General features: G+C 41.3%; 1 protein-coding gene and 1 long non-coding RNA gene across 3 annotated transcripts; one reads left to right on the top strand and one right to left on the bottom strand.

The window, feature by feature from the left end:
- On the bottom strand, positions 3,331–90,468 carry FAM171A1 (family with sequence similarity 171 member A1). 2 transcript variants are annotated; one of them, XM_021387212.1, is made up of 8 exons: positions 90,053–90,468; positions 40,198–40,425; positions 35,561–35,653; positions 29,755–29,913; positions 24,595–24,771; positions 10,628–10,744; positions 8,074–8,188; positions 3,331–7,420 (listed from the first exon to the last, which is right to left on the bottom strand). In XM_021387212.1, the coding sequence occupies exons 1-8, from the start codon at positions 90,144–90,146 to the stop codon at positions 5,719–5,721; spliced, it is 2,685 nt and encodes an 894-aa protein (XP_021242887.1). In that variant the 5' UTR covers positions 90,147–90,468; the 3' UTR covers positions 3,331–5,718. The 2 variants fall into 2 exon arrangements, with proteins under 2 accessions (XP_021242887.1, XP_021242888.1); XM_021387213.1 differs by lacking the exon at positions 90,053–90,468 and having other exon boundaries at positions 40,171–40,280.
- LOC110393847 lies at positions 90,247–96,032 on the top strand. The gene is made up of 3 exons (XR_002435226.1): positions 90,247–90,375; positions 92,606–92,680; positions 95,831–96,032. It is a non-coding gene; the product is annotated as an uncharacterized LOC110393847 (long non-coding RNA).

The following is a 121,959-nucleotide window of genomic DNA, read 5'->3' as shown; positions in this document are numbered from 1 at the left end:
CAATCAAGGCAAAGCTAGTGGCATAGACAGAGAGAGGCAGAGAGCTTTCTCAAGCTCACGCTCACCCCCACCTAAAAATAACATTACTGAAATGTCATTAGGGTGTCACAGTTTGATTTGGCCTCCAGCATGGCACAAAGCTAAAAAGTGGTGGCAGGGGCTCATTTCATACAATGGGCTGAAGACAGGGGAGAGAAGCCCAGCCACAGAGCACCTCTCACCACCAGAGGCATGGGATGGTGGCTGGCAGGCCCTGCCCTGATCGTGCGTGTAAGGGCAATTTGTGGGCAAATCTACCGTGGTGCTTTCTTTCCATGGAGATTTTCCTGTTGAAGAGTTTGTGATGTGCTTGTGGTGCATGTATGCTGCTGGCAGACCCATAGCCCCGGCACAAAAGTAGGATGATGACTGGCTTCTACCCAGGAAGAGAAGCTCAGGAGGCAACATCTCTGGGAGCATGCTTGAGAAAACCTTGTGCGGGCTGGGAAGAAGACAGTCCTGAGGCAGTAACAATAGGGCTTTTACAGACTCCTTACAATTGCTCAATCACCAAAAACCTTTAAAAACAATGCTTAAAAAAGGAGTTCATTGAAATAATTTCTCCCAGCTTTGATGCTTGACATCTCTTGCAGCAGGACCAAGCAATCCTTTTAAAGTGGGATTTCTCATCCCACAGCAGTATTTCAAGCACCATTTCTCATCTTCCTAATGTAAAACTGGCATAACCATTCCTCATTTGGGTTAATTTAACAGTCTGCATCTCCAGTTATTTGAACCCCATAATTACAAAAATGAACTGTAAACCGTTTCTCCTCTGTAGCTCCCTATTGCCATCACACTTTCCTCTCCAGTGTCTGTAAGCTTCCAAGGCAGAAGAACAGTTTAATAATCAGACTAACTGGCACTGCTTATTCCTAGAAGAAATGCACATCAACAAGAAATGCTCCAGCTAATGATAAGAGACCAGGTGCCAAACTTTGCAAGCCGATTGTCTGCAGGTACTAGACGATCACTGCTAAAAAGAACAAGATTCTTTGTTTTTACTGTTGAACAGAAGACAGTACCAGGTGTCAGTTTATCAGCTGGAACTACATGAGTTAGAAAATATGCTCCTCTAGTCTGAAAATGGCACTTGGCTGCTGCCTACTCTCCGACCCAAATGTCCAGTTCCCAGTGGTGTGCAGCCTGGCAATGACCAGACCAGACACCAGCAAGGTTGGTGCAGAACCCGCCAGATCACCACTGGCTCTAACCGGGGAATTAGGACAGAATAATAATAGCGATGCTCTTACTTTCCTCAGCTTCTGAAACAATTAGTAGTTACAACTGTTTTATTTTAATCTAAATCCAATGTGGCATTAATGAGCTGAGAGGAAACAAGCACATTTGCACATCAACACACTACGCCAGTGCTGATACGTTTTCACTTGCACGTTATAAACGGAGATGTTATAAGCGGAGAAGCACCTCAGTACAGTGCAGGCAAGGGCTCTCAAGCCGATGGAATCTCTGCACTTGGACCAACAGTTCCAAGCAACAACTGATGGTCCTGTGCCAGCTGCCTACTGCTGTTACTGAAGTTATAACTGTGTTTATATTGAAGCCATAAGCTGTGCTTTATACACAGTCATAAAAATACTGCGTGTATTTATCTCCTAAATTACTTCCAAAAATGCCTTTCAGCTCTGGCTCCAGTTGCTGAGCAGCTCACCGCCAGGTGGCAGATGGATACTCCGACGTTAAGGATTTCGAATGCTTAGAGATACAAACGACAGCACGGATTCAAAAAATAACCTGTAGCCCACGCGTTTCAGAAAAACAAACAGCTTCTTGTTTTGTGCTGCCAAGGGCGTACTACGCCACACAGCCCAGCTTACGCTCCACTGGCAGTTCACGAGGTACAGCATTGTCACAAGTTTTAATCCGCAGATGAATTCTCACTGGTTAAGAAAAAAATGTCTTTTTTTGGTTAACTAGGGACCTTCCTAGTGAAAGAATAAACACAATTGAACGCTTGCTCATTTACACCTGTAATACAGGCTAAAACCTCCATGGGATGTGTTGTTTCTTACCACTTCCAAACATTCTGGTTTGGAGTATCGATGTACAACTGGTCTTTGGAGCACTCATGGGTAGAATGAAGGGCAGAAAATGAAAACACCATCCAGGTATTTCAGGAGCACTCAATTTACTTCACTAAAGTTACTGGGTACTGCCTGCAAAAGAGCAAAGCACCGGGAGCAATTTCCACGTGGGGGGGCGTTTCTCTGCACGCTCAGCACCACGCTTTTATACACGTGTAATAATGGGTTAGATTACAAACGCTCTGAGGCAGGAATCATTGCTTTTTCTCTATCTGTACAGAGTTTAGCATGTTTGTACGCTGGCATTCAAATAATACAAGGTCATTATGACAGTAAGTCAAGGTGCCCTACAGACAGTTCAGTGAGCTTTGAGAAGCATGCCAGCAGGAACCGAGTAGGCGCAGGGGGAAACCATTAGGTCAGTGAGCTCTTAGAGCGCACATTAAGTCCCAACTGCCGTAACTTTTCATTGGTCCTATGACATAAATGTACTTTGGATAATACAATCTAAGATTTAGAAATTATTCCCTCACTCACTGCCTGTTTGAAAATTCTCAAGGCTGACACATTAATTGAAGACCCATTCCTAATCTTTCTTGGAGTCCAGTATGTTCACATTATTTTTGTAAGCTTTGTCATTACCATCGTTTGCATTTTCCCTTGTTAGTACTTGCCATGAAAAAAGGTATATATATATATTAAGACAACTTAACTGCTGTTTTAGATTAGCTTCTGCTTGCACTGAGATCACCTGGAACTGCTGGTGCTGAGACATACAAAATTGTTCTTTGTTCCATATGTTTTAGAACCTTTATTGATACCTGCTTCATTGGGCAACTGGGAAATGCAAACGAAAAAAGCCTTCCTATTTTTCCAAAGCATCTGTCTCAATATGTGTTTGGAAATCACAACAAGGAACTTGTCACCGGACTTCAAGATTAGACAAAGCGTGTACAGTGGACGCACTGATCTCACCCCGTGACCTGACTGGTGTCACTCTTCTGATTTCATTTAACGCGTGGCTCGGATGTGTGGCTACACTGAGGCTCACGTTTCCCATGCTTTATATTCTGCAAAATCAAATTGAAACTGGTATACCGCCGGTGATAATGCAGTAATAAAAAAATGCCATTTTTAAGAAGACTTGCCAAATATCCACACTGAGTTTGTTCAAATACATTTGCTGTAGTAGGACCACAAATTATCAAACCATCAAAATATGTTTTTGAACATAAAACCAACACGATTAAAGAAACAAACCACTGCAATTTAATAGCAACAATTTCACTTTACAACATAATAAAGATGGAAACGCTGCAAAAGAATCTGTAAAAGGAGAATGTAATTAAAAATTACAGATTTAAGATAACGGAAAGTTGTAAATTAAATAGCACAGTAATTCTAGTAGGTTGGAATTGTAACCAAATGTTTATTTGATACAGCATTCTGATTAGTAAGTGACACTGTATTACCAGCACTGACTGACATCCAATAAATACCATTCCTTTGAAGCAGGATTTGGCTGTTCTATGACCTTGCACAGACGGACAGAAAGTTACCCATACCACAGAGCCAGTTCACATGTGGTCAGTAGCAAAGTTCCTCAACAGAATGGGAAGACCTGGAATGCACGTAACCACCAGAAGGTAGCTTACTGCTAATATGGTGATTTCAATACTTAATGCACTCCACAAGTACAAATAGTTTAGATTTCCTCCAGACATATACCACTGTCAAACATGAACCAAACCAAAACAGAGGAGATGCAGTTCCGTGGATGGACAGGAGCGCTGGACTGCGACCTATGAAATTTGGACTCAGTTCCTGGGTTAAGCCCAGACTCCCGGATTAATACATTCAGTAAAATGGAAATTACAACACTGGCTTTGACGTCTACAGAAAAAAAAAGAGTCCAGGCTTATTATTAAAAATTAAATAGGAACTAACTATACAACACTTTCTCTAATCATCTTAGAGATTACATAATAATTAACTTTATTAAGTGTGGCTGCTGGTAATGCTGAGTAAAAATAATTGAATGAAACACGATCAAATGTAAATGAAGGACTCCACATGAGTAGATGTCACACATACGTTCTCTTCCTTGAACCCAATTCGTGCCGAAGTCAGAAGTGCCCAGTAAATGCAGGTACCCACAGAAATCTCAGAACAAAAACTGGTCCCATGTGAAGCAGACCCCACACAGAAGTCTGGTGATGCCAGGATTTAATTTCCAAAGTCTGCACTGATCCTTAAGCAAATAGTTAAGTATTTTTCAAGACGCAGGATGCTTTTCTGAAAAGGGGTCTACATTTCAGTATTGGCTGAAGCTCATTAGAACTGCTTAAGCAAGTTTAAGTGTTAGTAAGTCACGTAAGCATAAGAGAAACTAAACCATTTTGCTCATTAAACAATATAAAATAAAGCGATGACCATAAAGAGAGGAAAAGAATCCACAAAGATTTTTTTTGCAGTTTATTTTCAATTATAATTTTTGGATAACCAAGCAGCTCTGCATGGAGAAAGCACAGAAGAGTAATTCTGGCACTTTAGGATAGTACATTTTTTTTTTTCCAAAAAGTTTTCTAGACACATTCAGTCCACTTGCTCGGCCTATAGTCCATTTTATGGGCATGATTAGCTCATACGATTCCAGAGGAAGCTAACAATATATACAGTCAATGAAACTATCTTCTTGGCTACTCTGGGCCCTTTAAAATGTCTTCTAAGTCTACCCTGGCTAAACAGAATCCACAATATACATGATAGCTACAGAATACGCTGTACTGAAATGAGAAATGCTCAGCACAAAATGGGACTCTTGGCATGCAGCTTAAAATAAAAGGTAGAAGTTCAGAAGTTTATAAAATCCCAAACGGGGTCAATTAAAAGGAGTTAGCAAAAGAAGGGACTGTTCATTGTTACTGTAAAAAAGGCACTTTGAGTAAATGGGACCAGAATTGGAGGAATCTTAGTCGACACAAAGTTCAGTTTGGTTTCATAAAAAGGCTTCAATGCTAAGGGAGGCTACTCAAGTTTCCTGCAGTTTTACATTAAAATAAATTGCTGAGTAGTTTATAATAAAGGACATAAAATGTTTACAACCAACTTGTAAAATTAAGAAAAGCATAGTATAAGCAAAATATTACTAAAAGCAGCAATGCATAGCCTTTCATTGAGATAATGCACAATTTCGGACACCATGTGTCAAACTCTTGTTTTTAAGATACTTTCAGTAGCATTATCAACATAAAATTGGCCTACAAAACAAAAGCTTTACCAGCTCCTATTCTTAAGGAGATTGAGGTCATAAACCAACCAAAACGATTATTTGTCAGTATTTTCAACATCCCGGATGACCAATATCAAGTATATGAAATAACAATCACACTCTTTGCTCAGCTATCTCACTGGAGGCAGCCGTTAAATCAGAGGAATGATTTTAATTCTTTTTCTAACATTTACACAGTAATGCGTTCAAGTTCTTTCAAACGTTGCTCACCACAGTTTATGTTTCTCTTTTCTCTCCACAACAACAAAAAAAAAAGAAAATGGAAAAAAAAAATCAAGCACTTCCACAGAAAGAATATTTGGCAATTTTATACTCCACTGAATGGTGGATTTTCACAATAGCTTACTTTAGGTTGAAAGTCATTAGTGGTCTTTCCTCTCGTTTCTGCCAAGGACTCTTCTTATCTTCACCTTGGTCATCTTCCTCATCCTCCTCCTCCTCCTCCTCATCTTGACCTGACGTTCCATGCTCAGGACTAGTTAATGGCTCTGGTTTGGTATCCACAGTTCTCGTTTCCTCCTGCAGGCTGGGCAGCTGCACACCACTTCTCTTACTCGTGCCTTCCAGTAGGCATCGCAGAGCATTGTCCTCAGGGCTACAAACCGCTGTTCCGCACTCGCTGCCACTTTGGTCCATATCATCCAAATACACAAGTTGAGTGTAAGCTGTGCTATCCGAAACCTTCCGCTCTCTCTGCTGGTGCTCTTGCACTGGTGGGTGACTCTGTGGCGCAGACAGATGATCGCCTCCTCTTCCCTTTCGTGCAGATTTTGGTTCATTCATGTCAACGCCAGAGTCCAAACTGGCATCGTTGCTCCCATTCCTCCCAGCTCTTTGGAGATCGATGTACGAATGTCTAACGTGAGCGTTTGAGCGTCCATCTAGAGAAACAAACCATGCTCGAGGATGAGGCAATGGCTTTCCCCCTCCTAATTCCATCAAAGCCTTTTCTGTAAGAAGCTGCACTTCACTATTCATTTGAGCCAGGGACGCGTCATTAAGCGAGGCAGGGATGGAAATAGATTCGGACATGGAAGCATTTTGTTGACTCCACTCAGCTGCACCTGCATCTTGCAAATGTTGTTGAGATATTGCTTGCGATGTTAACTGTTGGGGCTGCAACTGTTGTGGGGGGTGTGGAAAAAGACGTGCATGAGGATTGGGAAGCTCAGCCTGAAGTCTTTCTAGATCAATGGGCTGGTCAGCTGGGACAACCAGCGGCTGGCTAACGAAAGAGTGCTCTGGTAATTTCATGTAATGACCTGGGATCACCAATGCAGGCAAAACTTTTCTGTAAACACTGTCATTAACTTGGTCAACAGAATTGCAGCAGATTAACTGACCTGGTCGAGGGAAAGACGTAGGTCTTTCAAGGTGATCGACTGAACGAGACATCATACATTCAGTAGGTCTGCAGTCCAGCAGCTCTTTTTCAGGAGCTGAAGGTGTGGGGTATATTTGTTCCTGAATATTGTACTTACTTCCAGTAGCAATATGGTTCATAGATACTTGAATTTCTCTCTCCTGCTTTTCAAATAAAGGCTGAGATAGCATAGCATTGTAACTTCTCCTATATTCATCTTTGACAGGGGACTCATAGCCTTCAGCTGTTTCTGTAGATTTTCTTGTCTTTAAAGGAAAACTATCTGCTGATTTGTGGTAGTCTTTTCTCAGAGACCCGCTGGGAGTCAGGTCATCCAAGGAAATTCTGCTCTTGTCTTTCTCCTTGTCAGAGAGCAGTTCCTCTCGGGAGCTGAACTCCTGGGAAGTACTGAAGGAGTGTTTGAGCATAGGCGTATGCATGTCTGCTTCTCCACTAGGTGATACCATCTCCATATGGACAGCACTGATTAATTCCTTCGCACCTGAGTTTTCAGTGTGTCCATTGCTAGCAACAGAGAGCCCGCCAGGAAATTCTGACTCACGGCGTGAAAATATTAAATTTATATGGGACATAGAGGTTGCTTGATCCTTCTTAGAAGTGTCTAGAGCTGTGGGAAGTTGCAGTTTCTTATGATGCTGACGTGGTCTTAAACACTTTCGTCTATAAAAGCCAGTAACAGAAGAGTTACACAGTTAGGACTGTTGTATGCAGACACAAGTACAGCAGGTGTGTGTTAAGGGGAAGTTTTTAGGCAGTGATTAGCGATGGGCAGAATTGAGCTTTTATTACATAACCTAACAATTAAAACCTTATCATCTTAGCAGCAAAGATAAAATTACAGAGTAACTTATGTCAGTCGGCAAACATCTCAAGCACCAATTACAAATTGGAGCAAATGCCTGCAGGAGGCATATACAAAATCACTCATTAATATACTGATGAAAGTTTAACATTCTTTTTAATACAGTACTGATTTAAAAAGGTCAGTTGGCAAATGCAAAACAGGTATAATTACAGAGATCTTGGACCAATACCTGTTTTTGATAGGAGGTTTTAGAAAACACAGGTATAAGTGTGCACATTCAGCTTTCAGATTCCTTTAGCTACCATGCTACCAAAGGCAGGGACTGTACATACTGCATGTAACCAGGAACACATGAAATTTGATTTTGATATTTCTTTCCTTTTCAGAAATGCTTTCTTTCTTTTTTTATTCCAAGAACAAAAGTTTCAACACATAAGGTGTTAATTTCACGAGCACAAAAAGAGCTTAATTTCCAACATGACATAAATAACCAGGATGTGAATCTTACCTGCAGTAATACAGAAGGAGACACAGCAAGACTAGAAGTATGAGAGCCATCCCTCCTAAAATTGCCAAAAGAAACATTGTGTGATAGCTGGTAATGTCGTGCGTCACAACGGGACCTGGAAGGCCAGAAAAGAGAATTTAGATGTGTAACAGCCTGTGAACAAGCAGAACAATATAAATAGAGAGGGACATCTTCCCTGTTTATCAGGATGCTAAGTGAGCAATGCTGCCGCTCATAGCCCTGGTGCCTATTGAGCAGACCACCTCTAAAGAAGGGAGCAAGTTGTGGAGAAAGCGTATGCTGGTTTTCATGACTGCAAGTCCAAATAGATCATTCTGTGGAAAAGCAGTTAGTTTCAATGGGAGCATGCATCAGTGAATGCTGCCTTCCAAGTCCTGACGCTGACACAGTGCACTAAAGCTCTCATCACTGGAGAGAAGTCATCACAGCATCTTCCAGCACTGTAATGCGCACAGCAGCACTGTAGCTAACAACTTCTCTCCAACATTTGTGTTGCTTTGCACTAACCAGTAGATTGCAATACAGGATTCATTGGAAGATGTGTTGGTGCTCTTTAGTCTAGATCAAGCCAAGCCAAGCGGATCTTCAGTAGCTTAAAAAAGCAAGCCACTAGCAAACCAGTGTTGTAACTCCAGGTTTCAGTAATGCTTAGTAAATGTTCTAACATACAAAGAAATGCACACGTGTGGACAGCATCTCTTCACAATTATGCATGTGTAACTCTGTTGGTTTGTAAAATCCTTCTCATGATTTTGAAATAAAGGCCCAAACTTCCATCTGCGGGTAAGGAGGTACAGCACCAGCTGACAGAGTAACATGCGTGTACTGTGAAGGACAGCAAAACTGAGCAACATTAAGGTTCTACATCATGAGGTTTCTAAAACCTCATTTGTGAATCTTGAGTGGTCTGTAGAGCCACTGCTAGGAACACAAAGCTCATTTTTTGTCCATTTTTTCAGATAAGAAATCAAACAAAGAAATTCAACAAGGGGACAAAATAAGTGAAAATACATTAGTCTGATTAAAAGAACATCAACTAGATTACAGTTGGAAAACCTAAATATTTATACATTCTATTCCTCTACTACATTTACATGATTGATACCGTGGCTTCAGGAGATTAACTAAAAGGGAGAAGAGAAAAATCATTTGAATTTTTCACGAAAGGGCTGCTTTCATTGCAACAGTGTTAGGAACTCTGATCTAGCCCTCAGAAAGAAGAAAATGTAGAATATGAGCAGAAATTCTGCCATACAAGATAAACTTCAAGGACAAAGGTAGGCCTTCTCCTGTTACAAGTTACAGGCTGCCTCCTAACTTAAGAATTAGGGGCCAAATTTCACAACTGGTAACTTCCTTACAGTCTGTGATATTTGGTTTAGAGCAGCTACTTTTTCTTTATGTACAGTTATTTTGTAAAATTCCATTAAATTCAGTATGATAGTTCAGTGCAGATCAGGATAAACTATCTAAACTCAGATCTGCAATATATCAGCTGAATATTCCAGCAGTTTCATTTAATATAATCTTAAATAACACAGCAAAAGTCCCAAATCCTCTACATAGCATTAATCGAGTACATGGAATATACAAGCAGTCTTTAAAAATGAAGAGTTTGTTTTGTTGGTTAGATATAGTTTATTTAGTTTGCACAGCCAAGACAAGAATGTTTTCATTTCCACTGTATTTGGTTTTCATCCAGAAAACCTAATGCAGAAGATCTCTAAGAAGAAGAGTATTTTGTTGGATTGATTTATACAGAGGTATCTCTGATTTTTGGTGGCTGAAGACAAGTACTAAGAAACCTGAGGCTGCCATAGACAGGAAAAGGGAAGAGCAAGCTGCAACATTAATAATCTCCACGGGCATAGAAGTAAATGTAATACCCAGTTCAGAAGTTCTAATGTTATGCAAAGATGCCTGCAGATGGCAACCAGTAAGCCCACCTACGAGTGTCACTCTGCTAATTCACTTTCTGCAGCTTCTACTCTGTGTTTTTCATGGTATAAATTAACTGGTCACCAAGATGATGCAAACCTAAGTCATGGCAATATTGGCATCTTCAGTATATTAGAAAAAAAAATTACAATCCATTCATTAGTAAACTTCTGTCTCAGGATGATGTTGGTTTTGGGTGAACCCATTAATTTGAGAGTTTCTGTACAGAAACTTCATAACGTCTATATTTCTGTCTGCTGGATACCAATGCATTGACGTTACACCTCCCCTCGTTTTCTAGCAATGGCTCTACCAGGCAGCGGTGACAAACGCATCAAAGCAGGAACGCTTTAAAAAGTTTCCCACAAACAATTCCGAGATTAGCATACTCAAAACAATTTTGGAGCACAACGTTTTCCCCCCACATTCCCCAAAAGATTTTAGCCCTTTACTTTCAGATTTCTGTTTTCTAATAATCCATTATTGATCAAGCTGTGGCATCTCAGATGAGGTCATTCTGAAAAATATAAACATTATATATAAATAAATAATTACTCAACGTTGGACATACCAATGAAATTCAATTACATCTTACCTGGGATAGTAGGTGACATAGCTGCAACCCAGTAGCCCAGCTGAGGGGCAATGTAAGTCCAAGTCAACTGATTTCCTTCCTGTTGCACAAGTCCCAAACTACTCTTCAGCCATGTCCCTGTAAATATAAAGGTTACAGAAAGGCATTGCACATATATCCATACCTTCCTCTGCAAACAAGTGGAAAAGCAAATAGTAACCTATGGACGTGCTTTAGGAATTGTATGCACTGCTGTTTAGTGGAAGATCACAGCTTTCTGTCTCTGGCACTTGAAGACTCCCACAAGCAACCACCCTGTGGCCTTTAGGCCTTTTCAGAAGGTCTGTACACAAAAAAAGCCCTTGAAATTAAATAAAATTCAAAGTTTCCAAAAGGAGTTATGGAATGTTATTATTATTAGATTCCACTTTTTTAAAGAATGATATTCCTGGAGCTGATTATATGTGAACAGCACATTTAAAAACTATGCCAAGAGACAGCACATCTCTTAGACCACACATGAGTTCTGTACACACCTTTCTATCTTGTGCACAGGCAAAAGATCAAGAGATGGAAAGACTAAAGAAAATTCCTCCCCAGAGTGCCAGCTTTCCTGTACTGAAAACAGGCTTATGCATGGCACTTCCAGTAAATGTAAAACTAAGTTTCATCACTTTCATTCAGTGATGTTAGTCATTCAGATTGTGTATACATTGGAGAATACAGTTTGCTTGGTAACGGATGATGAGTTTTCTAAAATATGTTTCTCAAAGGAAATGCAATAGATTTTTTAGAATTAGCACATGATTAAACATCGTGATTAATACAGCAGACAGTTTTAAAGCAGTGTGTTCAAGTTAACAAGACTCTTAAATAATCCAGACTGATGATCTGTACTAGCTGAGATAAATTATGTTCCAATAATTGAGCTACAAAAAACTTTACGACAAAATCAGCCATTAATCTCTTTTTGTAATTGATTAAGACCTCTGATTTTGGGGCAATCACAGAAAGAATCACTCTGGGCACAGGCACAGGCTGCCCAGGGCAGTGGGCACGGCCTCAAGTGCCAGAGTTGAAGGAGCGTTTGGACAGCGCTCTCAGTCACCGAGTTGGAATTTTGGGTGGTCCTGTGTGGATCCAGGGATTGGACTCAATCCTTGTGGTCCCTTCCAACTTCGGACACTCTATGGTTCTATGATATTAAATGTCCATTACAGCTTGTAGACTGCTGCCATCTTTTTTTCTCTTTGAAAGTAACTTAAGCTTGTTACAATGGGTGCTGCTGAGAGTTAAAGAATCAGACTGCAGGTGACAGACCAGTTACTGACATGGGTCTGTGTGACAACTTACCCCAGCTGCAAGAAAACAGGAGTGAGTGTAGGAAAGATCTGAGGCATTTCCCACAGCTGCAGTCCTGGCTTGGCATCACCAGTGAGCACTGCACTCATGGTATTAATGCAACTGAGATAAGGAGGTTCTTTGCATGCTTTGGTGGCCACTACCACTACAGCTAATCTGCATGCAGAGCGGGAACCAATGCCTCAGCATTTCTGTAGAATCAGCTCTGTATTTCTGACTGAAGGGAACACGGTGCGTTTACCTTACCCAGCTTCAAACGCTCGCTGTAAAGACGAGCTGCACCTTGCACTAGCAATCACCTTTCCTTTTAATAGTCTCCTGCTTGGAGTTCCTGAGCTTTTCATCAGGCGTCATTCAGGGCTTAGCACAAGCATTAGGTGTGTGTTGTCCATACGTTTAGCAGTGAATGCAAACACATGGAGGAACTGTTGGTTTTTTTTTTGTTTTTTTTTTTTTTAGTACCACTGAGATCCTGATGATTTCCTCCATGCTTCTTGGATTACTGTCTGTGCAACCTCTGTACATGTGAGAATGGCTTTTCTGATCATTTCTTCCCACTATTGATTTGTCCTATGTAAGTGCGCCTTTGAAGTCTGCCATCTTTGGCTAATAATAAACTCATCTGAATATACTGAAAGGCTTTTAGAAAAATACGCATTTAAGAGGATTTCTAGATCTATGTGACCATCATTGCCACACAGCGATTCAGTATTTGAAACCAAGCTGAATTTGTGGCCAACAGGAGAAGGAAATTGCTGACCATTTTCTGTTTTTCAAGTATCATTTTCAGTCTGTACACAGTAGCAATGATCTGTTACTTCATCCAGAAAGTCATGCAAGACACGGCATGCTGATTCACAGAGACCAAAATCTGTATGTGTAGATTTTCTTGTAAGACATCCATAAAAGTTATATCAGAACACCCTGATGCAGCCCTTACTTGACCAAGAAGAACAGAACTGAATTATCCACAGTTGTTTGTGGGAGTTTACAGAAAAACTAGGAACATGAGATTCATGTTCTTCCCTTGGATGGCCACTTTCCCTTCAGATCCTCTACCAATGAACTTTTTCAGAATGTGTCATACCAACAGCCCTGAACCACAAGCTGAAAAATAGCCCATAGGGTCACTTCTATCTCATGCTTAAAATGCCATTTGGGAAGAAAACTCCTCTAAACTTCAACGACACTTTTTTTTTTTTTCCTGTATATTCTGGGGAGCAAATAATCCAGACTAAGATACTGAGAAAACCGCGACTCCAGACAGAGAACGGGCACCAACTATTCAAATGCACAGCTATGCAGAGCAAACATAACGAGATTCAGAAGTGCTGATTGAAAAAAAGAACGGAAGGACCAGCTGATGAACTCATGTGCTTCCCCCACTTCTTTTACAGTCTCTAAACCCTTTCGATTCACACACAAACAAAACACATACATATGTAATGCTGCAAAGTTCGCTATCTTTGTAGTCTATTTTAGTTACCTGTCAGCAGAAGCTATTACCAATTTCTTCACTAGGGGGAACTGGCGTCCAGCTTGCCTTAACATCACACAGCGTTCCAACAAACAGAATCCCTGTAATGCCTCTTTAAAAGTCTTTTGCTCAGTAATACCCTGCTTGCATAATGCAGCGATCAAGGAGCTATCACAGGCTGCACTCTTATCGCAGGGAGCAGAGCTCAGCTGCCATCCTGCCAAAGCAGCAGCAGCTCGGATTGCTCATAGTTTAGAAACAAAAGGAATCCCAGTATTTGCAATGGAAACATACAACAAAGTCGACGGCACAAGGTCAGTTGGGCTTCAAGTTCGTCTTCCGCTCACTTAGATCACTTGTTTTTGCTAACCACTGGATACACCCAAGGAAATGTAATGGTAGTTATAACACTTGTGAAAAAACTAATTCCTTCCTTCTGCTACATGTAACTAAGTTTTAAAAACCTAAGAGATGCACCCAATGTTGTCCATCCTCAGACAGGAGGTACGAGGTTTCTGTTGACCATACCCTACAAGTTAGTATGTGAGGACAGCCATAACAGATTTATTTTTTAAATGGCACTGACACAAGTTCCTTCACCAGCACAATGCCAAGCGTGGGCTCCTGAGGGACACGGGTAAACAATCTCATTGTCTGCCTTTCTTAGCACTTTCCTTTTGCAATGGTTTGCTGATAAGCTTGCCTCATGCTTCTGCCGTCTCTCACCTACACTTCACTAATCAAAGAGCATCTTCTCATGTGGTAGGATGAGGAAAATGAGGAAATCCATCCTTCACAACAGCAGCAGCAAAACAGGTTTGAATGGAAGCAGCTGAAACACAAAGTGCTGTATTGTTTCTTGTATGATCAAACAGATGAAAGCCAACACAGTATTATTGGAGGGAGCTGACATGCCGCTCAGTATTCTGCAGGTCCCTCAGGGCGTTTCCAGGTCTCTCTCACATTTCATCCTTTATAGGTTCTAATATCCTGGTCACTTTTCAGCTATCAGTAAACACTGAGCAGTGTTCTTGTAACTCTCCATGGGCAAAACCTCACCATAATGGCTACCGCTGTACCTTCCACCAAGCCAAAGGCAATCACATTGTACTTATTAGCTATGCTCGCAGCATTTCAAGCTGCTTTGAGGAAGCAATCATTCACTGCTGTGCAGTGACAAGAATTAATTCCTTATTCCATCCTGGATTCTTCCCTGCAGTAGGAAACACAATGTTCTCCTTCTCCAAAAGCGCAGCAAACTGTCCTCTGTGTCCTCCTGCATTTTCTGGTATGCAAGAGTGAAGTCTGAGGGGCAGAGAATAAAGAACTTCCGTTTTGTCCTCTCCTACTCACCAGCTTGCAAAGAGAGCTGTATTCATCTCTTCTGCGCAGGTAGGCCTAATTGAAACATTTAGGAGGGACGGGAGGTCTTATCTCCCTGCATGGCTAAGTGTTATGATAATTTAATTCATTATTCTCCTAACATCCTATACATCTACTTCCTTTTCCCCCACAAGTCAGAACAACAGATTAGCTCCACTGCCCGCTCAGTGAAACACAATTCGTAGCATTTGTTAAGCAGTAAGCAATATGTGACTATAAACAAAAAGCAGTGTAAATGACTGGACATAATGGAACTGATTGTTTTTGTTCAAGATTGATTCCATAGTTCCAAAGAAAACATACCGATGCATCTTTGAAGCAGAAAGAGCAAGTTCAGTATGGCTTGCCAGCGCTGCTTGACTTGGGCCAATTTGCCATCAATTCTTAAAGAGTGTCTGGTGCTTCATGGAAAATTTCTATATATAGACACATTCCTCCTTATGGATCATTTTTACATTTCTCTTCCACTTTTTCCTCTATTATGGCTCAGTGTAGCCAACACGCTGATCCAGGACTCAAGTCAGGGGAGCTGTCTGCTGGCTCAAACTAATGGCAGGGGGAGAACAGAGAAGTTGGTTTTTTTGGTTTTAACTCTTCCCTCAAAAAAAAAAAAATACATTTAGTGTTAGTGACACCTTGGAATGAATTTTGCCATTTAACAAATTTCTTCTTAAAAACCTTTTAAAACAGCTGCCAGCACTCCTTCATACATTTAACTTAAAAAGAAGGTAAGAAAACTACTACCATCATTAACGCTACAAAGAATACAGAAGATGAGAGGACTTTAAGAGAAATACAAATAAAAAAAAATCAAGTAAAGCTGAGATCCGTCTGGCTGAAAAAATACCCAATTATCAGAGACAGGTTGAAGATTTCAGCAGAGCAGGAGAAATAGGTTCTGCCAGAGAAAAGCGTTACTTTGCAGCAGCTTTGATTTTTCTATTTGGCTCAGACCACTTTCCAATGGGAGCAAGAGGTTCCTTTCCAGAGTAACTTTAACATCAAAAGGTTTTTATATTAGGTCTGCATTTCAACACACATTCTGCACTAAAAAAATGCCTTTCTGTAATTTAATTTAGCTTACTTCCAAATCAGATTGAAAAACAGCACTTTCAGCAAGGAGAGTGTCCAGATGGGCAGCTACTGCAGAAAATCCATTACAGAAAAGCTCTTCTGGACTATTTCTTTACACAATCAGGTCACTGCATGTACGGCCAGTCTGCCCAGAAAAGAGACGTCCTATTGTCTTCAAAGACTGTATTCAATGTGACAGCTTGCTGGCTCCTGACAGCACGAATGGGTCTGCTTTTGTAGTCTAGATGCATGATGCCTCTGAACAAGACACTACTTTCATAGATTTAAAGCTCGATCCTATTATTTTACATTAATCTGTAGTGAAATCCATGGAAACATATGCCCCTCTGGCTTCCATGTGTGTGACCGTGCACATAGATAATCACACACTGCTCCATCTCAAGTAAATGGCAAACTTCCTATTGGCTTCCGTGACACAGGACTGTGCTTAATGCAGGCAGAACTGCCACATGAGGCCATCTGCTCTAGAGAGATGCATGTGACTCCCATTAAAGTCAAGAATAAAGGAGACAAACGTCCCTCTTAGCCGTGTGTGCTGACTTCAATGGGAGTTTGCACACTGGCATCCGAGCACAGAACTCAGACCTCTGGGGGAATGCGTAGCATTGCTTGCTTCGTATTAAACTTACTAAGCTGACCGGCTCAGAGCCTTCCAGATCATTACTGCTGACTTCTCCTTACTTTGATCATGTACTCTTCCTATCAATGATCAAAACAATTCTAGTAAATGACAGAGTGTGCTGTAGTCAGCAGTTCCTCCTAAGGACACCAGTGTTTAAATTTACGGCAGCTATGATTTCTTTTCCATAAATTACTTTTCCATGTGAGCTTTTGCTAGGAGGCTCTTCCACTGACAGAATACCGTGAGCTTTTTATTTTGTTTCTTTTCAGCACCTTGGTGACAGGACCAGCCAATCACACTGAAAGGTATCAAGGAGGGAACCAAAACCACGCCACTTACAGCACAAATTATTTCCTTCCAATAGGTTTGACAAATAAGAGGATTTAATTAGCCAGGGAGCAAATTAAGCATAATCCCGTTATATAAATTTATTTTTATTCACACGATTATCTTCCACAGATAAAAGATTTTTGGGAAGAAAACACAGACGCTTTTAACAGTTCTATTGAATAGTATAGATGTTTTAAATATTTTTTAATGAGAAGTAGTTTTCTTTCGGCACAGATCCCTTCTGTGATGTCTATGCTGTCTGGTAGAAACGCCCTCCTTAAGCAAAGATTCGAGGTGAAAGAGAGGTGTATGTGTCAAAAGGAATGAAGCAGGTTATTATCAGACTGACGGTGGGACTGCAAAGGATATTCAGAACACACTACCAGTATTTCTAGAAGTAATTGATTTAGACGCTTCCAATGGCAATGTTGTTACGGAGAGTTAATCAAGGTCAAGTTTGTGAAAACAATTTCTTGAAGTATGCTCTGACATTCATAAATCGTAGCTTTTCATTCTACCGGCTGAAAGCTGCTTATCATGTTTCTTATTCCAGCAGAAGATCACCTCTAATCTGCATATCAAGTTTAACTACAGAAGGATGTTTTTTTTGGTTTTGCTTTTGTTCTTTTTCTAAGAAGCTAAAAATCAGGGAAATTGGCTGAAAATTTCATTCTTGACTATTGGTAGAGATTACTGTCCTCCTCTCCCTCCCCCCAATACACATGAGCTTAAAAATTCTTAGTATTTAAGTTAATATTACAATTTTGTTTTTGGAGTTGCTAGGCAACATCAAAAAATAAATGTCCCTGCTCTAAGCTCATACCTTTGTTATTCTTCCACTGCTACAGAATTTGTAACTCAAGCTTTCCACGGCTCAGTCCTGCTACTGATTTAGCAGCACCATCTTTATTTGGTGTACTGGAAAGAAAACACACACTTTTAACATATCTGGAAGATTTCTGCAAAGTATAACAGTTCAATTTGTTAACTATTGGCTAAGAAGCTTTGTAGCTTCTGCAATCTCTACTCATTCTTCCATTAAATCACCTGTCAAGTATTTAACAAATGAACATCCAGTTTTCATTATTTAATAATTTTAATTGTATCTGGGCAGAAGGCAGGGCACACTGCATTTCTGTGCAATTCATGCACAGAGAACTGCATGAATTGTTTCGGTCCCCTCGATATTTCCTTCCAGAATGCCAGAACAGAAGTGACTTATTAGATAAAATTACTTGCATACACAATTATTGCTTAATAACTGTATTCCAAAAGGGAAAGCTTGGTTACGTTTGCTGGACCACCACCCTAGGCCACTAGCGTACCTGAAAGACACTGCTTTTGATTCTCACTTTCTCACATTATTAATCGGTTTCAGTCAGCTACTGACAAAATTACTAGAACAAATAATAAATAAGGATGAGTCAATACAAAACACTGCATGTCTTTTCCTTCACTCAGCCTCACATCACACTCACGTTCTCAGGCTGGCAGTGGAAGCAGAAGCACGTTGAGATTTGGTTTGCCATCCCTAGGCTGCAGAGGAAGGCTGTCCCATGTCCTCCTTAGCTTCTTCCAGTCCCGCTGAGACACTTTGCTCTTGATGTTCCCTCCTGCTCTATGCACTCCTGCCTTTATTTCAATTCCTCTCCAGCTCAAGATTGCTTACTTGTGCAACTGCTGTTCTCCACTAAATGAATTTTGATGTCTATCTTGTCCCACTTTCTACTGCGTGACTTCTATAGGTGGAGCTACAGGGCCATCTATATGATACAATGTATAGTCCATTATGAAAACCTGCTCCCAGAAGCAATGCTATTTACTTCAAGTTTTATTTCCTTGACAACATAAAGGTTGATTATTTGCACATACCAAATTTTGGCACTGACCTGATTCTTTCAACATCTACTTCATCACCACAAAATGCCATACCACGTCTGCTTTGCCAGCAGTTCCAATTTGCCACCACTTGTGCAACTCAGACTGTACAAGAGGTGGAAAGGAGATCAAATAATCCATTCGCATCACTTGTATGTTTAAAAACACAACATTCATTTTAAAAACAACAAATGTATCAACAGACAAACTCAACTGCTTCCTCTGATATGCTGCACCTCTCCAAAAGGCTCAGGATAGTGAGCACATACCTCAGTGAGCAACGCTGTGAAGCACAGGGGGAAGAGCTTCTTTTCCTTTTGCTGCTGAGCTCTCTCTACTACTCTGTAATTATATCTGCACCTATTATGTAGGCACCGTATATGGTGTAAAGCTGGGTTTGGTAGCTGCCATTTCTATGGCAACACATGAGATACAAAATTCTTTGAAAGCAGTTAGTTAAAAATCTGTATTCCTCAGTGGATTTAGTTTTTAAGAATAATCAAACCTTGACAGTTGAGAGAGAAAGGAATTTAAAATCAGATTGTCAGGGAACTTGTACACTATGCAAGCAGCATACATACCTACTTTGTGAAGGCTTGGTTTTCTCCTTGCAGTTTGCAAAGGAATCTCCGTTACCAGTGAATATGAACCAGAAGCAAATGTTCTGGATCTGGTTATACTGCTTGCATTAAATTCTGACTTTTGGGGGCAGGGAACATATTCACTGTGTTCATTACAATAATGCATTTTTTGGTGGGGCTCAGGACAACACAAAAGCCAATCACAGTAACGGAGTTATGCACATTTCTCACATGTAGCAAACCCAGCAGAACCCACTGACAGCACACGAAGTCCCAGATGGCATAAGCACCTGTATGTAGTCCAAATGCAGTCCATCCAAGCCCAGTTCAGAGTCTGTTCTCATACCCAGCATCAGATATCCCACCAAGCAACAGACTGTACAATTTTTTGTTAAATTATACTATGTCTGTCATGCAGTGTACAAATGTGGTGGCAACTAGAAGTTAATCTACAACAAAAAGGAATACATTTTATTTTTAAGCTATGAAAATGTAAGTCATCCTGTTCTTTGGGAGAATTCCTATTACTACCAATGGGAAATTTAAATCAGAGACCTTTATGAGTCATCTTACTTAGAAGTAATAGACAGGTAGTTGTACAGATGCTTACATTTTCTGCCTGACAGTAGCTGTTCCTCTTCCCTATGAGTGCTATGAACAAAAAGCAAGCATCACTTCACCTACATGAAACGCAACAAAACTGTATTCCAGTCAATAGGTACTGACAATGTTTATACATACAGATATTCTCACCAAGTTCTTTTGAGCACAGAAAACATTACCTTCATTTTGCTGAGGAACAAGCAGGAAACTGTGACTCTACAAAAATCAATGGAAATTTTACCACTGAAAGCAGCACGTCACCCAGAAAACATAAGCATTAGACTTTCCAATGTATTTAGACATCTATTACGACATTAAATGCAGTCAGAAACCACTGACCAAGCACAGCAAGAGTACATAAAGTATTGTTCTTTATAAAGCTATAATAAGAGCTCCCTGAGATATTCTTCTCCTCTTTCTGTAATCACTTTACATGGTTGAGCTTTCAGGCACTGGGGAAAACCTCCTCCTCTGCGAAGAAGCTAAGAACTTAAACACAACAAGGTCATGTCAAATGTATGCCAAGAGTTCAGGGAGGAGCAGGAACAAAGAAATAGTATTTCAAACTTCCTTTACACATTAGTACACAAAAAGGAACTCATTTGAAGGAGGGAGGAGACAAAGGATGGAGGTTTAACCCCATCACACCAAGAGTCCTTTGCATCCACTGTTGAAAATATTTTCAACACTGTTGAAAATATTGCCCTGTTTCTTGGTGGGATTAAGAAACAATCAGATGCATCAGTACTGTCATTGAAGAACAATAAACCCCATTTCTGTATTACACACACTGCAATATTTGGTAACATTTTAACGTCCTTCCTACAGCTCCAGACATGCATCTTGTAGTCTACAGGCAACGTAATGCCTCCATACCACACAGCATGAAACTGAGAACTTAAAACGAACGGTGCTGCTCACTGTTTCACATGAAAAAAGGGGCACCTTAGCATAAAACAAAAACCGTTCAAATGGTGACAGAGGAGAATACAGCTGAACAACTGCTGCGTTACCCAGCCCAGCTGGTGAGAGCTGGAAAACATGTAAGAGGTACAAACTTTCATTCCACCTGGGATCTGTAGCATTCATTCCAGTACTCACAAATGGACAAGGCTAGAAGGAAGTTCTGGACAATGATTTTGTGTCTGGGAACAAAGAGATTAATTACATAGCTGTAAATCCTACTGATGTCAAGGCAAACGCACAGGGACAAAGCCATGATTCCAACTATCTGTTTATGGGTAAAGAAAAAATGAAAGTTTTTCAACTCCTTCAGATTCCGAGGGAGATAAGACAGCATTAAGAAAATGAAAAACAAAAGCCTCACTGAGCAATTCTGATGAAGAAAATGAGAATCCGTACCTCTTCTGTTCAAAACTTTGTGTGAATGATGAAATAAAAGCGCTCTTCCAGAGCTGCATGGAATACAAGAGAGGGGTATATCACAGAGCAGAAAGATGAAGTTGTACTTCAGTGTATGTCTTCACAACACCTGTGCATCTACGCTTGTCATTACCAACGCTAACACTTGCAGCAGAGAAAAGTGGCAGAGTACCTCCAACATAAGAACAAGGTTGGATGCGTTTATTTATCCTAAAACTTCTCCGTAGCATGGTTAGTTGCTGTTTATGTCATTAATCATGCAAAAATGTACTACTGCTTTGATTTGCCCACTATACACACAGGGCAATATGTTTGTTTTGTAATGAAACATCTCATTTGGAACAGCATAAAATAGATGCAGCAGCCTGTCTTATTTTGATGTCAGCCTGCTTTTTCTGGCTGTTTCACCAGTGTCAGTGGAGATACCCTCAGCCTCAAGCCCTTCTCTCTCCAGCTCTTTCTCAAAGAGAGAAACTCCAGGAATGACAACTCAGACTGTTTACAGCAAACATCCTAAGAAGCTATTAATTATATTTAGCCGCTGTAATTCGAAAATATGCATAGTTTCTGTAGAAACTACGAAAACCTCTGCACTTCCAGTCAAATGCCACTGCATTTATATCAGTGCATCATGAGCTCAGCATAACGCACGCGATTATAAGAATTTAAACACATTCCTATTACTTCTGCCCCTTCTCCACTCCCTTCCCCTAAAAGTGAAAAAAAAAATTCTGCTTTTTAGAGCAGAAATTATATTTGATACAGTAATGATGACAACCACATGGATTCTGAACAAAAACAATGGCTTGCACGAACAAACGCCCACTGTACTGCAAATACACGCCAGAGAGAAGCACTGCATTATTGTCTGGTAATACATTCATGGTTTTCCATCTCTGGCATTTACTCAATTTTCAGATACAAGTGTGAAAATTTAAGCCGCTGAAAAGCTATTAAGAAGAGACCACAACGTAATTAGCTCTGAAAAAAACAGCTCCTGAAACGAAAGACAAAAATCAGAACAATGAGGTTGGAGGGCCTATCCTGACAAGGCACAGGTCTGGCAGTGCAAAAGGGTTACAGCAACTTACTTGCCTGGTAAGCGTTTCTCCAGCATGAGGCCATCCCAGTCACAATCCAACCTCCCCCCTTCATATTCCAAGCACAACAGGCACAGGGAATGACAGGGTACCCCCCTGTCGGTGCTACATATGGCTAGTTTGACAGCCCTTAGGGTGCTAATGCAGCCCATACAAGATAGAGTAGCTGCTCTACTTATTAAATTAGTCTGTTCTAATTTAAATTGGTTGGGATGTGGCCAAAATTCTGCTAGAACTGGCGTGCTGCAATCAGGGCTTAAATAAGTCTTTGTTCATCGTCTTTGGTTGCATGGAAAGATGCTTACTTCAGCTGAAGTATGAGCTGGAGCCTACGGATAATGTCTTCAATACCTTCCTCTCCACGAGTTTGTGAAGTTAAGCGGCCTGACAAAAAACTTGTTTTGTTCAGTAGTTCTTATGCCTTCTCCCCCCAACAACACAAGTGCTCCATCAGTCTGTCATGAACTTGTGTCCAGACCAGGAGCCTCAAGCTGCAGCAGTAATTAATTAACCCATATTGATCTATACTACATAATATACACTGCACACAGTAGGGTGTAGCTCTTTATATGTAATGGTAAAATACATCCTCCATAGTAAGAGAGTTTTTGTGGCCCACCACAGGGGTATGGAAATTTGGCCATAAATGAGAAAGGTCCATAATCAAAATCAGAGTGTTTTGACCAGCAGTGAGTAACGTGCAGTGAGGCAGGCTTCAGATGTAACACAGCTGGCAGGAAGGATTAGGGATGGACTGTTTCTTGTGGAGAAAGTAAACGTGAGCCAGTCTTACCAGTCTTGTTTGTAACAAGTCTTGTCTTTAACAAAACACTTTCCAGAATCACAAATCAAAATCAGTGTCAAGCACAAGGTAAGTGAAATGCACTGCTAGGGCACCTCAAGAGAACCAGCATTTCCACTGTTAAGGGAAACCCTGAATCCATTTATCACACATTTTTTCTACTACCCAATGTTGTACTGTATTCAAAACTACTCTTTATTAATTCCTACCGCTTTACTCTCTAATACAACCAATTCCTGACAAGAGATTTATCAGACATGCTATTTGAAAAAAAGCCACCTATTTCAGCAAACAGAGGCAGGAAGGAAGCAAAAACGTTATTTCCCCTTTCACCTCTCTCTTCCCCCTTCCCCTCCCCTTCCTCCAGCACAATGGTTTCAGGCTGGTTGTTCCACTTCTGGATGTGATCACAAACTGGCTCAAAACCTGTGCCTTGCAGGGACAAAGCCCCATTGATTGTCTGCACAGCCCCACATATCTGTTTCCTTTTTCTTCCTCTCTGCCTCACATCCTCTGCCTTTCTCACCTTCCATTCTTCTTTCTTGACTTCTTTTTCTCAACAGTTGTCTGGTATATACTTCAGAGGGCGCAGTGAAATAACTGAAGTGGAATTACCAGGACAAGACTTAAATGCTTGGTCCTTTACACTTTGAAGGTAAAGAACGCCAACATGCCAGACCAGCTAGCAATGGTAAAACAAACCCCTAACAACAAAAAAAAAGAGCCTAAAACACAGACTTCTGGAGAAATCCTGCTCCCAGTGGCAAAAGTTATCCTTCAATGTAAAAACTGGAGAGCATTTTACAGTTTATATCGAGTAGGTATTTTGTCCTATCAAAGCATTTTAAATCACCTACACGTACTTTCTTGATGATATTAGTCAATCTCAAAGCCATTTAGAAAAGAAGTCATTATTATGTTTCCTATCTGTCAGGCAGGAAACAGAGCTGTAGAGACAAGAGATGGAGCAAAGGTCAAATAACTGACTGGTGGCAAAGATAAGTCCAGTTTCCATTTCTCCAAACTTCCAGTTCAGTGCTGCACCCGATACATCTCTCTGTTTCTCAGCCTCTGCCTGAAATCAACTTCCCTCAAGACAGTTTTATGTAAAACATTTAATAATTGCAAAATGTTACATTTATGAATTTTTTTTTGTCAAGAAGTGGCACAGAATGCTACTCAAGTATATTTGCACAAATACTACATATTGCTTGAATAATACAACTCCATCTTTTCTTCTTTTAGACAGAAAGCATATTTTTTGTACACTCCAGAGAAGACTTTAATATATAACATAAGACAAGAAACGTATTGAGACATTAGTTTCAGATAAATGAAGCCATCTAGGGAATCATAATTAAATGTGACCTACCAAATTTTTGGTCAAACCTCCATGCTGGAACGTGTGCATTGTGCTTCAGGTTGCTGTTTGTTGGCAGAGGCACTGTTACGTAGATGGGGCCATTCACCGGGACTGGAGTACCATCACTGCTGAGAAGATGGACGCTGACTGCAGCGACGGGGGTGAGGTCATACCTAGTGCTGTTTCCTATACCAAGAGAATGAATGCAAATTATGACTACAGACTTTCCTGAAGTTTAAGACATATCCATATGGTTCAGCATCAGAGCATCAAACTGACATATTTCTCAAGGGACAGTAGCATCAATCTTCCCCACGTTATGAAGTTCACAACCACCAAGACGCACGTACTTCAGATTTTTCCAGAATCAAGTGAAAAATACTGAAGATAAAAAAAATGTACAATGCAAAATCTCCTGAATATATTTTTGAATCTTCAATTGCTGTAACATAATAAATACAAGTATCACAGCAATAATTACAGCAAAAAAAAAAAAAAAAATCTCAGCACATTATTTGTATAAACCTACATTACAACACTCAAATATGCAAGGACACTGCAAACATGATTGCTCGTGTTTAAGAATGCCACGACACATTGTTTGGCCTTCTGCTGAGATAAACCAAGACAGATTATTAGGACATGTACTATTATCTTATGTATGCAAGATAACGATTATTCTTTATGTTTAAACTGTATGCCAATGGACATTACTTCCCAACACATGATTTAAAGAAATATTCTAACCCTTCAGCTATGTAACCAAAGGAATTGATGAGAGGAAAAAATAAGGAAAATATATGTATTTATTCAGGGGAAAAAAAGCTTCCGGTACTGTTTAAAACCAAGATCTGGAGCTCAAAGCAATAGTAGTGAAGACACGGACCTTCCAGTTCTGCAAGGGCTTGAGCCCACCTGAGCTCACACTGCTGCTAAAGTGGCTGCCTGCCTGCAAGCGCTGCCCACAGTGGTTGTGCAGCTGCCAATCCTGCCACAGGGCTAATCTTTGTCTGCACCTGAGGAAAGGAACGGGGCTGTTTGGTTGATGGAGAGAGATGACACCCTGCCTGTAATCCTGCCACTTTATTCCAGTGTAAACTGCCCGTAAAAGCACATTTTTGCCCAGCACTCATTTGTTCATCAGCTACACCAAGTCACAACAAGGAACACACAGCATCTCAGTGTCGGTCCTCACCAGGACAAACACATTCTAGACACCAGTGGGAAAGCACTAAGACCTTTACAACACCTCCTAACAGACAGCTTGTAGGAATGGCCCTTACCAAACTGGATGTCTTCCAGTGACAGCCAGCTCACCCAAGTAAGGACACCACCAGGAAAGGGCAGAAGGAGGTAAAAAGGAGGGCAGAGGTGGCAAAAACAAAAAAAAAAAGACAGAACTCCTCAAAACCACCAAGACTTTTAAATTCTTTGAATTTTTCTAGAGGTACCGAGCTGAAAACATGGGAAATAACCACAAGTAACTCTGCATGTGGTTTATTTACTACAGCATCTACTCTGGCACGTCTTTCCCACATTTCAAGGATAGTGTTCCACAGCCGACAGGCCAAGGTGGGATGGCACACCCAAGGGCACAGATCTGCTTTGATCTCCTATAAGCTGAGGGGCAGGAGCATGGCTTCCAGAGAGCCTGAGCTGCTGAGAAAACAGGAGCATGAAGATGGCCATATAAGAGAACCACAGAGGTAACAGAAAAAAAAATAGAAAATAACATTTGAGAACTCAAATACAGAACAGGGGAAAGCTGCTAGCCTATCCATGCATGGATATTACGAGCTTCAACAGTGCATGGTATCGCACCCCTACAGCCATACAACATGAAGCAGACAGAGTAGAGGGAACTGGTGGGAAAAGTTGTTCCTTTATTCACAATTATTTAATACACTGCCTCTCCGTGTACCTGTAACAGCTGTCACATTGATGCCTGTCCCCAAGTCACTGCACACGGGTCACTGATCTTCTCAGGCAGTACTAAAGAAATAAATTCCTCTTGCTAATTCTTAATCGCTTTCTAGCTTACACAAATTCCTAATGACAAAAGTGTAATGTTAGATTTAGAAACCTTTACATTAATATCTAAAACTAGGTTATATTTTATTCTGTACTTATTTTTAGATAAGGAAAGTTTTGAATTTTGCTTTCATTCTTCTCTTGATAAAGCATACCTGCCTAATATCTGTAAAACTGAATATCCAGCCCAAAAAATGCATCCTGATGGTGAAACACTGCTTGCATCTTTTTTACCTAAGGAGCACTGATACTCTGCTGTATACTGGGCTGAAGTTATATTAGGAGAAGTTTCTGAAATCCAAGGATCTGTGGCAAGTAGGAAAAAAATCCTTCAGTTTGCCATCTTGTACAGTATGTAAATGTTCATTAAAAAGATAAATTTGTCCCCTTTCGGTTGTGAAGGTAAATTAAAATCAATGCTTATGAAACTCTCACATGCTGTAAAAACTGATGAGGACATGCACAGATTAAATGGGAATGGACTTCAATAAATGTCAGCCTTCATTTATTTGTTGCCATTTTTGACTTCTGGTGACCTGTAAAGAGCTCTAAAAAACATCAGAGGAAAATCCACTGTGACTCAGACGTGACACCCTACAAACCCAGCAGGAGCAATGATAATTAGCCAGCTTTGTCCACTGTTGCATGGAAGGTTTCACTCAGGCTGGTCAAAAGGATATTTTGTGAAACCATCCTACTGCTCTCCAGCTGGTGACTGCTACAGACAACAAGCTAACGCTATATAAGCTTAGCACTACATTCAGTAACATTGTTTGAACATTTATGTTTGGAACATGTTTCTTCACGCAATGAATTTTCACTGGCCCATATTACTACTTCAGCATCCACTTACGATTTTGTAAAAACTGTTGAACTCATAGAGAATATGTTTTAGTTAGAAACACTGTAAGGTCACTCTGGATAAATACCAGCCAGAGAACTGAGCTGATTTAAACAAATGAGAAGACCTCTCCCAAAGTCTACAGACTTATAAATAAACTGGGAAAGAACACAAGAAAAAACAACTGTGTGGAGGGGCAGCATTCAGCAAAGTTGGTTAAGAGTTCTACAATTTTTCATGTTTTTCTTCGTTCTTCAGAACAGAAAATTTAAAAAAATCCCCAACAGATGATCTCATTTTTTATTCCTTCAAAAGTTTTTCAGGTGACATCTTCACCATGTCACTCAGAGATATGAAGAAAAAGAAGTCAATCCAAGGTGAGAACGTCATAGTTTAATGTTTCTACAGCTGGAGAAACTCCTACTAAAAATAGAGGACCTATACTGTAGTGCATATATGAATATATTCATAGTTTATGCTGTTCCATAGCAGATGCTACAGTATTCAGAAGATAACACTCTTTAGAATCTATTAGAACCCGTTTATTTGCCACTCATTTTGGTCTTTTGGCACATACTTTTAATTGAAGGTTAATAAAGCTCAAATCAAAGGCATCCATGCTCAAAAAGAGAAGATCCCTTCATAGACGGTATATACAGAAGACTAAAAATGTAGGGGTGCATTAAGCTGTTTTGTAGGAGGCCAGGTGGTAAAACAGGAGGAAGACGATGCCCTAGTTGTGCAGTTCCTACCAAAACTGGTATTGCCAAAATGTCACTGAATAAATGTGGGAAGCTGGTCTGCATAGCACTGAGAAAAGCATTGGGAGAGAGGAATTCTCCACACATTATCAACAGTTTGCTCAGTGGGTTTAGAGATAAAAGGAAAGGAGGTGAGGAAGTAGACAGAGAGAGGAACATAAGTACATCCCCTCCCTTTAGAAAGAGATAAGAGATATTAGATGATGTCTGAGTACAGACAGCCAGAGAAAACAGAAGGTTGAAGATGAGAATGAGGAAATGACAGGTGAAGGGATAGGATGAGATGTACTCACTGAAGCAGACACAAAGATTGGAATAAGGTAGCAGACACATTTCTAATTGTAATAGAAAATGAGATACTCAGATATGTACAAAGGGAAGGGGAAGTTTATTTTTGCTTGTTGTTTTTCTTTTCCTCCCCCTGAGGGAAAACTAGAAAGCTCAGTCACATACCCTTTACTCGCATGACCTAGCATTCAAAGTCACCTAGATCAAAACATCACAAGTAAACGTATCCTGAGAAACAGCAGGGAGGGACCTCAAGGGGATATTTAGCCTGCTTCAAAGCAGGCTCAGCTATGCCTGTGCCATCCTGACAGGTGATTGTCTAACTCAGTCCAACAGCCTCAAGCATTTGATTCTACAGTTTAAACAACCCACACCACAGCAAGGTTTTCCTGATCGCAATTGCTTTTGCTGCACTGGAAGTCCACTAATTTCTTTCTAACCCAATGCAGCCACAGAGAACACACAGTTCTTCCTTTCACAGCAGTTGAAGCATTTCAAGCCTTCTATGCCCAATTCAGCTATTTTTCTTTAGCCTACACAACACCAATTATTACAGTCAAGACTTAATGAGAAGTGCAAGAAGAATTACAAGCAGTTGCAATCACAAAAATGTATTGTGGCTCTGAATTTAATACAGTTTGTACTTTCACTTTGGTGCTATAAGAATTGGCTCTTTTTTGGCTGAAGCTAGATTCAGAAGTATTTTAAAAGGCACTGAAACAACTCTTAGCTGAAACAACATTATCCAAACCTTGGTATTTTGGATTTTTATCTCTTTTTATATAGAGATTGAACAAGAAATTTTATCACATCCTCAATTTAAATTCTCTTTTTCTCCTTCACGTTAATCTATTTTCATATGTGCAAATGCAAAATGACAAATTCAGAGACTTAGCTCAAAACTACAAGTGTAACAAACTTCTCTATCCTTCTAAGGCCAGGGAACCTTCATCTGTGTTATGCAGTTATTCCATTTAGAAGGAACCTTGCTCTCTGTCTTAATTTAAACAACCATTCCTATAACTACAATTACCAGCAGGAAAAACAGCTGATGTCAATACCACATGAATTCTGTTCCATCGAAACTGCTCATTAGAACAGCATTTTGACAGAGCAGTTGAACCAACAATGCCATCCAAATTTTAAAGAATGTTTATTGTAACAGGGCATGGGAAAAATTACGTGGTCAAAAGTTAGTTGTTTCCTGGACCGACATGAAATCAGAGCAAAACCGAAGTGGTGGGTTACCTGTTCCATTTCCATCCAATCCCTGCAAATAAGGGAAACTGTCCACTTCCCAGGGTGAACTGGCTGCAGTCAGATACGCTGTCAAATCACTATAACTAGTGTTCTCTGGTAATTTCACAGATCTTCTCTGAAAGTGAACTTGTGGCTGAGTCCGTGTACCTAAAAAAAAATAAATTAAAAATGACATTATATCCGAGGTGGGCTGAATATTTTGGAGTTCATGTTTATGGAAGCACATTAAGAGGTTTTTTTTTTTTTTTTTCTATTACAAGTTAAAATAGCTTGAGAAGGACAGACATACAAAGGCTATAGTGCACATGGAGGAAAACCAGTACTTTTATGTTTATTTTGCAATTGTCATTGTTTGCCTAGAAGCATCTCTGAGGAAAACTGTTAAGGCAGCTAATGTCAGAAGCTTTTCTGAGTATGCTATTTCCTTGGATCACCTCAAATTTAATTTCATGCTTCTTTTAATAAACGTCACTGAAACTAAAACGAAATTCAGAGGTGATGTATGTGAAAGCTCAGAGAAGTATCCAGTTCACCATTTTTGTTTACATTTGGTCTCTCTTGAAATAGCAAGATAAATTTAGTTTGTGCTCTTTAAAGTGAAGTTCTATGAAATGACAATTCTACTTGCAGTCCCAATTAAATTATGTAACTTCTGCACTTTAGTTTTACATAGCTTTGGCTATGTACTAGATAGCAGTCACTTTTTATTTAAACCACTGGATAAAAAACATTCTTTTGACAAAGCCTGGGTGAAAACAGTTTCCATACTTCCCCATGCAATGAACACATCTAAACAGAAACAGATTACTTAGCATGTAATTTCTCATTTTTCCTTCATCTGGTACAGCTTTAGCATTTTTTTCAAGGTTGCTAGGTGTTAATTGGGGGGTCTTTACTGTAACAAGATTTAGGACTGCTTCATGTACTATTTCATTTTAAGTCTCATTTGAATCCTGGGTTATAAAGTCAATGGACTTTTCCAATGGATGCTTACCATTAATACTGTTTAGCAACACACAGCAAGACTCCATCTGCAAATTTCTGTGTGCTACATGCAAATTACTTTTTAAATCAGAAGCTATTGTATTCTCCAGAGCTCACTTTGAACACTCAAAGAACACTCCCCCAAAGCATAAAATCAAAAGGCTTTTTTCCCCTTTCTTTGCATTTGACAATGTGGTTCAAATAACTCAAAACAGTTTTGCTTCTTCTTCCCTATTAGTCTGAGATAGCAGCTTTAGGTTGTGTGTAACTTCACTGAGATAGATTAAAGAGCTTGACTCAACTCCCGAAATTTGCAATTGCCAATCTCATTAGCCAAGTGATCAGCATCTTTTCTTGAATTATTTTCCAGCAGGATTTCTAGCAATAAGAAAGAGACCAAACTTCGTATTGGCCAGCAAAAAACGTCTAGCTGGCAGGCAAGCATCTCCAAAGAAGTGACCGTTATTTAGCTGTCCTTTCTTTGGTAATTCTGCAGGAATAAGCTGCAAAGCCTTTAAAAAAAAATCTGAAACTTGGAAGTATTTACAGAAGGATTATAAGACAAGCACTAGTCTTAAATGTTTAAGATAGTCATTGAAAAACACACCTGTGAAATGGGAAGAAATCTCTCTTAGCCAATGTCTAGGTTTAAATGGAAAATGACAAAACTCTAAATGAACTGACTGAAGTGAACTTGGGGAAGACTCATCTCCCTCCTGCTTTACAATATCATAACAGTTTGCTGTACCTAGGGACATAATTGTTCAAACACAGAGATCACCAACCGCGCTGCTGTGCAGGCTCGTAAGTCCCATACTGATAAGCATCCATAGTAACAAAAGAGAAAAAAAAAATACAACAAAGAAAATAATATTTTCACTATCTGGTCCATGTAAAATTTTAGTATTTTCTGCTGTCTAAATATCTTATTAAGACAAACTACTTGAGTTGCCAAAAACTGACATTGTATTTCTGAAGATCCAAGTAGTTAAGCATTACAAACAAAATAACTGTTGTTGAAGCCATTAACACAGTAATTTATGGGCAGGCTCTGGAGTTTTCTATTAAAATTTTGTTATTTTGTAGCACTGGGAGAGCCATGAGCTCCCATATTGTAACTACACACGGTGGAGAACTCAAAAGCAAACCTCTATTTCTTGAATTCTACAGACAATGCAAAGTGTTCTCATGGTGTCAATGGTTTATGGGCGTTAGGCCTGATTCTGTGACAAAGGGGACAGGGGACCCACGGGCCCACATCCTGGGAAAAGGGGAAAGGGGAAAAGGGTAGGGAGATGGCCCTGAGAGCAAAGAACAGCGGCAACAATCTGAGGAGAAACAAACTAATTTACTAAATAAGATATCGGAATGCAAAACAACACACTATAATACAATATAATTACAATTTAAGCTGATAAATCCAATACAGAGAGAGAGAATGTCCCAAAAATCAAGGTAGGCCTTACTCTACTACCGACGATAAGACGGCTGGAGAGCGAGGTGCTGCCAAGACGAGAGACAGCAGAAAAAGGGACGAGGTCTCCTGATCTGCAAGTTTTTATACTGCGAGCTTTTATCTTTTCCCTCCGGCTGGAAAATGGTAACAGAGGAGCAAAGTGCCGTGGGGAATGTAGTAGTCCTTCTCTTCTGAGAACCAGGTACATTCACTACATGATGTTATGATGTGGAGTACCAATAACCGAAAATCATAAAACCATGACACATGGCTAAGTCCCAAACCTGACAGGAAACTTGCACAACACTGGATTTGGATGTAAATTTTAAGGTGTAAGCTACTCAGAAATAGCTTCCTGTGTAGATAGCCTGTGCTTATAAATACAAAGAATTAGTACAGAACAACTACTTAATTCACATCCCAGATTAACAAGCTCTTTGATATTGAAATGCCCCAAGGAATCTGGTTCCCTTCTATGAAGCTAAGTCCAGGATGTTAGGCAAGCCACTCATCCTTTGCATCTTGCTCTTCCTTTCTCTAAAAATAGGAACAAAGATATTCACCTCTCAGCGTCTCCCAGATACTTAATGCATTAGGTGTTTAGAAATCTAGGTATTACAGTGAAGACTACCCAAGCAGGGCTTTCTTTCCTCCAAGAATGCTGCCTTTCCCTCCAGCATACTGCTATGCCATCACCACACTGCTCCCATCCCCCAGTTGCCTTCTCTCCCTACACCGCTAGAAGACCCACTAATGCAGCTTGAGCAGAGGACATAGGGCACATTCGAGTTTATGATTGGGAATAGACTTGTTGAAGGAATCATAAGTGGTAAAACACATTTGTGCTGACCAGATTCTTGTAACAGAGTACTTCTCAGCAAGACAACACTTACCATGGAGAACAGGTCAATATTACAGCCTTTATTATTGAAGACACCTAATTTTGACTCACAAAAACAAAATCACACCCAAACAGACTTCACTATAAAAACGGCATGTGAGATCCCTCCACTTAGTCAGTGCTTTAAGGGAAAGGACTTTGAGCACTGATCATATCTGCTTTAGACATCCTCTTGCCAACACATCAACCATGACTTTAAAGCTGTCATTTCCCATTTTCCAGTGCACATCTCAAGGAGTTCCCATAAGGCATCCCCTGCCACGCTGGATGTGCACGTGGTACCACACTGGTAGCTGAGCTTCAGACTAGTGAAATACAATCAATTAATGCCCTGATTGCTCATATGTCACAGACAGAAAGAGGGTACCAATATAGTTCCCACGCATTGAATGAAGAAGTTCAGCTCTTCACTGTGCTGGTATTAAATAACTTAATGACCCAGGGCTGGCAAGCTCTATCTCCTGCAATTACAGACAGGATGCAGCAGAGGATTGTAAGGCCATCATGAAAATGAGGTTGGCTGCATCAACACAAGCTTCTCAATTGCATAATAAGTTGCTTACTTGATTAATTATTCAAAAACAACCAGTAACTTACTGTACTAGACATGCCTTTCTTTTCCTTTGATTGGTGCTTCCAACACCAGTGTTCCCAGTCTGTTCCTAGTATAATAAGTCCTGTTTTGCTCTCATTCCTGCACTAAGGTGTCTCCTGATCAACTCTTTTGCAGCAGCTTGAAATAACTGGGAAACAAATTGGAGAAGTTATAGAGAAAAACTAGGTCACAAGGATTTTGGATCAAGATTAGAGAGGCTTCATTCAAACGCTGGTACAATGTCTAGGCTGTCTTTCATTTAGGTTTCATCATAAGACAATTCCTAAGAAAAGGAGTGTGGGTTGGTACCATGGAATAGTTTGTACTGTGCAAAAATGGGAGTTCAAATTCCAGTTCTTAGAATATTCTGGGTAACATTTTCTTCCCTTATTTTCTTTCCCTGTTACACCATCATAATCAGTTAAATTATTCTAATTTAAATATACCTTAGATCAACTCATGGGAGGAAGCAAGATTACAAGGAAAATATTTCAGAGTCTTGCTTGGCTGCTAAATGTCCCTTCTTGGCTTTTGTCCCCGACTTTTTTGGTTGTTTTAAGAAAGGAGATTGTAAAAATGAATATTTTTCTTTTAAGTGCATTGTGTAATATTAGCACATGTGCATGAGAACTAAGTATTTACTTAATTTTGTTAGAACACTATTAGCAAACAATGTTTCATGGTTTGCCCAGTGGAATCCCTTGTGATTTAACACAGCCCATTGTCCATCTAATTTATTCCATTAGAATATATGAACCACAGTTGCATTGCTCTTTAGCCCTTCCTGAGCATTCCAGCAGCTACGTAATTTGTTTAGTGCTTTTTCAGCTTCAGTCATATCTACTGCTCTCATTAATGAAAAGCCTGTTGTGTCCGGATGGCTTCTATCCATAAAAATAGATGTTAGGAAGTCATAATTGTATTATACTACCTCAGATAAAATAAGGTTATCTCTTAGTATTATTGAAGGTGCTATTCCCCTGTTCATTAACTATCTGCTAGAGTTTAATATTGTTAGTACTCATAATGCAGGTGAATAAGACAGTTTATGCCCAATTAGGAGTGTTCACAGGAAGGATTTCCCTTTGTTTTGGCTCATTAAGGTATCTCTAAAAAGTTCTGTTCTTTTGTTAACAGACTTACCTCAGCATATCAGGTCAGTTGAGCTAAGTAAGGTGGATCCCTAACAAACCAGATGAACATTTTGATGATCTACTGTGTAATTCAGAAGATGCACTGTGCTCATCTGGCTGATACTACAGTTTCTTTCACTTCTGTGTTTGGCCTTATGAAAAGGGAATCCAGATTTTATTCTAATAATACAGTGGGTTTCACCGTAATATGTAGGATTATAGTCAGTCTGCTACGGGATTCACAGGAAGTAATTGAGGAAAGCAAGTTTACACATTAGCAATACATATGTGAGGTATTTCCAATTTCTCTATGCCCCTAGCATTCACAGCAGGAGATGAGAAAAATTAAAATCAGAGAAAATTCTTAGACAATAAGAACACCAGAATATGTTTACTGCAAGGTTGATTAGATGAAGTTAGATGATCTAACATCTAGTAGATAACAAAAGAAATTTAATCTCTAGTTCTCAAATGGCACACTGAAGTTCAAGCTTGTTTATTACCAAGTATCTTGAATTCCCTAGTCACAGCAATTAGGAATGAATTTTGCTATTAATTGATTCAGTAAAACCATCCCACAGAGGAACGCCCCTCAGGGAACTCATAAGAATTCCACATAAAATGCTATTCTCACCCACAATATAGTTCAAAAAGTACCAAGTTGGCACCTTTTTTGTTTGAAATAGCATTTCAGTTTCAATTCCAACTTCCAAAAATCAGCATACCTTGAAATCCTGAGACTATCTGGACTACATCATCATAGACCATTAGAGTAGCTGAGCGTTCAGGAAGAAGGCCAAGACTCAGTGAAGAGAAGACTGTGGAAGAGAAGTGGTTTAAGTGAGATATATCTCACAAACAAAACTCAAAAACAACAGAACACACTATTTTATTTTGCAAAAACAGGCAACCCAAACTAAAAAACGTCTTATATATATGAGAGAAACCACATGCATTTACTAATCCAAATAACGTCATGCACAGCAGCTTGAAGTACAGAAGGGTACAGTGGAAAGCATGGTTTCAGGTTATAGTTCTCAGCTCCACAAAAAGACTCGTCATTACGTAAAGATGAGTGAAACACTTACTGAGTCTGACTGAATTAATTTTTCTGTGAAATTGCATACTTCTTACATCAGAAAAATTTTAATGAAACTTAATTTATAAATACTTTGAGATGCTTACATAAAAAGTCATAAGGAAATGCAAAGTATGGTGAATAAGTCTGAATAATTGGCTTTAAAATACAGCACGTCCTTACTGAGTCACTACCCACACTACAGAACCTCTACATATAGCAGAACTAGCGTCATTCCTCACGTGGTATGAAAACAGATAAATGGCTTTGCTGCAATAAATCTGTGTGCTACTGGATATGGACATTCCTTGGAAGGTGGGTGGGTGGGCATAGGTGTGTTGGGAGGGTATATACACATACATGCCCAGAAAGTGAAAATTAAGATACAAAGTCATTCCAAACTTTCCAAACCCAGACTTAGTCACTGACAACATCTGAATCATCACCCATGAAACATGTACCTATGAACACGGAAAGAATTAGATCTCCCTGTACTTCATGTATGGCTTTCAATGATAGAAGGAGAGAAGGAAATTAATACAGATTAGTCATTTTTGATATCTGGGCACTATCCCATATTTGCACCTGCGAAGTGCTTGTTCCATGCTGAAGTGACCACAAACTCATGAAAACATTTCCAGAACTGATGAACAGAAGAACAGCACAAGTTCTTCCAATTGTCAGATGGTTTTTAAATTTCCTCTTGGTGAACATGCCTAACTTCATACAAGAGACCATACAGGCAATCACCAACGGGATGAAATTCAACAAGGGTAAATGCCGGGTGCTGCGCGGGATGGAGCAGCGCTGGACACAGGCACAGATGGGAGCCGAGTGGCTGGAGAGCAGCTCAGCATGAGCCAGCAGTGTGTCCTGGCAGCCAAGGGGCAAATCCCATCCTGGGTTGCACTGAACACAGCACAGCCAGCTGGTCAAAAGACGCGATCCTCCCACTGCATTTAGCATCGGCGTGGCCTCACCTTGAATTTTGTGTGCAGTTCTGGGCTCCACAATATAATATAACAAGGATGTTACAGCCCTTGAAATTGTCCACAGGAGGACAACAAAGTGGGTAACAGGGCTGGAAGGCATGGGCTGTGAGGAGGGCCTGAGGACACTTGGGTTGTCCAGACTGAGGTGACGTCATTGCTCTCTGCAGCTCTGGCACAAAGCCGTGCCGGGGTGGTTCAGACTGGATGCTGGGAATAATTTCTTCACTGTAGGGTGCTCAAGCACAGGAACAGGCTTCCTAGCATGGTGGCTGGTGCCCCACACCCGTCAGCATTCAAGAGGCATTCAGACAACACCCTCATTAATACCTGTTGGTTAGCCCTGAAGTCCTGATGGACTCTGATGTGTATAGGGCCCTTTCACCTGAACTATTCTAGCATAGATGTTAGAAACAAAAGAGAGACTGCATTGTTACTGCAATTACAGCTGAGAATTTTCTTTCAAATGCTCTGCATGTGAAACACCTATGCAACATAAGTAAGGATGCCTAGTGTAAGTAGCACCAAGGCCACAAGTACGAAATGTGTTTCTCTTTACTTCAATAACTTAATTTGTAAGAAAGCTAATATAACTTAGACACCCTGGGGTGCTCAATACAATAAACCATGCCAACTCCTTATGTTTACACCCCACTATAATGCATAGATAATTCCTAAACTTCCCATGGGCTTTTCTGCACAATCTTTTCTCAGCATGACAAAGACAGGAAGTCATAGTTTTTAAGACCAGAAGGACCACTGCGATGACCCAGTCTTACTCCTGTGTAATAACAGCCTTTCCTGAATTACAGCTTCAGATCCAAAGCTGCACTTAGTTTTTCTACATTATGTTTTCCAGTTTATCTAGTTTTTTTTTTTTTATTTATTTTTTTTTAAGAAGTGCCCAGTGGTGAAGAATACATCACAACACCAGTGTTTTAGCAACTAATTACAATGGCTGTAAAACTGTGTGTCTTTTTACCTACTGAAATTTATTGACCATCTTTTCATTCAAGTCCTGCTGGACAGAAGACGTTTCTTACACACCTCCTGTTCTCTGTGCAGGTGCTGGTGGACTATGACAAATCACCCCAGGTCTTTTCCTATGCTGAACCAAATAAATCAAGCCTGTGTAAGTCTTTCCCTGAATGCCATTGGGATTAATAATAGTTGCAATTTTATTTTCTTTCAAATTATTTACAAAGAAAAATCTATGCGTAGCCAAGAACAGATAGAGGAGCACATCCTCCATCACGAACACTTCAACAACTCAAGTGATGTTAAATTAATGAACTGTTAATAAGTGGAGTCATGGCTCTGCTGATAAATAGTTTAACGGAAAAAGAGATCTTAATCTTTTCCTCCTACCATTTATCATTATGTAAATAAATAATCCTCCTGCTTAAGTGGTAAAGAGCTAGTAATTATTTTGGTTGATACGAGAAAAGTTTATTCATGCTGAACTACAAGGACAGTCCTTGACGTTAGGTTCTTAAAGCGACCACGAGATCAGTGGCTGCACAGTCTTTCAGCGTAAGATCATAATTAATGTATATTGCCTATGATGGAAGAATTGTGATCCCTCAGGAAAGTACTATTATAGTGCTTTAAACATTACCACCCTACAGCTTTCAAAGCTACTCCCACTTGTGGTTATCATTTCCACATGGAGGTGGTAGAAATAAATCCCTATATATTTAATGTACCACAGTGTACAGGATGGCACATGAGCTTAAACCACTGGTGTGGGTGGAACGCTGCTCAGAAGGGCATATCTGGTCTGTGGGACGATGACTACAAGTACTGTTCTTTTCAGGAAATGAAGATCCTGCTGTAAGTGTGTGCCCAGGGTGTATGCTGCAGAATCGAGATTTAAATGTGCTCACTGTTCCCCATCAACAAACCCAGATTAAAACCACCAACAAGAAAACTTTCCATTTTCAAAACCACTCTGTGCTACTTACAAGCATTATAGGGGTGCATTTAAATATAAATAGTAAGTTTGTTAAACGCTATAGACATGGAAGCTTTACAGTATAAAAATAACAGCCTAACTATTTGGGGTCTGAACTTTCACGTCACATTTCTTTTACAGAGTAATTCAAGAAACAAACCCATTAAATCAACATGAGAAGTATCAAGTTGAAACTTGTTGTTTCTTTAATCAAAGGAAGGATTAAGTTTAGGGTAGAGAAAGGATTCTACTCCCAATTAAATCAATGGCAAATGATCTGCCAGTTTCAGTGAGGGAAGATTAAAGGTGAAAGGAATCTATTTTCTGAGTAAAGCTCAGATTTCAGCTGTAGAAATAAAGATTTTGTGGAAACTGAATATAACTACAGTTCTTTAATCTTCAGTGACTTACCAAAACAATACCATGCTTGAATCCCTTCCCTCAAAATCAATATTTAAGGAAAAGCAACAAGCAAAAAAACCCCAAATAATAACCATCAAATTCCAGGCTCGGGAAGAATACACTGTGTTTGAAAGATCTATGGTGCGAGTGGGAAAGATATGAGACTCAGGGCAAGAAAAGGTTACTGCATGCTCTAACCATATTGGATTGTGTGTTAAGGAGTATGTTAAATAAACTAGGAAGCTACACTTCATCTTATTTAAACAGTAAAAAACATCAAGAAAGTTTCTAAATAGAATAAGGTTGAAAGGGATCTCTGGAAGTCACCTGCTTCAACCATGCATGGGGTTGTCCAGTTGAGTCCTGAATATCTTTAAAGATGGACAAAGTTTTGAGCCATTCAGACAAGAAACATCATTTAAGTATTATTATTATAATACCTGCCTGCTGATGAAATTAATCATGTTAATTACGTTAGAAAGAATCTTTACATCTGGATAACATAACTGCAGATTTAAACTGTCCTGTGGGACATGGCCAAGAACTGAGAGTCCAGGGCTGTTTTGTAAACTACAGCACAACTGTTGTTGCTACACCTTGGGAGATAAAAGAACTAGTATATCACAGCTGTTGAAACAGAGCACTTAAAAACAGAGTTCCCCAAAAGAAAAAGATCTGGAGTAGATTTATATGCTCTGTGGAGCTGTAAGAGCATCAACAGTTGTTTGAAAACTGATGTATCAAGGACAGGTAGGAGGAGAGTGGATCTCTGCACAGCCCTGATGCCACAGCTTAATTGAGGAAGGAACTACACATTTCTGCAACTCACGGATGTTCTTCCTCCCACCCAGGACTGCAAGCATTAAAATATATCACAGAAAATTATAACTTCCTTTAGATGCAAAATCTTACCTCAGAACAAAAATAAAGATCTCTTACCAGGCAATCTTACAGGTTTCCATGGTGCAGAATTTGGCACATAGGCATGTTTACTAGCAGTCACTATCAGCTGATTGCCCAACTTATACTGAAACTTGAGGAAGGCAGTGCCATCTGCTCCTGAGGTTCCAGATGCAATGGAGATCTGGTTGGTAAAAATCTCAATGAAGGCTTCTGTTACTGGCTGATGTGTGCTGGCATCGCTCACGTGGACTTTCAGCGTTACTTCTGTAATGACAAACAATCACAGCGATCATAATCAGAGCAGCTTCTGCAGGAAGCAAAACTTAGGACATGATATCACAGCAACAACTACCAAGACATGGAGCTCACTGCTAACCTCTAAGACTTTGGTGACAGTATGGCCTCTCTTCCCGACCTGCAGCTCTCCAATTCAGGCAGCTGCTCTTAAGAGATACTGCAGGTTCTGTCACGAGGCTGATCTCGTGCTGTGACCCTGAATTACTGCCCTACTGCTAACCTTACCTTTGAAGACATGTATGTTGCTCCTATTACCCATATGCAGTTGGCAGCATACCCCAGTGGCAGGCAATACTCAGCTGATGATGACCACATGTCACCTCATGGTAGCATCCTAGCTAAATGGACATGCTACCTAACATCATACTGGGCACAGCTGTGCCTCTGCTCCAGCTATCCCACACCCCAGAGGTGAGCAGCCCACCTGGGGTGAGGAGAGGACACTGCTGGGAAGTGAGCTGTGTTTTCTCACACCTCTCCCCAGAGACATGTCTCTCTGGGCAGCAAAGGAACAGGCCATTTGCTGTCACGAGGAGTGAGCAGAGCCCAGGGGAACGCAGGCTGTGACACAGCCAGAGATTTTGAACCTTCCAGCTAGCAGTAGGCTTCTCTGCTGATGCCTAACTAGGGCGTTGAAACCCCACAGGATCAGCCCCTTATCTTCAAAACAGGGCAAGACCAGGTTGGATGCAGAGTGCTACCAATGGGCAAGAGAGAAGCACCTCCCCTGCCTCTCTGTTCACTTGCCTTCCTTCCAAAGGGGCAAATACATCACAGCACCTAGTGTCAGAAGAGGGAAGCAGATCTCACAAGTGAATCATCCACCCCCACGCACAACTGGAGAGTGTAAGTGGTGGAGAAGTGATTGTTAAGCCAGTCAGGAGTATCATACATATTGCAAGCACATAGTCAGAAGCCAACACAATGAACTACATTTTACTTGAGTAACGTACTCTTTTCCCAGAAACTAATTATTTGTTTAAATGTTTCCAGATGCACAACATTTGTCCACTTTAAGACACTCCTGTGATTAAACCATACATTGTGTCACAAAGCTTTTGTTACATAAAGTGAAGTGGCTTGAGCAAGATGGTCCCCCAGAAAGGGAGCCTCTATATTGGTGATATTTTTCTGTCCTTTCAATAGTTCCTCTGTTTTATGCTGTAAAGTAGCAGCTGTTGCCTCTCCAATAGCTACGACTTCAATGTAATGCTGTGTTGAAAAGACCCAGCAATGCTCTAATGGCCTCAACCAAACCACTCCTAAGATTGTTTCCTCTATGGTTGCCCCTTTCTCCTAAATGAGTACCTATCTCCTTTCTCTTCTCTCCCACTCTCCCAACACTCTTGACCTTGCATTCACCTTTGGAAATTATCTTGTTCTTGCATGAACTCTCCTCCCTCAGTTTACTTCATCCCAGAAGGTACTGGATAATATTTTGCAAAATCCCCATTTTTCTGTGTTGTGGAAATGCGGCCACTAACAAGTAAGATGTTCACACTCCATGCACAACTCTTTTCTTCATGTTCTGTCCAGAAATGAGAGCATGACTTCATTTTCATATGTATTTAGAAACACATTAGTTTCTGTGGAACAGTACTGGCAGTGAAGTTCTATTATATTAATACTGCATATTAGGGTATTAAGAAATTATTTTCATATAAAACAGCAAGACATGACATCAAGAACAATGAAGAGCTCAACAAAAGCTAGGTTGTGAATCTCAGTAGTGAAATGACACAGCTGAGTAAGCTGAGAAACATAACACAGCAATATAAAATTTAAAAAAGGACATCATGGTCTAATACAACCCTTCAAAATATCAGCACCTCTATCCTAAGGGCATTTTAGCTTTAAGGATATTGGGTCCTTTAATAAGCAGAGATCTTCTGCCTAAATCCTAGAGTACAGAAGTATAAATATCAGGCAGCCCTGAACAAACACCCCATTAGAGAAATTCATCATCATCACAACCCTTGCCTTAGAGCTTGGCAATGGATAATACCAATTTGGTGGGGATCAGCATGAAATACATTTTAGCTATTAAACATTCTGGACTTGTTCCCAGTTTTGCATTTAGTAGTCAAAGAAAACAACATATATTGAAAAAACAGTGTACATACACTGGTGAACATGTACAGAATGCCCCCTTAGCAAACTTGCTTGACTACCAAAAAACTTGTGGAATTTTGTGCATATGAAAGGAAGTCACAATAATAAAAGGAGGAATTCATATGTATCTATGTATTTATAAATTGTACATGTATTTACAAACATTAAAACAAAAAGCAATACAAGTTTTTATTTTCAGAACCCATACGAACATTACACTCAGATCTAAAGCCAGAGCACTACTGTGTTAATATTTTCCAGAACAGATGTGGCTAAGAATAATGGGTCATGTATTAAAAGAAAAGCAAGGGAGTAAGACAAGCTGAACACCATGGTTAACAATCTCAGTAACACGTAAGTTAGCCTTTCCTAAAACAACCACACATAACAAGGAACCAAGGAGCTATCCTGCTCTCTCTGTTGAAGAGTAATCAAGGAAGAAGATTAGAAATAACACAAGTTTCAAACCTATTTGATTTCCTATAGACGTGCAAAATTCTAGAATAGGAATCATTACTGAAATTGATAAAGTGATGAAGAGTGATAGCCAGCCACGAGTATCTCCAGGAGGAAATTCATTTCTCCTCCATCCTCTAGCTCCTTATATAAAGGCATCAGACTGCAACCATCTCTTTCTGCTAAGGAAAGACAAAGTCTCCAAAATGCTGTTTCCAAACAACAGTGATGAAGGCTAGAACCTGAGATGTCTTGATGTCCTGCTACAAGATCACTAGGGCTCTTTCTCCTCCTCTTCTATTTAGACTTTTTTTTCCTTGAGAGAAGAGAAAATCCTAGCAGCTTGAACAGCTCTACCTTCTTTTCATGCATTATCTTCACTGACGTACACACAAAATGTACATAATTTGCTTAAATTAACATTTTCTCTCACACAGCAGCTCCTTTTCTTATCTAATGCGGCAGTGAAGTCATGAATGCTGAACCTGCATTATCACAGTGATTCCCACAGCAATAGAATGACCACAAGCTTCAAACTGAGAAGAAATTGTTGAAGAAAACTCTCTCTAAAACATTGACAGTGTTAAGAACTATCTATAAAGAAAGATTACCATGAAAACAAACCTCCACAGTAAGCCTCAGAACTGTGATGAGGCAGCTTTTTTTTTTTTAAATAACAGGAGGTACAAAGAAGATGGGAGCAGAATAAGAACAGAAAACGATCTAAGATCACTCCGACCTCAGATTAGTATGGAGATCTTAGACTGAAACGTTAGTTATACTAAAGTAAGTATTTAATTAGAAAAAGCTGTTCAGAAGACTCATTATTAGCTAAGGCATAGAGTCTTTAAAATATCCGGCAAACTTTTCAGCTGGTGCTCTCTACAAAATGGTAGGGATAAAGCATTTGAGTTTTACAGAACACCATAGCAAAGAGCTCCAACAGAGTTAAATACACATGGATTCAGAAAAGGACACATACAGTAAGTGGGAAACATAAGGGAACTCTCAAAACATGAACTACTGAAGAAGAGCGAGCTTAATTCTTCTGCAGCATTATATAATCACAAAGTGGTTTGGTTTGGAAGGGACCTTAAAGTCCATCCAGTTCCAGCTTCCCTGCCACAGCAAGGACACCTCCTGCCAGCTCAGGCTGCCCAGGGCCCCACCCAACCCGGCCCTGAACGCCCGCAGGGCTGGGGCACCCACAGCTCTCTGGGCAGCAGTGCCTCACTACCCTCTAAAAAAATTCCATACTTACATCTAACCTAAACCTATAATTTTTTAGTTTAAAGCTGTTGCCCCTTGTTCTGTCACCATACTCCCTGATGAAGAGTCCCTCCTTTTAGGTTCTGGAAGGCCACTATAAGACCTTCTCAGAGCCTTCTCGTCTCTAGGTTAAATCACCCAACTTTCTCAGCTTTTCTTCGTAACTGAGGTGCTCTGGCCTCTGACCATCTCCACGGCCCTCCTCTGGTCTCACTCTAATGCGTCCATATCCTTCATACGTTGGGGGCCCCAGAGCTGGATGCCATTCTCCAGGTGGGTGCTCATGAGAGTGGAGAGAGAGAACTGCGGCAGTGTTGTGCTTTCCATTACTTACTAAAGCTGAATTATTCAGTCCTTAACTTCAGAAAGAGTTTTGCTTTTTGCTCATAGGGAGGTCTTGGCAGTAGGAGGCATATGCCCGGTGCTGGTGTTTCTTTGCCATGCAGAAGATGGCTGAGGTAGCAGATGACAGGCTGGTGAATCCACACAGGGCAACTCTGACCACTCTCATGCCCCGGACATGCCAGCTGCATTCACAACAGGCTATTCCTGAGCTGATAGCTCTAATATACCTGGTTCCTGATCAGTATGGTGATACTGGGACTCTTTCGGACCTGAGCCGTCGTGCCTGTGGTGCCCTATAGGCTCCCAGTACCACTTGGGCTTGCGTAAGTAGAGCCAGCAATCATCTGCCACCACCAGTGCACACATGTCCTTCCATTATACTCTTACAGAAGCATTTCATGTCCAAGGCAAGAGCTGGCTGTGATCACTGCTCATTTCCACCAGTGAACATACCTTGTCTGAATGGGCAAAAACAATGCGTGTCCCTGTCTAGCACTGCAGGCAGAAACGGGCCACCTACAAACATTAAATAATTTGAGTCATCTGGAAAACCATGCAACTCTATCTTTGAGAATTTCTAAACAAAGTGGGAAAAGCAGATAAGTGCAAATACAGCAAATACAGGGTTAAATCCCATGAAGAGGTCAAGGCTGCTGCTTGTACGTGGTCAAGCAAGTAACTCTAGCCTAAACTCCTTGTATTTCTGTCTTCCCTCAGCAATCACATTCTATTTGTTTTCCAAATGACAGCAAACCAAAACTGCCAGTTACAGTGAAAAAAAGTTGCTTAAGTGTAACTGCTTTCCTAGTACTAAATTTATTGTCAGCCATATTAAGAAAACCGGCATCTCCAAGGTTATCATTTGGGAAAGTGAAATAAAAGACCAAAAAAAACCCTTCCATGTTAGCATTGTAATGCAGAATCCCATCTGTCCACTTAATCTGATTTCTGAGATTTTACTAAGTGTAAACTTTCTCTGAGCAATCAATCCCTCCTTCGCCATCTGCTTCATGAACCATGCTGCCTCCCCTGAAACACAAGTAACCTTAAGGCAGCTGCTTTTGCAGTCACAACCCCACTTCTTGAATTCTCAATCCCTCTTTGTACCGCTGTGAACACAGTTTGGGGATGACTTGCATAAGAACTGATATCAAAACTCCTAAAAAGTTAGAAAAACACTGCTTTTTCTTGTTTTTCAAATAAGCCAGTAACATTCTACAGGAAGAAAAACTTCAGTGATGGCACACTATCAAATCTCAAACACTGAAATAAACAGAATAAGCGATGACAACAACTGAGAATCAAAGATTACCATCTTACTTAGGTCCCAGTCTTGCAATCTGGTTTCTGCGCACACACTCCTCTGCCAGGCAGACTCTCCCTGATGTCTGCTGGACAGATGATCTCTTTTGGGAACAGGCTGACACAGGCAGCCGTTAACACTTATCTTTTCCTCTGGGGGTCCCCTATCCGTGGACAATGTCAGGATATTACCAAAGAAAGATATTCAAGTTATCTAGGTTTTGATTAGACAAAGAAAACTTCCTGCTCACTTTAAAAAAAAAAAAAAAAGCAAAAAAAAACACTCCAAACTTTATTTTAAATTGCGCTCTACGCTCTGTTTGAGCATGCTGGCAGCATGCCTGTTTTTGAATCCTACATGCCAAACGGATAAGCCTTTCTGCCTCTTAACCTCTTGCTCATGTGCAAGGTCACCCCCTCAGCCAAACAATAGGATTTTAATTTATCTAGAGGAAACCATTTTCCTAGAAAAAGAAGTGTTCCACATCCCCTAGCCACAGATGCCAACTCGAGCGTTTACACATCTTATCTTTTTAATGTCTTTTATCAAGAAGTCTCTATTGAAAAATGAACATCAAAATAGTAGCAAAGTACATTCATATGAGAAAAAAGACGTGTATAACATCCCCCCAGAAACAGACACTGGTCTTAACTGACATGGTCCCCTGAAAGCATGTTTATGTGCACCCCCTCAAACAGTAAGGTGGGCACACTTGTGGGACAGTCACCACAGCAGAACAGGGTCCGGTCCTGCAGAGAACTTACAGAACATGGCAAGGCAGAGCTTTCCCCTCTGCACAGTGACCAAGCTTTCATCAGGGGTCAGTGTCTGCCACCGACCTCTATGGAGCCAGACCACACCAAGGAAGGGATGCAAAGGTCTGCTTCAGTTAGTCACCTGTTTAGAGACACTTGACAGCTAATTTAACAAGATGAAGAGCTATTACATGGAATTATCACAGAATTAATGTGATTCTCTCTAACTGAAGAAGAGCAACATCAAGTAGAAAGATCTTTACTCCCCTCTATCCACAGCACTGGTCTAGCAAGGACCACATGACAGGGCTCTGTTCTTAGGTCCTAACTTTACAGATTTAGGAAACGGAGGGGTTCAGAGAAGAGCTATGTAAAAATCCAGGGGAGGAGAGAGCGGTTTTGGGACTGGCCATCGGAAGAACCCAGCCTCTTCATGCAGTGCAAGAGAAGGCTGGATCATTGTGCACAACATGGAAACTATAGAAAACGACAGCAAAGGAACTTCCAGACTTGCTGACAGAGATGCTGTATGACCCAGCAGCTGTAAATTGAATGTAAGCAAAATTCAAGTGCAATTTCTTAGTGGGAAGATGATTTGACATGAGAACAGTTTACTAGATGGCAGATTCGCCAGTGCTGAGAGACTATGGGAAGATTAATTTTCTTCTTAAAAAAAAAACAAAAAAACAAACATTTTTAGTTCTACATGTTTAAGGATTGTAATTGATGTTTAACTCCACAATTAATCAAATTAATGTTTAGTTCTAGAACATTCATAAAGCTAGACCAAAAGCTTGTTTTTGGTGATTCTTTCTAGCACTGCAGCCTGAATTTGCTAAATGCTGTTCTGCTTTACAGGTCGTGGGGAAGAAGACTATCAGTACAGACTTCTGCAAGCTCTGAGCATTTGTAATGTGAGATTTAATTACAGTTATCATATCTCAAAAGGAAGACATTTTTACCCCAGATGCATGACTGACTGATCTTATGTTTTTTTCCCTTCCACTGCTCTTCTTCAGAAACAGCAGAGATCTGCTGTACTGAGGGCTGCAGAGCCCATTCTCACAGCTGGAGCGGACAGGCCCCTCCATGAGATGCCTGACGGACGCACCTTGCTCGCTCCATCTCAGCAGACAGGTGGGAGCTGGGGGGACCACCTGCTCGCAGGTCTCACTTGAGGCCTTCTTGCCCTCCTCTGCAGCACAGTTTGATTCATCTGTATTTTCTTCTAACTTTCCATGCCACTACAAGTGCCTTGGGCATCACTGGCACAGCTGCTTATTCCTCAAGTGCGCAGGAATTTAATTTCCAGAGGACTGAATTGGTTTAGCCTAATTAAAATAACTGAACTCAATACTCAATATTCAAATAAAGCATAGTAATCTGATATGAAGGTCAGGCAGGTGCCCTACTGTCTTCTCAGGTTTAAAAATCTATTAAACAAAGCATTCAAAAATTAAAATTAATAAATACACTCATTTTTCTCAAAATACATTATCTACTAGTGATAACGCACACTTTTAAATAGAACTGTCACAAAAGGAACTCTGGTATAAGAACTAGAGCACTTTACACTATCTCCCATGACAACCAGGCTGCTACACAACCACGTACTCAAGGGGGAGGGAGGGGCAGCTAAAGGATAATAAAATAAAGACATTCATCACATGGGTGTCCAGCATTTGAAAGAGGATTTCCATATCCTGACCTGCTAGAGCCTAGAGTATTACCACTAAAATTAATTTCTTGTGAAAAAAAAGGTAGGAATTTGCTTTAATTAAAAAAAAAAAAAAAAGTAAGGGCTATATGCATAATGCCCAGATGAGACTCTGATACCCTATTGTTAAGTGATTAAAAAAAGCATTTATAATTAACTTGAAACTCACACGGCTATGAAACTCATGAATAGCAATAGTTGCATTAACAGGTCTGCCTTTGATCTCTACAGGAACTGTGCACGACACAAACTAATTTCATTTCCAAACCCTGTATTTCAGACATGGAATTATATAAAGATACTGTCATGCAGCGCAGATGGAAGTTGAGTTTCAAAGCTTTATCTTGCCACACGCATAATGCATTCTTTACAAGACCTGAAAAAGTAATCCCAGCATAAAAACCTCTCTTTTTTTTCCTAATAGAGTGCTTTGAAACTCTGTTTGGAGATCAACATGGAATAAAAAGTTCATGCACTGATATTTTTCATTTGCGCAGCATTAGAATTCTCCCCTGATTCAAACAAGCCCGCAGCCGATTTTGCAACATCAGCTCTGAGACATTTGAAGGATAACAACACACTGAGCTCAACTGCTGCACAGCTCCCAGGGATTTTAAACCACAGTTCTACCTACTACATCATCACCAGTTTGGGGAGGGGGGCTGAAAGGGCAGGCTCGTATGTGGTTGTACTGAATGGATGCGCTGCATTTTCTTGGAACGGCTTTTTCCTAATTCTATAAATAACAGCTGAAGAAAACAATTTAAAGCAGATGTATTTCATGTTTAATTAAACCTGTGCACGTGTAATGGGGCAGGGAGAGGACAAGCACTCTTATTTCTAATCTTAGATTTAATTTCTACTTATTTCCTAAACTTGTTGTGAATGCAAAGCTAGATGTCATTTTGGAAGAACGTATTTTTAGTTTTCTGCTGGTTTGTTTTTAACAAAGCACTACCACCTCTGACAAATCCAGCTGAAGGGACTTCTCTACCTACCAGCAGAGTAAGCTGCGTTCCAATTCCATCAGAGCACTCCACTGATGTCAGCTAATAAACCTACAGAGGCAAACTCCCGTGTTAAAATTTTATTACAATTTTATCTAGGCACTTGCACATTCTGTTTTTTTTCAAGTAACTAAACAGTCAATTTATATGCACTTCACTCCTTGAAAAGGTTATCCCCAGCTGGCACAGGCAGATGAAACAGAGCTGAAGCCACACATCCTAACAACCTATTGCTCCAGCCTAGCTGCTCGGAGCCCTAGGGGCTCTGCAGCTGAGGGCCAATGCACTGCAGAGCAAACTCTCCTGCCTCCACGGCACGCTTTTCCTCTTTCTGTTGTGTTGCCCTGCTGTCCCTTGGATCCGTCACTGTGCCAATCTTGCTTACTAACCCAGCACAGCACCAGCCTCACAAAATGAATTGCTAGCTGCCAGGTTATCAAACCCAACTGCTGAAGTGAAGTGGCCGCAAGTGCCAAAGTCAACAGACTGGGCAGATGCGGGGGTGGAGAGGCACCAGGTCTCCTGGCCAAGTGTAACAGTGGGGCAGAAAGGAAGGTGACCCCCCCCTCCTGGCTCCTCCGCAATGAGGTCACCTCGGCCGTACCACCAACTGTACTTCCACAGCCCGCCTCAAACTGCACCTACACGGACACTTTGGAAGGACACCTATCATTGTCCTTATTTACACACCCCTCTTGGATCAATACTTGGCATGAACAGATCCAGCAGATCTGTATCTGCATTAATCCCAGATAATCTATGGTTTATTACTTCAAGACTAAGGTATCTGCACCACTGCAGTAACTCCGAGCCCCCATAAGGACCGGAAGCTCCTGACTGTGACAGGAAAGAGCTTGAAATGGAGCAGTGAAGCCTTTCCTAAGGACTCTACGCAATATTTATGACCACTCCTGAACACCCGAAAGCCTCTACAGCCACTGCTGGTGATTCCTCCTAACCCCCAGAAGTATGCCTGCACTATATGTCTATGTGCTAGTGTGCTAGTTGCCATGAATTCTTTTGGTTTTCTTCTCACCATGGCAACGAGGATTAATTGCCCCACTTTGCCTATAATGAAGCTTTTGTATCTTCCAAAATTATTTCTTTTTTTCTTCAAAAATTTCTTCAAAATTAACTCCAAGTTCTTGAGATTTTTCTGATCCACACAATGTTTATGTATCTTCACTCAGAACAACCCAAAAAATTAACTTGTGACCTACATCTTCTAGATAATTAATAATGACTTTTCTTCTCATAAAGACTGCTCAGACATTGGAAAAAAATTTCCCAGGGAAGTGGTGGAGTCCCTGCCCCTGGAAGTGTTTAAGGAAAAGGCAGATGTAGTACTTAGGGATGTAGTTTAGTGGTGTAATATTGGTGGTAGGTAGATGATTGGACTAGATGATCTTAGAGGTCTTTTCCAACTTTAATGATTCTATTACATCAAATAAAACTAGGTCCCTACAGTTCCCTTCCTCCTAATACCACAAAGTCCTCTCAGCTTGACACGCAGCCATTTGTCATTGCCTTTTGTTTACTCCTTCATCCAATCTCAATCATGCAGAAGTAGCCTTCTTATCCAAGTCAATACATTCTTCAATTTAAAGTTTTTGAACTGAGCTGCTGTATTGTCTATATTTTAGCTGTGATGGCTGCATATGTATACAAAACGCAACAACTGACTCAGCAATCAAACCTTGTTTCAGTTTGAATTATTGTAATATTGATCTTAATTCTTGGCAGGGGATTAATTTTATGGCTGTTACAATTTCATGAGGGAAAAATTACTAACTAGACTAAAATTGTGAATTTTTAAAAATTACTTTCCATTCTCCTATGCCTGAAGTCAATTATGTAAATCAGCAGTTATCGGCTCTTCTGTAAGCTCATGATCTACGTACAGGCAGAGTTACACTTGCAACATTCATTTTCCTTACAAGCTCAATTTCTATGGAAAACACAAAGCAAAACCAGACAAGAGTTTGATATGCTATCTTATATTGCTTTCTGTGACTGAAAAGACCACTAGGAGCATACCCTTGTATTTCTTGCTCACCTTGCAACACTGTGGTGCTCATCACAGTCCCACAGCTACAACTACACCTGGGAGACAAAGTCTGACAGGCTAGGGGTGCATGGTCCAGGCTCTGGGGAGTGACGAGGAGGAACAAAGTCCCCTGGGGTGTGGAACTGTCTGCCTGGGTTGGGCCTGAAGGGGTTGGTACTCCCCTGAAAGGTTCTTGGTGCTCACAAATCAAAATACTGAAAACCACTGAATCATAGCATAAGTGACCGATCAAACAAATCTGTGAATTCTGATTTCTCTTGAGCGATAATCTCAACATAAAACACCACTGTTACCATTACACACATACAACGGAATAAGGTTCAAGAAGAGATGGGCAAGGGCGATGCGCTCATGAAGCTTGGGGAATAACCCAGGGTGTGCCTGACCACAGCTGCTGCAAACAAAGCTGACTTTATGTCAACACAAACAGGACTGGAGAGTGGCCTTTGTTTCAGATAAACAGCTGTGTCAGTGGTGTGGATCAACCGACTACATCACAGTTGAGTAGATGAAATGTTTCTTCTTGAGTTCATTAAAAAGCGTACAAAAGCCTGCCACAGTTGGCCCGCCCAACATATAAAAACTGAAGAACAAAAGAAATCTGAAGAGAGCGCTGGGCTTGAACTGGTTTCAGCCCATGTTTTCCTCCCCAGAGAACGGGGACACCCAGCACTGTGCCAGGGAGCGCAGAGACCAGTACCTGGGGTCACACTGGGTTAGTGATTGAGCTATCTACTGCCACTGCTCTATTTTGTTAGTTGCTACCAGTAGCTTACATTTGTACTGTGATTTCAGTATATTTTGTATCATTGCTATTTCAAGAATTCCATATAGCCATAAATATCTCCAAATAAATACGCACATTTTGAAACATCATATTCTTGCCAGGTGGAGTATCTAAAAGAACCTGGTCAGAGAACAGGAGTCTGACGAACGCTTGGACTATGTGCTACTTAATCCATTTTGGCAAGACGAAGGGGTTACTGCTCATACTTCAGCATAAACCCACTTCAGACATTTATAGCTGTAAACATCGCTCTGCTTAAGCTCTCTCTCCCACAACACAGATTCCCTCGGATTCCTTCACTTTGTGTCTTCTGCTTCTTATGATTCTGTTGCAAAACACACATCTGTTTAAAAGTAACGCTATCACTATGGGCTGCTGGCATTTCCAGTTTGACAAATACATTCACTTTCCCATTAACAAGCAGATATGTGTAACTGAAAACACTCCAGTGGATCTCTGCTTCCTTAGCACAGACATCAACGTGAATGTTTTGTAGGCCATTTAGGCTATGCATTAAGGTAGCATTTTAAAGCATTATGCTCGTTTAAACAAACAGCTGTATGGTTGAAAAGAGTTCTACTGAGAACAAGCAATATTTAAAGGGGAAGCAGAAAGAAAGAATTTCTAAATAGCCAAGTACACTAAACCGGCATACAGAAGCTGTATTAACAGGATGCACTGGGGGAACTAATAAGCAAATGAAAGAATACAAACAGAAGAGCAATAACTGACCTCTGAAAGGGCAAAACATGTTTTATTATGTTGTACCTAAGATGAATATAAAATTAAAGATGACAGGCTCACGTATGTTTGACGACCCTTATGGGTCATCTAGTCCAACATCCCTGCAGTGAGCAGGGACACCTACAGCTAGATCAGGTGCTCAGAGTCCCATCCAGCCTGACCTTGTCTCCAGGGATGGGGCATCTACCACCTCTCTGGGCAACCTGTCCCAGTGCCTCACCACCCTTATTGGATATGAGGAAGTTTTTTTTACAATCTAAATCTCCCCTCTTTTAGTTTGAAACCACTTTCCCTTGTCCTGTCACAGCAGATCCTGCTGAAGTGTCTCTCCCCTTCTTTCTTACAGCCTCCTTTTAGATAATGAAAGGCCACTCTCAGGTTTCCCCAGCGCCTTCTCTTCTCTGGACTGAACAGCCTCAGATCTCTCAGTCTGTCCTCATAGGGCAGGTGTTCCATCCCTTGGGTCATTTTTGCAGACCTCCTCTGGATGACATGCTCCAGCAGTTCCATGTCTCTCCTGTACTGAGGACTCCACATCTGGATGCAGTATTCCACGTGAGGTCTCACAGCACAGAGCAGAGGGGCAGGATCACCTCCCTTACTCTGCTGGCCACGCTTCGTTTGATCCAGCCCAGGACATGGTTGGCTTTCTGAGCTGTAAGGGCACATTGCTGGCTCATGTCCAACTTCCCATCCACCAGTACCCCAAGTCGTTTCCAGCAGGGCTGTGCTCCCTCCTTACATTCCCAGTTTGTACTGATAGCGGGGGGTTGCCATGACCTAGGTGCAAGACCTTGCACTTGGAGTTGTTGAACCTCATGAGGTTCACCTGGGCCACTGCTCAAGCCTGTATGGGTCTCCCTGAATGGCATCACATCCCTTGTGCCTGCCAGCCACACCGCACAGCTTGGTGTCACCTGCAAACTTGCTGAGGGTGCACCTGATAGCACTGTCAGTGTCACTGATGAAGGCGTTGAAGTGCATAGGTCTCAGTACTGACCCCTGAGGGACACCACTCATCACTGATCTCCATCCAGACATGGAGCCACTGACCACCACTCTCTGCATATTATCTCGTAACCAGTTCCTCATGCATCAGTCTACCTGTCAAATCCACATCTTTCCAAGTTGGAAAGATGGACGTTATGGGGGACCATGTCAAAAGCCTTACTGAAGTCCAGACAAATGCTATCAGTGGCTCTTCCCTTGTCCACTGATGCAGTTACACCATCAGCAAAAGCCACTAGGTTGGACAGGCAGGACCTGCCCTTGGTGAAGCCATGCCGGTTATCCCATATCACCTCCCTCTCTTCCATGTGCCTCAGCATAGCTTCCAGGAGGATCTGCTCCATGATCTTCCTCAGCACAGAGGCGAGGCTGACAGGTTCTTGAAGCTAAGGAAATATGTATTTTGCACAGGGATGTGATCTGTGGGGTTTTTTGTTTGCAGCTAATTCTGTTCTCACACTTATAAAGGAACTGCTAAGAAAAATAAGTGTGCAACAGTTATCCATTATTTTAAGAGAACCAACACATTTGGTTATAAAAGCAATTCCAGTGAGAACTAGAAGAGTGCTAACCACTTTATAAATACGGAAAATACACATGCAGAGTCCTCATCTTTTCTTCTGAAGTGTAACAGCTTTTGGAAATCTACAAATATAATTTTTAGCAATAAATTAATAATAATTTCATACTACATGTTACTTCATTTGACATCTACTTCCCTGAACTACAGTGGTTTATTTTAAAGTCCAGTAAATTTCTACATGTGCTGGGATTCGGAAAACTAACATTCCACAGTACAAAAATAAGGTATTTTTTTCCGTTTGTTGAACATATGTTCTACATCAAAATTACTCTTCCTTTTCCCCCCCACCTTCACACTAGGCCCTGGGAAAAGCACTGCACACACAACCAGTGCATGTGTGTACATACAAATACACATATCCCAGGGTAAGTACCTTTACAGGAAAGCTGATGTATTTATTTCAACAACTGCTCTAATAACCCCAGTGGCCAGTTGCTCTCTTGAGGTTACAAAATTACTTAAGGGAGCAGAAAAATGCCAGGGGATTGCTATTATCGTTCAAAGTCAGACAGAATTCCCGGGCAGCCTCACACTACTATAGCAGCACCACAGGATTTCCAGCCATCAGTTGGCAGAGCACAACGTGCTGCATTTTAAAGGACTTAAAAGGGAAAGATGTTAGGAAACCCAGCAACATCCATCCTGAGGGCTGCTGCCAGGATGCTGCCAACCACCTGAGCTGCCTCAAATGCTACAAAGACAGGACTCCGGGTCCATGGCTCTAGTTAGTTACCTGCCAATACAGAAGAGCACAGCAGTGACAGCACTGATTCTACCAAGGTGCAACAAAATTATACTAGCACGTTAGCATTCCCTTCCACAGGTGCAGGTGCAAAACAACAGAGACAAAATAACTAAAAATCAATTTCAAATTGCCTTAAATGGCAATGCAAGACAGCACTTCTGTAGGCACAAGTTTCTCCCAGAAAGGGCTGGGTTACGCTAATGGCAAAAGGCTCAGTGTGAGCCTGAGGGATTTTCAGCTTTGGACCATTCAATCAGATACTCCCATTTGAGTGAGCAGCTAAATAAAGGGTGGTAAGTAACTATCATTAATAGCTAATATTACTAAAGAAAATCTTTAATACTTGAACTTAAGTTCATATTTCCGGCAATTAATATAAAAATATGGTGGATGTTATTTTGTGGTTATGTCCATATGGACCACAAAATCCTTGAGATCTTAAGTAACATGTAATATACAAGATAATCACTTAGCTAAGTATAGACACTGTTGCTACACTCATTTAGAACACAGCGATTCTTACGTTACCTGCAGTACTAAAGCCAAACAAAATACATTTTGTATTTTTTTATGGGAATGCTTTTATATAAAACCTCCTTTGGAGCCTGGTTTTGAAATTCATTTTTGTAGCTGTCATGTTCAGACTGCAGTGAGGGGGTGGAATTTCTTAAAATCTCTTTTCAACCAGGCATCTTAGTGAACATATTTTGTAGAGCTAACGCTCCAATTCCTCTGCAAGAAAGGACTCTTACAAAATCAAATAGGTATCTGCAGAGCATAGGGGGTGAGATTTCATGATTCACTTCTTAGGGATGCAGTGCTAAACTTGCAATCGGAACAGATGGCTTTGCAGGCCATAAGCTATTTCTGAACCATGTCTATACTTTTCCGTAAATTAGAGGGGTTTCCTGGCAGAATTCCCTGGGGACTGTCTCCTGTATCACCCATAACAACGCCTACAAGGAAGAAGCATGGCTCTGGCCTTGACATTATCTCATTTCTGCTGCCCAGGCTTTGCTGGAGAACACAGGTAGAGGTGTGCAAGGGGCAGACGCCCTCTGGCAGACGAACTTGCTGCAGGGCGTCTTCCCCAGCCCAGGCTCCTGGCACAGGGCAAGGAGCACGAAGCTGGGCCCTCACCCAGGGATCATGGCCTGAGTTGTTCTTCACTCTTGTGCTGTGGTCTCACCTGGCTTAAAGCTATTAAAACGAATTACAGCAAACATGTTTAAACAGCAGTTCTGCTACAGTTAATGCAGACATTTCACATTTGCCTCCCTCTTCAATAGCTTGAGACAACCCTTCCCAAATTTCACACGAGGTTGTGCCAAATATGAGGAAAAAAAAAGGTTTCAGAAGATCATCATATAAAGAGCACAATTTTCTATATACGTATACTTAAGACTGTTCACTTTTCTATAGCTTCTTTGCTACCTTGCTTCCAAAAAGAGTCCTATCAAAAATATGCATCTTTTTTTAGGGTGCTTAACTCAGTGGCAGCTCAGTTCTACAGTTATCAAACATTCTCCCAAATCAATAAAAGCCGAAATTAGAAGAAGTCCACAAAATCACGTAAGCACAGTATTCTGAATACTTGGGAAGTGCTGAGATCACGAAGCTCAGAGCAGTGGGGAGGGCACCTGGTACACCAGTGCTGGGCCCCGAGTTCTGGAGCTCCAGTGCGAGGAAACACAGGCTCTAGCAGATTCACAGTAGAAGCAGCATCTTCCTCTCATTTCGAGTAGGCAGCCCTAATTACCCTGGCATATCATTCATTTGCAACAGTTAACAGATGGGTAACTTGACCTACTCCCTTTGAAGGAAAACAATCACCCATCCATGGACCTGGTTAGATTTCAACGCAGTGTTTTTCAGGCTTTGTGCCAGGCCCAGAAACTACAAATTAAACCAGGAAATCCACAGATGACATCTGAAAAAGAGCAAGCCTTAAAAAGGTAAGCCATGAAGCCTGCCAGTGTTATAACGACAATTTTATCATTACTGGAATTTTTTTAAAATTGTTTAAAAGGATCCTTAAAAGCAAAAAAGAGTGAAAAAGATTACTGAATGATAACTGAAGTCTACTAGAATGACAGTAGAATTGCTTCTTGGTTTGGGATTCTTAAGCAGCAAATATAAACTCTCTTCAGGAAAAGGAGCTCCAAACTGGAAAAAACAATACAATATCAGAGAGTGAAAGCGTAACACAGGCAGGGCAGCATCTAGCTGTTACATAAGTTGTACATTAAGTTAAAGCCTATGAATCAATTCATTCTAGCATTTTGCTAGCTTGCAGAAGATCTCACAATGTTTAGTAGTCACTGGGACTTTCATCCCCTATTAGATAAAAACACGAGTGAAAGTCTCCTTGTGAACTGAAAGACCTCTGGGCAGAGTTGGACTTCTAACACCGCTGGGAGCCTGCTGGTCACTGCTGAGTCTGACAGCGTGGGTGGGGTGAGAGGAGACAGGGAGACAAAGGAGAAGGTGGACACCTTCTGCAGAAACACCAGTCGCTTCCCTGGGAAGCTCTTCAGGAAGCTCCCCAGGCCCAGGCAGTGTATCACTGCAGTCAGAGCAGAGAGCAGCACAGGTCCTGCGGGGGGCTGCCCCATCTCGTGTACCCAGACCTCCCACGTCACCAACCTCAGCTGGAGTCGCTTCTTGTCGACCACATTCACCTCAGAGCCTGCAGCATCTGCTCTGGGCCAGAACACCTTGGCCTTTTGACTTCCCTTTCCCCTTCTCTTTGGGATCGTTTGCTACATTTTATTTATTACCACAGCTGGCGGCTTAAGATCCTCCTACACATGTACGGTTTGTACATGCAAAATATTATCTCTCCCTGGATATGGGAGGACAAAACCCACAGCTAAGCACTTCAGGCTGCTGTCTTTGATTCAGACAGGACAAAGCTGCCACGTTCCAGCTGCTCCAGTGTGGGGCCACATACAGTGGTGCTGTCACAGACCAGGCCACACAATGGGCAGCTCTGCTGGGCAGCAGGCATGCACTTCTTGTCCTGCCCGCTCCTTTGGTCTCTACCTCCCAGAGTGCCACCCTCACCCTGCCACTGTACAGATTTCAGCTAGGGGGTACAGAGCTGAGGTGGAGATGTATAAAAAAATTAAGGAACAAAGTAACACTCTGCCTTCTCCCTTCTAACCAGTCAAGATAGGCTGCAAGAAACGCAAATGCCTCCCTGCCCACACATCGCAATGCGATGCTGCTCAGGGGCTGAAGGAACATTACAGACTCTCCTCCCACCCCCAGAGGCCCAGGGTGACTCACAGAAGCGCTGACTTCAGCTCATGCAGGCATCAAAAGCAGCAGCAGGGTACTGGGGTGGGGGCAGGAACAGGCACAATGTGACCCAAGCTCTGCAGCAACACAACCTCCAGTTTTCTGCTGCAGGACCTACGGAAATTCCTTGGCTCTCTGACCTGGATGCTGCAACAGATCCCAGTCCCATGCTGCGAGGAGATCCTGCAGCATGCCACCCCACTGACCCCCTCAGCTTGCTTCCCATGTGATCACATTTCACAATAGCTGTCACCCCTCTGGGTCCCATCCTAGCCAGAACTGAAGGCCAGGCACCTCTCCCGCTGAAGCTTTGGCATAGCTTGTGTGACAGCACTCAGCATCTGGGACATTTGCAGCAGATTGTAAGCAAGCTCCAATGGGAAAGACATCTAGCACTAACACGACTCTTGTAAACACTGGAGTGAGACATACATTCTGCAGCTAAATGCTAGAAGATGATCTGCACATTGCTTTATGGGGAAAATAAATAATCAAGAGGAACAGTGGTAGAGGACAACGATACATATTTGAATCACGTTGGCAACTGGATATGAAGCAAAACCTGAAGTGAAAACTAGTAAAAAAAAAATATGCTTAAATACACAATGCCTATGTCATAGTTGCTCTGTCCTTAAGTTTAAAAATCTTTATGTTTTTATAATGATAAATGACTACAGATTACAATTTTTTTTTTTTTTTTAAATTGATTTCTTTGTTGGCCATTAAATACTTGCTTTTACACTGAAATTTTCTGCCAAAGAACTTTACTTGAAGTGCTCACGGTTGCTGCAGAATACTGTTGGACACTGTCACTACTAGGTTAAGCTACTTCCAGAACTGTAAGATTTAGGAAGACCTGAAAATGAAATTTCCTGAGTAGTTCCTATGATTCCAGAGGCTGTAGGGATTCATGCTCCTATGTCACCAGCATACTCTTTTGGGAAAAAAAAAAACAAGCAACACTGGGATATAAGGCTAGTCCCCTATTTTTGAATGCTCAGTTCCGTATACATCTAGCATGCTAGTTCTCAATTGTTCTTATGGTTATTACATGAAGAAAACAATTTTTAATATGAATCCAATTTTACTTCAAAGCGTCAGAGACCATATGGAATACAAAAAGTTTTTACCAGACCGTTGTTTGGTTCTGCTCTCATGTCAACTGCCAGACTGCTTTAAATGAGGACTCAGAAAGGCATACTTTGAAGGTACAAGCATATGGACAATAACAGCAAGGCCAATAGCACTAGATGCGTGAGCAGAATTGCATATTATACCCAAGTTCTGCAGACTTGCAGACCTGATTTTCAAGTACTTTGGCTTTTGTTTTAATGGGATTTTTGAGATTCAAAGACATCATTAGTGAGGATAGCTTATAAATAAATGGAGAGATAGTATGTCTTACAGTTACTATGCTATGAAGATCTAATCAACCTGTGTTTATAAGCAAAGCATACCTGATAAACTCATAGTTTACAGAAGAGCTTCAGGAAAAACACACAAAATGGGGTATCTACATCTACTCTTATTTATACCTCATCTGAAGAATCGTACGCTAACATTTACAATTCAGGTCTACTAAAAACAAGACTTCTTCCTTTACAGAACTTAGTCCTAAAAAAACTCCACCACCACCAACGACCAAAACACAAACCACAACCACCTGATGGGTAATGAAACTTAATTCCAAGAATATTAGTTTAATAGCAGAATTAACATAAGAAGAACAACTGTAGAGTCCAGCTTGCCAGACCCCTCCAATTTCCAGCCTGGGTTCTGCTCAGACACAGAGACAGACAGGTTAGAAGGGGAGTGGCCAAGTTTTATAAGGAAGAAGAGATGACAAATACCCTGGGGCTGAGGCAACAGCCCACCAGCAGAGGTGGAAGAGTTTTCTCAGCTCTAGACACTACTCCTGCTGTAGAGCCAGGCTGTCCTACAGGCCTGGTCGATGCGCTCTGCCATGGAGGCCTCACAGAGATGCTGTGGTGTTGTTACACGTGGGACCAACAGAGAGCCAGGTGACTGCAAAGGAACGGACCTATTAACCTCCTCCTCCCACATCTTCCCCCCCCCCACCCCTTTTTGATAAAGGGCATGACATTTTGTGAACTGCGTGGAGACCACATGAAAGTATTTTTCCATTGTATTGAAGGGGACACTGCCTCCCCAGCAAGTACGCTCACAATGGCTCTTTTCTTTAACTTAGAGCTAGCAGCCGGGCAAGTGGGCCGGGATGACAGCCTCCCTGCGAGAACAAGCAGGGCTCTGGAGACACACTAATAGCTGCCTTGATTCACGCTGCATAGCCCATCCTAGGCCTATTTTGGAAGCCAGCTCTCAGCCTGGTGTGCTGCCACAGCAACCTAAAAAACATTGTGCGGGAGTGCTGACAGTGGGTTCTTACATGGCTGAAACGCAGAGACCCAGCAGCAAAACAGGAGCCAAGCACCACTCCTCATCTGCCACCTTCTGTGCTCACCACAAGGCTGAGAAGCAGTCTGAGGCCTTCCCTGTTCTCAGCCCAGACATAAAACATCCACCAAACACTCACACCTCAGTTAAGTTGACTACTACAGTAATGTTCCAGGCTCAATTCATTTTGATCAGGGGTTGGTTATCTAATCTGCGGGCAAGGATGAGCTGCTACTTAAAAATAAATAAATAAATAAATAAATCAGGCAAAGATATCAAGAAAGTAATAGAGGATATTTTTGACTTCTCTGCTCCCTGGAGATCACTGCTTCCTCAGCATGGTTTTAGGCTGACCAGAACATCCACAAACCTACATAGAACCTCAGTGGGAATCAAGGGTTCATATGTGGCTTTGGGCCAGCTTTGAACAGGGGAGATGCTGCCTCTTTTTGCTTTTCAAATAGAAGCATTACTGAAGAGCAAAGAAAAGCTGTACAGATCACCAAGACATCAAATTATGCTTTGCTTTTTCACTTGCAGTAGATTTGCAGCATTTTGACAAGTCTACAAGGATACAAAGTTTTTAACTTTGCATTAGAACCTTTCACAGTCTATACCTTGACAGCTAGCAAAACAGACAATAGGCCGCAGAGATTTCTCAATGTATAAAATTCAGTCTGTGGGTGGCATAAAGGGCTGCAGCCTCCCTCCCAAGAGGTGACTATTGCACCTCCTGGTTACAGGGAGGAGAAGGAAGCAGTTTGCCATAGCAGGACTGCACTGACAGCCTGCTGCAGCACGCTGACTGCTTCTGTCATGCTCTGTGCCAGAGGCAGAGCAAAACCCGGACACCACAGGAATTCACTGCACTTCATTTATGTACATCCCCATACTGCTGTTGGTGAGACTGCCACATTGCATGTCTTAAAATTGTATTTTCCTGTGCAGCAGGAGGAAAGAATGTTTTAAAAGGAGTCACTCATTAAAAGCAAAAAAAAAAAAAAAAACACTACCTGGGAAGTTTATCATGTCTCCAGCTTAATAAAGATTCCAGACAAGGTGGAATTGAAACATCTGAAAATTAGAATATCACCTAATTTCACTGCCTCCTACAAAACTTTGTTTTATATGTTATATCCCCTATTCATTCCATCCCTATTAGACACGTTGGCTCAGATGCCTGAAGGACAGCAAGGACTGACTTCCCTGCAGTTAAATCAAGAAACCGCAGTTTCCACTTCATGTGAGCTTTGTTCCAGGGCTAGAACATTTGATCATATGGTATTAATATACAGCTAAGAAATCCAACAAGAAAGGCCTTAATCATACTATGATTTTTGACAAACTTTACTTCAGCACCACTCAGTCTGGTGGTTGCTGAATTATAAATGGCAAGCAAAATCTCACGGTATCTAATATTTCTTGGATTGAAAGGTTCTTGGTATTTTGGCTCAAAAAACCCTAGAATATTTATTCAGTGCCATATGACCATGATATGTTTGAGAGTAAAAATATCAGGCCTCAGAATGGATTCAGTAACATGGTAAGGCTGCTTGAACTATCCCATTCCTGCACAGCATGGCCGAGGGTAAAGAACAACCTCGATGCAAAGTCCTCCAGCAGCACAGCTAGTAGAACTTTGCGGAGATCCACATCTCCCTTGTCAATCAGACGCTGCATGCCAGTGGTTGACAGAGTGCCATAAGCAGGACAATGATCCAACAGTGCTCTTGGTCTCCCTGGCATTTGGCTTACTTCAGGTCTTCTGCTTTGTGCTGACTTCTTTTCTTTGCAGATCTGCAATTACCAGATAAAGCTCTAAAAGCATAAAAATCCTGTTACTGGAGATGTAATGAGGTGTTTTTACATCACCTATTTTAGGCTGCCAGAAGCGTTTAAATCCAGTATCTCCATGGAAGGTCACCATTCTCCCCAGTGACAATGCACAGAATGCACTACTGCAAGCCAGTTAAATGCCAATGCTACCTTAACATCAATATAGAAAAAAGGTCCTCGTATCACATGCAGCAAAATCAGTAGCAATTAAAAAAAAACAATTTATAGTCAAATTTTGTCTCTAAAAAGTACTTGGTAAGCAAAGGGAAAAGGGAAAGTGATTAAGAAAGTAGAACTCCCTTTAGTTGACATGAATTCAGCTGTATTCATTTATTTAACAGATGTCATAGATGGCAAACCATTACTTGTCATTCTGAACAATTTCACAACACAGTATTTAACCCCCAGTGGTATTATCTCCTTTTCCTTTCTGGCCACTACAAAGTTGCTAAAATGTGGTTAATTGGCCTGTTATCGATACTGATACCACTATATGGGTGAAAGCTATGCATACAACCAATACTGTTTTTCTGGAAGACAATCTCCTAATTAACAGGACATGCTGAGACAATGAAATTAAGTGGTATTGTAGTTTTCAGATGTTCCAGCTTGCCTAGAATCTTCACGAAGTCACTCCACAAGCATATTGATGCAAACAAGTCTGCTTACAAAATAAAGATTCCCGCATTTTACATGACCTCTCTTAGTTACAGCTAAAGAACAGCATTAAGATTTTACTTGAGACATACACAGCTCCATACCTTGCAACTGTTCTTGGCTTGCTGTCTGTTATGTTTAAAAGAGAACACAAAGAAGATGCTGTATGATTTTATACAGCAAGAAACACTCCTCACACAAAGTGTACTGCAATAAATTATCTCATTCTAAGCCGCCTTGAAAGAGTGATTTTGCTGAAAGATGTCCTTTGAGAAAATACAAGAGAATATTATGGAAAAGACATAACACTCCAGCAGGCTAGAAACTAGAGTAAAAAGCAATCTGTTTTTCCTTCCATGCTCAACACAGAAAATCATCATCAGCAAACCACTTTTTAAAATCAACTGGTTTCCATTTTCTCCTTGGAGCGCTTTCACTTCTGATATCTCCTCAAGACTGTTCTAATGACAACTGCATTTGCACCTGAATTTCAGTTGACATCTGAGTTACCTTAAATATTAAATAGTAGCTGAATATAGAAGTACCTTGCTTAGTAGTTCCTAAACATGTGAATATAATGGATGTATCCCCTTAATTACAGCTAACCCCCCCATACCTGCTCCCCTCCAAAAACCCAACCACTCACAGAAGCCAGAGCTGTAACGCTGTGTTCGTTTACCATAGCGTCAGAAACAAAGCACAGTAGTGGGCAAGCTTTCAAAATACAAATTCTTCTGCTATGAGAGCTCTCCTGTTTTCAATCTGTTACAGTTAAATGTGCGCACTCATTAAAAGCATGTTTTGCACAAACAGGTCTTAAAGAGCAGTGAAATGTGCACTTTCAAGTAAAGTTAATACGGTTGCTCACAAGTCAACATGATACAGCCAAGCAAAAAGGCAATGTGGGGATGCAAAAGGAACACCATTTACCTGCCAAGAATAACATAATAATCAAACCCACACTGTTTAATCGTATTTTTTTTCCAAATACTGCATATAATCTTTCACATTTAGTCTACTTAAATTGGCTCAGGTCTCTCCCTTGTTTTATAAGTGCCTTTTTAAAAAATGATTATTATTTTTTAAAGCTGTTAGGTGATTTCAGTATTGTGATAAATGACTGAAATTTCCACAATTTTGGTAAATATTCAGGAAAGTTATTGGATGGATGCCTTTAATTAGACTTTCTCAACTCAGAAAAGGCTCTCTAATGACATTAATGTCTTCAGTGATCTGCATCAGCGTTTGCCTGAAGGGACAAGTTTTTTCCCCAGGTGTACAACACACAAGAAGACCCAACCCTTTATCCCCATGTATCTTTGAGCAGAGAAAAGGGAAGAAAGGAAAGGATGGGCACAGCTTCCTTCTCTTGAGGACAGAAACCTCCTCTTGGCATGCATCACTGGAAAGCAGCCTTGATGCAATTAATCACATGGTAGAATATCATATAGTATTTTGAGGTAAGATTCCATTACTGTTCCATTTTTTTAATCTGCTCACGTTTTTTTCCAAGGTATTACTGACAGTTAAGTACAAATCCAATTGGCATTTAAAGCCACTTAACTAGCAATAGACAGAACCCCACACTCCACTGTATCAGAATTATTTCATGTTCCTTCTGCAATAGTACACAGATGCCGTTCAAATTGGGACCTCAGATCATTGCAACTCACCACACAGAAAGGATCAACATTGAGAAAAGCATTAAGGCAGTCTTTCTAAAGGAGGTCTGGTTCAATCTAGCGACTGCAGGTCTCAGTCCAGCATTTGTCTTGCTTTGCTACTTTATCCATGCTATCTGAGTACAGCTATATCGTCTGGATCAGAAGACAAAGACTCTGTTAAGACTGTGAATATTCATCCCTACTTTGCAGGGAAGTGTTGTTATAAGGAGACCTTTACATCTTGGATTTGGGATTGCTGTCGACTATGACTTTATCCAAGTCCTGGCTTGCGCTAAAAAGTATGCACATAAGGGGAAAAGATGTAAAGGGAAGGAGGAGAGAAAACTGCTATGAATAGCGATGCATGATGACCTTTCATGAGGTTCTGGATGAGATTCTGCATCAGTCTAAGGATCCTTTAACTTTTTTTCCAGGAAGATCTATTTCCTCTCTCTCTTCTTATGTCTACCTATAAGCAAACTATTTTTTTCCACCATTAGCCATATCATTCATGCAAAAAGCAACAAACAGTCAAGCTATTCCTTAGTTTTACCCACTCCTTTGTTTATCTGGCTTGAATTCTATAAAGGAAGTCCAATTTTTGTCATTTAGTCACACATGCGTTACAAACGGACAGGATGGTGCTTAGCGTCAGTATATGCAGTACATCCACCTAAAAGAAGGCCGTACAGTTGCAAAGATGGGTAGATGAACAATCATTACAACTAAGACTACAATAACTTCCATCTCATATCCTTGCTTATGAGACAGAGACGTGTCTGAAAATGTATCTGATGGAAGAAATCTTTGTTAAACAAAATCTTATCAATGGTCCACATGTCTGCTCTTCAGGTTCATGTCTCTGTTATGAATATCAACTATTCCATATCCCATGCACATTCTAGTTATCTTGCTAGTGAACACATGTTCATCATGTTAGAACAAGACCAAAATGAATACAACTGTTGAGGTATGAAAGAACTGGAGACCCCAACTGCAGCCACTGAATCTCAGGAAGGTTGTAACCATAAAACACATGAAAGGGGCTTTTTCTCAATATAAAAACAACAGCAACAAAACCAACAACTATCAGATAAAAAAAAAAAACATCCTCCACACAGTTCTAGAAGTGTCTGAAGTCAGCTTCAATACATTGTTATCTTGACAGCAAAGGTAACATCTATAACAGAACATGAATTATCATCAACCTTTTCAACTAACAGATACAGTCTTAACTGGCCAGTCATCTCGTATTTGTAAATATGCAACAAATATGATGGAAAATAGTAAAAATGAATGAACTGTTATTGAATTATGTATTTTTATTTACAAAAAATAAGACTGTATTACACTCAAAACAAACATTTACCAGTTCTTCCCCTGCTACAGTGCAGGGTGGAGCGTCCTTTAATAGCAAGCAAGGCAGAGAATTGACTATTCCATTAATTTCTGTTTGTGTGGTTGAGATGGATTTTAGCCATACCCATTCAGGGCTATCCAGAGCCAGCGGGTAGGTACAGCTCACCTGACAGATTCCTCATGACAGAATTCAGTCACTGCTTTGACTAAAAGCTATCACCAAAGTCAAGAAATGATGTTGAACCACCCCAACGTGCCTTCTGGCAGGTTTTTGTTTCTTGTTGTTGGTGGTTTTTGTTTGTTTGTTTTTAAGTAACAGCAAATCTTTCTTAAGAGGTCAGGGACTACTGAATGATATATATGGGAGAGATCCTGTTGCATTATCTTTTGTTAGGCTGTCAGTTACTGCAATGTACTAGTGTGACAACTAAAATAATTACACTTGTTCACCCGATTAAACCATTGTATTGGCACTCCCAAAGGCTGTGCTTCTTTATGCGTTTAGACACAGCTTAATCCACGCTCAGCCTCCAAATACACAATTATTATAAAGTAATTAACAATCTTTCACTGCGGTTTGGATTTAGATGAATCAGACACATTTCTACAAAACATTCAGGAAAAATAGGATTTTCCACAGCGGCTCAGACCACTAGTGAATCTAACACAGTATTTGCCTCTGGCACTGCCTTGATGCTGCGGATTGGCAAGAAAGAGACTTAAGATGGCCTAAAAATAAATAAATAAAAAATAAAAATAAAAAAAATAGTGTTGCATAACACGCGTATGAAAGAGCAAAGCATAAAGGAAAGAGCACTGTCTTAACATTAACTCAGATAATAAATAATGCCATTTCCCAAGAGTTAATTTGCTGTTCAAGGTCATAGTTCTGCAAGCAGTCCAAGAAATAATTAAGAACAATGCCAAAATATTCTTCACAAGCACTGCAAGTGAGAACAGACCTGGAAATACAACAGATAAAGGTACCTCTCCAGACAGGGCTCCACCTGTCAAGCTCTTATCTTGTACAGGAATTTTAAAAGAACTGGTGGGGAAAAGTTTCCAGTGGGCAGAAGATGTTCTGCATAAGTGAGTCCAGAAGGGAATTCCAGGGAAACCTCTGCACGCCTTCAATTCTCTTCACTTCCCCACCTGCATGGGCTGCTGCACTAACCCTAGTTAAAAAGATACCTAAAAAAGGACAGCTGGTTTTCACCCAGACCAAGTCACTGACTTGAGGCAGTGGGTGGCAGCGTTGTCAGCACAGCTCAAAGGTGGTGGGGTTGGGCTTCTGAACATTCAGCTGTACCCTGATTTTCACATACATGGGAATATCAGTACACTCACTTTTCTTGCTTGATTTTGCATTTTTGGAGATGAGAAAGGTTGCTCACAATATACATCATTTAAGATGTTTCATCCTTAACAAGAAACTGCCCATGAGGGAGCTATGCTGATATTCAGGCAATAATCCCCCATCTATTTCATTACAACAAAACACAATTTTCCCAGGCAAAGGACTGCTCAGTCCAGACCGATCTGGATCAAATCCCCACCCTTGCAGATAGACACAGCAGTTGTAGGACAGCATTGTATGTCCTGTTGTCCTCCAACCAAAGCCTGAGGCAAAGAAAGAGGGAAAAAAGGAAGAAATTCACCTCAAGAAAAAGGACAGAAATGAGAAATTGCTCAAGAAAACTATCCAGGAAAAGATCAACTTGCAGGCAAACTACAGCAGGCTGTAAGTACCACACTGGAGCAGTAAGCAAGACACAAGACAAGGCAATACAGCAGGAAAAGAACCTGGGATCCACTTCTCCTGCAATTTCACTTGGGATCACTTTTCAACTAACAATCAATTCTGGCAAACCAAATGTTGAAAGAGAACATTCTTTGGATGAATAATAATTAAGATACTGAAAATAGATAGTTATTTGCAGTAAACTTGGAGAATTCTAGCAGCATGGGGTACTTCCTGAAGAAGGATATTCCGTAACTCAAAGCATTCTTGCAAAATACCTCAAGAACATTTCCCATCAAGAACCATGTAGAAAAAACTGAGCTTAAAAAAAACTGATCTATTTGAAAATGTGGAAGTGAAATAAAGGTAAAGGATCATGCAGAGTAGACAAGATTTCCCAGAAGAAAGCACATTTCGCAGGGGAATGACATTAGCTATTTGTGACATCATGGTTTTCTATAGATAGAAACTAGAGACTGCAGTTGCTCTCCTGTGAAATGCAGCAATGCAGCCTTCCCAAGTGCAATACCCAACCTTGGCATCATGAACAGCAGTGAGCAAATGACAGCTTCTTGAAGGAAGTCTGACCACTTTCCCTCAAAAGCAATGTGATTCGTATACCAAAAGAGCTGATCATTATTAAAGCACTGTACATTTTGCATCAGACTATTTTTTCTAGAATTATTACCTCAGATGCTTCCTATAACACCAAACCACAGTGAGTGCTGAGGAACAACCTTCCTTCCTTACAACTCATTCCATCAGCTCAGTTAGGCAACATCTGCAGCAGTCACACCTTGGTGGGGTAATGGCTAGAATATGGCCATTTAGCAGCCATTTCATTTTCCCACAATTAGGAGTTGCATTTACAAGTTTGGTCTGGTTTTCACATTCCTTTTGCAACCTAAAGGTGGGTTTTGTATTAATAACTAACAACAGCCAAAACCATCACAAATGAAAATTCTCTATTATTTAATATACATTCAAATCAACTCTGAAATTCAGTCAGAAGCATTTTTCCTGAGTCTCATCCACACATTAATAACTTTACATGTGCACTGAGAATAAAACTGTGATTATTTTCAATGGAATATGAATTCTTATTCAGTAAAAGGGGACAAAATAATTTTGCTTAAGAAAAGAGTGTACAGAAATTATCCAGGTATGCTAACATACAATCCTTAATACACTGGAATATAAACACAAAAGGAAGTGTAAACCTCAAGACATTACAGTCACTTTTTAACCTTCTTTTGCTGGCTTTGTTTTTTACTTTTTATTTAAAGACTGGGTAACCTCAGGCCATTTTCAGAAAAGGATTTTTCCAAAATCTCATTTTAAGAAAGCGACAAAAATTGAAAGGCAAAAATGTATTTGCCAGACCTTCATTGCAATGCCACATCTTCTGCGTTCTTATTTTTTCTTCCATTTTATTCATAGTAGGAATATTTTAAATTAGAATGAAGGACACAAAAGAATCCTGTGGGTAGCCAAATCTAGACCTTTGCCACCACAACAAACATACATAATAACACAAGAAACGTACATAATAAAAAGGCTCATGCTTTTCAAGTTCCATCTCAAAGGTAATTACACATCTCCTGGCCCCACGCAATACGATGCTGTGCCAGAACCCCATTCCCCAGTGGCTATTTCAGTTACCTGCACTGTTTTCTTATGGCCAAATTCCTAGGTGTTCTCCTTGCCTTAAACAGATCTCATCTTCCTTTCGCTAACACAAATTCCTTGGTTCATTTCTTTTGTTCTCCACTAAGTAAGACACATCCTCATTTGATTTATCAACTTAGCAAGTATTTCCAAATGTTTGAACTCATCTTTTCCAAATAGGAAAAAGATCTGAAGCCAAAACTTCAGCGAAGGTGCTGCCAATGTCTTTACAGCAGTATTAATATCACCCTCTCTTCTGAGAATAACTCACCCAATACATTCTGCAACCACATCTGCTTTTTCCATTGCGGAATCACTGCAAGGCCCATAAAACACTGCAATCAACCAATATTCCTGTGTCTTCTACTTCCTCTGCAACTAGCAACTGATGAGACTCCAACTTAGATGTACCGGTCCCAAAATACACAACTCCACACTGTAATATATAGTTGCCTCATGTTGTAAAGAAGGTTGTAAAATTAAAACTTTATATATGTTGTTATTAGAACTATGAATTAAAAACGTATTCACTAAAAGTACTCAATATCTACTCAAAAGGCTAATGTACTAGGTCATACAGGAATGCTTTTACAATGTCAAATGTAAAGCAAAATCCATATGAAACACTACTACCAGCTTTGTTACTACAGGTACAGTAAGATTTGGTCTTTATCAGCCTAATATTGAATGAGATAACAGTACTGTTCATATTAAGTTTATCTGCAATTTTAACATGTTAAAGATTCAAAATATGTTTCACAAGACTCTATCTGTCAAGATTTCAGCTTTATAAGAAATAGTTGGAAAACTGTCAGAAATGTTCAATGTTACAGCCATTAGTGAAATGACAATAGAAAAGTAACATTTTTTTTTACCAAAAAAAAAAAAGGACTACTGGAAGTCTAAAGACAACCTGCAGATGCGCTGAAGCCTCTATCAGGTTGAAAGAGTTAGACTACAAGTAAAAAATTTAAGATTCAGACTGCTAGCAATCCTGACAAATACGATGCTTATTCACACTCATGGGTTACTGCACCATGCAACTGCTCATTTCAAGGTCAGTAACGTATACGTTCAGTGAATGACAGGGATATGACGGTGTATATTTACGCTGTTTAATATTAACATTGTTATGCTCATTTTATGATTGCCACTAACAAAGCAACAACAAAGAAAGCTTATACTCTTCTCATAATCAACTTTGTTAAGATAACTTCAACTGCTTCTAAAACACAGTTAAACCCACAGAGTGGCAAAGACAGTAAGGTAAGCACTGCCTACCATTCTTGGGTACTCAAGCACCTGCTATTATCTGAAACCTTTTCCAAAATTTTGGAAGACGGGGAGCAGGTCAAATGCGAGTAACTGGTGGACAGCACGGTAAGGCCTGCAGAAAACCAGCCCAAACAGGAAAACTTGAAGACCTTCTCTTCCACACACCCTCCACCTTCTCCCCCTGCCTTTTTTCTTCTTGTGTGTGTGGTAGGTACTGAGACACAGCATCAGGTCACAGAAAGCTGAAAGTCAAAAATCACACTGCCATACTCTGAGATGATGATATATATACAGTGATTGATGTAAGCAATCTGTATTAAATGGAAATTAGTTAGCTATGTCATGAGGAAAAAAAAGCGTGACTGAGCGAGTTCATCTGCAGTTCACAAGCTAGGTATCAACAAACATAGCAGAGACTGGAAACATAGTTTAATAATCCATTTATTATCTCCAGTCATCCCACATTGATGTTTAGATGATTACTCAGGGCCTGAAGCGCCTGTTTCCTCCTTTCTGGGAAAGGAGAAAAAAACTGAATGCGATGGAGCTGTGCCAGGTGGCACAAACAGACCTGAAGGGAATAAACACAGCCATACGTGGCTCTGGGAGGCTCTGAGAGCAGACAAGCTACAGCAACTTTTCTGTATAGGTAAATAGCATCAGCTTCATATTTACCCAAAAGAACAAGGCAACCTCTGAGGGGGACAAGATACTGTTAAAACAGCTACTTATCCTGGATACAGGAGTGCAGGTGCATGACACAATGTAATCACCAACAACAGTAGCAGTTGAGATGTTTATACCCAAGCTGCCTTGCGCCATCTCTCACCAGTGTTACTGCTCTCACGCTTGAAGAATTGCAGACCATTATTTGAGCACATCCAATTCAGTGCAGAGGTGGCCAGCCACTGACTCAACCCACTACTACTACTGACTGGGGAAGAAAAGAAATAGAAATTAAAGTTATCTGAACTGTATAATAGCAATCACTCAGTAAATGCTGTAGAAAAATCAGTTTAGGATGTTACATCTGGAAGGACAGTATGATCACTGTGAGGAAGAAACAATATAAGGAGCATGTTATAAAACTGCTTATCACATAAGGATTACATGCTCACACACATGGCCCTACAAACAGTACTACCAAGATTCCCTGCATCTTAAATTCTATATAGCCAAAGCTACAGATGGACAGATGCAGTGTTAAAACACTGTGCATAAGACATTTTAGATCATAGACAACTATTAAACACCTGAAGTTTCTACCAGCCCACCTTGTATCTTAATTAATGACAGGCGCTATGAAAGTAGTAAAACTTCACTCAGAACAACCTGGCTGACTACACACCACTTCTTGGCCCTGGTATGGAATTAACAATCTTGTGCAAACTAGCAAGGCATGATTTCCGAGATAGATATCTTTTAATGGATGAATAATTAGTAAAAGCTCGGTAATTTTTCCAACACAGAAGTCTTTTCACCCTTTCAGGTCTTATCAGTAGCAGCACATTCCAACTAAGTTTAACTTGGAAAAGGCCACTTTGAATGCGGCATAATTACGTGTCACAGTTTTTCCGCGTATTCTACTTCACTGTAAAGACAACAAGGCCAGGCTCCTTTCAGTGGTGCCCAGAGCCGGGACAAGAGGCAGTGGGCACAGACCAGAACACAGGAGGTTCCCCCGAATCCCAGGAGCGCTTTCTGAGCCGTGCGGGTGCCAGAGCACTGGCAGCGGTACGCAGGGGCTGTGTGTGGGGTCCCTCTTGGAGATCTTCAGGAGCCACCTGGACACGGCCTGGGCAGCTGCTCTGGGTGGCCCTGCTGCAGCCGGGACTGGGCCTCATGGGCCCAGACGGCCCCTCCAAACTCAACCACTCTGTCACTGCCATCCTTGCCTCCTCCAGTGTTACTGTCCGGCTTTCCTCAATTTGATGGATGTACACTATCCTTTCTTTCCCTTTCAATGTGTCTCAATAATAACTAAATTAAAACCAGAGCAACTGTACTGAGGTATGTACAAGCCGGAAAATATCCAAATGAAAGTAGCTTGCACAAATAAGACTAGAGAAGGAAAGCATGAGGTATCAACAGGTTTATACTAGCTTAATACTGCAGTGCCATTACTTAAATTCTCCTGAACACCAACCAGATAGGAATTAAGCACTTGATCTTCCGAACTCTCTGTACTTGTGTTTTATGCATTTCCTTTGGCTACAACACTACGAGTTCAATCTTTGGTTTGTAAAGCATTCTTTCATTTATTTCTTTGCACAAATGCTAATTTCACCAAGTCAGCCAGCAGGCTCAAGCCGTTGGGCCACTCATGAACTGAGGTGTTTCACTCAGCTCCCAATTGTTCGGCATGCAAGCACCAGAGAGGAGAAACCAACTGCAGATATTTGCTTCCCATATTCTGCAGGTAATAACCACTCTGCTCCAGTTTGAGAGCAAAGGAGAGTCTGCACTATTAAAACTAAGAGGGAGGGAAAAAAAAGGAAAAAAAGGGGAAAAAAAAATAGTGATCCAAAAATCAAGTACAGGCTATAGCTGGTGCCTGTAACAGCTTTCAGAAAGTCAAATAAACACAGATGACTAGCAAGGAAATCTGAAGTTTATGTAATACACAAAATCTTGAGACTATTACTGAAAGTTATGAAGTGCTCCAAAGACTACAAATGATCCCCAAGGAAATAATTCTAAAATAATAATAATAATAAAAAATTAACTAGAAATCACAAATTGCATTTGTTCTGGCATATGACCTGTATATTTCTTGGAATTAAGTATCTTTCTTTTTATTAAAAACATCCATGTCTGTTCATGCTGGGTTTAAAACATGAACAGAAGACACTTGCTAGATTAACACCCTTGCTATCATGTTTTAACTCTTTAAAGAATGCAATAAAATCTTTACATCTGATTCTCATAAGAGTTCATGATGTAGTTCAGATTTTTTCATAAAAATATTATCTTTGTTTATCACTTAGTATACAAAATACAGAAAGTAAAGAGTTAAAGCTGTTTGGCAGCTGTACTTTAAACACTTTGGGCTTTAAAATTTGCAGAGCGTGTTAGTTCCTCCATCCTGTACTTTTTTTTTTTTTTTTGAAAGCACCCAAGCAGAGGAATGAGACAGCATGCTCATCTGCTGTGAGTACAGCAGTCAGAGATAGGATATAGCAGGGGACCTCACCTTTGAATCTGTCAATTGTAATAAATGATGGCAAAGCCAGAAGATGACACAGACCAAACAGAGAACTCAAAACTAAAAGAGTGTGTGGAATTGGACATGACCTATATAGAAGTGGTGTGCAAGGGTGTGCAGAGCAGCATGACTTCCTACAGGGAGAAGATATGTGGAGAGGAGGGACAAGGATGGAGCCGACCAGCCCTCCACAGTGAGTGGACAAATGAGTATAATACCCTGAGTGCTCCCATTTCTTGCTCAGAAGTTAAGGGCCAATGTGTGGTACTAAAGCCCAGCCACAGTAAAACCAAAGCATGCAGACAACACTGATCTCATCTCTGATCAGTCACCAGAACTGAAGGACATATGGCACACCAAGTTTGAAGAGAACACCTATAATCTGTTGCACAATGTCAGCCTTTGCAGGTGAGGACAGATACATCCATCTCACATACAAGGAAGGATGGACACATTCATGTCTTCCTTGTTTAGAACAAGCATTCAAGGTCAGCGAGACACATGTGTACCTTTCACAAATCCTCATCTGTTTACCTCTTCTAACTACTCCCATTCTCATTTGAACTTTTTTCTCTGGATTCTACCTTACTTTCTTTGCCATAGTGCACAGCTTGCAGCATTAAAAGGGATTGCAAAGCACAGTTTCTGCTGTTTATCTCCCTGCGCAATGGAAAGAGGAAAACAACTGCAATAACATGACAAGTTACAGCTCAGCAGAAGCCCAGACACAAGCTGGGGCCCTCATGCACTACAGCTGTTTGCAGCTAATGCAGGACCCAAGCAAGAAGTTACAGCAGCAGTAGGCAGTGCTAGTCCAGCATCTGCCAGCCGCAAGCACGGAGCACAACAATGAGACATTTGTTCCCAGCTCACACAGCAAGGCAAAAACAACTGCACAGCAGCCACCATTCTTCTGAACAGAAGCCAGTAAGATGACTTTTTAAATTATTTTTTATTATTATTTTTAATTTCTCCCAATGAGTTCAGAAAATTCTCCAAAGAGTCATTCTTACATTTTAATTACTGCATAGCTCCACGTAACGTGGCAGCAGAGCTCCCCAGAGAGCAGCCATGGGGCTGCAGTAAGCGGGATGATCCAGCAGCACAGCCCTCTGCTGCCCTGCCCCTCCAGCCCAGCGTGCCCGCAAGAGCTGCAGCGTGGGATCCCCCATGGGCAGGAGGTCGGCACAACGGGCCTACATCTGGCTGCAGCATGTCCAAAAGAACACTCAGGTCTGGCCAAAGCCACAACAGGTAGCAGCCATGAGACGTTGCCGTGGCTGTCATCTAACTTGGCTTCCCTTACACAGGAGTAAGAGAGACACTGCTCCAGCTACAGTGCCATCCATGAACATGCCCGGGTGCTAGCAAAGACCCCTCCGAAGGGCCTCATTCCACCTATATGCTCAGGATCTTTCTGCGGGAACCACTGAGCAACCAAACCCTGCTCAGTCACTTCAGATGGGGATGGGAACCTGGGGGCAGAGCACAGCACAGGGCAGGGAGCAGGACACAGACTGGAACAGCTATGCTCAGAGCAGCCCGAGCCATGGGCTGCAATGCTGTCAAGGACAGCAGGCTGACGAGCAAACATCCAGGTAGCATAATTGAGGCAACACAGTTTGAAATGCTCAGAGAAGCTCAAGCGAATCTGACAAAGCATGAAATATCTCTGGAGTCACCACAAGGATGGACTGCCTTCAGCAACAAGAATCAGGAAACAAGTGGGTGACAGCCTCTGTGTTGCAGGGAGGTACACCGCCCATACCGAAGAAGCTTGGAATCAAGGACCTGCTGCAGTTCAACAGGTATCGATTTTCACCGGTGTAATTTGCAGAATAAGACATGATTCTGTCCCTCTCACCATGGATATTAGAGGCAAGCACAGAACTCCCATTCTCTTGTTACACACAATAGCGGCCTTAAGTGAATGTCCTACATAGTCATCAGGGCCATATGATCTTGGAAATACAATTTATTTTCCTTTGGTCACCATCCACCCATACTAAAATCACTCACCACCTACCACAAAGCACCACTGAGCTCAGAACAGAAAACAGAAACACAAGGAATTCACCGGCTCTGTGTAAATATCCAATTCAAGATGCAGTCAGTTCTTAGGGTACCTTATCTCCCTCCTGGATCCTTCTGACCTTAGTTTAGACAAAATGATACAAAGTGGGTCATGTTTCTTTTTTAACTGCTAAGCATATCTGTTTTTCAGAAGGTATAATTTATATGGAGTATTGAAAATGCTATGGCAGAGCAAAGGATGAATTTTCTTGAGCTACTAGAGTGAGAAGGGAAAAAATTCTAAGTGTTATAGACTTATAAAAAGAAAAATCAAACATATCAAAAATATTAAAAAAGTCCAACATTAATATCCACTGTTCCTGAGAAAACTGGAAATTTTTAAGACTTGATAATATGCAAATACCACAAAAACTGCAGGAATAGAAGATGAGAAGCCAGTACTGCTTGATTAGATGCCTCAGCAGATTGTTTAAAATGCTAGATCACAGAAGTACACATCCTCATACACACAATTAACTCACATGCCTTCTATCTGCTAGCAAGGATTTCTTTCAAATTTATTTCACGAGCAAGGAGAGAACAAACACATCTGCACATGTTTGCAAGCCAAAGTTGCTTCGAGCAAAGCAAGGGAGAAGAAAAGAAGAAGACAACTCCTGATGACAACTCCTGGCATTACCAAATAGGCACAGCAATCCAAGGATCAAATTTAAGCCAAGTATCCTGGACAACACATTAATTTCATAGAACAATGATCATTTACAAAAGACAACCACTAAAGTTGTTCAAAGTACAGAGTATCACACCACGAACATATAACTGAGAATGGTGGAAAATGCATTACATTTTTACTACCATGAGGTAAGGTTTGATTCGTACCATATGGCCTTGCAAGACAGGCATGTGTGCACGTCCGCACATGTGTGTACAAATGCCGAGGTCTCCAATCCACAACTGTACCCATTCCAGTTCTCTAGCAGAAGCGAGGAGAAGACAGGAGGATTTGAGCAAACACAAAATTCACACTTTTTCAGACCCACAGAGGAAAGCTCATCATAATGATTCACTGGGTTTGTCTCAGAAGTCTGAGAACTAATACAAACTGACATAAATTAAAGCATGAATTTCCTAGTTATGTTTATATTTCTTCACCGCTCTACAATGCTTAAAAAAAAGTAAAACCTAACAACAATCTATTAAACTGGTGTCTGCATAATTCATGATAAGAAAAGGATCAATGGAAGTATCATTAAGTTCTTTTCCTCTCCACTATTCTGTTTAACGTGGTACAAAACACACAGCATTTTATTTGCCCCTTGGGCAAAAAGGCCCAGTTAACACAATGTATGGCTGCCCTATAAAACTGCATTTGAAGCCATCAGTCTGAGTTTAAAATAAAGAAGCTGAAACCAAATATTATACTAGGACCACAGGCAGCATTACTTACAAGTTCAATTAGTTACCGGCATACTTCTCTGAAATGAACGTTCCTTTGCATTGCCTCGCTCTGAGACAGAACAATTGCTTCTTACAGTATTTTCTGCACTGTTAAAAAGTCAGTGCTTGTTTGTAGTTACAACACCTTGAATTTGAGGTGTTTCATCCCCCTGCTGCTTAAGAATACGAAATGAGACTGATGTTAGCAGCAACATCAAGCTTGCAAGTATGTTTGAAACGCAGATTTGTTTACATGACTACTTCTGAAAATGTAGGTTGTTTTCTGGCATACTGAAGTAAAATTAAAAATAAAGCTCAACTCAGTAGAAAGAGGAAGGCGAGAGAAGGAGCACGAGGAAAAGGAAGGTTCCTTAGCACTCACACCTGGAACCATCCAAATTCCATTTCCTATACAGAAAGTTTGATATTCCCAACTATAATCTTTGTGCTACTTTTTTCTTATTTTTCTTACATAGATTCAGAAGCCAAGCTTGCCATCCACTTGGGGAACAAGTGACTTTGTGTCTACGTACAAAAAATACCCTCAAATTCAAACAGAAATGGTCACTGAGGTGGCTGCTGTCTGGAGGCAGTCCCGGCTGCAGGAGCGCAGCTCCACCACCACATTCCCTGGCCATACTACATCTTCAGCATTTGCCCTTACATTCATGCAAATTTGACAAAGAAAAGTATGAAATGGCAAGAAACGAGTGATTAAATCTAAAACCAACTTCATGATGGTTTTGCAGCAACTGCCATGACTGAATACCAGTATGATCATTACAAGGTCCCTAATGACTGAAGTACACGAGGTAGGAATTAAGACCTTAGTCAGACTCTCACATGGTGTGGGTTTACTACCCAGCCCTCACCTGGACAGTATGCCATCTCGGACACTGTGCTTTCTCTGTACTCCTCAACTCATCTTCTGCCCAATAGAAGTACCTTCCCTATCCCAGGATAGAGAGTAAGCTTTCAAAGCAACAACTGTTCCTTCTGTTTCAAAGATATGCCCTTTTATTAATAGAATCTTTTTTTTCTTCACTCAAGATGCTATAAGAGAAACTTAAAGACACAACTGAGCAAGAGAAAGTGCTACTCCTTTTGACAAACACATACATCTCCTTCAAAGCCTTTGGGCTGCCCAAAGCTCTTCTGAATTTTAAGAAGATGTGGACTAACAAATGCCAAAATGACAGACTAGAAAGTAAGCCTTCAAACTGATGTTGTCAGATATTATCTATGGTCAGCCCCCAGATCTACAAAAGCTCTTTCCCAACGGGTTATTTAGAATACTACCTTATTAACTGCTGATCTGTTTAACAGTAGACAGAACGGCATACAGTAACAGAAGCGATGAAATTTCTGCCTATCAGCATCATGGTCAGGAAATACTGCTGTGCATTCGCTCTTCCACCAATTCAGATTGTAATTCATTCACCACAATTTTCTAAGGCACAGGCATGCATGAACTGAAGAAATACCACCTGAGAAGGAGTTTGGCATGATGTTAGCTGTAAGAATTTGAGCTTCAATATTTCCCACCATGCATCTAGGCTGGAGATAAGGGAAGAAGATAGTACTTGATCATTCTGAGCAGCCAACTGATGTGAGACTCCTAAGACTTGAATGCATCAGATATTAAAAAGCATCTTTGTCTATGTGCACTCATCCATGGTGAACAGATTCTCCATTGCTCTGACCAAATCTACTGAGCTATTACTTATTTATAAGTTTGATCTTGAGAGCTTACATACATTCTGTATTATCTTCACCACAGAAAAATTTCTCAAACTTAGGACTGCCCACTTAACTTACGCATTAAGGGACTATATACAATATTCCCTTGCACAGGGAAAAGCCATTACCTTTCTAGAAAATCACCAAAACAACAGCTCTACTCTGTTATCCAGCCCTCGCCTCTTGAGGCCCAAGGAAGTTTCTGTGCACAAGGTTAATGTGCGACATGACACAGATAAGTAAATCAACTTAGCAGACATCTTCAGAAAAGGGACTGAAGCAACCTCTCTGCAACAACAGTAAAATGTGCTTTAAAAGAGTAGAATTCATGAAAGATTAACTACATACAGGTAAAATTACTAATTAAAACAAGATCTCCAGCAAGATTCCAAATGCAGCTAAGGAGTGCCAAGAGTAGATAACTATTCATATCTGATCTAAAGAAGGAAGTCCTTATCTAATCAAATGTCTGGAAAAGCTAAGAGTTTTCAACATGAACTTTAGTACAGCAGGTTCTCTTCCTTCAACAACTGGTTTTTAAAAGTGCTTTTACCAACTTAATATTCCAAAGCCGGCTGCAATTATAACAAAATAGCTTGCAGCAATACGAAAATTTGAAATCCATCCTATTAGAAGCTCTTGCTCCCACTGCTTCGGGCTGCTTGAAGCAAGTGTATTTTTTAATTTTCACACAGACTGCTAACAACAATATTTGCATCAAGTGAGTCTAGTGCCATAATTCCCCTCTAAAAAGTTTTAACTAGCAATACACTCAAGAATGAAATAACTATTCTGGTAAGAACAAAGGAAATCTTATATTTTGATGAAAATGGGCTTCTTCATATTAAAGTTTTAACAGCAGGGGGAAAGAAGTAACGCCTCCCCCACACAGGCACCCCTCAAAACAACAAAAATACAGCTCTGGTTTCAAACATCTGTGTTCCTGGCTCCTGTAAATCATACATCATGAATCCAGAGACTGCCTGAAACTTAAGTTATTTACCACGAGCTTGACTGCAGCACCAGACGCTGAAATGAGCCGAGCTGCAAGAATACTCTGGGTACTCACAGTAAAGCTACAAGGGCAAGTACATTGCCGTGCTTCAGTGTCTGTCAACATTATTACCACAAGTAGCTTTTTAAACTACTGTAATATTTGTCCAGGTCAGCATGCCACTCAGCAGGTTTCTGAACTTGCCAGGAGCACAATTTACAGCAAAGCAAAGAGAGCAACTCCTGCTCTGTCTGGAGCCAATGCCAGCCATTCTGCAAACACAACACACGGCCAGACGTGTCCGCTGCCTGGCTGCCCAGCAGTGCATTCCCACCTTCCTGCCTCGCCCCTGTAGCCCAGCAGCCCTGTCCCCAAGGCTCCCAAACCCATTCATTTCCCTAGTATTGCCTGCCCAGTTCAAACATAAACAAGGAACTGCCACAACACTCCCAGCAGACCTTCCTGTCACCCCGCAGCCACGGCACTCCGGCCTTTCAAGATAGCAGAGGGCCATGCAGGGACAGAAGTAGGGTGGGATAAGAAATGAAGCCTTTTTATCTCTCAGCAGACACCCTAAACTAGGAGACATCAGTGCAAGAGTGTAATAGCAAAGGAAAACAGGGCAATTGTCTGGAGGAAGGTGGGAATTGCTCTAGCTGACAGCTGAGTGAGGGATCAGACATCGCCAGGCATCAGGCGCTGGTTATGCCCAATCGTGCACTTACAGCACGCTGATAAAAACTACTCTATCGGAATGCAATGTTAAGTGCCCAGTACTGCCCACCGCATTTCTTCAGCCTGTAAATTGGCCAGTGTGCACCACTGCTTCCCAAGCCATTAGGGACAGGCTGAGAGCAGAGCAGAGATGACTTGGGCACTAATCCATTTGTTACTCTGCAAATAGCAAAAAAACAATGAGCGCTACACACCACGGTGCACACTGTCTTATACTGTGGGTGAAGGTATTCAAATCCCGTGCCAGGTACGAACCAGAGCAGCCAAAGCAGCAAACCACCTGCCCAGCCAGAGATGGAGACAGCAGTGGCTGAGAGCACCTCAGAGCATCTGCAAGCACAGGTCCAGGGCTGCCAACATTTGCTGCTCAGAGCTCTGAGGCAGTTTTTTTCATTTTATTTTGGGCAGATTAGTTTAAGAAATTCTTCATACCTTTTCTCTGAGCAATGAGGCAGTACAACATTTTCAACAGCCATTTCCTTCAAGCACTAACTTCTAAAACAGCTCACTTGCTGTACGTTGTGCCCTACATTTCACGAGCAGCTCTACAATCCATTTAATCCTGCATCAACTGCCTCCGTTTTCATTCACCAGTTCCTCTGAATCCCCTCCCGTACACCAGCAGTGCTTGTGCAGCTCCCTGTGAATCCAGCTTGGGAAGCAATCCAGGTGAAAGCAGAGCTGGTACACACACAAGTCTTCAGTGGGTCACTTCCTCCATGTGATTTACCACACAGCTATACAAATGCCAGTGAAAAAGAAAAGAGACAAAGGTGAGAGCAACAATACAGCCTAACCCAGAATAAATCAACTCTTGGGAACACAAAACAAATTAAACCTGTGGGAAAACCAACACGTAGACAAGCCCAAACAACTCTGTAACTCTCCGTGCTTCCAAACCCTTCTTTTAGCTTATTTACCCTTGGGAGGAAAACACTTAGACTCTTAAATATAATACTACAAAGACAAATGTTTTAGAAATTTAAATAGAGTATTAAGACTTGAATGAGTTGTTGTCTGAGAAATTCATGATAACCCAACCAGGTCACCCAAGGGTGTGCACTCATTTAGCAGAAGCTACTTAGTAGCTTTGAGGCTGACAGTAACACTGTCCTGATGAAACTTCCAGTGATAGTATTTAGGATAGGATCTACTGGGCTGCCTGGATCATACAGCCAGAGGATGCTGCAGTACGATTCATCTGACTAATTGTGCTCACTCTTGGTAACAGGAACTATGCTCAGCTCCATTTGCCAAACAGATCAGATGTGTGTGTCTGTAAGCAACAGAGATGAACAGCTGAGATGCAGACACCTGAACAATGCAGGACGCACCCTACCCTAGGTGACAACAGCACGTCCTCTGCATGGGAAGTGTTACACTCAAGTAACACATAAACACAGACTTAGAGGTGAGATGCTCAGATCTTAACCTTCGACGTTGCACAACTGTCCAACCACTTGCGGTGCAGAACAAAAGGGCTGGACAAAACTGCTGATAAATTTCCTCCCAGCAATAGTCTAAATGCAGCAACTACCTTAACTATTATTGTTATTTTATAAATCAAGGAAGCCTAACAACATCACTTGAGAAACTCCTGTTGCCATATCAGTATATATCCGTGCTTCCAAAGGATGAAAGACAACACAGGTTTTTTCAGTAACGACAATCACAAAGGTAGGATGAAACAAGACAGAGTTCCCAACATTGCTATCACCTCCAGTAACTACTCCAGAAAGAAAGGCCTCTGTTTGTGTTTGTTTTTGTCTGCTTGTTGTTTTTTTGCTTTGTTTTAAGCAAAGCATGACTACCTTACATCTGTATCTCTTATTTACCTCAGCATCTACAGACTGTCAAAACAGAAGCCTCATCACTGTGCAACCTCACCCACATCTATTACACAGTGCAATCGTTCTCAGCACTTTTGCAGGTAGGACTTCCTTAAGAAAACTCAAAGCATTTTGTACTTCACGGGTCTCAGCTCCGTCATTACCCCCTGCCAAAAGGATGCTGCTACTTCCTTCCTTCCTTCTCTTGGCTTCCCCATGCCCCTGCCTCCTCCCTGCTGCTCTGCAGCTCCTCAGAGCCTGGCTCCCACAGGGAACGTGCTGAGGGTGGCCCCTGTGGAGTCATCCCATGTCCAACACGGCTTATGGGGTCCCTCCCAGCTGTTAAATGCTCTTGCCTCAGTGTCTGAAAACATCCAGTGCAGCAGCAGAGCAGTTTTCCACTGCTGCACATCTAGGCTCCTACCCACAGTGACAGCTCTCTCCTGGTGCACAAGGTGTACAGATAATGGGTAAAGACAGGATTTCACTCTGCTGCGCTTCCATGGTATAGTGCAGTGACAGCCCATGGAGCTGCAAAAACTCAGAGTAGGAACAATTAAAAGAGCTTCAGTGTTGGATTTTCAGACGGAGATCTGTGCCTTGCCTGCACAGAGACTGCTTCTACCCAAAACACACTTTATATTAACAACAGCTCTGTTTAAACATACCCAATTCCCCATTCAGTTAAGCACGGGAACCAAATTTACAGACTATAATTTACATAAGTGAAATTTTACTTCAGATCATCTCCAAATTCACTGCTCTTCAAATAAACAAAATGGTGAAATGGGTGCATCTGAACCAGAACATTTTACATTATTTGACTCAAAACATTGCCATTTCACACAGAATGAGAAATGCAGTTTCATGCAGAATATATTTAAATATTGCTTTCAAGGTCTCAGTCTTGCTGTTAAAGTGAAAGATTCAATGCATTTATTAAAAGCAACAAGAAATGACAGTATGTTCACGTATATCTTTCCAATTTCCAGTAAAACTAAAGATGTGTTCACAGAAAGCAAGAGTATTAGGCTTATTACCCATTCACAACAAGCCAGATACTACATTAGTTGAAAACTTAATGTAAACCAGCTTATAGGAAAAAGTTTCTGGAATTTCTGAAGCAGAAAACCCACTCAGTATTTCCTCTCTTTGGTATTTCCTAAACCAAAATGTTTTAGGTATGTATGGTAGGTTCCAAAAAAGCATTGTTACAGGTAGGTTGGTTTGATTCTTTCCCTCACAGAAGCTTGTCAGAATGGACAAAGAATTACCTCCCCACAAGGCACATAAATGTAAAAAAATTAGCATTACTCGTTTGTTCTAGGACATACAACTCTGTTTATCCAGGCTTCTTGTCTTCTTTATTTGTGCTGCCTGACAGGTATGTGGTAAAACCACCAAGAGCTGTGGGCAGGCAGAACACCAACACTCACTACTGACAAAAGCTCTTGTCCCAATCTATATTGGCACAAAGGGAAATTTACCCTACAAAAAATGCAGTACAAGGTAATCATCAGTGTCATGAAAAAGAAGTACCCACACTGTAACCAACAGCAGGGGCTCCACGGGCATTAGGAAGGCTGTGCCCATGTTGACAGGAAGATGTGCCTGAGTAGCAATACTTAGGATAAACAGTGAGTGTCCTCCAAGTCTCCCAGGTGATCCAGTAGCTGTTAATGATGGCTGTGTTTAAGGAAGCATATCCATTACTTTGTTGGGAAGTCTAATTTTTGCCTTTAAGGAATCTCTAATGGTTATTTTCATTGCAATGTATTTCATCTTCTCTTTGGTAGTGCCTTAGTAAACACAGCTTGTTAGAGAACGCTATCACACCAAGGTGATACCCACGGAAACGAAGGCACTCAAAGCAGCTTGTGGCAATGGTCTCCGCAGTCCTGAGCCACGCACCAACTCTCCCTGCTATGCATTTTGCTCTCAGATCTCTTCAGGCACTAACACTGTTGGCAGTCATTGCCCATTCATGGGAGCAAAGAACTCTCCTGAAGCTTGTACTGGCAGTAGGCAGTGACACTCCTACCCTGCAATGCACCAAGGCCACTGAAGATTTCTCAAGTTTGCCCATGAACCTAAAAGTTCAGTTATCCTTCCATCCCCACACATGCATACAGATAATTCAGGCTTCTGTTAAATTACCGGGCATATGGTCCAGTTGCTTTTCACTGGTCCTGTAAAGTGGGCACTGCTATTTGAGACCGTTCACTTGCCAGAAGTTGGCACCGCAGCAGTCCCTAAAAATGTCATGGACCAGGTTCTGGTCACATGTGGTAAGAGGAGTCAGTACGAGGTTCAAAAAAAGAGAACCAAAAACGAGGGAGAGAGGGAGGGAGGGAGAGAGCAGGTTGCTTTAGGCTGTGCGTTAGGTAACACCTGGCAATTAGCTCACATCCAGGCACAAGCAGACAAGTGACCACAGGGAAGCAGCGTGCGAGTTTGTCATCCCCTGACAAGCACATCCACGGTGCTCTGAGCCATACACAAGGTGAGCTGAACCACTTACTGCAAGGTATTGCAGACCAAAAAGGTAAGTATGAACATTCCCCAGAAAGGCTGCAGTTTTACACCACTCACTCACAGAGGTGATTGATCATTTGTCCCAGCTCTAGATATGCCATTTACAGGCACTAGTAGTTTAAGGTAAAAATGAAAAAATCTACTATTTGTCCTGATCTGATAACTGATAAATCCAACCAGTACATCCCCTTCATCAAGATTCTACAATACTACCTAGCACTAAGCAAACATTTTGTTCCTCCACTAAAATAAAGCAACATCTTCTGAACTGCTTTAGAGCAATTTACTTCCCACTCTGATGAGTCCATTTGTGGTCTCAAGGAAATAAGACGCTTGCATGTGAAGGACATTAGTAATTTACAGCTGATTGAGAAGAGATAGAGCAGCAGTGCAAGATGAAAAAGAAGATGACTTTATTTCTGCATCACCTAAACTTTATCACCGTGGCCAAAACTGGAAGCTCAGCATAACTGTCTTAGAAAGAAGCCAAGAACGTGAGGGTCTCCTCGCAGCTGTTACTGAGCTGTCCAGAAAAGCAGCCTTCATAAAATGTCCAGCTGAAGCATTGTGAAATCAGCTTTAACATTGTCAAGTCATGTAATGGCTGACTGCAGGCAGGCAAAACCAAACAGTAGCACTCAAGCATCAATTTCCCCATTGTCCAAGTACACAGAGGGAGAAGGTAGCACAGATTCTAAGCAGTGACAGCTGCATGTCTATTCATCACCACACTAGGAAAAAAGCATCTGCTCTACCTTATCCCATGGTTACAAACGTGGGACAGCCTAGGCCTGTGCATCTACTGGTAGCATCCAGTTTGAGAACTGGATACTATCTATTGCTCAAATGCTTTATTTCAAAACTTCTTAGGTTAGAATAACTAATTAAACATAAAGACCAACAAAGACAAACTGAAACCAATACCTACTGCATCAGTCAAAAACCATACAGGACTTCAGCACTACAAGATAGCGTTCCAGCATTTTTTTTTTTTTAATAGATCCTTCCTAGAATCTATGAATGATACATCATCACCTACTGTAACGTGAAGTTGAAAAACACAAAGAAACTTAACCCCTTCCCAATTACACTGGTTTTGCTTAAATTCTGCCTGGGTTAACATTACCTCCTCATACAACTCTTGAATTCCTGCCTTGCCAAGGCTCCCAAAGTTGGAAAGTATCTGTTCATATGAAGAGAACACACTGAGCAGTTTGTCTGAACTCAGGCAAGTGACCAATTCATCATAATGCAGCTTAAAGGGCAGTGTGGGGTTCTTTGTACTTTTTTGTTTGTTCACAGGTTCCTTTTTGTTGTTGTTGTTTTCATTTAAATAAACATTTCTATATAGCCATTTTAACATGCATTCAAACCACTTTCAGCTTTGGAACACATGACAGAACAACTAAGACAAACAAACACAATTTAGACCTCACTTGAAACATCAATCAGGGCATAGGCATCTGAGAGAAGTTAGAGAGAGATCTTATCACTCCTTAAATGTATCTTCCTGGAATTCTAACAACTTCACTGTCCAGGCGCTAAATTTCAGCAATGACAATAATGAACAACTTAGCTGCATGTACTTTACTGTATACATTAAGAAAAAAAAAAAGTTCTTTCACTTGCAGAAACTTACAGGTTACCTCTGTGACCTTCAGAAGTCACAATGTATCTGCATAATGAACTAAATAAGGTAACAGCCTGCCAAAGTCATTCAATTTTCTAAATAGGTACTAGGTGCACAGCTTAATTACCAGTACTTTCCATATTCACAAATTATGTAATAGGCCTGCCCGAGCTGAATTTCAGGCTGGAATTGCCCAAACATACAGCTGAGAGCAGCAAGATAAAGAGAAATGCCAGATGCAAAGAGTGGCAGCTCACCTTCCATCCTTAATCAGAACAGCAGCCACAGGCCCCACGCTCAAACAGCTCCAAGTCCTATGCATTACGTGGCCTATTAAGATGTTCCATGCCTGTCTCAACTGGGTCTCATCTAACCTATTTCATCACAAGGAGGGCTGTACCCCAATGTCTTGTAATCTGCCCAATATTAAATGTTCCAGTTGAAGTAATTACTCCACGATGGCTTCCTCTGGTTTTCTCACCTCCACCTTTACTCTGATCCCTCAATATTCTAGTCTCTTCCCAGACACAAGTGGCAGGAAAGAACACCCTCTGCATACATCCCTAAACTTTGGCAATGGTGCCCTTCACCTGTAGTTGCAATTATCACCACAGTGCTAAAAGGGCAGGGCAGAAAAACAGTTGGTTTAAGCTGTATAAGCATTTAGCACTTACTGTGCTCAGCATGCAAACAAGGAATGTGACTGGTGATACAACCCCATCCCCCAGATGTTCGCACCTTATAACTATTCAAACTACAATTCCGCATCACACTTTTGTAAAAAAAACAAAAAAAAACAAACACAAAAAACCCACAATAAAGAGCTGGTAACTAATGATCACAGCTGAACAGAATGCACTTCAGTACCACATCAGTTCAATGTAGCCATTATCAATGTGCACATCCAAAGCTCATAATCAGAATTTGGAAAATAATCCTACCTATGAAAAATCCAGATGTTCTTACACTGAAGATAAAATTAGACCATTCCATCTAGGTATAAATGCTCTCAACTCACTGATATAGCTGCTATTACTTAAATAATCAGCCATCAGTTCTGGTGGGGATGTAGCAGCTATAAAGACAAGCTATTCCAGATACAATGAATTGAGCTTGACAGTAGAAGACAGGATCAGCAGGGCAGCTGAAAGGCACTAATTTTGCTTATACTTTACCATCCTGACCACGAATACAAAAGACTTCTCACATGATACAGAAATTATTGTAGACCTTGGTATCTAAAGAGCTAGCATCAAGGGATGCGCACAGTTCTGTTTCTCCCTGGCATACCTATCACTAAAACACTGTCCTGAGCCTAATGGCCCTTGAATCATAGTTCAGCACTTCTTATTCTGTAAATGCTGATGTCCTTAAAAAATGGTTGAATAGGACATCAGACTGCCAAGGGTGGTAGGTTTTGCTAGAAGATATCAATACCCTCTGAGTATTCTACATAAAGAACACAGGTCCATCTGTATCTTACCTCTCATACTGCAAATAGAGCTGCGCAAGAGTCAAAGAAGGTTACTCTAAACATACTCCTTTGCTTGTTGCAAATGTTGCTCTCTGGTTCTTAATGACACACAGGACAGGCAAGCTTAGAGGACATAGGACATGAGCACACTCTTCATGCGGTGTCCTTCCCTCTCAAAACAGTGGGAAGAAAGCTGCTAACCCATCACCACAAAGGCTAAGCTTCCATCCCAGATGACAGCCATAGCTATCAGACAACATGAGCTATGAGGCTCATGCTGACCATCCTGGAGATGTTTCCCTCAGCACTGCTGGGTACTGTTAGACAGACGCGTTTTCTGCTTTCTGACACAGCTGTGGTCCTGGTGGGCATGGTGCTGGCGCCAGGCCTCTGATCGAGACCTCCTACCACAAGAGCTGAGGCAAGGCAACGTGGGCACAGAGCAGCATCTGCCCATCCCAACACGGGCTGTGCGGCACAGGGCAGGTGCACCTCGCCGTGAGGGCACACCTTGTCTAAAGTACCTGAGCGGATCAGGGCAGAGCAGTGCGCCAGGTTCTGGCCGGGCCCAGGAGGGCCGCAAGTTTCTCAGGGCCGGAGGAGCCGCGTCTGGGGGTTCGGGGGCTGCCGCCAGGGTTCTGCTCCCGCCCCAGCGAGGCCAGAGGGGCTGCGAGCGCCAAGGCTCGCCGTGCCCGCCGCCCAGGCCCGCGGGCAGCCCACCGCGCCGAACAAAAGGCCCGGCCGAGGCTCGGAGACGTCCCGCCAGCCCGGGGGGCGAGCCCGCAGCCCCAGGCCTGCCGCCGCCGCTGCCCTCACCGCCGCGGCAGGCACGGCGGGATGGCTGCCTGGGGAGACGGACGCAGCGCAACAGCTCCGGCAGCACCGGGGGAGGGGGCGGCACAAAGCGGCCGGCGGCAGCCCCTGCCCCGCCGCTAACAAAGCTCCCGGCCCGGGGGTCGCGCCGCCCCCGCCGCGGGGCTGCCATCCCGGCGGGGCCGGGGCTGCGGGCAGGGGCAGCCGCCGTCTCACGGCCGGAGGGGCCCAGAGGGCTCTCCCACCGTCGCCCCCCATCCCGGCCCCCCGAGTTGGCCGCCCGCACGACGCAGCCCCCCGGGGCCGCGGCACAAAGCGGGCCGGTCCCGCCGCCCCCCTCCCCGCACCGACCTTGAGCCGCCTCGGGCGCCCCTAAGGTTTTGGTCACCGCCTTCCACACGTTGCAGCCCAGCAGGCAGAGGAGAAGCGCCGCCGACCTGCTCATTTCCACCCGCCGCCGCCAGCCGCCGCCAGGGAGGGAAGCGCCGCCGGAGCCGCTGCCCGGAGGAGGAGGAGGAGGAGGAGAAAGAGCCGCATCAGGGGCCGGCCCGCTCCGCGCCTCCCTCCATGTTGCCGCGCGCTGCCCCTCCTGCTTTCTCCGCCCGCCGCATTGTCGCCCCGCCGCGGCTCCGCGGCCCGCGCTGTCCCCCCGGGCCGGGCAGGAGAGAGGAGAGGTGGGAGGGCCCCGTTCCGCGCCGGGCGCGATTATTTCATCTTATTTTTTCCCCCTCCTTTTTTCCGCCCCCCACCCCTGCCCGGCCAGCCGGGCTCCGCCGCCCGCTCCTTAACCCTTCGCGCAGCCCCGCGCCCCGCCGCGCGGCCCGGCGCCACAGCGCCCCCTGCCGGCCGCGCCCCGCACCGCCCGCTGAGGGCCGCGCTCCCCGCCCCGTTGCCGGCTGCCCCTCCACGCCGAGCCCCGCGGCTCTACGGCCCGGCACCCCCCGCGGGGCAGCCCGCCCTCCCGCTAGGTGCTGCGCGCTTACCTGCTCGGGGGGGCGGCTCCTGCCTGGCCGCGCGGCGCCGCACGTTCCCTCAGCAGCTGCAAAATGGCCTCCTCGGCGGCACTGCCCCCCGCCGCAGCCCGGCAGGGGACGAGGCGGCCGTGATGGCTCACGGAGGCTCGCGGGACCCGCGGCCTGCCCGCCTGTTGCAGATGGAAATTGCTTTTTAAATTAAACAAATGCAACAGCAGTCGAGGACCCACCGAAAATGAATGTATCTACTGTTTCTGCTCTCAAAGCCGATTAAAAACAAACGAACAAACAAACAAAAAACTATTGCTAAGAGGGTGAGAAAGGAAGGGCGAGTGGCTGCAGAGCAGATGCCAAAGGCCGAGGTCACGGTTCTGCTCCCGTTGGGCCACAGCCTCGCAGAGCCCTGGGGATGTGGCACTGAGGATCACGGCTGTCCCTCTGGAGCCTTCCTCACCGGGTTGCATTGCACCATCCCTCAGAGCATCCTTTGGTGCACTTCTCCAGGAGACAGAATACAGTGCTGCAGCACTCAGTTCTTCCTCCCTGGCTCTGCTGAGTGTTATGTTTCCTTGGGGAGCCAGGGCAGAGCTCCTCATGTTTCCTCACCCCTGTCAGGGACAGCTATTATGGAAGGGCTTTACACAGCTGTGCAAAGCAAAGCTTCGACCCTCCGGCTCGCGGCTTTCCCATGATCTGGTCCCAGTGCTGCCAATGCTTCAGTTTGCCTGTACAGCTGAAGTCTGCGTACCCAAAAGCGTAATCCCTTGCATAAGCATGTTGAGGCTTCAGGTTTTAATTGTAACATAATTCTAATTTTAGATAAAATCTACCATAAAAATATGCTATATATTTATTTGTAGAAAGCAATACAGTTATTTACTACTTCAGTATTTAACCATAGTAGCTACGCCACTAGCTGAAGGCTGCTCCTTTTCTGAATTTTGTGGAACTTGTGTCTCAGACGTGATAAAGCTGACTTTGCAGTGCTCTGATATATTCCATTTTGTTTTAGAGAAAATCCAATTGATCATAATGCATTTTACCTCGATTTTATTGTTAAGTTGTTCAAATAGATCTTCTCAGATTTGAGAAATATTGTGTAGACATTGTGATCCTTTTTTTCTTTCTGATAATTTGAAAGATTTATTTGTAAAACTTGGTCCTATGAGAAAAGTAGGTACAGGAAGGCAATTCCATTCAAAGAAAAGAGCAAATGAGCGCATGCAGGTTTAAATTTTAAGTAAACTCAAAATCACCTGAAAGAAAGTGTTATCCCACCAAAAAACTACCATCCTTTTTCTCTCTGTTAGCCATTTTAATAAATTACTACAGCTGTGCATTGAAACAAAATAAACAGTATAGGAGTGCTTTTCTAGTTCTGATTAGTATGTCTAGTTAGTTGTAGTAATGAAAACAGCTTTTAAATATTACATAAAAAATGCTTCACTTTCTGTAGAGCAGAACTTAGCAAGATTCAAGTTTTTGCAAGAGCAAGCTGAAGGAGGGTGGAAAGTACTTCTATAAAGTATTCTATAAAGCAACAAGATACCTGGATATTTATTAGTAGAGTTCATTCATATTTTGCTAACAATTTTGCCATCAAATGTTGGCATTGAATACATATCTTCGTAATGGTTGGGGCTGGAAAAGAGATGGGATATTGCACCAAGAGATAGGATATTGCACTGAGTTTTGTCCAGAATTTACATCTATGAAAACAAAAAGCCCTTTACATATGGCTTGATCATCTTTTACTAAAATAGAAATTTTCACTTTTTCACTAGGAAATAAACAGTCTATTTCAAGATTCAGTTTTGGCTGCATTTATTCGCTTGGCCCATTATGCAGTGAATTTACATTTCAAGAAAAGGAAGTTTCCTATTGCATAGTAAAGGTTACAAGTATATGAAAGGTTAACTTTGTTTTTCAGTCCTTGCCTTCTTCCTGGAAAGAAGAAAGACAACTTGAAGCCCCTCACCAGGGCACTTTCCCCTCTCTTGTGGCTGTAAGTTGAGAACTTCCACTCATTGGAATTGGAGAACTCATTGGAATTATAGACTGCTTTTGCCTTACTGTGTTATGATTTCCTTCCTGACTTGAGTAAGCTACCTTTAAGTTACAAAAGTTGGACCAGAGGAGGTTCAGGTTGGATATTATGAAAAATTTCTACTCAGAAGGAGTGGTAATGCATCGGAACAGGCTGCCCAGGGAGATGGTGGGGTCACCGCCCCTGGAAGTTTTCAAGAAAAGAGTAGATGTGGCACTGAGGGACATGGCTAGTGGGCATAGTGCTGGTAGATTGATGGTTGGACTAGATGATCTTAGTGGTCCTTTTCAACCTTAATGGTTCAGTGATTCTATAACATCAGCTTCACTAGATCACTGGTCTCATAGCTTTGGAGTTTTATTTAGCCTGGGAATACAGCTTGCCTGTCTGCATTACATGGCTAAGAAATGTCACTGTATGCTACCACTTCACAGAAGCCAATTAGATATGAAGAAAGGACAAAAGCTTTTCAGGAACTGTTTATTCAGAAATCTCTTATTTTTAAATGATGTGTAAGTTAATACCTAGATATTGATATTACAATATCCCATTTAATGATAATGTATCAGAGGATGAAAAGAAAACTAGAGTTTTTCTTAGTATTCTCATAAGTAATTTGATCTACTGAGATGAGATGCAGGTACCTGATCCTAATTAGGCTATGCAGATTTTAAAACACAAGCTGCATATTCAATACCACATACTGCCTATGTTAGCTCTTTTTATTGAAACCCAAATATACTTACCGATTATGCTTGCACACAGGGCCTGTCCCTTTCCCAAATAAGTAAAATTTACTCACATATATATATATATATAATTATATGGTAGCACTCTCATAAATGCACCCATTCATGTCATGAAACTGAGCTAGTCTTCCAACTCTGGGGAGTATCCTTTCACCTTTGTTTCAATGAGCACTGAAGTGTCTGATACTGACATACTGGTAATGCCATTGATATCTGAACAAATACTCACTGTGACTAATGGGATAGCTCATGTCTTAGAGCTCAGTTCAACTCCTCTTCATACTTAAGCAAATATCAGTTATGCTCCAGTCATGTCTTTACACCACGTGTTTTTTTTTTTGGTGGTACCTGTTGACTAGATGTTTTCAAATGAAAAAAGGAGCCAACTGACTTCAGCTTGAGTAAATAATGCAGGACAGATGTAAATAACATTAAAGTACAATAAAATGCCCAGAGCCAGGTTTCACTGAGAGCTTAATTCTGGTTGTTTCTATTCAGAACGGATATTTGAGCCCTAGCACTGGCAGCGCAGTGGGCTGGACCTATTTCTATCCCATGCTGGGAAAGAAAATTTCTCCTTTCTACAGTGTTGTGTATTCCACCAGTCCAAGCTGATGCTACACATTATACATTTTCACATTGCGCAAACAAACACATTTCCAAGTAGTTGACCATTCAAGTCCTGCGTACTAATGTATTCACATGATTAGCTATTACTGAGGCTCTCAGTGCCAGGCATTAGAAGACAGAGATACTCAAAGAGTACCTTGGAGTATATGCTTCACTTTGAGGTTAGGCTTAGAGTTAACATTTTCAGTATTCTATGATGAGTAGTTTCAGAGATGCTTTGGAATGGCATGTTGAATATGCTTATACAAAAGCCAAAGTGTTTAGTTATTTTCTGTTCTCTCTCACACCTTCTAGCACATTTATTCAGGTGGCATTATTTTCACACATACAAATGTAACTTCCGAAAGCAATGCTCAGACAGCTAATGACAAATCTATAACGTAGTAACAGTTAAATATTTTCCATATATCAAGTAAGTTCAGTGATCCAAAAGGCGCAAATATTTGTCAGAAAGGCTATCCAGCCTTTCTTGTTGGTAGCACCAGTCTGTGCATTTGAGAATGGCTTTGAAGTACTTTTATCATTTCTAGCAGAGTTGTTGTTTACCAGCATGCAACTTGCTTTGCATATGCAAGATCACACAAAACTAAATCTTAGGAAAAAAAAAAAAAAGAAGAGCGAATGTCTGAATACAAAGCCCTGAAGATTATTTTGCAATGCTCTTGATAAGTGGAGCCAGCTACTGATTATGCGGTACTCATAATTTTCACACGAACCTCTAGGAGATACCTGGATTTTTCAGAGAGAAAAACAAAGTTTTATGGCCTGGACAAGAATAGCTTCTTATCCTTACCACAAATATGGGAGTATTTGAGTTCAACTGTTGTTTTAGTTGCGCCCATGCTGAGTGTGGATATAAAAACATAATGCTATCTTTGGCATAAGTACCTTTTACCCTGAAGATCTCAGACCATTTCAATATTGACATACACATGCTGTGCTATTTATATGAAAGTCAACGAGTACCTGTATGCGCTAGTAAGGTGAAGAAATGTTTGCCTAAGCAAGACATAAATGTTTGTTTACATAGGGAAGTCAGTGTGAAATACATCCCCATACCTGACTTCGCAGTACATTCCTCAATAGTCAACAGGATGTGGACCAGCTCAAACTTTCAATAAGCATTAAAACCAAAAGAGATTTTGTTGCCCAAATTATATATTAAATAAATGAATACTTGTCTTCTGGGAACTACCAGAATAAAACTAGGCTAAGATCAGAAAAAAAGACCTATAACCATTGCCTGCAGTTGCAGAATAGAGAGTGTCTAGGAATTGGAGTGAGAGTTTTAGGAGACTGGGTTGCAGCAGCTGCAAAAGGGCTGGGAGGCAGCAGTAGACCTGAAGCAGAGATGAAGGGATGACCAAGGAGTCAGTGGGCTTTAAGAGACAGAAAGGAAAGGTGAAGGAAAGGCTGTGGGGGGTCTGTGGATTTTGTGGTAACTGCAGGGGACACCAGCATCTGTGAGCCTGTGCCTCTCCTCCTCGCATGGTCTGCTCAGAAGATGAGCTGAGCACTGTTGTCTTTCTTCTTAGATTATTTCCCTTTCTCAGCAGAAAGAGTTCAGGGTGAGGCGTGAAGGTGCCAAGTAGGCTCAGGGTCAAGAGCAGTGGAAGGGAAGAGCAGAACTGGGACAAGAGATGAGAGTAATAATTGCCACTGCTCGAAGATCACAGAATCCCCTTTGAAATGGCAAATTTTCCTTTCACCATTTTCCTTCTTTTTGCAGGAACAGCAGCATTTCTGGCCCTGTACAGTGCTACAAAAGCTGAAGTCCACTTCCAGGAGCAGTGAATTCTCCACAGCCCTCTTGGCAGGTGGACTATGTCGAAACATCTGTCCCTCACCGGAAGAGAATAGCATCTCCTGTAGATTATCTTGCACATAGACAAACAGACTGAAACAACTAATGAAATAATAATAAATTATCTTGGAAGTAAAAAGTGTCTGGACTGATCCTCAAGAATGTAAGGAGTCTAGAGGTCTAGAGTGCAGGTTTTCAAAAAAAGCTTCATATACTGTCGGTCATGGTTTTACAGAGGGGAAAATGCAAGTTTGATAATACTGTGCAGTAACCTTTCATTTTTCTGAAGCAATTCATACGTCTACTGGAAAAACATTTGGTGGAAGCATATGATGAAAAAGGCATTCAGATATTAGTCTTCCAGTCCAGTACAGAAATGCCAGTCTTGGTGCTTGTCTAGGCAAGCCATGCACCAATACGTTCGTTTGCTGCTATTGAATTAGAGCAGAACGCATTAGAACATATTCAAATGTGTAGCAGCTGAAGTGCCTCTGTAAATGTGAGGATATGTTAAAATCAGCATATGGAGATATGACCAAACTATTTTATACTTACCTAAGATGTTTATCCAGGGAATAGGCCATAGAGAGCATATTGTCTTGTGGACAGCTTACTAACAACAAACAAGCCAGAATCCACTAGTGCTAGGCTGAAAGGACTTCATTTAATTGAAAGACAAACTATGAAGATAATTCAAAATTAAAACACTAACAAGAAAATGAAGGTATCGTTATCTGTCTACAGATATTCTACAACCTCTTTCAACATCTGCCATCTCTCACCCCAGCTCTCATACCAACGTACAATTATTTGGTCTTGCTTAATGCTGAGAGGGCAAATACATCCTGATCTCAAGACTAGTTCTTGCAAACCTGAAAATTTAGCACCATGCATAATGCATCAAATGCATAGATGCATGAACAGATTTGCATTAATTTCTGATGTTCAGTATCACTAGTCCTAAACACCCCAAAAAGCCAAGACACCTCACGTCCACTCACCATTGATTGGAATTATTTAGCACATTGTTTGACTGGATTTTCTTTTTTATTAATCTCTAAGGCTTTTTTTTCTGCCTTTCATAAAGATAAATTTGAAACTAACAACAAGAATTGGAGAGTCCCATATGAACCCCTGTCACTGAGAACTAAGAATTTAGTAAGTCCACCAACAAAATAAAACTCCTGATATGATAAGAAAAGGTGACAACACCGACAATAAGAATTGTTATAACAGGGGCCATGATGAAGAAGTATTGCTCATCTCTAAAATCCTTTTCCCCTTTGTGTTATTTATAGCTCTGTTTAGCTGAAGGGATGACGCCATCCTTCTGATATGAGCTCTAAGAACTTAAAACTTTCTCTGGGGAAAGCTTGATTTAAACACTGCTGGACACTACTTATAGGATTGAACTGCCAAAAGCAGTTACAACACAACAGAAATGATGTCAGATGTAAACGAGCTGAACTGTCTTTGTGCTACAGTAAGGGATGCCAAAAGCAAACAAATAAAATAGGACCTTTCTAAAGTAGCATTTTTGTATAATGCCTTACTACAACTCAACATCTTCCCTAAAACTCCCAGTGGCTTTTGATCAATTGTAAGGGCCTGACTCTCTACGCAAACATCCTGATGAAGTATCCCGAAGGAGCTTAGATCTAGCTCCTCACACTGCACCACGTGTTGCTCCCAGCCATCTCTCCAGGTAAGGCCGGAGGTGCAGCTCCATGGGATGGTGAGGGGGTGCTCACACCCAGCCAGGTGCAGCTCTGTCCTGGAGCCACCGAGCTGCCCTGTCCTTCCCAATGGCAGTTCCTTCTGCTCCCACCCTGCAGTTCAGCAAAAATAAAGTGCAAGAGTCTTGCCTAATGGCCCTGAGCTGTCATTAAGATGTTTTGTACATATCTTAGTCCTTGGAAAAGTAATGAAACCATTTTATAAATCAATAAAAAACCTGGCAAGCATTGCTCACAAAAGCCATAATTTTGAGAAAGATTAAAAAAACCACTCTGATTTTCATGACAGTTCTCCAATAATTGTGTCAGTCACCTCCTTTCCTTGGCCACCCTTCCTACCATCTGCCTGTCAGCTCTGCTTCCAGCCTTCTCTCACCCAGGACACTTTGCTTTTTCCTCATGGATTCAGCTACATTGCCATTCATTTTTCTTCTCTGTTTTTTTTTTTCTTATTTTAATTGTGTATTTTCAAGCGCATCAATTTTGCATTTGGAAATTATAAATTTCTCCCTTCCTTTACCATATTTAAAACCTGCTTACTGTTCCCTCACACAGAATTTGAAACGCGGTGCTTCCTTTTTTTCCTTCTTTTTCTTTCCTCACATTAGTTTTATTTCATTCATGTATCCCAGGTTATCTTTCTAAACATCACCCTTTACTAGCCATGCTTACTGCCATACTCTTATTCAAGAAGCCAAACCCAGTCTCAATTACAGCTTCCCCCCCATAACTCCCACATTCCTGCTCCAGCTTCTTCCCTTCTTCGGTCAAAGCCAAGGAATGTTCCTTTTGACAGAGCAGACTTCACCGCTTATCTCTGCTTTGTGCCAGTACACCTGCTGACTCAAACAGCCACCCTACATCCGATTATTTTTTTCTACTTAAGTAATGTAGACTTATGTTTTTTAAAGCTACAGTTCAGGTTTTATTTCGAATGCAATCATGCAGCAGCAGCTTAAAAATAATTGACGGTTATCAGTAATTCTCAAAGGTGGAGAATTATGCTACAGTGCTGGAACCTCCAAAACATACACCCTTCCAGGGTTTATCTGAGCTTGATTTTAAAAATATTTCAGCTATTCATTTCACCATATCATACTATCATTAGCATCAGTCCTTACTAAAATTAATTTTTGGAATATCTCATTTTTAACGACCTATTAAAAACAAAATATGGAGGCAATTATTGATACCATTTTTCTCAGATGACTGCTCTGCTGTAGCTGATTGCCACGCATCCCATCAAGGCCTAGCAATCTCTGAGACAGCCACAGCTGTGCCAGCAAATGCACCTAGTTCCTGAGCTCCCCAGGGCCTGGCTTTAAATTAGCTGCTGCTAAGCAGTGCCCCTCCCAGTGCAATTAATGTGATGCACGTTGTAAGGTTGTTTTCTTTCCTTCTGTCACTACATTCATGCTCTTGTTATAAATGTCAAACTCACATACAGTTTGCTACCAAGTTGTCTTATGTGATGTTTGTGGAATAAATTTTACAGTATTAGTGTATGGAACCTACTTGGTTTTCACATGTATTTTTGCTTATAAGTGATCTTAGTGGTTTACTTGCTGTTATTGCAATTCTCACAATTGTGGCTGTCCTGGAGCTTATTGTCCTAGGAAGCACCTTGGTGAACCTGTGTCCTTTCCTTGTCCTGCCATCTCCCGTTATTTTAGAAGTAATCAATCAGAAGCCCAACCCATCACCCATTTACTGCTCCCTGCAATCTGTGGAAATAGAAGCAGTCACAGTCCTGCTGTTCCTACATGGCTGCTGAGACTCTGACTGTACCCATTCTCAGTGCATAGTGCAGAGGGAGGAAACAATGGGAAAGAGAAAAAAGGCACGAAGCAGAGTAAAGGTGTAGGCAGGCAAAGTCAGAAATCTGCTGGAAGAGGATGAGTGAAGGATTGATGAACTATGTAAGCATTCCCTACAGCGAAGGGAAGAAGAAATGGCAGTATTCTCTATGCTAAACTTCAGGAGAGAATTTAGTCCCCACCTTAGTGAAAAAGAGAGAGCAGCTCTTTCCCTATGCATTTAAAATACAAATGGCAAGAGAAAATGAAGGGGTTTCACCTGAAGACTAAGTAAATTAAGAGACTGTTAGCTGTTATAATTAAATACTCTTTTTTTTTTTTTTTTTTGCGGTTCACTACTTTTCTTTTCTGAGTGCACTGAGATTGAACATCTTTTGTAAAGTAGGTGCAGCCAAGAAGTCAATTACTATACTGGCAAATATTTATACATCTGTGCCGGGACTTTTCCAGGTCAGGTTTTGCATATCATCCCCAGTATTTCTCCGCACGCCTACTAGAAATGCACAGAACTCCGTACATTTCTCTCTTTTCCATTTTATTCCTGTATTTGCCCAGAGAATGTAGATACGGCTGAGCAGTCTGTTCATTTGAACTGCAATACTTTTCGCAGTAAGCTGATGATATACTTGATGTACGGTAGATCACAATGACTGAAGTGTAACTACAGAACCCATCGCTGACTGCTAATTACACCTGGGGTCTGTGCTGTACCAGTAATAGAGCTGAACATTTGCTGAGATTTCTATTACATGACATTAGATAGATAGATAGATAGATAGATAGATAGATAGATAGATAGATAGATAGATAGATAGATAGATAGGAGAATGGCTACTGTTTCAGTTGCTGTCTGAGAACCAGCTCTTCCCATTCTTCTCTCTGAGTGCTCTGTCTGAAACAGATGCCACCACAGATTTCTGAGAAGGAGAGCGTGACTGAGAGATGGAACATCTGCAGGTGATTCTGCCTGAATTACTCATCTGGAAAAGACAGAGCTTAAGCAGCATGCATGATAACAGAGAAAAATGAGAAACACTGAAATGATTGGCATGACTTTATTTAATTTGTCTCATGGATAAATAAGACAGTCTGTCATAATTCTTCCTAAATACAACTGGCTGGGAGGGACCTATTTCATGATTATTCTGGAAAATATTGAGTCTTCACAAGAGGTGCAAATGTCAGGAGGTGGGGGCTGAAGCACTGCTAGACTGCTTTTGTGCTGGGGATTCAGAACCCTTTGGAGTCTGCCCTGGGCAGGGCCGGCTCTGTGAAAGGAGAAGCACACAGCTGCCTGTGGAAGGAGAGTCCTGGGAGCAACAAAGTTGTGGCTTTCCCAGACCCTTCCTCTCAGCTCTGCTTGCAGCAGGACACTCCAACACACCATCTGCCTGCTCTACTTGGGGTTTATTCATCTTAATCTTGCCCCAAATCCTGTGCTGCTTCCTGAGGAGCATTTGCAGCCCCTCACTGAGCACTCCTACACCCCTGGCCGCCCCATGAACTTCCTCCAGCTTGAAGTATTCTTTCAGTAAAGGGGGATAAAAAGTATTATTATCAGCCTCTGTATCCAACAGAGAAAATCTATTGATGGCAAAGAGTGTGTGCCCACATGTTGCGAAGACAGGGTAGAGACTAATGAGAAATCTTAATTATTTTCTTCTCCCTTAAGAGGGAAGAAACATGGGAGTATGGAATAATCTCCATAAGTAAGAATGCCTGTATGGTGTCTCAAGGGCACTGTAAAATGACACTGCAAAAGAAAAAGATGGGGGATGGAAACTGGGAAATTATAATAAACTCACTCCTTGACAGAAGTGGTACAGCCACCAAACAGGTGAGGGGACCTGTGTGCCATGAAAACTGAGATGGAGGCTATTTCTGCTTTCAACGGAAAACTTTCTGCCAACTAAAAACCACCTATTTCAATGTTAATTTTCCAGAGCAAAAGGAATACAGCTCTTCTGGAGAAACCCTGTCCAAGGCAGGTACTCATTACATGTATCTTACACTGCTGTCGTTTTATCAACATTGAGGAAAACTAAGAAGAAAACAAGAGGTTTTAGCCCTAGGGCAATAGACAGGCCCCCGACATGGCTGCCTACATTCATAGTGCAGTGGACCTCAGTACCTCTGACTGCCACACAGCGCGCTCAGGAATGTTTATACACATCATCCCATTCAAATGAAGGGATGATTGTAACCTATGTAAGTACTGATGAAATGTTAACCACAGAAAGTTGGAACTGTTTAAATGTCAGGCTTGTCCGTGTACGCATACACACACATGTGGATATGCACTAGTTACTGAACATGGAAATCCTATAGTACCAACATGGAATTTGTACAGATAAAGTATGACTTGCTTATATTTTCCCTCCATGAAAAGCAGAATACTGGCCTTTTTCAATTCTTATATATGTAATGTTAATATGTATGTTTATCAAGATGCATAAATACATTTATGTACATAGAAATATATCTGTGAATGACACTGGTAGGCCTATATGCATATGTATTTACAAATTCATATAAGAAAAATGTAAACTTAGTAAAAGGCTTTCATACCTTATTCACTTTAACATCTGTGGAGCTGCTATCATTTTTTTTTTTTAAATACTGTATTGTATGATGGCACACAAACATTATGTGCTCAGCAAAAATACCAGATAAAAGTACATTGGTAAAATCTTACAGCTCACGTTCTTACTTTTCAGTCCCTGAGGAATGCTTCAGAACAGTGCCATGACCTTCAAGGCAAGTCATGGGAGTGACTGGAGTACAGCTGATGAACCCTGCTGGGATTATCAGCATCACCTCCCCTCTATTTCTCCTGAGACAACTGAGAGGCACAAGGAGGAAATCAGTAGGGGTTGGAGGAAAAGGTGAGACTGACAAAGATGAATTCTAGGGGCTGGGAAAGTTGAGAAGGTGGCTGCAGGGAGTTCTGGCGATGGAAATGTTGGGAAGAGTCAATCCATGGTCCCAGATGAACCCCAGCGGAAAGGCTTTGCTAAAGAACTATGAAAAACTTCATTTTTTCATAACCTGTGAGTGTCATCTAGAAAGAGAGAGCATTTGTCTGATGTGAGTTATGTGGTGTTTGTTCCCTGTATTCCTCCTGGAGCTTAGGGAAAAATATGAGAGCCCTCCCATGGCCAGTGGACACCTGTAAACTTCCTGATTGCTGTCAAAGACAAAGCACCCCACTATGTGATGGGTCTGCTTTCTTGTTCAATGGAAGTAAGCTGTTATTACCATGTTATTTATTATATCTGCAGTATCAGAGGTGTTCCTGGCACTCTGAGAAGTAAATAAAAGATGAGTGACTGAAAAAACTCCCATTGTCTTAGTGCATAGATATAGCAAAGTGAAACACAGCCATAACAAAGGCTTGTAAAGAACACAGCAACCTATTATCTATACATATAAATTGCATTTCTCCATCGACAGTGGCAAGAGAAGGTGGGTGCATTGAAGAGAAGGTGGCCCTACGGAGCATTTTGTTCAGAGGCGTCGGGCTTGTGGAAAGGATGGTTCTGAGCTCTGGACTGCACTGTCATACGCAGTGCACACACTCCAATACTGAGTAGATGTGAAATTCTGTGCTCTGACTGGATAGTTTTATGGACCATGTTTTATGGTGTAGATGCTGCACTAATTACTGAGTGACAAATAATTGTGCCCAGCAGGATTCCTGTTAATCCTGTATACCACTTCCGCTCCAGCTCACTCAGCTAATCCTCATCTACTTGGTTTAAAGCAGTATCAGACCAAAAGGATTCAATAATGTAAGCAGAGCTGGCATGTCACAGTGTTCACTTTCTGTGTCAATAAGATTTCCAGTATAAAAGTTCTATTTGCTACAGATGCAGGCAAAGGAATTCTTTGCATCCTCTTCAGAAAGGGAGCCGCTGATCTAAGCACACAGAGGCTAGAAAAAGCTAGAAATAGAATGACTGCTCATACAAAGAACATGAACCAAAATAATCCCTTTTAAATTAAGAAATTTGATGTCAATTTGGCCTTTTAGTAACTGAGAAAAGACCTCGCTAAGAAATAATTTTTCATTTATGTCCCCCATAATTCTGCTAGATTTTAGTCTCTTGTATTTACCTATTTTCCTATAGATATTTTCCTGTCATTTCCAGGCATATTCAACACTTGCCGAGCTCTGGCTCTGTTCTCTCTGCAATTCAGCTTAACGTGTAATGAGAATGCCGGCAACAGCAGGAAGGAAGCCGCTCGGCAGTGCAGCCGGCGGCCGGCAGGTGGCGCTGATGCATCACCCCGAGGACTGCGCCCAGCTGTTGAATCGCTGGCGCTTTAAACCGGTAGCAGCCTTGGATGGAGATGATTGGGGTTTTAATGTATCTGATCATTAAGAAGTGAGAAACGCTACACGTCTGCCTCTTCTGAATTGCGGAGAAATTGTATTTTCTTTCTTTTCCCCCATAAGCAAATAAAAATGAAAGAAGCAAGAAGTAATATTATAAAGGATACATAACACAATGGCAACATGGATGTTTCCCACCTTACTCCCCCTTTCACATTGCTGTTGGCACAGTAGCATGTGTTTCCAGGTGAAGAAGGGAGTGAAGAAGCTGGCCTCAGCCTCCATCTCCCAGGCAGGTAGGACGGAGGTGAGGCACACTATTTTATAGCAGTTTGTTACTGCAAATAATTCTGCCATGCCTGCATCTCAGAGGTTTGATCTATTTTCACTGCCACAGGAACTGCAGCACTCCCTTCTAGGGATATATGTGACATAAATCATCTGGAGCTGGTGTGTTCATCATGATGAATCCACAGCCTCCTTGGGCAATCTGTTCTGGTGGTGACACACTGGAACAGGTTGCCCAAGGAGGTTGTGGATGCCCCATCCCTGGAGGCATTCAAGGCCAGGCTGGATGTGGCTCTGGGCAGCCTGGTCTAGTGGCTGATGACCCTGCACACAGCAAGGGGGTTGAAACTAGATGATCATTATAGTCCTTTTCAACCCAGGCCATTCTATGATGGAGGTGTTCAAGGACAGGCTGGATTGATCCCACAGCCTGATCTGGTGAATGGAAACCCTGCCCATGACAGGGGGTCAGAACTAGGTGCTCTTTAAAGCCTCTTCCATCCCAAGCCATACTGCGATTCTATAATGAACCGTATTGATCTGGGACCTCTACTGAGAATGGAAGGAGTGGATCTTGTTCCAGGATGATGAGTGCATATGTTCAAGCTGCCTTTGAGAAGTACCAGTGATGAAGCTTTATAGCAGGACGTTTGATGGGAGAGGTATGCTGGAAGAAATACCTAAAATGGATTAGACATGGGACAATACTTTTTCAGTTACTTGGTCACACTGACAAAAAGTGAAATAAAGAGAGAGAGGCTGACTAAGTGACAGATTGTGTACGTGAACAATCAAAGCTAAAATAGTAATTTGATTTAGATTGAGCATAGGGCCTATTATGGAGGTAAAAGCAGGTGTAAGTCAAAGCTGAACTAGCACTTGAGAGCAGGATGAGGGAATTGGTCCAAACTGTTTCCTTTTGTCAAATGTCCGGTGCCAGAAGAAGAATATGGTGTTAGAGAAGAAAACTGAAGGGGGAAGACTTGGTTGAAAGCATCTTCTCACAGTATTTGTTTCTACTGAGAAGTTTTGGTTTGGGTCCTATCTTCACCCAGAAAAAGAAATGCATTACAGAGGTGATGAGTCTTTTCCTTATCTCAAAAGCACTAGCAAAGGCTGGGCAGTGAAACAGAGAAAAAAGTGCCCCGAGGCTAGCAGAGCAGAAACAAGAAATGACCTTTTGGAATTTTCCCACTACATCAGATTATCGTTTTTTTTCCCCTTTTCTTCCCTCTCTACTTCACTTTAATTATTCTATCGCCTAGAAAATACAGGAAATGCTTGCTTAAAGATGTAATATATAGAGTAATTCCCACGCTGCCCCTTTTGGATTTAAAAGGTGGTAAGAATTTATAGCTCAGTACATTAAACTTGATAATCTGACATTTCTGAGGGCAACAGCTATCTAAATGCATCCTTATACTGCCTCTGGGGTGCAGCTGCAAACAAAAAAATGTCCCCATGGGCAATGATGATGTCACCTTTATGACTGAATACAAAGAATGGAAAACCATAAAAATATATTTTATGAACTGTTTCTCCTTTATTATATCTTGCAAAAATTTGTATAGCTTCAAAAGGAAAAAGCGAGGAAACAGTGAGAAATTTAAATAACTTGTTTCATGCTAACTTCAAATATTAAGAAGGGAATACAATAAAATACAAAAGCATTTCAGAAACACGTCTCTGCCCAGAAGTAATTCACTTTGCACTATGAAGACGTCAGTTTAAAAACATTACCTGCATTAGAAAAAAACAAGTCTTAAGATAAATTATTATCTTACAGAAAAAACATATTACAGTTTGTACTGCAAGGCTCAGTCATTAGTGAAGTTATTTAATATAGAATTTTCATCATGCATTATATTTAAAATGATAAGTTAGTCACAGTTTTTACAGTTCTTCCTTGATTAATGTATATTGTTCTTACAGGCTGGTGGTTTTCAGTCACAGAGTCATGAACTCTTGGCAAACTGAGCCTGAAACATCCATACAGAGGGACAAGATTTTCAGTGCAAACTGAATTTCTAACCCTACCAAGGCTTAAGAAAGTTTACCTTCCCAAATGTAAACATCTCTGGTAATTGGATGGAGCAAATACTCCCATAAGGATTGGGAAGTTCATGAATGCTGCAGAAGGCATATATTTGATATAGTCTGACCATCACCTATCACACCTATCCATGTAATGTGTAATCTCCCTAGTTTTCTTTGGCAGATGCGTCACAAAGAATTCAGGGACAAGGCACTTCCTGAAAAAAAACATCATGGTCAACATTGCAGTACAAAATATCAAGCTCCTTCTGTTTCTTACTGTATTATAAAGCACAGAATTGTACTCCCTGTTCCAGTAGATGATGCCTATCTGCAAAGAAAGGAAGGCAATAAAAGCCAAAATTTGGTCTTCGACTTGAATTTAGTAATTTATTTCGTGTGGACTATTCCCTAAATGGAAACATTTCAAAGAAAACAACATTGAGTATTAGAGTTTCAAGCTTTCCAAGGCACACAGTGGGATCTTTCCTTTGACCTGAAGAGCTGATGGATTTTTCAGCACAGCACTTCGTAACGGCCTCTCAGCCATTCTGCTGCTCACGGGCCTACAGCCACCGAACTCCGTGCTGGGCAGGGCTCTGCCAGGTCCCTGTCACCATGCTACCCAAGTCTGTGTCCAGCTCTGCCACTCGGGCTCTGCAATCTGCCCTGTGCCCTACCCACCCACTGGAATTTCACATCCCATCTCCATCCCCAGGCAATCTGATTTCAGTGCCCTGCCTGTCCAGAAGCATTTTACAACATCTACCCTCAACTTCCCTCGGTGACATATAAACCTGTTATTTTTGTTGCATCCAACATGAACATGGCGAGCAGATTACTCCCTTCCTCTTTGCAGCAGTGAATTTTTATTTTTGAGGGTTACTGCCATTTCAGCTCAACAACCCCATTTCTGTCAATCCTCCAAGACAGCTCATCATTCTTACTGCTCTCATTTGGAGCCTTTCCAAGTCATCCACATTTTTCTCAAAGCAACTGGGGTTGCCAAATACTCTTTGTAATATAGGACTTCCCATATTTAAGCCTCAAATCTCTAATGCTGTATGAAAAACAAGTGATATATTGCTTGCTCTTGTATTTCCTCTGTATTTTAATAGGGGACACACGTTGTGAGGTTGAAACTCAGAAAACCCTGCAGCTGCTTTCCTGCCCTGTTCTTTGAGCCTCCTTTGGGAACACAGAGGCATGATCCGGTTGGTGGCTGTGACACGAGTGAGAACTGGAGCATCCCTAAGGAGCTGAGGCTGCAGGGCAATGAACGCACTGAGGCACCAGCAGGGCACGTTGGTGTTTTAAAACTCAGAATGCATCAACTCTCCTCTGCTGCCTTACATCAGGTGTAATTGATCCTCCTGCCAAAGACCCACCAATGCGATGAAAGAAGAAATATTTGTGTTTTGTAGGCAATGCTTTTGCTTATACAGCTCAGGAATAGCACTCCAGATCAGTAACTTATGTTTAGTGTGGGATTCTCTATGATTTCTCCTCTACAAGATGCTAGCCAGCCAGTCATGCTCTGTCCTGCATTTGGTTGTTTGTTCTCATTACGTACCCTGTCTTTACTGAAGTTAACCTTTTTTCTCACCAGAACACTTTTCAGTTTGTCAAGATCATTCTGACTTCAAGTCCTGTCCTCCATTGCTCTTGCCATTTCTCCAAGCCTGGTGTCATCTCTGAATTTAATAAGTGTACTTGCTTTTAAAGCATGCAAATTGTTAAAGAAAACACTAGAACCAGACCTTGGACAGACCCTTGAACTATATGTGATGTATCTTTAATTTCCTCAGAGAACCATCTACTCTGTTATTTGGAGCAATTCAGGAGCGGAACAGACTCCCACAGATGATTTCCATGGATACTACGCAACACAGAGGTCTAAGCTTGCTTCCTCCACTTCCAGATGTATGGTATTATCATGTTGCTTGGTGCATCAGCTCTTGTCTCTGGAAGCAAAGTCTGGAAGGCAGCCCGACTGTCCTCATCCCTCCCCTCCGCGGCAGTGTCACTGTTCTGCAGACACATGTGCAGATCTAGCTGGAGCAGAAGATCAACCCAAAGGAGGAACTGTCTCAGTCCTGAGATTGCAAAATATCTACCACAAAAGACAGCAGTGGTTTGTCTGGGGATTCCCGTGCAACACAAGAGAGAAAATATCATTGCCTTTTGCAGTCTATAAGATTTGTGACAGCCAATTGCAGCAATGTCCATAACTTCTGAAAATGAAAACTTTTTTTCTCCTACTGGCACATTCCAGCTGCATGAGAAGTGTTTCCTTCAACATCACTGAAGGCCTGGGATATCTCACTTTATGAACCATGTTAGATGGCTTCTTTTCCTAATTTTTTATGGCCATCTGCGAACCTTTCCAACTCCGTTTCCATCAGGAGTGGCATCTGGCAGTTGGAAGAGATTTGAGACCAACTCACTTGATTCTTTTTCTGCTGCTCAGACTGATGACATCTCAGTGTAAAAGGAGACTTTGAGCTGATGTGACTGTTCTTTCTATTATTTTCAAGGAGACCTTGAAGGCAGTGGCAAATTCATCCTTATGGAATCAGGATGTCATTGCAGGACCACTAATACTCTTCTTGGTAATTCAGTTGCAGTGCAAAGCTTTGGATGACTGAAGCAGGCAGGAGGGAGGAAAGAAGAGTAACTCAAAGTAAGTTTTGAAGTTCCTTTTGTTCACTTAATGCTATTCCTAACTTAATTTCTAACTTTTGAACAAATTGGCATCATTTACTAGAACGTTAAAAAATAAGCTTGTTGAAAACGGAGAAAGCAATTTAAAGCATCCACCAAAGCAATAGTGGGAACATACGTGGCTGGAAAGCTCTACCCTGTGCAGCTTGTGCTGATAGAGTATGGGCTCACAGGATTGAAACGTGCTTAGAACTACTCATGGGATTGCTCTGTGCTTGTGTGGCCAGACCTGTGAATGTCAGGGAATAGTTTTGCTTTGCAGTGATGCAAGGAGGTAATAATTCCCACATTTTTCTCTTGGTGTCAGAGGGAAGTTATCCTGAAGAGCAGGAAGGCTGGGGTTTGGGACCTCCAGTTTCTCTAAGGTGATATTTAAAGATTGTTTAACTCCAGACACTTTGTGTTACTAAGCTCCTTGAAGATTTATGACCTTTATGACAATCATTTTCCTCTGTGATATTTCCCTTCTGCTTAAGAACTTACAGGAAGAAAAAGTTTTCCTTCTTTTCCCCTCAAGGCAGCAATGCTTCTCCTGTGAGGATTTCTGAATGAAAGGGGGGATTACCGCCTTAGCTCAGTTTGGAAGCATTTACAGGGCTTCCTGCCGTGCCTCCTGTCCAGCTGCCCTGCCTGTATGCAACTCTTCAGCTTTATTTTGCAGGAAGAAATTGGAAAAGAAGTCTACTAACAAGATTTGAGATGCTTTACCTCATAAAATCCCACTTGGGACATCACGGTTTATGAGGAAAAGAGGGAACTTCTCATAATGGGATTAAGGAAATTTCCATCTGCTTACAGCCTCCTTTTCTCTGCCTCTTGTTGACAGGGAAAAAAGTTTAATCATTGTAATTGCATTGTAGGTTGATGGCTGTTGGCTCGGTGCACAAGGCTAGCCTTGTGGCTACCAGGGGCCGAACCGTACGGAGGGAGCCAGTGGCACCCAGGGGTTTGTACCACAACCAGTCTCTCACCAATACAGAGGACATTTCTTGTGATCCTTAGCTGCACTTTGATATTTGCCTGAAATTAACAGCTCTCTCTCTCTCCTTTTTTTTTTTTTTTTTTTTTGACCTCTTGGGGACATTTGGAAAAAATGCAAATCATCTTCTTTTGTTGAACACTAGTTTTTCACAGAAAATCACTTTGATCTAATTTCCTTTCCTGCTTCTTTTAATTTTGGAGTACATTTCCCTGTGACAATGATGGATTTGCATGATGGGATCATTCACCCTCAGAACTATTTTGTTAGTGGAACAAGGTGGAACAGGTCACAGAGAAATCAGAATCACACAATCATAAAAGTTGGCAAAGATTACTAGGATTATCTAGTCCAACCCACTGCCAAATGCTGTAATATTTTTAAGAACAGATCAGTACTTAATTATTTGCTGTTATATGTGTAGTTGTTTAAGCTTATTTGCTGGTTGACACTATCATTTAAGCTTTCTGACAAGGAAAATTCAAGACATTCTGTGCTGCAAGGAGCCTGTGAAGTGTTACACCAAAAGGAAAGGACGCAACATTCATTAGCACGCCTTATTCTAGTTTGAGGCAAACACATACGACAGTCTGTGTGCTTAGAGCTTTTCTACTTTCTGTTGTACTGCCCAAAATTTGTTTCAGCTTTTCATTTCTCTGGCAGAGTTGTTTGGGCAGCCCTGTCTAAGTGGCAGACTGTACTCAGAGAAAAGAAGCAGGGTGGTGACCCCACACCCCCTGGCTCCCAGACCCACACCTGGGTGAGCCCTGGGCTGCTCGCCGCAGCACCTTGCTCTGCTTTCGAGCACCTGCACCACAGAGACCTCTGCACCCACTCAGCTTTCCTTTGCTTATGTACCTCTGTGTTAATGCTTCTGATTTCTGTGTACGTGCATTTTGCTTTTAATTCTGAATTCAGTTGATGAAAAGCCAGAATTTTTCTAGTTGCATTTGTTGAAAACTGGACAAATTGCTCTTTTACTTTACACATTTTAATGGAAACTTTTATATTTTCAGAGGAAGCATAAAAAATGTTCACAAAAATTATTTTCCATAGAGTGAGGTATTTTCTTCCAAGTAATAATTTTCAATTTTTACTAAAGGGTCAAAAATGCTCCCCTCAGAAAGACCAAGGAAGCTGAAATTAATGCTCTTTGATTTTGTCACAAGCCTTGTAAGAAGCCTCGGGGATTTTTATTAGGAGCTCTGGCACCTCGGTTGCATCATTTTTTATGTAAATGAAGCTCTTGTTAAATGTTAAGCAAAGTTAAATCATACTCTGCAGAGATTTCTTAGCAGCTTGAATAAAATTGCTCTTTCCTCTTGATCACTTGATTTTCTTAGGAATTCGCCACTTCGTTACTGCTCTTGTTGCCATAGAGCTTAAATGGCTTATTGAAATGACTCAAAAATTCCCAAATAAAATTAAAAACACAGCAAAGTAGAGCAGTAACATGGGCAGAAAAGGTACAAACAGTGTAGGTAGAAATAATAATTTTATAGTGCTATCTGTAGAGGGTGTTCCCTTCTGCATATCATTCTCTGAGTTAATCAATGCTGTATGAACTCCACTACAAAAATATTCTACCTCTGTGTTTTTTTTTTTTTGAGAATTATATAACACAGTGTCATGTTTCATTGCTTTCATTAACACATTACACTTCAATGATGTCTTATTACTTCTTTTTACTTCTTGTTTTGCTTGAGGGGCCTCAAGACTCGAAAGTGCATCGATGCTGTGTGAATCACTACTGGAGATTGACATTAGAAATCCATCTTCATGCTGGCCTGGTTCCTCAGCACCTAGATCATGAAAGCACATTTTAAATCCAAGTGTCTCCCAAATGTTTTAATACAAGATTAGAAAAAACCCTATTTGTCAGCTCTCTGAAGCCCTCAAAGATCATATGATTTCCAAAGGTGAAAAGTTATGTTATTTTACTTCTTTCTAATGACTGTTGGCTGATGGGAAAATGTATAACCAACTTAGGTTATGTCTATGTGGAGATGCTGAAGATTTCATTAGATGCTGGACAACAACATCCACATCCAATGCACTCAGTTTCCACGCTGCAGCAGCCTTAGTCTCAGTCTCCCCAGAACACAGTGAAAGGATGTGATAGTAGCTTTTTGTGTAGAAATATATTCGGCAAATATATAAACCCTCTGGAGCATCTCTTGAGAGGCAAAAGGAATTTAAACTTGTAAGTCCCATGCGGATCTCCTGTAAAGTGTTATTTCCCCCCCTAAATACCATGCTGAAATTCTACCTTTAGCAAGTTTAAAACTGGAAGCTGAATTATGTTTTCAGAACTAAAAAAGAAATCTCAGTGAATAAATAAATCTTGAGAAGCATTGCTACAGGGAAACAGACACAGACCTTACACCATTCACAACTTAAAAAAAAAAAGTGTTTGAGCTTAGTAAAGCCAGCATCACACACAAGGCAGATTAGAAGGAGGGCATGCTCTCCTCATGAACTTGAGGAAAACCCACACATAGAGTTCATAACTCAGCTGTAAAATGTTAACAACTGTTTTCCAGACTTCTCTTTGGTATACGAAATTAGGCCCAGAAACTCTTCCATTTCACAAAGTGTGGTTCAAATTAAGGAGAAAAAAATCCCTTTACATATATTTGCAGTGTTTTTTTCACACCAGAGTTCTATCAAGGTGGGAATCTTCCTAAACCATAGAATATGAATGGTTGTTTTATTTGTGCAAACTGAATAAGCAGTGTTAATTAGACAAACACCTAGATCTGTGCAGTACCTTTTACCAGTAGGTTTCAAGAAGATAAGGTTTGGAAACCTTACTTTGCAACCAAAGAAATGAAGAAACATAGTAAGTGACATATCAGCTGATCTACTGGACTAGGAACCAAGCCAGGAGAAAGGCAAAGGAAGTGATGCGTGCAGTAAAAGCCTTCAAAGGATGCCTTGGATTTTTTCTGTAACAGTCAGTTATTGCACAGTTAGAGTATTTAATTAACAGGTTAAAGTACCGTTTTTGCAACTGTCCTAAATACGTAGGTATCTGGATATTAAGCCTATGGTTGCATGAAGTATAGAAATTCAGTCCCCTCTGATCCCCTGGGAACAAAACAGAGAACAAAACCAACCACTATTATCCTTCCCCTGAACACCTCTGGTGGTAACGGCTTTGTAAGATGTTCCTGTACAATACCTACTGAGCATTAGCATTGTGCACTTCATACAGTGATGCGTCATCTGTGAAACTGTCTTTTGCTGCAATTTTTGTTTCTTACACCATGAAAAACTTACAAAAAAAAAAAAAGAAAGAATTAAGCTCATAAAAAGGAGTAAATAATACAAATTAGTGGTTTGATTTCTTGCTGCAATTTAAAGTTGAAAGTTCAGCTTTCAATAACCTCTGTGAGCTATTCTATATCCCTGCACAGGCACTTCTGTGACAGTGCTACGGGAACATCAAAACAAACATTTTGTACACAGTACAAAATCATTACTCTTTATGAAGACAGCATTGGAACAGAGATACAATTAATTACATTAAATTTAGCACCATGGATTTAAAGATTTGACGTCCATTAGCAAACAGGGAAGGGAGACTTAGAAGGTAGATAACATCTATTATAGACAGGGATGATAAAAATGCCTATTTCACACTTACTTTATCTTTCAAGAGCACTATCAGAGAAAATATTTGCTCCTTAAAAGCAGATGTGCTCTTTGAAGGCACTCAGAGCAATATTCAGATCCTGTTATATGGAGTCTGTGTTAAGGAGAGCCCAGAGCAGCTGGGACAGCCTGCTATAAGCCGGCAGGGTGAGGGCACGGGCTGCAGGCACAGTGCATGGGTGGATGGATGCACAGAGGGGTGGGTGCATGGCTGGCTGGATGCATGGCTGGGGATGGATGCATGGCCATGCTGCCAAAGAGACCTGCCTCGTCCTTTGGGCTGGATGTAGAGGTAAGACAACCCTGATATGCATCATAATGGGCATGCAGCAAGACTAAACAGAAGACAAGATACTTTGAGAAAAGTGATGGCTTTGAGATTTTTTTTTTGTGAAAAATCAGAAAAAAAGGACCCCAACACTGCCATAACCAAAACCTCAATCATTCAAAACATTTCATCTGTGAAAAGAATTCATATTAAATTATGGAATGAATAACAAATTGCTCCAGTTCAGTCAGAGGCTGTATGTGGAAGTTTAAATATTGAGAACACAACTAGAGAGTATTCCAAATGCAGTGTTCATCCGGGACTCTCTGAAGCACGGTCTACATCAGAGACAGCAGAACAGGAAATATGCCCTCAGACAGAAAGATCTGCTACATTCCTCAAAATATTGCCCTCTAGAGCTGGAGCTTCTTTGCCTAACAAGGTACAGCTGAGAAGACATCACAGCTGAGAGGCAGGTCCCTGCACTTTAAAGCACTGCTGTTAAGGAAGAATCAAGGAATGGGCAACTGTGGAGCCTTTGGTCCAAGGCTGAGTGATCAGTACTGACAAACTCTGGAGTATGCAGCAGGACTCTGCTTTCATGTATCCATTTATCTCATAGCCTGAAGCTGGAAAAAATTTAATTTAAATCTTACTGATAACATAAAATAGAAAAGTTATTGACTTTAATCGTTTTTTAGCATACAGGGTATTTTTATTAGTGATTAATGGTTAATGATTAATAACCTTTCATTTATTATCACAACATAGCTATATTTGTATCTTGCTTGTTAAAGTATATAATTTAGATGTAAAACATTTCATTTAATTCATCTCTGATACTGCTAACCTTTTCTTACTTAAATCTGTAATGCAAATTGATAATGATCACCACCAGTTGTAACAGATGAGTCCATTAAGTGGCTGTAGCCCTAGGGATGGCTCTGACCTGATCTTTCCAGCACCACTCCTCACACAGCCAGGACTGCTTTGTCCAGATCAAACCATCCAATATCTGGCGCTGGTGACCAGAGCGAAGCAGCTCTCCCACATCTCTTCTCCCTGGATGTGGCTTTTATGCTTTGCTGCATCTTCAAGGGACTAAACAATGATCAGCATTTGAGTCTACAACTCTTTTCACGTCCATCTTGTAATTCAGACATGGTTCCCCCAAAAACCTGTGGCATCGGGGTCATAGAAATGAGAAGTTTGTTTCCTCATAAGGCACTTGAAATCTTGACCTGTTCCCTCTAGTTACTTTCAAATATTTCTAGGTCAAGTAAAATGTATGTAGCAAAACCAAACTGGGCATGCACAATCATCTGTAGTTTCTTCAGGCAAGGCCACCTCAGAGAAGCAAGAGTAATAGTCTAGGGAAAGTTAAAAAGACTTTTTTTTCCTGCCAACATACACAAATCTAGCTACTTTGTTCCAAGGGGCCAATTTCACGATGTACCACATTGTTACTGAAACTGGCCTGAATGCTGACCAATTTTTAATACAGCTTCCCAAATGACGCTATTAATCTGGGGCAAATATAAAGCATGCTGCTTTCTCCCAGCTTGTTTCATCCTCTGCCTATATTCACATATTCTACACAGCACAGCTGTGAACACTTCAGGAGCCACCATCCTGCTGAACGGGATTGACCATCCAGTACAACCCACCTCCTCCTAATTCTCTGATTTTCTTTCTGTAGGGTTTCACCATTGATTGTAGCTTTTGCAAATCTTATCTAACACTATCTTATCTAGTCTGTGTTCCAAAATCTGATTTATGCACTTGTATTTATTCATTTTTTTTTGCTTGGTTTTGGTGTAATTTCCATCGAATAGCAGAGATAGCATTTGTTCTTCTGACAGCTGTCAAATGTTTATGCATCATTTGAATGAAAGCCATGCGTTTGTAGATGGATAAAAATAATCTTAGTGTTTAATTAAAAGTGTTTACAGTGCAACAGTCAGTGTTGGCCATGGCAACAGTCAGTTACAATTAATGATACCTTTCTATAAAGACACTGAATTTTTATACCCATAAACTAACCTCTACTAATGTAATTTCTGCTAGCACCTCTGGCTTCTGTTCTGCTGATGTCCAGTTTTTATACTACTGGTTTGCACTATTATGGTCATTGGAGGCTATTTTAGACCATTTGTGTTTACCCTTATTGCTGGTTAATCCCCAAAAAACTGTGAAACGTCCGTCTCAGATTTTCCACCTTAGCTGTTGTTTTGCCACTTCTGCATATAAACCTGCTTGAAACCACCTGAAATCACAAATTCATTGGCTAAGTTCCTATTACCTACAGTAACTCTGTATTAGGACTTACTTGGGTCAACTAATCAGGCAGCTAATGCCAAGCAAGTCTCAAGACAAGGATGAATGAAAAAAAGTCCTGGGGGACAGCCATGCAGGAGAATTAAAGTCAAAAAGGAAGGTTGCAGCAGAGACCACAGTGGGACAGAGGAGGAGGTCCTAGCCATGAGCTCTCTGCAGCTCCAGGAGCCCTGGCTTTTTGCACTTTTTGAAGAATTGCAGCTGCTGATACTGTCAATAGTCCAGAAAAAGTAGCAGCTGCAAGAGAGGGAGGGAGAAGGACTGTGAAGGACTTCCTGACTGACCTCACAGTCTCTGGATTTCTGCAGCATAGACTGTTTCTCCCTCTCTCCTGCCATACTTCACCCATTAAAAACTTGATTACTATGATTTCATGCACGAGGAAAGAATTTCACTTTCATGGCTTCAGAGTTGTTTCATTTTCAGATCCTAAGGGGTTACAGAGCTTGGAGAGATCATGAGTATGATTTTTCAAGTGTGGGGCTTGGGGGCACTCATTCTTGGGACCTGTGTTTTTACCACTGCTGAAAAAATCTCCTAGAACGTGAAGATTGCAAACTATCAAATGAACATCATAAAATGAAATACAATTTTTGGAGAAAATTGTTTCTCTTCATTAAATTTCACATCTGCTCATTGTAACAGCATCCCTGTAAAACAAAACATTCAATATTCGTGTTATTTTGTGTTTAGAGACAAAACATTCATTAAAAAGCACAACATTTTAAAGCCTATCACTTACTGATTCTTGTCTTAAAGAATAAGCTATGAATCCTCAGCATATAAAGTGACTATAAAATAAAAACTAATTTCCCACGTAGTTATTTTTTCCTGAGACTTTTTGCTTCTCTAATGTAGCTCCAAAAGAATGCATTGTTTTGATAACTGAATACTTTATTAGATATTTCTCCAGCAAATCAATTCAGAACTTTCTATTATGTTCTTCTGTACAACTGCACAGATTGGGCACATAGTTGGACATAACTTTTAGCAGATGTGTGATTCAGTTTTTTCTTCAGTAAATAATTCTTTTTATTATTAAAAATATGTTAAACATATTTTGTAGACAACTGTAGAGACATTTTGGAAGGGCCTATTGTAAGACCTGAAGCTCTTCATGTCTGCATTATGCTTTAGGGTCTCTGTGGAAGGCTGGGGAATGGAAAAATCCATCTGGGCTCATAACCATGGCCAATTGGGACCACAAAGGCATATCCTTACTTTTGAGCCACCTCTTCTGAACTGCTTGAATGGGCGCTGCTCCCAGCTGGGCCACAGCTAGCAGCATTGCCAAGTCTGTGAATGGCTTTTTGACATAAGAAGTCTGCCAGCAGTAGAAGAGCTTGGGGTTGGTAGCTATTGCATGATCTAAAGCTAGATCAGAAGAGATGGATATGTGGAGGATATTGATCCCTTACTGTGAAATTGGTTGAAGTGCTCCAGTTTTCCTTCTTGGAAAACAAGCAAACTATATAGCAAGAAAAAGGACTGGTTCCTCCTTTTCCCCTGCATCAAGAAGTTTCAATCAGTCCTTGAGAACAGATCCAGGCATTTTTCACCCCAAGCCCTCCTGGCTGCTGCTCACAAAGGACAACCACTGTTCCTTGGCTTACCAAGTCCTTATCTAGAGGGAAGCTGTCCCAAAAGCTCTCTACTTAATAAAAACATTCCATCCATCACACATCATAAAAATGAAATAGAGGGGCATCAGACAGCAAACATAAACACTCCCACAGACCTTCTGCCACAGTAAAATAATTTATGGGGTTGAAACTACACTGGCATACTGTCCCTGGTAATGTTCCCACTGGCTTACCAGCACCTACAGTTTCTTAGGCTGTTTACAGAACAATTCCAGCTCTGGTTCCAGCTCAACGAGTAATTTTACTTGGGTCTGGAGCTTAAGAAATTCTCAGATGTGGCCAGCTGTCCCTTGCTGAGTGGAAAATTGTTTTCAGCTGCATCAGGTTAGCCATAGGTAAGATCATTTTAAATACTGTGGCTTTTTATAGAATAATTACAAAGAAAAAGTGTAAATGCCACTACCACATTTTTGTCCTTCTCAAATATCTCAAACAAATCACTGCAAGAGGTCTAGGCAACAAAAATCTTTCTTACAAGAAGACAGTCTTTCGTTACCACAAAATCCTCTTTCAGAGAACAGCTCTGAGATCAAATGGAAAGCCTCAGGCAGAAAGTAAAAGAGTGAGATTGCAGATTGGGCCACCACCAGAAGCACATTGGCATTGCAATTGGAGATTCAAAGTCATACAACAGTAAACCCACAATGGTAAATGTTTGCGCTGAATTTCCTCTCTGATGGTTTTTGGGAGCATCATTACAAAAGACTTTGTATTCCCACAGGGACTCATAACCTATCAAAGTATCTGAGAACAAAATGTCAACAGAAAGCACTTTTCTGCTTGAGTGGTGACTACTCTTATGCTAAGACACTGCTGAAAGGTACATCTCATATCTAACATAGCACTGAGCTTTTATGAGCATAAATCTGATGGATACAGAATGCAATGCTCATTACAAAATCTACATCATGTGATTTTATTTGACTGCTCTTTCCCAGCTGTGCTCTTCTTTTTACTATTACAATAATGTTTGTGGCTACTCTGAGAAGCTATACCACTGAAACGAACTGCAGTGTGTATGATGCCCACTACCATAGCACTGCACACTTTTACAGCACTAGCTAGAGAATGCTAGAATGAGAGTCCTAAAGGAATTCTGTACCATCATAAACTCACAAACTTAGAAGCTTAATTCGTTTGCTCATTGAAATCAGTTGCAAAAATATGGCTGGGTCAAGTGTGCTTTGGATAGGGGGGAAAATGTGTTGGAAACCTGTCATTGCTGAGAGTGTTTGCTGCACCAGAACAGCCTTAGGTGGGAGGTGAGGACACAGTAGATATAGGATGTAGGGGGGAGAAATACTTCATACAAGCCATTCAAGTAATGCAGGAGCTGTCTTCCCAGTGAAGTCTCTCGTAGTTACAATTACCTAAGTTCAAAAGGGAAATAAATGTCGGACTATGTTCTTAAAGAAAGTCAGAATATTTGAGTGCAGTTACCTGAAAAAAGCAGTATAAATTTGGAAAGCCTCTGGTGTTAGATATGAAAGTCAGCTTGCATGGAGCTAAGGCCAGACTTCCTTGCTGATAATATAGGTAAACAAGGTAATACTTATTTGAATAAGTGTGGCTTGGAATTTTTTTTTCTGTTTGTATCTCTTGAGTCACATAAAAATATACTGACAGTTAAAAATTGGAATAATCACAGTAATGACTTTATTTATAAAAGCTGCCACTTCTTTTGCCAGGTCATTTGGAGTGTTCTGCAGCAAAATAAACATATGGTGAAAATATAAACATAGAAATATGAAAACAACTTCTTCACATTTAAACAAGAGTCACTGGAGAAAAATGCCAAATTAAAAAAAATTAGAAAAAGGAAGAAAACAGAGGATAGAGTAAAAATGATAAATCGTGGCTCAAATGTGATGTAACTAAAATATCTCTGAAGCAGAATGTGAGGAAAGCCAGAAATGTCCTCTAAGGTGATGACTTATGACAACTTGTAGGAGGGGAAAGCAGTTAATGGGGCCAATGCAGGTGCCATCCAGTAGTAAAACTTGTGAGAAAGAAACACCACAAACATCTGCATGGGGAGTTGCACCTCTGTCATTCTGAAAAAAAGGAATGAGAAAAAAAAGAAAGCTTTCTCCCCAGCAAGTAAGACCTGGCCCACTAGTCTGGACTCCATGAATGTGTCACTGCCACAGCAGATGGAAAAGCAACATTCATGGGAGAAACCAGCATCTTCTGTGGCCCAGCCTCCCAAGGGATGATTTACATCATGAAAGGTGTCCCCACCTGAGGGGGACTGTTGTGTCCCTAAGCCTCATCTGCTCTCTATTCCTTTTCCTGCTTTAATTTGTTAGCTGCAAAGGGTCATAGGAAAGGGGATAGTCTGATCTGGAAAATATCCCATAGGAATTCAAGACTACAAGGAACTGGTGACAACATGTGACAGCAGATCATATTATTGTCATCAGGGACCAAGTCCATACAGCCCCTAAGACTGAGGCTGAGGCTCCTAAAGTGAAGGTAACCTACCAACCTGCTTAGCATGGCAAACAGCATGCTGAAAGCTTCCTGAAAGAGAGCTCCTGGTGCCATGAGTATAGCACTGGTACAATGATGCACAGGAGCAACCCCTGAACTACTCAAGCAAGTACCTACAAACCAGCTATTCATTTCCAACTTTTGAAATCAGACTTAAAAGGAGAAACATTAAAAAATAAGCAACACATGTATGTCCTGCTCTTACATAAATCTTTGCTTTTCCCTCTGTAACTTTAAGTCTTCAAAACTAACCAGAAAGAGTTCCTGGTCAGGAATAAGCTCTAAGCACTTCCATGACATTGAACACCCTCACATTACTCATTCACTTTTCTTTAAAACAGAAACAACATCTATATGTCTCCTCTTCAGTTCTGTGAGACCTGAGGGCCCCATCTCACAGAACATTTAAACACTTACTTAATTTTAAGCATCTAAACACTGATGAAGCCTAGAGAAGAATAAAATTCAATCCTTTTGTGCAATAGATAAAACCAATACATTATTTTGGTAGAAACTCCATCAAAGAACAAATTTCTAATTGGAAAATAAAGACATATATTTTGAAATTAAATTAAATCCAACTCTGAGCTTGATTCTGTGTTCATATACATGATAAATGTCATTAATGAGAGCATAACACTGAAATCAGAGGACTACCTGGAGACTTCCTCAGAACAGAAACTGAGAGTTTCTTGCCCTTTCTTCTTGATGTGAGCACTGACTAAATAAAGCTGTCCTTGTCAGTGGTCATACCAAAGCAGAATAGGGTGTTGAATGACATGTCTGAGCTGTGGATAGAAAAGCCTGATCAATTATATTTTTATAGAAGCCCTTTGAGCTCTCATTAGGGGGAATGCAGGGTATTAAATGTACTGAGGCCTGTTCTGAGCACAGTGCTTCTGGCTTCAGAATGTACCTCTTAATAAAATGTTAACTACACCCTGTTCGTTGGCTAATCCCTGAATGAAACTCCAGGCAGTCTGAGAGACTGAGGGTACTTAGAATAGTGTGCAGTGATAAAAACACTGTTGTGCTTTTAAAAAGTCTAACCAGTCTGGAAACATAAAATAGGTTTTCTTCTATTTATACAATGCCCAAGTGATAAGTTACTTAAATTAAACAAAGTAACATATCAATAAGAAGAATTGTGGGAATACTCGGTGCTCCATATTCTTAACTGCCCTCACGATAGCTCTGCTTCAAAATCCTTTTCTACATCTTCACAGAATCACAGAACCACAGAATTGTAGGGGCTGGAAGGGGCCTCGAGAGATCATTGAGTCCAACCCCTCTGCAAAGCAGGCACCCCCTACCATAGGTCACACAGGCAGGCATCCAGACAGATCTTGAATACCTCCATAGAAGGAGACTCCACAACCTCTTTGGGCAGCCTGTTCCAGTGCTCCATCACCCTTACCGTAAATAAGTTCTTCTGCATGTTAGTATGGAACTTCCTATGTTTAAGTTTTAGGCCATTGCTCCTTGTCCTCTCACTACACACCACTGAGAAGACCCTGGCCTCATCCATTTGCCTCCCACCTCCCTTTAGATATTCATAAACATTAATCAGATCCCTCCTCAGTCTTCTTTTCCCCAGTCTGAACAGACCCATGTTACTCAGCCTTTCCTCATATAGGAGATGCTTTATCATCTTTGTGGCCCTCTGCTGGACTCTTTCTAGGAGATCCCTGTCTTTTTTGTAACTGAGGAGCCCAGAACTGGACACAGTAGAGGGGGAGGAT

This window comes from Numida meleagris, chromosome 2 (genome assembly GCF_002078875.1).
Source record: "Numida meleagris isolate 19003 breed g44 Domestic line chromosome 2, NumMel1.0, whole genome shotgun sequence".
In the NCBI taxonomy this organism is placed as follows: domain Eukaryota; kingdom Metazoa; phylum Chordata; class Aves; order Galliformes; family Numididae; genus Numida; species Numida meleagris.
The sequence above is the reverse complement of the archived record's forward strand: the minus strand, read 5'-3'. Positions and strand labels throughout refer to the sequence as shown.

Bases quoted from the DNA above. Each gene is read 5' to 3' on its own strand.
- FAM171A1 (XM_021387212.1), bottom strand. From the start codon at position 90,146: ATGAGCAGGTCGGCGGCGCTTCTCCTCTGCCTGCTGGGCTGCAACGTG. The intron at 35,654-40,197 runs GTAAGAGATCTT...TCTCTTCCACAG, and splicing joins GAAACCTGTAAGATTGCCTG to TCTTCTCTTCACTGAGTCTT. The intron at 10,745-24,594 runs GTAGGTCACATT...TTATATTTACAG, and splicing joins GAGGTTTGACCAAAAATTTG to GGACATGGCTGAAGAGTAGT.